At 41.8% G+C, this 130,661-nt stretch overlaps 4 protein-coding genes across 4 annotated transcripts; 3 read left to right on the top strand and 1 right to left on the bottom strand.

The window, feature by feature from the left end:
• Positions 1-22,221: 22,221 nt before the first annotated feature.
• On the top strand, positions 22,222-32,906 carry LOC311120614 (NLR family CARD domain-containing protein 3-like). The gene is made up of 6 exons (XM_084195199.1): positions 22,222-22,516; positions 22,917-24,705; positions 24,978-25,137; positions 31,293-31,462; positions 31,689-31,735; positions 32,312-32,906. Exons 1-6 carry the CDS (start codon positions 22,237-22,239, stop codon positions 32,836-32,838), a joined length of 2,973 nt encoding a protein of 990 aa, XP_084051325.1. The 5' UTR covers positions 22,222-22,236; the 3' UTR covers positions 32,839-32,906.
• Positions 32,907-32,927: 21 nt separating this feature from the next.
• Positions 32,928-76,010, bottom strand: LOC311120615 (uncharacterized protein). Its single transcript, XM_084195200.1, has 2 exons — positions 73,794-76,010; positions 32,928-34,104 (listed from the first exon to the last, which is right to left on the bottom strand). Exons 1-2 carry the CDS (start codon positions 74,193-74,195, stop codon positions 33,514-33,516), a joined length of 993 nt encoding a protein of 330 aa, XP_084051326.1. The 5' UTR covers positions 74,196-76,010; the 3' UTR covers positions 32,928-33,513.
• LOC311120610 (NLR family CARD domain-containing protein 3-like) lies at positions 44,351-72,628 on the top strand (the record flags this gene model as incomplete). Its single annotated transcript, XM_084195196.1, has 10 exons — positions 44,351-44,387; positions 51,146-51,250; positions 52,907-53,005; positions 56,907-56,991; positions 57,113-57,341; positions 57,750-59,544; positions 59,837-60,010; positions 65,030-65,180; positions 71,455-71,500; positions 72,102-72,628. The coding sequence occupies exons 3-10, from the start codon at positions 52,923-52,925 to the stop codon at positions 72,626-72,628; spliced, it is 3,090 nt and encodes a 1,029-aa protein (XP_084051322.1). The 5' UTR covers positions 44,351-44,387; positions 51,146-51,250; positions 52,907-52,922.
• Positions 76,011-91,199: 15,189 nt separating the features above from the next.
• On the top strand, positions 91,200-108,932 carry LOC311120613 (NLR family CARD domain-containing protein 3-like; the record flags this gene model as incomplete). The annotated part of the gene is made up of 8 exons (XM_084195198.1): positions 91,200-91,467; positions 92,149-93,689; positions 98,597-98,826; positions 99,824-99,997; positions 101,809-101,982; positions 102,228-102,267; positions 102,878-103,111; positions 108,921-108,932. Exons 1-8 carry the CDS (start codon positions 91,257-91,259, stop codon positions 108,930-108,932), a joined length of 2,616 nt encoding a protein of 871 aa, XP_084051324.1. The 5' UTR covers positions 91,200-91,256.
• Between the last annotated feature and the right edge of the window lie 21,729 nt (positions 108,933-130,661).

Here is a 130,661-nt window from a genome sequence, read left to right as displayed (position 1 = left end):
TCTAGTTATTACCTCAACTACCTGGTACCCCTGCACATTGACTCAGTACTGGTACTCCTTATATATAGTCTAGTTATTACCTCAACTACCTGGTACCCTGCACATTGACTCAGTACTGGTACTCCTTGTATATAGTCTAGTTATTACCTCAACTACCTGGTACCCCTGCACATTGACTCAGTACTGGTACTCCTTGTATATAGTCTAGTTATTACCTCAACTACCTGGTACCCTGCACATTGACTCAGTACTGGTACTCCTTGTATATAGTCTAGTTATTACCTCAACTACCTGGTACCCTGCACATTGACTCAGTACTGGTACTCCTTGTATATAGTCTAGTTATTACCTCAACTACCTGGTACCCCTGCACATTGACTCAGTACTGGTACTCCTTGTATATAGTCTAGTTATTACCTCAACTACCTGGTACCCTGCACATTGACTCAGTACTGGTACTCCTTGTATATAGTCTAGTTATTACCTCAACTACCTGGTACCCTGCACATTGACTCAGTACTGGTACTCCTTGTATATAGTCTAGTTATTACCTCAACTACCTGGTACCCCTGCACATTGACTCAGTACTGGTACTCCTTGTATATAGTCTAGTTATTACCTCAACTACCTGGTACCCTGCACATTGACTCAGTACTGGTACTCCTTGTATATAGTCTAGTTATTACCTCAACTACCTGGTACCCTGCACATTGACTCAGTACTGGTACTCCTTGTATATAGTCTAGTTATTACCTCAACTACCTGGTACCCTGCACATTGACTCAGTACTGGTACTCCTTGTATATAGTCTAGTTATTACCTCAACTACCTGGTACCCTGCACATTGACTCAGTACTGGTACTCCTTGTATATAGTCTAGTTATTACCTCAACTACCTGGTACCCTGCACATTGACTCAGTACTGGTACTCCTTGTATATAGTCTAGTTATTACCTCAACTACCTGGTACCCTGCACATTGACTCAGTACTGGTACTCCTTGTATATAGTCTAGTTATTACCTCAACTACCTGGTACCCTGCACATTGACTCAGTACTGGTACTCCTTGTATATAGTCTAGTTATTACCTCAACTACCTGGTACCCTGCACATTGACTCAGTACTGGTACTCCTTGTATATAGTCTAGTTATTACCTCAACTACCTGGTACCCTGCACATTGACTCAGTACTGGTACTCCTTGTATATAGTCTAGTTATTACCTCAACTACCTGGTACCCCTGCACATTGACTCAGTACTGGTACTCCTTGTATATAGTCTAGTTATTACCTCAACTACCTGGTACCCTGCACATTGACTCAGTACTGGTACTCCTTGTATATAGTCTAGTTATTACCTCAACTACCTGGTACCCTGCACATTGACTCAGTACTGGTACTCCTTGTATATAGTCTAGTTATTACCTCAACTACCTGGTACCCTGCACATTGACTCAGTACTGGTACTCCTTGTATATAGTCTAGTTATTACCTCAACTACCTGGTACCCTGCACATTGACTCAGTACTGGTACTCCTTGTATATAGTCTAGTTATTACCTCAACTACCTGGTACCCTGCACATTGACTCAGTACTGGTACTCCTTGTATATAGTCTAGTTATTACCTCAACTACCTGGTACCCCTGCACATTGACTCAGTACTGGTACTCCTTGTATATAGTCTAGTTATTACCTCAACTACCTGGTACCCCTGCACATTGACTCAGTACTGGTACTCCTTGTATATAGTCTAGTTATTACCTCAACTACCTGGTACCCTGCACATTGACTCAGTACTGGTACTCCTTGTATATAGTCTAGTTATTACCTCAACTACCTGGTACCCCTGCACATTGACTCAGTACTGGTACTCCTTGTATATAGTCTAGTTATTACCTCAACTACCTGGTACCCTGCACATTGACTCAGTACTGGTACTCCTTGTATATAGTCTAGTTATTACCTCAACTACCTGGTACCCTGCACATTGACTCAGTACTGGTACTCCTTGTATATAGTCTAGTTATTACCTCAACTACCTGGTACCCCTGCACATTGACTCAGTACTGGTACTCCTTGTATATAGTCTAGTTATTACCTCAACTACCTGGTACCCTGCACATTGACTCAGTACTGGTACTCCTTGTATATAGTCTAGTTATTACCTCAACTACCTGGTACCCCTGCACATTGACTCAGTACTGGTACTCCTTGTATATAGTCTAGTTATTACCTCAACTACCTGGTACCCTGCACATTGACTCAGTACTGGTACTCCTTGTATATAGTCTAGTTATTACCTCAACTACCTGGTACCCTGCACATTGACTCAGTACTGGTACTCCTTGTATATAGTCTAGTTATTACCTCAACTACCTGGTACCCTGCACATTGACTCAGTACTGGTACTCCTTGTATATAGTCTAGTTATTACCTCAACTACCTGGTACCCTGCACATTGACTCAGTACTGGTACTCCTTGTATATAGTCTAGTTATTACCTCAACTACCTGGTACCCTGCACATTGACTCAGTACTGGTACTCCTTGTATATAGTCTAGTTATTACCTCAACTACCTGGTACCCTGCACATTGACTCAGTACTGGTACTCCTTGTATATAGTCTAGTTATTACCTCAACTACCTGGTACCCTGCACATTGACTCAGTACTGGTACTCCTTGTATATAGTCTAGTTATTACCTCAACTACCTGGTACCCTGCACATTGACTCAGTACTGGTACTCCTTGTATATAGTCTAGTTATTACCTCAACTACCTGGTACCCTGCACATTGACTCAGTACTGGTACTCCTTGTATATAGTCTAGTTATTACCTCAACTACCTTGTACCCTGCACATTGACTCAGTACTGGTACTCCTTGTATATAGTCTAGTTATTATCTCAACTACCTGGTACCCTGCACATTGACTCAGTACTGGTACTCCTTGTATATAGTCTAGTTATTATCTCAACTACCTGGTACCCTGCACATTGACTCAGTACTGGTACTCCTTGTATATAGTCTAGTTATTACCTCAACTACCTGGTACCCCTGCACATTGACTCAGTACTGGTACTCCTTGTATATAGTCTAGTTATTACCTCAACTACCTGGTACCCTGCACATTGACTCAGTACTGGTACTCCTTGTATATAGTCTAGTTATTACCTCAACTACCTGGTACCCTGCACATTGACTCAGTACTGGTACTCCTTGTATATAGTCTAGTTATTACCTCACACACGACTACCTGGTACCCTGCACATTGACTCAGTACTGGTACTCCTTATATATAGTCTAGTTATTATCTCAACTACCTGGTACCCTGCACATTGACTCAGTACTGGTACTCCTTATATATAGTCTAGTTATTACCTCAACTACCTGGTACCCTGCACATTGACTCAGTACTGGTACTCCTTGTATATAGTCTAGTTATTACCTCAACTACCTGGTACCCCTGCACATTGACTCAGTACTGGTACTCCTTGTATATAGTCTAGTTATTACCTCAACTACCTGGTACCCTGCACATTGACTCAGTACTGGTACTCCTTATATATAGTCTAGTTATTACCTCACTACCTGGTACCCTGCACATTGACTCAGTACTGGTACTCCTTGTATATAGTCTAGTTATTACCTCAACTACCTGGTACCCCTGCACATTGACTCAGTACTGGTACTCCTTGTATATAGTCTAGTTATTACCTCAACTACCTGGTACCCCTGCACATTGACTCAGTACTGGTACTCCTTGTATATAGTCTAGTTATTACCTCAACTACCTGGTACTCCTGCACATTGACTCAGTACTGGTACTCCTTGTATATAGTCTAGTTATTACCTCAACTACCTGGTACCCCTGCACATTGACTCAGTACTGGTACTCCTTGTATATAGTCTAGTTATTACCTCAACTACCTGGTACCCTGCACATTGACTCAGTACTGGTACTCCTTGTATATAGTCTAGTTAATACCTCAACTACCTGGTACCCCTGCACATTGACTCAGTACTGGTACTCCTTGTATATAGTCTAGTTATTACCTCAACTACCTGGTACCCCTGCACATTGACTCAGTACTGGTACTCCTTGTATATAGTCTAGTTATTACCTCAACTACCTGGTACCCTGCACATTGACTCAGTACTGGTACTCCTTGTATATAGTCTAGTTATTACCTCAACTACCTGGTACCCTGCACATTGACTCAGTACTGGTACTCCTTGTATATAGTCTAGTTATTACCTCAACTACCTGGTACCCCTGCACATTGACTCAGTACTGGTACTCCTTGTATATAGTCTAGTTATTACCTCAACTACCTGGTACCCTGCACATTGACTCAGTACTGGTACTCCTTGTATATAGTCTAGTTATTACCTCAACTACCTGGTACCCCTGCACATTGACTCAGTACTGGTACTCCTTGTATATAGTCTAGTTAATACCTCAACTACCTGGTACCCTGCACATTGACTCAGTACTGGTACTCCTTGTATATAGTCTAGTTATTACCTCAACTACCTGGTACCCTGCACATTGACTCAGTACTGGTACTCCTTGTATATAGTCTAGTTATTACCTCAACTACCTGGTACCCTGCACATTGACTCAGTACTGGTACTCCTTATATATAGTCTAGTTATTACCTCAACTACCTGGTACCCCTGCACATTGACTCAGTACTGGTACTCCTTGTATATAGTCTAGTTATTACCTCAACTACCTGGTACCCTGCACATTGACTCAGTACTGGTACTCCTTGTATATAGTCTAGTTATTACCTCAACTACCTGGTACCCTGCACATTGACTCAGTACTGGTACTCCTTGTATATAGTCTAGTTATTATCTCAACTACCTGGTACCCTGCACATTGACTCAGTACTGGTACTCCTTGTATATAGTCTAGTTATTACCTCAACTACCTGGTACTCCTGGACATTGACTCAGTACTGGTACTCCTTGTATATAGTCTAGTTATTACCTCAACTACCTGGTACCCCTGCACATTGACTCAGTACTGGTACTCCTTGTATATAGTCTAGTTATTACCTCAACTACCTGGTACCCTGCACATTGACTCAGTACTGGTACTCCTTGTATATAGTCTAGTTATTACCTCAACTACCTGGTACCCTGTACATTGACTCAGTACTGGTACTCCTTGTATATAGTCTAGTTATTATCTCAACTACCTGGTACCCTGCACATTGACTCAGTACTGGTACTCCTTGTATATAGTCTAGTTAATACCTCAACTACCTGGTACCCCTGGACATTGACTCAGTACTGGTACTCCTTGTATATAGTCTAGTTATTACCTCAACTACCTGGTACCCTGCACATTGACTCAGTACTGGTACTCCTTGTATATAGTCTAGTTATTATCTCAACTACCTGGTACCCTGCACATTGACTCAGTACTGGTACTCCTTGTATATAGTCTAGTTAATACCTCAACTACCTGGTACCCTGGACATTGACTCAGTACTGGTACTCCTTGTATATAGTCTAGTTATTACCTCAACTACCTGGTACCCTGCACATTGACTCAGTACTGGTACTCCTTGTATATAGTCTAGTTATTACCTCAACTACCTGGTACCCCTGCACATTGACTCAGTACTGGTACTCCTTATATATAGTCTAGTTATTACCTCAACTACCTGGTACCTGCACATTGACTCAGTACTGGTACTCCTTGTATATAGTCTAGTTATTACCTCAACTACCTGGTACCCCTGTACATTGACTCAGTACTGGTACTCCTTGTATATAGTCTAGTTATTATCTCAACTACCTGGTACCCTGCACATTGACTCAGTACTGGTACTCCTTGTATATAGTCTAGTTAATACCTCAACTACCTGGTACCCTGCACATTGACTCAGTACTGGTACTCCTTGTATATAGTCTAGTTATTACCTCAACTACCTGGTACCCCTGTACATTGACTCAGTACTGGTACTCCTTGTATATAGTCTAGTTATTATCTCAACTACCTGGTACCCTGCACATTGACTCAGTACTGGTACTCCTTGTATATAGTCTAGTTAATACCTCAACTACCTGGTACCCCTGCACATTGACTCAGTACTGGTACTCCTTGTATATAGTCTAGTTAATACCTCAACTACCTGGTACCCCTGCACATTGACTCAGTACTGGTACTCCTTGTATATAGTCTAGTTATTACCTCAACTACCTGGTACCCCTGCACATTGACTCAGTACTGGTACTCCTTATATATAGTCTAGTTATTACCTCAACTACCTGGTACCTGCACATTGACTCAGTACTGGTACTCCTTGTATATAGTCTAGTTATTACCTCAACTACCTGGTACCCCTGTACATTGACTCAGTACTGGTACTCCTTGTATATAGTCTAGTTATTATCTCAACTACCTGGTACCCTGCACATTGACTCAGTACTGGTACTCCTTGTATATAGTCTAGTTAATACCTCAACTACCTGGTACCCCTGCACATTGACTCAGTACTGGTACTCCTTGTATATAGTCTAGTTAATACCTCAACTACCTGGTACCCCTGCACATTGACTCAGTACTGGTACTCCTTGTATATAGTCTAGTTATTACCTCAACTACCTGGTACCCTGCACATTGACTCAGTACTGGTACTCCTTGTATATAGTCTAGTTATTACCTCAACTACCTTGTACCCTGCACATTGACTCAGTACTGGTACTCCTTGTATATAGTCTAGATATTATCTCAACTACCTTGTACCCTGCACATTGACTCAGTACTGGTACTCCTTGTATATAGTCTAGATATTATCTCAACTACCTGGTACCCTGCACATTGACTCAGTACTGGTACTCCTTGTATATAGTCTAGTTATTACCTCAACTACCTGGTACCCTGCACATTGACTCAGTACTGGTACTCCTTGTATATAGTCTAGTTATTACCTCAACTACCTGGTACCCTGCACATTGACTCAGTACTGGTACTCCTTGTATATAGTCTAGATATTATCTCAACTACCTGGTACCCTGCACATTGACTCAGTACTGGTACTCCTTGTATATAGTCTAGTTATTACCTCAACTACCTGGTACCCTGCACATTGACTCAGTACTGGTACTCCTTGTATATAGTCTAGTTATTACCTCAACTACCTTGTACCCTGCACATTGACTCAGTACTGGTACTCCTTGTATATAGTCTAGTTATTACCTCAACTACCTGGTACCCTGCACATTGACTCAGTACTGGTACTCCTTGTATATAGTCTAGTTATTACCTCAACTACCTTGTACCCTGCACATTGACTCAGTACTGGTACTCCTTATATATAGTCTAGTTATTATCTCAACTACCTGGTACCCTGCACATTGACTCAGTACTGGTACTCCTTATATATAGTCTAGTTATTATCTCAACTACCTGGTACCCTGCACATTGACTCAGTAATGGTACTCCTTATATATAGTCTAGTTATTACCTCAACTACCTGGTACCCCTGCACATTGACTCAGTACTGGTACTCCTTGTATATAGTCTAGTTATTACCTCAACTACCTGGTACCCCTGCACATTGACTCAGTACTGGTACTCCTTGTATATAGTCTAGTTATTACCTCAACTACCTGGTACCCTGCACATTGACTCAGTACTGGTACTCCTTATATATAGTCTAGTTATTACCTCAACTACCTGGTACCCTGCACATTGACTCAGTACTGGTACTCCTTATATATAGTCTAGTTATTACCTCAACTACCTGGTACCCCTGCACATTGACTCAGTACTGGTACTCCTTGTATATAGTCTAGTTATTACCTCAACTACCTGGTACCCTGCACATTGACTCAGTACTGGTACTCCTTATATATAGTCTAGTTATTATCTCAACTACCTGGTACCCTGCACATTGACTCAGTACTGGTACTCCTTATATATAGTCTAGTTATTATCTCAACTACCTGGTACCCTGCACATTGACTCAGTACTGGTACTCCTTATATATAGTCTAGTTATTACCTCAACTACCTGGTACCCTGCACATTGACTCAGTACTGGTACTCCTTGTATATAGTCTAGTTATTACCTCAACTACCTGGTACCCCTGCACATTGACTCAGTACTGGTACTCCTTGTATATAGTCTAGTTATTACCTCAACTACCTGGTACCCTGCACATTGACTCAGTACTGGTACTCCTTATATATAGTCTAGTTATTACCTCAACTACCTGGTACCCTGCACATTGACTCAGTACTGGTACTCCTTGTATATAGTCTAGTTATTACCTCAACTACCTTGTACCCTGCACATTGACTCAGTACTGGTACTCCTTGTATATAGTCTAGATATTATCTCAACTACCTTGTACCCTGCACATTGACTCAGTACTGGTACTCCTTGTATATAGTCTAGATATTATCTCAACTACCTGGTACCCTGCACATTGACTCAGTACTGGTACTCCTTGTATATAGTCTAGTTATTACCTCAACTACCTGGTACCCTGCACATTGACTCAGTACTGGTACTCCTTGTATATAGTCTAGTTATTACCTCAACTACCTGGTACCCTGCACATTGACTCAGTACTGGTACTCCTTGTATATAGTCTAGATATTATCTCAACTACCTGGTACCCTGCACATTGACTCAGTACTGGTACTCCTTGTATATAGTCTAGTTATTACCTCAACTACCTGGTACCTGCACATTGACTCAGTACTGGTACTCCTTGTATATAGTCTAGTTATTACCTCAACTACCTTGTACCCTGCACATTGACTCAGTACTGGTACTCCTTGTATATAGTCTAGTTATTACCTCAACTACCTGGTACCCTGCACATTGACTCAGTACTGGTACTCCTTGTATATAGTCTAGTTATTACCTCAACTACCTTGTACCCTGCACATTGACTCAGTACTGGTACTCCTTATATATAGTCTAGTTATTATCTCAACTACCTGGTACCCTGCACATTGACTCAGTACTGGTACTCCTTATATATAGTCTAGTTATTATCTCAACTACCTGGTACCCTGCACATTGACTCAGTAATGGTACTCCTTATATATAGTCTAGTTATTACCTCAACTACCTGGTACCCCTGCACATTGACTCAGTACTGGTACTCCTTGTATATAGTCTAGTTATTACCTCAACTACCTGGTACCCCTGCACATTGACTCAGTACTGGTACTCCTTGTATATAGTCTAGTTATTACCTCAACTACCTGGTACCCTGCACATTGACTCAGTACTGGTACTCCTTATATATAGTCTAGTTATTACCTCAACTACCTGGTACCCTGCACATTGACTCAGTACTGGTACTCCTTATATATAGTCTAGTTATTACCTCAACTACCTGGTACCCCTGCACATTGACTCAGTACTGGTACTCCTTGTATATAGTCTAGTTATTACCTCAACTACCTGGTACCCTGCACATTGACTCAGTACTGGTACTCCTTATATATAGTCTAGTTATTATCTCAACTACCTGGTACCCTGCACATTGACTCAGTACTGGTACTCCTTATATATAGTCTAGTTATTATCTCAACTACCTGGTACCCTGCACATTGACTCAGTACTGGTACTCCTTATATATAGTCTAGTTATTACCTCAACTACCTGGTACCCCTGCACATTGACTCAGTACTGGTACTCCTTGTATATAGTCTAGTTATTACCTCAACTACCTGGTACCCCTGCACATTGACTCAGTACTGGTACTCCTTGTATATAGTCTAGTTATTACCTCAACTACCTGGTACCCTGCACATTGACTCAGTACTGGTACTCCTTATATATAGTCTAGTTATTACCTCAACTACCTGGTACCCTGCACATTGACTCAGTACTGGTACTCCTTATATATAGTCTAGTTATTACCTCAACTACCTGGTACCCTGCACATTGACTCAGTACTGGTACTCCTTATATATAGTCTAGTTATTACCTCAACTACCTGGTACCCTGGACATTGACTCAGTACTGGTACTCCTTGTATATAGTCTAGTTATTACCTCAACTACCTGGTACCCCTGCACATTGACTCAGTACTGGTACTCCTTGTATATAGTCTAGTTATTACCTCAACTACCTGGTACCCCTGCACATTGACTCAGTACTGGTACTCCTTGTATATAGTCTAGTTATTACCTCAACTACCTGGTACCCTGCACATTGACTCAGTACTGGTACTCCTTGTATATAGTCTAGTTATTACCTCAACTACCTGGTACCCTGCACATTGACTCAGTACTGGTACTCCTTGTATATAGTTTAGTTATTACCTCAACTACCTGGTACCCCTGCACATTGACTCAGTACTGGTACTCCTTGTATATAGTCTAGTTATTACCTCAACTACCTGGTACCCCTGCACATTGACTCAGTACTGGTACTCCTTATATATAGTCTAGTTATTACCTCAACTACCTGGTACCCCTGCACATTGACTCAGTACTGGTACTCCTTATATATAGTGTAGTTATTACCTCAACTACCTGGTACCCCTGCACATTGACTCAGTACTGGTACTCCTTATATATAGTCTAGTTATTACCTCAACTACCTGGTACCCCTGCACATTGACTCAGTACTGGTACTCCTTGTATATAGTCTAGTTATTATCTCAACTACCTGGTACCCTGCACATTGACTCAGTACTGGTACTCCTTGTATATAGTCTAGTTAATACCTCAACTACCTGGTACCCCTGCACATTGACTCAGTACTGGTACTCCTTGTATATAGTCTAGTTAATACCTCAACTACCTGGTACCCCTGCACATTGACTCAGTACTGGTACTCCTTGTATATAGTCTAGTTATTACCTCAACTACCTGGTACCCCTGCACATTGACTCAGTACTGGTACTCCTTATATATAGTCTAGTTATTACCTCAACTACCTGGTACCCTGCACATTGACTCAGTACTGGTACTCCTTGTATATAGTCTAGTTATTACCTCAACTACCTGGTACCCCTGTACATTGACTCAGTACTGGTACTCCTTGTATATAGTCTAGTTATTATCTCAACTACCTGGTACCCTGCACATTGACTCAGTACTGGTACTCCTTGTATATAGTCTAGTTAATACCTCAACTACCTGGTACCCCTGCACATTGACTCAGTACTGGTACTCCTTGTATATAGTCTAGTTAATACCTCAACTACCTGGTACCCCTGCACATTGACTCAGTACTGGTACTCCTTGTATATAGTCTAGTTATTACCTCAACTACCTGGTACCCTGCACATTGACTCAGTACTGGTACTCCTTGTATATAGTCTAGTTATTACCTCAACTACCTTGTACCCTGCACATTGACTCAGTACTGGTACTCCTTGTATATAGTCTAGATATTATCTCAACTACCTTGTACCCTGCACATTGACTCAGTACTGGTACTCCTTGTATATAGTCTAGATATTATCTCAACTACCTGGTACCCTGCACATTGACTCAGTACTGGTACTCCTTGTATATAGTCTAGTTATTACCTCAACTACCTGGTACCCCTGCACATTGACTCAGTACTGGTACTCCTTGTATATAGTCTAGTTATTACCTCAACTACCTGGTACCCCTGCACATTGACTCAGTACTGGTACTCCTTATATAGTCTAGTTATTACCTCAACTACCTGGTACCCCTGCACATTGACTCAGTACTGGTACTCCTTGTATATAGTCTAGTTATTACCTCAACTACATGGTACCCTGCACATTGACTCAGTACTGGTACTCCTTGTATATAGTCTAGTTATTACCTCAACTACCTGGTACCCTGCACATTGACTCAGTACTGGTACTCTTGTATATAGTCTAGATATTATCTCAACTACCTGGTACCCTGCACATTGACTCAGTACTGGTACTCCTTGTATATAGTCTAGTTATTACCTCAACTACCTGGTACCCTGCACATTGACTCAGTACTGGTACTCCTTGTATATAGTCTAGTTATTACCTCAACTACCTTGTACCCTGCACATTGACTCAGTACTGGTACTCCTTGTATATAGTCTAGTTATTACCTCAACTACCTGGTACCCTGCACATTGACTCAGTACTGGTACTCCTTGTATATAGTCTAGTTATTACCTCAACTACCTTGTACCCTGCACATTGACTCAGTACTGGTACTCCTTATATATAGTCTAGTTATTATCTCAACTACCTGGTACCCTGCACATTGACTCAGTACTGGTACTCCTTATATATAGTCTAGTTATTATCTCAACTACCTGGTACCCTGCACATTGACTCAGTAATGGTACTCCTTATATATAGTCTAGTTATTACCTCAACTACCTGGTACCCCTGCACATTGACTCAGTACTGGTACTCCTTGTATATAGTCTAGTTATTACCTCAACTACCTGGTACCCTGCACATTGACTCAGTACTGGTACTCCTTATATATAGTCTAGTTATTACCTCAACTACCTGGTACCCTGCACATTGACTCTGTACTGGTACTCCTTATATATAGTCTAGTTATTACCTCAACTACCTGGTACCCCTGCACATTGACTCAGTACTGGTACTCCTTGTATATAGTCTAGTTATTACCTCAACTACCTGGTACCCTGCACATTGACTCAGTACTGGTACTCCTTATATATAGTCTAGTTATTATCTCAACTACCTGGTACCCTGCACATTGACTCAGTACTGGTACTCCTTATATATAGTCTAGTTATTATCTCAACTACCTGGTACCCTGCACATTGACTCAGTACTGGTACTCCTTATATATAGTCTAGTTATTACCTCAACTACCTGGTACCCCTGCACATTGACTCAGTACTGGTACTCCTTGTATATAGTCTAGTTATTACCTCAACTACCTGGTACCCCTGCACATTGACTCAGTACTGGTACTCCTTGTATATAGTCTAGTTATTACCTCAACTACCTGGTACCCTGCACATTGACTCAGTACTGGTACTCCTTATATATAGTCTAGTTATTACCTCAACTACCTGGTACCCTGCACATTGACTCAGTACTGGTACTCCTTATATATAGTCTAGTTATTACCTCAACTACCTGGTACCCTGCACATTGACTCAGTACTGGTACTCCTTATATATAGTCTAGTTATTACCTCAACTACCTGGTACCCTGGACATTGACTCAGTACTGGTACTCCTTGTATATAGTCTAGTTATTACCTCAACTACCTGGTACCCCTGCACATTCACTCAGTACTGGTACTCCTTGTATATAGTCTAGTTATTACCTCAACTACCTGGTACCCCTGCACATTGACTCAGTACTGGTACTCCTTGTATATAGTCTAGTTATTACCTCAACTACCTGGTACCCTGCACATTGACTCAGTACTGGTACTCCTTGTATATAGTTTAGTTATTACCTCAACTACCTGGTACCCCTGCACATTGACTCAGTACTGGTACTCCTTGTATATAGTCTAGTTATTACCTCAACTACCTGGTACCCCTGCACATTGACTCAGTACTGGTACTCCTTATATATAGTCTAGTTATTACCTCAACTACCTGGTACCCCTGCACATTGACTCAGTACTGGTACTCCTTATATATAGTCTAGTTATTACCTCAACTACCTGGTACCCCTGCACATTGACTCAGTACTGGTACTCCTTATATATAGTCTAGTTATTACCTCAACTACCTGGTACCCTGCACATTGACTCAGTACTGGTACTCCTTATATATAGTCTAGTTATTACCTCAACTACCTGGTACCCCTGCACATTGACTCAGTACTGGTACTCCTTATATATAGTCTAGTTATTACCTCAACTACCTGGTACCCTGCACATTGACTCAGTACTGGTACTCCTTGTATATAGTCTAGTTATTATCTCAACTACCTGGTACCCTGCACGTTGACTCAGTACTGGTACTCCTTGTATATAGTCTAGTCATTACCTCAACTACCTGGTACCCTGCACATTGACTCAGTACTGGTACTCCTTGTATATGGTCTAGTTATTACCTCAACTACCTGGTACCCCTGCACATTGACTCAGTACTGGTACTCCTTGTATATAGTCTAGTTATTACCTCAACTACCTGGTACCCTGCACATTGACTCAGTACTGGTACTCCTTGTATATAGTCTAGTTATTACCTCAACTACCTGGTACCCTGCACATTGACTCAGTACTGGTACTCCTTGTATATAGTCTAGTTATTACCTCAACTACCTGGTACCCTGCACATTGACTCAGTACTGGTACTCCTTGTATATAGTCTAGTTATTACCTCAACTACCTGGTACCCCTGCACATTGACTCAGTACTGGTACTCCTTGTATATAGTCTAGTTATTACCTCAACTACCTGGTACCCTGCACATTGACTCAGTACTGGTACTCCTTGTATATAGTCTAGTTATTACCTCAACTACCTGGTACCCCTGCACATTGACTTAGTACTGGTACTCCTTGTATATAGTCTAGTTATTACCTCAACTACCTGGTACCCTGCACATTGACTCAGTACTGGTACTCCTTGTATATAGTCTAGTTATTACCTCAACTACCTGGTACCCTGCACATTGACTCAGTACTGGTACTCCTTGTATATAGTCTAGTTATTACCTCAACTACCTGGTACCCTGCACATTGACTCAGTACTGGTACTCCTTGTATATAGTCTAGTTATTACCTCAACTACCTGGTACCCCTGCACATTGACTCAGTACTGGTACTCCTTGTATATAGTCTAGTTATTACCTCAACTACCTGGTACCCTGCACATTGACTCAGTACTGGTACTCCTTGTATATAGTCTAGTTATTACCTCAACTACCTGGTACCCCTGCACATTGACTTAGTACTGGTACTCCTTGTATATAGTCTAGTTATTACCTCAACTACCTGGTACCCTGCACATTGACTCAGTACTGGTACTCCTTGTATATAGTCTAGTTATTATCTCAACTACCTGGTACCCTGCACGTTGACTCAGTACTGGTACTCCTTGTATATAGTCTAGTCATTACCTCAACTACCTGGTACCCTGCACATTGACTCAGTACTGGTACTCCTTGTATATGGTCTAGTTATTACCTCAACTACCTGGTACCCCTGCACATTGACTCAGTACTGGTACTCCTTGTATATAGTCTAGTTATTACCTCAACTACCTGGTACCCTGCACATTGACTCAGTACTGGTACTCCTTGTATATAGTCTAGTTATTACCTCAACTACCTGGTACCCTGCACATTGACTCAGTACTGGTACTCCTTGTATATAGTCTAGTTATTACCTCAACTACCTGGTACCCTGCACATTGACTCAGTACTGGTACTCCTTGTATATAGTCTAGTTATTACCTCAACTACCTGGTACCCCTGCACATTGACTCAGTACTGGTACTCCTTGTATATAGTCTAGTTATTACCTCAACTACCTGGTACCCTGCACATTGACTCAGTACTGGTACTCCTTGTATATAGTCTAGTTATTACCTCAACTACCTGGTACCCCTGCACATTGACTTAGTACTGGTACTCCTTGTATATAGTCTAGTTATTACCTCAACTACCTGGTACCCTGCACATTGACTCAGTACTGGTACTCCTTGTATATAGTCTAGTTATTATCTCAACTACCTGGTACCCTGCACGTTGACTCAGTACTGGTACTCCTTGTATATAGTCTAGTCATTACCTCAACTACCTGGTACCCTGCACATTGACTCAGTACTGGTACTCCTTGTATATGGTCTAGTTATTACCTCAACTACCTGGTACCCCTGCACATTGACTCAGTACTGGTACTCCTTGTATATAGTCTAGTTATTACCTCAACTACCTGGTACCCTGCACATTGACTCAGTACTGGTACTCCTTGTATATAGTCTAGTTATTACCTCAACTACCTGGTACCCTGCACATTGACTCAGTACTGGTACTCCTTGTATATAGTCTAGTTATTACCTCAACTACCTGGTACCCTGCACATTGACTCAGTACTGGTACTCCTTGTATATAGTCTAGTTATTACCTCAACTACCTGGTACCCCTGCACATTGACTCAGTACTGGTACTCCTTGTATATAGTCTAGTTATTACCTCAACTACCTGGTACCCTGCACATTGACTCAGTACTGGTACTCCTTGTATATAGTCTAGTTATTACCTCAACTACCTGGTACCCCTGCACATTGACTTAGTACTGGTACTCCTTGTATATAGTCTAGTTATTACCTCAACTACCTGGTACCCTGCACATTGACTCAGTACTGGTACTCCTTGTATATAGTCTAGTTATTACCTCAACTACCTGGTACCCTGCACATTGACTCAGTACTGGTACTCCTTGTATATAGTCTAGTTATTACCTCAACTACCTGGTACCCTGCACATTGACTCAGTACTGGTACTCCTTGTATATAGTCTAGTTATTACCTCAACTACCTGGTACCCCTGCACATTGACTCAGTACTGGTACTCCTTGTATATAGTCTAGTTATTACCTCAACTACCTGGTACCCTGCACATTGACTCAGTACTGGTACTCCTTGTATATAGTCTAGTTATTACCTCAACTACCTGGTACCCCTGCACATTGACTTAGTACTGGTACTCCTTGTATATAGTCTAGTTATTACCTCAACTACCTGGTACCCTGCACATTGACTCAGTACTGGTACTCCTTGTATATAGTCTAGTTATTATCTCAACTACCTGGTACCCTGCACGTTGACTCAGTACTGGTACTCCTTGTATATAGTCTAGTCATTACCTCAACTACCTGGTACCCTGCACATTGACTCAGTACTGGTACTCCTTGTATATGGTCTAGTTATTACCTCAACTACCTGGTACCCCTGCACATTGACTCAGTACTGGTACTCCTTGTATATAGTCTAGTTATTACCTCAACTACCTGGTACCCTGCACATTGACTCAGTACTGGTACTCCTTGTATATAGTCTAGTTATTACCTCAACTACCTGGTACCCTGCACATTGACTCAGTACTGGTACTCCTTGTATATAGTCTAGTTATTACCTCAACTACCTGGTACCCTGCACATTGACTCAGTACTGGTACTCCTTGTATATAGTCTAGTTATTACCTCAACTACCTGGTACCCCTGCACATTGACTCAGTACTGGTACTCCTTGTATATAGTCTAGTTATTACCTCAACTACCTGGTACCCTGCACATTGACTCAGTACTGGTACTCCTTGTATATAGTCTAGTTATTACCTCAACTACCTGGTACCCCTGCACATTGACTTAGTACTGGTACTCCTTGTATATAGTCTAGTTATTACCTCAACTACCTGGTACCCTGCACATTGACTCAGTACTGGTACTCCTTGTATATAGTCTAGTTATTACCTCAACTACCTGGTACCCTGCACATTGACTCAGTACTGGTACTCCTTGTATATAGTCTAGTTATTACCTCAACTACCTGGTACCCCTGCACATTGACTCAGTACTGGTACTCCTTGTATATAGTCTAGTTATTACCTCAACTACCTGGTACCCCTGCACATTGACTCAGTACTGGTACTCCTTATATAGTCTAGTTATTACCTCAACTACCTGGTACCCCTGCACATTGACTCAGTACTGGTACTCCTTGTATATAGTCTAGTTATTACCTCAACTACCTGGTACCCCTGGACATTGACTCAGTACTGGTACTCCTTGTATATAGTCTAGTTATTACCTCAACTACCTGGTACCCCTGCACATTGACTCAGTACTGGTACTCCTTGTATATAGTCTAGTTATTACCTCAACTACCTGGTACCCCTGCACATTGACTCAGTACTGGTACTCCTTGTATATAGTCTAGTTATTACCTCAACTACCTGGTACCCCTGCACATTGACTCAGTACTGGTACTCCTTGTATATAGTCTAGTTATTACCTCAACTACCTGGTACCCTGCACATTGACTCAGTACTGGTACTCCTTGTATATAGTCTAGTTATTACCTCAACTACCTGGTACCCCTGCACATTGACTCAGTACTGGTACTCCTTGTATATAGTCTAGTTATTACCTCAACTACCTGGTACCCCTGTACATTGACTCAGTACTGGTACTCCTTGTATATAGTCTAGTTATTACCTCAACTTCCTGGTACCCTGCACATTGACTCAGTACTGGTACTCCTTGTATATAGTCTAGTTATTACCTCAACTACCTGGTACCCCTGCACATTGACTCAGTACTGGTACTCCTTGTATATAGTCTAGTTATTACCTCAACTACCTGGTACCCCTGTACATTGACTCAGTACTGGTACTCCTTGTATATAGTCTAGTTATTACCTCAACTACCTGGTACCCTGCACATTGACTCAGTACTGGTACTCCTTGTATATAGTCTAGTTATTACCTCAACTACCTGGTACCCCTGCACATTGACTCAGTACTGGTACTCCTTGTATATAGTCTAGTTATTACCTCAACTACCTGGTACCCTGCACATTGACTCAGTACTGGTACTCCTTGTATATAGTCTAGTTATTACCTCAACTACCTGGTACCCCTGCACATTGACTCAGTACTGGTACTCCTTGTATATAGTCTAGTTATTACCTCAACTACCTGGTACCCTGCACATTGACTCAGTACTGGTACTCCTTATATATAGTCTAGTTATTACCTCAACTACCTGGTACCCCTGCACATTGACTCAGTACTGGTACTCCTTGTATATAGTCTAGTTATTACCTCAACTACCTGGTACCCCTGCACATTGACTCAGTACTGTTACTCCTTATAGCCTCATTATTGTTATGTTATTGTGTTACTATGTCCTTTTTTTTATTTAGCTAATTTTTCTTACTTTTTAACAGCATTGTTAAGCAGGCTCATTAGTAAGCATTTCACGGCAAAGTTTACACCTCTTGTATTCGGCGCATGTGAGAAATAAAATTTGATTTGAAGCTCATTGGCAGAGACACGTCATCGGGTCAAACGGTCGTCTCGTGCCTGACAGCACATGTGCAGGCCGTGAAATCACTACTTTGATATAAAGTTGTTTTTGACAAACATGAAAACGTGTGAGTTTGTCCCTTTCATGAAGTTGGAGTAATAACGTAAAATGTTAAACTACTTAATTCAGAACAATTAGAAAATTAACAAGTAAGGAAGTCATTTTTACTTCTTTGAGTTCTCAAACCCCAAACCATGGCCATGTCTTTTTCCATTCAAATCTTTCCTTAACATTATAATTATTTCACAGTACTGACCACGGATCAGCTTCTAGGGAGATTGAGGCGGCTTATTCTTACCCAATAAAAATGCACTAAATCACAGATTTGGCACATCATTTCAGACATGTTAGGCTACACATGAAATATATTGAGTCAAATTACAGATAACCCTACAAGTAGCAAAATATAACTCAATTGATTGAACATTAAGTGTATTTCAATACGATTGAAATAGGACTATAGCCTACTGTTTATATTTTAATGCAGTCATCTCGGTTTTCATTTGAAGCATCATTTCATACATTGCTTGTTGTATCAACTGCAAAGACATTGGCAACTTTGTATTTGTAAGTCAACTTTGTTCTGAATTTATCTGCGGTCACAAAGAGACGGATAAACCATGTGATTCTTTGTTTAGCGGAGATCTTCTGTGTATAAAGTGACGTGGGAGGGCAAAAAAGCATCTAACGACGCACTTGGCTGTTCTACAAGTGGTCTGAGGCAGGTGTTAGAATATGAGCGTTTCCAAGTGCAACGTTAATAACTATGGTTTTGGGAAACAGCTCAGAGATTTAACAATGCTCCTACGAAGATTCTAATGATGAACATTTGTTATATTTTTTAAGGGGGTAGATCAGCTTTAATATTGCAGATAGATTGTAACTTCCATCAATGTAATTGTCTGAATCACTTCCAATCCCCCATGTATTTTTTTGGCAAATTTATATATATATATATATCCTTTAAAAATATTTATATATCCTTTTTAAAAATATATACCCCTTCCCTAATTGGAGTAAACTAGTGAACAACAATGCTTACGCCTCTACTTCCAGCTTATAGATACAGTGAGGGAAAAAAGTATTTGATTCCCTGCTGATTTTGTACGTTTGCCCACTGACAAAGAAATGATCAGTCTATAATTTTAATGGTAGGTTTATTTGAACAGTGAGAGACAGAATAACAACACAAAAATCCAGGCACACGGGAAATACACGAGCTCCACCGAGCTTCACTAACCTCCACAATAAACAATCACCCACACAGACAATGACTAATGAGGGAATAAGGGCCAGGAGTGTGTGATTGAAGACAAGACAAATGGAGTGATGATAAATGGATCAGCAGTAGCTAGTAAGCCGGTGACGCCGAACGCCTAATCCTGCCCGAACAAGGAGGGGAGGCAGCCTCGGCGGAAGTCGTGACAGTACCCCCTCCATGACGCACGGCTCCAGCAGCGCGCCGACCCCGGCCTCGAGGACGGCCAGGAGATCGCGGAGCAGGGCGAGCCGAATGGTGACGGTGAAAATCCCGTAACATGGAGGGATCGAGGATATCCCTCACCGAGACCCAGCATCGTTCCTCTGGACCGTACCCCTCCCACTCCACGAGGTACTGAAGGCCCCCCACCCGATGCATCGAATCCAGGATGGAACGGACAGAGTACGCCGGGGCCCCCTCGATGTCCAGAGGAGGTGGAGGGACCTCCCGCACCTCAGACTCCTGGAGCGGACCAGCTACCACTGGCCTGAGGAGAGACACATGAAACGAGGGGTTAATGCGGTAATCAGGGGGAAGTAATAACCTATAAGTGACCTCATTGACTTTCCTCAGGACTTTGAACGGCCCCACAAACCGCAGGCTCAGCTTCCGGCAGGGCAGGCGGAGAGGCAGATTCCGGGTCGAGAGCCAGACCCGATCACCCGGTACGAAGACCGGGGCCTCACTGCGGTGGCGGTCAGCGTTGGCCTTCCGACGACGCACGGCGCGTTGGAGGTGAATGTGGGCAGCATCCCACGTCTTCTCTGCGCGCCGAAACATGTCATCCACCGCAGGAGCCTTGGTCTGGCTCTGGTGCCATGGTGCCAGAACCGGTTGGTAACCTAGAACACACTGGAAAGGAGTTAGGTTAGTGGAGGAGTGGCGGAGAGAGATCTGGGCATATTCTGCCCACGGTAAGAACACCGACCACTCCCCCGGCCAGTACAGTAGGACCGGAGGAACCTACCCACGTCCTGATTTACCCGTTCCACCTGCCCATTACTTTCGGGGTGGAACCCAGAGGTCAGGCTGACCGAGACCCCCAGACCCCGGTCAGACACTATATCCTCTGGTACCCCGTAGTGCCGGAAGACGTGTGTAAACAGGGCCTCCGCAGTCTGCAGGGCCGTGGGGAGACCGGGCAGAGGAAGGAGGCGGCAGGGTTTAGAAAAGTCGTCCACAACGACCAGGATGGTGGTGTTACCTTGGGAGAGGGGAAGATCAGTTAGAAAATCAACACTTAAGTGAGACCATGGTTGTTGTGGAACTGGTAAAGGTTGTAAGCTACTTTACCAACCTTTATGAAAATGGATATGTAGCGTTTTGGAATTAAATTGTTCTTATGTTTCCCCGTCTGAGCTCAGAGTAGATGAGAGATGTAATGTTTGTCTCTGTTGTGTTGAAGCCCAATCAAGCATGAGAGACCAGCCTCCCCTGTACCCAGCTGTGTGTCCATGAAGAGTGACCGGTCTATGGCTCAACCTATAACGTTTAGAGAGGGAGACTTTTCTACTGAACAAAGGTAAGAAGAACTCATGGGTCATGGTCAGTGAGTTAAACAACACTGTCTCTAGTCATTTCTCCTCTCCCATTTTCCTATTTATTTTAGTTGTTTTCATAATCCATAGGCTAAACCTTTTTTCCATTTTCATAGTCCTGAAACAATATTAAACTAACACAACATTCCCTGTGTGTGTGTGTGTGTGTGTGTGTGTGTGTGTGTGTGTGTGTGTGTGTGTGTGTGTGTGTATGTGTGTGTGTGTGTGTGTGTACTCCCTGGATGAGGAGATGTAATCTTATGTTTTGTCCACAGAAACCAACAGGAGAGATCAGAATCAGAGATTCTCAGTGGTCAGTCTTCCCAGAGTCATCAAACAGACCTGCCCTCCATATTCAGTGTATGTGGTCCTGTTATGTACATTTGTTTTTGTTTACCTCAAGTAAAGTTGATCTGTCAATCATTCATTCATGTGTTAATGAGAAAGCATTTCTTCTCTTGCTTAACTTATTTACTTTATTTATTTCAGTTGCTTGAAGAGAATATTATGACATTTGTGAAGAACGAGCTGAAGATGTTCAAGAGGATTCTTAGTCCAGAACTCCCAGAAGGCTTTGAGAGTCAGAAGCAGGATAAGGAAGTGGTGGACGCTGAAGATGAGAAGCAGGAGAGCAGTGCCAGAGAGGGGGCTCTGAAGATCACACTGCACGTCCTGAGAAAAATGAACCAGAAGGAGCTTGCTGACACACTGGAGAAAAGTAAGAGCTGTCTGCCTCATGTTGAATGCTGTTTTATAACATTTAAAAGCTGTAGCTAAAGTACAGCTAAAGTAGCTGTGTTTCGCAATGATATTATAGCAGCCTTAACATAACACCTAGTGACCTCATCAAGTAGCAGAAGAATGTGTTGTGTTGATTCATTGAGAGAGAGAGAGAGAGAGAGAGAGAGAGAGAGAGAGAGAGAGAGAGAGAGAGAGAGAGAGAGAATAATATAATCAGTCACACCAGTCTGTAATGCATTATGAAAACATTTACAGATTTATACAGACAGTTAAGAGAATAAATTATTTTTTATTTAAAATGTTATAACAGTCCTACAATACTGTAGGCATTAAAACAGACATAATATTAATATCCTCTGTGTTAATTCTTCATTCAGATGAGCTTGCTCTGATTTGCCAACGTGGACTCAAATCTAATCTAAAGAAGAAGTTTCAATGTGTATTTGAGGGGATCGCTAAACAAGGAAACCCAACACTTCTCAATAAGATCTACACAGAGCTCTACATCACAGAGGGTGGAACAGGAGAGGTCAATAATGAACATGAGTTGAGACAGATTGAGACAACAACCAGGAAACAAGCAAGACCAGAGACTGCAGTCAAATGTAACAACATCTTCAAACCCTTAACTGGACAAGACAAACTTATCAGAACTGTGCTGACAAAGGGAGTCGCTGGCATTGGAAAAACAGTCTCTGTGCAGAAGTTCATTCTGGACTGGGCTGAAGGAAAAGCAAATCAGGATGTCCAATTTGTATTTTCATTCCCTTTTCGGGAGCTGAATTTGATGAAAGCTGAAAAACACACTTTCGTTGAACTTCTCAATCACTTCTCAATCGAAACCAGAGAATCAAGAATCTCCAACTACGACAAGTACAAAGTTCTGTTCATCTTTGATGGTCTGGATGAGTGCCGACTGCCCCTAGACTTCCAGACGAACAAGATCTGTTGTGACGTCACAGAGTCAACCTCAGTGGATGTTCTGCTGACAAATCTCATCAAGGGAAATCTGCTTCCCTCTGCTCTCCTCTGGATAACTACCCGACCTGCAGCAGCCAATAAGATCCCTTCAGGGTGTGTTGACCAGGTGGCAGAGGTACGAGGGTTCAATGACCCACAGAAGGAGGAGTACTTCAGGAAGAGATTCAGTGATCAGGACCTGGCCAACAGAATCATCTCACACATAAAGACATCAAGGAGCCTCCACATCATGTGCCACATTCCAGTCTTCTGTTGGATTTCTGCAATCGTCCTTGAACACATGCTGAAACATAAGAGAGAAGAGATGCCCAAGACTCTGACTGAGATGTTCATACACCTTGTGGTGTTTCATACCAAACAGAAGAATGAAAAGTATCTTGGGAAAGAAGAGACAGGTCCACACTGGAATAAAGAGAGCATTCTGTCACTGGGAAAACTGGCTTTTCAACAGCTTGTGAATGGCAATCTGATTTTCTATGAAAAAGACCTGAAAGAGGCTGGCATTGATGTCAATGAAGCCTCAGTGTACTCAGGATTGTGCACACAGCTCTTTAAAGAGGAATGTGGGCTGTACCAGGAAAAGGTGTACTGCTTCGTGCATCTGAGCATTCAGGAGTTTCTGGCTGCTGTATATGTGTTCCTCTCATTCATCAACAACAATGAGAATCTAATGGCAAAACCTCAATCAACCAGGAACTTTTTTGCACTGTTCAGAGACAAGCCTGAAGTTACTTTCTACAAGAGTGCTGTGGATAAAGCCTTACAAAGTGAGACGGGAAACCTGGACCTTTTCCTCCGCTTCCTTCTGGGCCTCTCACTGGAGTCCAATCAGAAGTACTTACGAGGTCTACTGACAAAGACAAGAAGCAGCTCACAGAGCCATGAAGAAACAGTCAAGTACATCAAGGAGAAAATCAGGGAGAATCCCTCTCCAGAGAGGTGCATCAATCTGTTCCACTGTCTGAATGAACTGAATGACCATTCTCTAGTGGAGGAGATCCAAAGCTACCTGAGCTCAGGAAGTCTCTCAGAAGAAGAACTGTCACCTGCACAGTGGTCAGCTCTGGTCTTTGTGTTGCTGACTTCAGAAAAGGAGCTGGATGTGTTTGACCTGAAGAAATACTCCAGATCAGAGGAAGGTCTTCTGAGGCTGCTGCCAGTGGTCAAAGCCTCCAGAGCTGCTCTGTGAGTAAATAAATGTATATTTAAGTACTAATCATCAGTTTAGAGAAAAATATATATTATAGTATGTATATAATACTATATTGAAAAACATATTGAATCACTGCATTGATGTTCACATTAGTATAACAATATGACCATACAATTCTAGGAGACAGAAGATGAATCTATATGTTGTTTAAGAGAATAAACCAAATGCATCTGCCATTGTCCTTCTACACTACTGGTGTTAAATTAACAGTGTGTTTGTGAAATCATGATGATCTCTCTGTCAGGCTGTCAGGCTGTGGAGTCACAGAGGAAGGCTGTGCTTCTCTGGTCTCAGCTCTGAAGTCAAACCCCTCACACCTGAGAGAGCTGGATCTGAATAACAATGACCTGAAGGATTCAGGAGTGAAGCTGCTCTCTGCTGGACTGGGGAATCCCCACTGTAAACTGGAGACTCTGAGGTCAGTATTCCTGTATCACTCAATGAACACACACACACTGAACACACACACACACACAGGACACACATACTATGCACACACACACTGGACACACACACATACACACACTGGACACACACACTAGACACACAACCTGGACACACACTCATTGGACAACACACACACACACACTGGACACACACACACTGGACACACACACACACACACACACACAAGGATTAATTGAGTAGTGTTTAGAAACATGTTATCTACTGTTAATAATGATACATTCATTCATTTATATACAGTACCAGTCAATAGTTTGGACACACCTACTCATTCAAGGTTTTTTCTTTATTTAAAAAATTTTTTACATTGTAGAATAATAGTGAAGACCTCAAAACTATGAAATAACACATATGGAATCATGTAGTAACCAAAAAAGTGTTAAACAAATCAAAATATATGTTATATTTGAAAATCTTCAAATAGCCACCCTTTGCCTTGATGACAGCTTTGCACACTCTTGGCATTTTCTCAACCAGCTTCACCTGGAATGCTTTTCCAACAGTCTTGAAGGAGTTCCCACATATGCTGAGCACTTGTTGGCTGCTTTTCCTTCACTCTGCGATCCAACTCATCCCAAACCATCTCAATTGGGTTGAGTTTGGGTGATTGTTGAGGCCAGGTCATCTGATGCAGCACTCAATCACTCTCCTTCTTGGTCAAATAGAGGTGTGTTGAGTCATTGTCCTGTTAAAAAACAAATGATAGTCCCACTAAGCTTAAACCAGATGGGATGGCGTGACGCTGCAGAATTCTGTGGTAGCCATGCTGGTTAAGTGTGGTTAAATTCTAAATAAATCACAGACAGTGTCACCAGCAAAGCACCCCCACACCATAACACCTCCTCCTCCATGCTTTACGGTGGAAACTACACATGTGGAGATCATCCGTTCACCCACACCGCTTCTCACAAAGAGACAGCGGTTGGAACCAACAATCTCAAATTTGGACTCTAGACCAAAGGACAAATGTCCACCTGTGTAATGTCCATTGCTCGTGATTCTTGGCTCAAGCAGGTCTCTTCTTCTTATTGGTGTCCTTTAGTAGTGATTTCTTTACAGCAATTCGACCATGAAGGCCTGATTCACACAGTCCCCTCTGAACAGTTGATGTTGAGATGTGTCTGTGACTTGAACTCTGTGAAGCATTTATTTGGGCTGTAATTTCTGAGGCTGGTAACTCTAATGAACGTATCCTCTGCAGCAGAGGTAACTCTGGGTCTTCCATTCCTGTGGCAGTCCTAATGAGAGCCAGTTTCATCATAGCGCTTGATGGTTTTTGTGACTGCACTTGTTCTTAAAGTTCTTAAAATGTTCCTTATTGACTGACCTTCATGTCTTAAAGCAATGATGTCTTAAAGCAATGATGGACTGTCGTTTCTCTTTGCTTATTTGAGCTGTTCTTGCCATAATATGGACTTGGTCTTTTACCAAATAGGGTTATCTTCTGTATACCAACCCTACCTTGTCACAACACAACTGATTGGCTCAAATGCATTAACAAGGAAAGAAATTCCACAAATTAACTTTTAAGGAGGCACACCTGTTAATTGAAATGCATTCCAGGTGACTACCTCATGAAGCTGGTTGAGAGAATGCCAAGAGTGTGCAAAGCTGTCATCAAGGCAAAGGGTGGCTATTTGAAGAATCTCAAATATAACATATATTTTAATTTGTTTAACACTTCTTTGGTTACTACATGATTCCATATGTGTTATTTCATAGTTATAATGTCTTCACTATTATTCTACAATGTTTTTTTTTACTAATTTGAAAGAGTAGGTGTGTTCAAACTTTTGACTGATAGTGTATATATACATATATGAATAGATATGGCAGGTTTCAGGACTCTGATGTATCTGAAAATGTTTTTAAAATATATTTTCACCACCAAAGAATAGCAGTGTGGTTTTAATATGATTTGACTCTTGCAGGCTGTCAGGCTGTCTAGTCACAGAGGAAGGCTGTGCTTCTCTGATCTCAGCTCTGAAGTCAAACCCCTCACACCTGAGAGAGCTGGATCTGAGTAACAATAACCTGAAGGATTCAGGAGTGAAGCTGCTCTCTGCTGGACTGGAGAATCCCCACTGTAAACTGGAGACTCTGAGGTCAGTATTCCTGTAGTTGGTCAACAAGTGATAACTGTTCACCAGATCCACATGTGTTTACCAGGCACACATAGTCCACACCATATGTGTTTGGACAGTGAAGCTTACAGTTTTACATTTGGTGCTATGCTCCAGCATCTTGGATTTGAGATAAAATGTTTCATATTAGGCAACAGTATGTAATGTCACCTTTTATTTGATGTTAATGGTGAGAGGTTAGCATGTTTTGTTGTATCCTCTGTAACTCTCTCACTCATTATTAAAATTACTCCAGTCATCATTCACCATTCAGTTACTATCGGGCAAAACAACCCAAAACAAACTGCAAATACAACCAATGAGTTTACAACCAAATACTCAACTTTTGACTACTTTAATACACTATAAGTGAAATGGTCAGAATACTTATGACTTCTTCAAAAGTGGGTGACTAGATACATAAAGTGCTTTCATTTCTAAACGGTGAAACAGATATGTATTCAAATATCCTCAAATAAAAGGTGACATTATATACTGTCACCTTATATGAAACATTTGATCTCAAATCCAAAATGCTGGAGTATAGAGCCACATTTAAAATGTTAGCTTCACTGTCAAAATAGATATGGTGTGGACTGTATACTCAATACAATCTAAATCTGATACCTCACTGTCTGTCTTTTGACTGATACTGCTTTTTAAACTGCTCTGGTCAGTCTACTCAAATATTTGTACTATACATGTTTCTCTCTACAATCAATATATGATCATTTCTAATAATGAAACATTCATTAATTTATTAATAGATATGGCAGGTTTCAGGACACTGATATATCTGAATATGTTGAAAAAATATACTGCCACTATTTTCACCACCAAAGAATAGCAGTGTGGTTTTAATATGATTTGACTCTTTGCAGGCTGTCAGGCTGTCTAGTCACAGAGGAAGGCTGTGCTTCTCTGGTCTCAGCTCTGAAGTCAAACCCCTCACACCTGAGAGAGCTGGATCTGAGTAACAATGACCTGAAGGATTCAGGAGTGAAGCTGCTCTCTGCTGGACTGGGGAATCCCCACTGTAAACTGGAGACTCTGAGGTCAGTATTCCTGTAGTTGGTCAACAAGTGATAACTGTTCACCAGATCCACATGTGTTTACCAGGCACACATAGTACACACCATATGTGTTTGGACAGTGAAGCTTATAGTTTTACATTTGGTGCTATGCTCCAGCAATTTGGATTTGAGATATAATGTTTCATATGAGGCGACAGTATATAATGTCACCTTTTATTTGAGGATATTTTCATACATATCTGTGTTACTGTTTAGAAATGATAGCACTTTATGTATCTAGTACTCCCATTTGTATATGTCGTAATTATTTGGACATATTCACTTATATTGTTTTAAAGTAGTCATAAGTTTAGTATTTGGTCCCATATTCCTTACCCACAGTGATTACATCAAGCTTGTGATTCTACAAACTTGTTGAAAGCATTTGCAGTTTGTCTTGGTTGTGTTTTGGATGATGTTTTTCCCAATAGAAACTGAATGGTGAATAATGTCCTGTCATTTTGGAGTCACTTCACTTGTATTGTCAGTAAGAATAGAAGATGTTTCTGAACACTTCTATATTCATGTGGATGCTACCATGATTATGAATAATCATGAATGAATCGTGAATGATGATGAATGAGAAAGTTACAGAGGAACAAGGATCATACCCCCTCTGTTATTGGTAATGGTGAGAGGTTAGCATGTTTTGTTGTAGCCTCTGTAACTCTCTCACTCATTATTATTCATGATTCATTCATTATTTTTCTTAATCATGGCATCATCAGGATTAATTTAGTAATGTTTAGAAACATGTTATCTACTCACTTAGACAGAAAATTACTCCAGTCATCATCCACCATTCAGTTACTATTGGGCAAAACATAACCCAAAACACAACCAAAACAAACTGCAAATGCAACCAATGAGTTTGGGACCAAATACTCAACTTTTGACTACTTTAATACACTATAAGTGAATTAGTTAGAATACTTATGACTTCTTCAAATGGGGGGACTAGATACATAAAGTGCTTTCATTTCTAAACGGTGAAACAGATATGTATGAAAATACCCTCAAATAAAAGGTGACATTATATACTGTCACCTAATATGAAACATTTGATCTGAAATCCAAAATGCTGGAGTATAGAGCCACATTTAAAATGTCAGTTTCACTGTCAAACTAGATATGGTGTGGACTGTATACTCAATACAATCTAAATCTGATACCTCACTGTCTGTCTTTTGCCTGATACTGCTTTTTAAACTGCTCTGGTCAGTCTACTCAAATATTTGTACTTTATATTTTTCTCTCTTTAAGCAATACTTTGATAATTTGTCATTTCTAATAATGATACATTCATTTATGAATAGATATGACAGGTTTCAGGACACTGATATATCTGAATATGTAGAAAAAATATACTGCCACTATTTTCACCACCAAAGAATAGCAGTGTGGTTTTAATATGATTTGACTCTTTGCAGGCTGTCAGGCTGTCTAGTCACAGAGGAAGGCTGTGCTTCTCTGGTCTCAGCTCTGAAGTCAAACCCCTCACACCTGAGAGAGCTGGATCTGAGTAACAATGACCTGAAGGATTCAGGAGTGAAGCTGCTTTCTGCTGTCCTGGGGAATCCCCACTGTAAACTGGAGACTCTGAGGTCAGTATTCCTGTAGTTGGTCAACAAGTGATAACTGTTCACCAGATCCACATGTGTTTACCAGGCACACATAGTCCACACCATATGTGTTTGGACAGTGAAACTTACAGTTTTACATTTGGTGCTATGCTCCAGCAATTTGGATTTGAGATATAATGTTTCATATTAGGTGACTGTATATAATGTCACCTTTTATTTGAGGGTATTTTCATACATATCTGTGTTACTGTTTAGAAATGAAATCACTTTATGTGTCTAGTGCTCCCATTTGAAAAAGTCGTAATAATTTGGACAAATTCATTTAGTCATAAGTTTAGTATTTTGTCCCATATTCCTTACCTGCAGTGATTACATCAAGCTTGTGATTCTACAAACTTGTTGAATGCATTTGCAGTTAGAAATAGAAACTGAATGGTGAATAATGTCCTGTCATTTTGGAGTCACTTCACTTGTATTGTCAGTAAGAATAGAAGATGTCTCTGAACACTTCTACATTCATGTGGATGCTACCATGATTATAAATAATTGTGAATGAATCGTGAATGATGATGAATGAGAAAGTTACAGAGGAACAAGGATCATACCCCCTCTGTTATTGGTAATGGTGAGAGGTTAGCATGTTTTGTTGTAGCCTCTGTAACTCTCTCACTCATTATTATTCATGATTCATTCATGATCTTTCTCAATCATGGCAGTCACAGGCTTGATTTAGTCATTGCATTCAAAGAATATGGGACCAAATACTAAACTTTTGACTACTTTAATACACTATAAGTGAATTGGTCAGAATACTTATGACTTCTTCAAATAGGGGGACTAGATACATAAAGGGTTTTAATTTTCTAAATGGTGAAACAGATATGTATTAAAATACCCTCAAATAAAAGGTGACATTATATACTGTCACCTCATATGAAACATTTGATCTCAAATCCAAAATGCTGGAGTATAGAGCCACATTTAAAATGTTAGCTTCACTGTCAAAATAGATATGGTGTGGACTGTATACTCAATACAATCTAAATCTGATACCTCACTGTCTGTCTTTTGACTGATACTGCTTTTTAAACTGCTCTGGTCAGTCTACTCAAATATTTGTCATATGCATTTTTCTATCTACAAGCAATACTTTGATAATTTGTCATTTCTAATAATGATACATTCGTTTATGAATAGATATGGCAGGTTTCAGGACACTGATATATCTGAATATGTTGAAAAAATATACTGCCACTATTTTCACCACCAAAGAATAGCAGTGTGGTTTTAATATGATTTGACTCTTTGCAGGCTGTCAGGCTGTCTAGTCACAGAGGAAGGCTGTGCTTCTCTGGTCTCAGCTCTGAAGTCAAACCCCTCACACCTGAGAGAGCTGGACCTGAGCTACAATCACCCAGGAGACTCAGGAGTCAGACTGCTCTCTGCTGGACTGGAGGATCCAGACTGCAGACTGGAGAAACTCAAGTATGTAGAGGGTTTATGACAATGTTCATATCAGACATGTTGGAGTTATCAGGCTAGTTAAGACAAACATTCTGACCACCACTTGGACTAAGTTATATAAAGACTGTGTGTGTGTTTGTGTGTATGTCCAGTGTGTGTGTGTGTGTGTGTGTGTGTGTGTGTGTGTGTGTGTGTGAGTTCAGGTGTATCCCTCAATGACTGTCTGTTCTTCTGCTTACCGCTACAGTGTGGAACATGGTGGAGAGAACACAATGAAACCTGGACTTAGAAAATGTGAGTGTTGACTGCTGGGAAGAATATGACTAAGAATAAGTCTTAATTCAAGTGAAGTCAAAGTCAAAGACCACCATCATTACTTACTTGGTCATATTAAATATTAGCTGTAGTTCTACAGAAGCACAAATCAGGGACACCACAGTTTACAAAGAGTTGCTTTGACAATGTGTGTGTCTGTGTATGTGTGTGTGGCGTGTTCGTGTTACTTTAGAAATGTGTGTGTGTGTTCATGCATGAAGATGTGTGTGTGTCCAATGTGTGTTCAGGATGTGTTTCCAGTGTGTGTGTGTGTTCAGGATGTGTGTGTGTTCATGCATGCATACAGGTGTGAGTGTGTGTTCAATGTGTTTGTGTGTGTACAGGATGTGTGTGTGTGTGTGTAATTAATGGGAATAAGTGTGTTTTATATTACCATACAGTATAACATATGATCATTCGACAAGTCTCAAGTTACCTTAACTTCTCCTTTTGATACCTAGAAACATCTACATTAAATGAATTAGTGAAAAGTGAGTTAACATTCTAATGTGAATGATGATGATTTCTAATATTGTGTCTGGTTTCATCCATCAGATGTCTGTGATCTCACACTGGACCCAAACACAGTAAACAGACTCCTCTCTCTGTCTGAGGAGAACAGAAAGGTGACATGTAGGAGAGAGGAGCAGCCGTATCCTGATCACCCAGAGAGATTTGAGGACTGGGAACAGGTGCTGTGTAGAGAGGGTCTGACTGGGCGCTGTTACTGGGAGGTAGAGTGGAGTGGGAGAGGGGCTGTTATAGGAGTGACATATAAAGGAATCAGCAGGAGAGGAGAGGGTGATGACTGTGGGATTGGATGGAATGACAAGTCCTGGAGTCTGTACTGCTCTGACAACAGTTACTCTGCCTGGCACAATAATAAGTTCACTACCATAGACGTCCCCTCCTCCAGCACCCACAGAGTAGGAGTGTATCTGGACTGGCCAGCCGGCACTCTGTCCTTCTACAGAGTCTCCTCTGACACACTGACCCTCCTGAACACATTCCACTCCACATTCACTGAGCCCCTCTATCCAGGGTTTAGTGTTTGGTATGATGGGGACTCAGTGTCCCTGTAAATAATAACCATGTTAATGTTTAATAACCCTATGTTAAATACATACTGGACACACACACACTGGACACTGTACACACACACAAACTGACACACACACACACACACTGGAGACACACACACACACACTGGACACACACACACACACTGGACACACACACACACTGGACACACACACACACTGGACATACACAAACACTGGACACACACACACACACATACTGAACACACACACACACTGGACACACACACTGACACACAATGGACACACACAAACACTGGACACACACACACACACATACTGAACACACACACACACTGTACACACACACACACACACACACACACACACACACACACTGAACAAACACATTGAACACACACACACCGGACAAACACACACTGGACACACACACACTGATCACACACACACACACTGGACACACACTGGACAAACACACACACAATGGACACACACACTCTGGACACACACACACACTGGACACACACACACTGGACACACACACACACACACAGAGGACACACACACACTGGACACACACACACTGGACACACACACTTGACACACACACACACACACACAGTGGACAAACACACACACACACACACACACACTGGACACACACACACCTGACACACACACACACAGGACACACACTCATACACACTGGAAACACACACACAGGACACACACATACACACTGTACACACACACACCTGACACACACACACAGTACACACACACAGGACACACACACACACACACACAGGACACACACACACACTGGACACACACACACAAACCTGACACACATACACACACAGGACACACACACAGGACACACACACACACACACTGGACACACACACTCACACACACTGGACACACACACACAGGACACACACACACAGGACACACACACACACACAGGACACACACACACTGGACACACACACACACACACTGGACACACACACTCACACACACTGGACACACACAAACACACACACACTTGACACACACACTGGACACACAAACATACGCTGGGGACGCACACACACTGGACACATACACACTCACACTGGACCCACACACATACACACTGGACACACACACACACGACACACACACATACACACTGGACAAACACACACCTGACACACACACACACTGGACACACAGGACACACACACTGGACACACACACACACACTGGACACACACACACACACACCTGACACACACACACCTGACACACACACACACACAGGACACACACACACACTGGACACACACACACACACTGGACACACACACTGGACACACACACATACACACCTACACACACACACACACACACTCACACACACTGGACACACACACTGGACACACACACTCACACACACTGGACGCACACACTGGACACACACACATACTCTGGACACACACACACTGGACACACACACACACATTTGAAACATTTCCATGTGTTGGATTTTGATGAAAGGAAATCCCATATAGCCTACTGGACAGGACTTTGCTATGGCATCTTCTGTTTGGGTGTCTCAGGTCAGGTCTGAGCCATGATCAGAATGTGTCTCTGTGTCTATTTCCAGCCCTGCCATTTCTACCTGTCCTGATCTAGTGTTTCACCCCCGACCTCCGCACACTGTCTCACTGTCCATGTCTGCTTTTAGCTCCCACCTCTACTTCACTGTGTTATAATGGACCTTATGCTTGTTATGTCACTTCTGTAACCAGTTATCAAACATACTGACCTTTCTGACCCTATCCCATGGCCCTACTTTCTACAACTGAACATTTAAATTCCTCTCTGAGTTTTGTTTCGTGTCCATTTACTTATCTATGTATTTGTTGTATATTGGGATTGTGCTGCAGAGCATCATGGGGGTTTGTATGTGTTGAGATGATCACGTTCCAGATAAATGGTTGAACTGATTCCTGTCTCCTGTCTCATCATTATTGAATTGTTATACAGACGTGGGTATGAAACCCATGAGACATAACAAAATATTGGCGATGAGTTAGTCTGAATCTACAGGAACTATTCTGTTTGGAAGAAGTGGGTTTTTACACCTGTTTAAAACTGATATTTTCTGTGGTACAGAATAGGCTAATGTTAGCACAGTGTATTGCTAGCAGAGGCAAGTGCATAGTCGAGCTAGCTAAGAAAGAGAGTTAACCAGTGGTGTAAAGTACTTAAGTAAAAATACTTTAAAGTACTACTTAAGTAGTTTTTTTGGGTATCTGTACTTGACTTTACTATTTATATTTTTGACTACTTTTACTTTTACTTCACTACATTCCTAAAGAAAATAATGTACTTTTTACTCCATACATTTTCCCTGACACCCAAAAGTACTCGTTACATTTTGAATGCTTAGCAGGACAGAAAATGGTCCAATTCACGCACTTATCAAGAGAACATCCCTACTGCCTCTGATCTGGGGTACTCACTAAACACACATGCTTTGTTTGTAAATTGTCTGAGTGTTGGAGTGTGCCTCTGGCTGAACGTACATTTTAAAAACAAGAAAATTGTCTGGTTTGCTTTATGTAAGGAATTTGAAATTATTTTGTAATTACTTGTACTTTTACTTTTGATACTTAAGTATATTTTAGCAATTATATTTACTTTTGATACTTAAGTATATTTAAAGCAAATACTTTTAGACTTTTACTCAAGTAGTATTTTAGTTGAGTCATTTCCTGTTAAGGTATCTTTACTTTTACTCAAGTATGACAATTGGGTACTTTTTCCACCACTGGAGTTAACATCGTCATTGACGGCAGAAAAGGACTCGAGACGGACATCGGAGTGGGAAAACAACGTGATTAAAAAGGAGGAATATACAGTGATTAAAGGGAGGACATTTATTCAGCTGTGAAGACAAACCTTTTAATTAAATCTGCTAAATGAGTGAATTTAGGAGGAAACGTCAGTGAGTGAAGTGAATGAAGATCACATGACTGAGGAAAATATTGCTTTGGTTGAGGACAATATTGAAGTGAGTGACAATCAGGAGCTTATTGAGAAACGAAAAATTATTGGAATTGTTGGAAACATAGGACAGTTTGATGAAAGTATTGAACAGTGGAGCTCATATACAGAACGGTTTGAATATTTTGTTCTTGTAAATGACATGGATGAGGACAACATTGTGCCTACAAGTTTTAGTGTAATGGGGCCAAAGACATTTAATTTACTAGGCAGCCTGCTACAGCCAGACAGAACAGGTAATAAGACGTATGGGGATATTGTGGAGATACTTAAAGGACATTTTTCACCAGAACCACTAGTTAATGCTGAAAGGTTCAGGTTCCACAGGAGACATCAGGAAGACGGAGAATCAGTAACAATGTTTGCTGCTGCATTAAAGAAACTACCAGAACACTGAGTTTAATGCTGTTCTAAATGACATCATTAGAGACAGACTAGTATGTGGGCTACGGAGTGAAGCTACACAAAAGACACTGTTGACTTGTCATCAACAGTATCCTCATCTCTAATCGTCAGTTTCCTCGTAGCCATCTGTTGCATCGGTTGACATGATACCTGTTCAATCTCCCCTCTATCCATACCTCCAGAGTCCTTCTCCATTTATCACCGTCTCTCTGTTGTTGTGTCCTTCTGTCATCGTACCAATATTCCCTGCTGCAAAAACACACAGACAAAACAAAACAATGCTCTGCCGAAGCGGTGCCACCTTCCTCCTCTGCGTTAGAAAAGTCCTACAATGGTACATATAGATCTAGGAATCTCTCTCTCTTACTTGGCCCTCCATCAAGGTAGCCATCAGCACCTATTACTAACCTTCCCACTTGGGTGTTGTCCATCAATGACTTCCTTAATCCTTTACCACCACATCGTCTCCAAGTCGCAGAAAATGTCCAGATTCTCCTGGTAGGTCTGGCAGACAAACCTTCACCTTTTCAAAAGAAAGTCTGCATAGCATTGTTAGTTGAGACACAGCATGCTACTTCATCCTGTCTTCTTATCAGTCCTGATAAGCCTTTTTATATTAGGAAGTGCACATTCTCAGTTTGTTACCTGTATAAAAGACACCTGTCCACAGAAGCAATCAATCAATCAGATTCCAAACTCTCCACCATGGCCAAGACCAAAGAGCTCCCCAAGGATGTCAGGGACAAGATTGTAGACCTACACAAGGCTGGAATGGGCTACAAGACCATCGCCAAGCAGCTTGGTGAGAAGGTGACAACAGTTGGTGCGATTATTCGCAAATGGAAGAAACACAAAAGAACTGTCAATCACAAAATCAGCAGGGGATCAAATACTTTTTTCCCTCACTGTATGTGTGTATGTATGTGTGTATGTATGTGTGTATATATGTATATATATGTATATGTATGTGTATGTGTATGTGTATTATCTCCCGAGTGGCGCAGTGGTCTACTAGAGATCCTGGTTCAAATCCAGGCTCTGTCATAGCCGGCCGCGACCGGGAGACCCATGGGGCGGCTCACAATTTGCCCAGCGTCGTCCAGGGTAGGGGAGGGAATGGCCGGCAGGGATGTAGCTCAGTTGGTAGAGCATGGCGTTTGCAACGCCAGGGTTGTGGGTTCGATGCCCACGGGGGGCCAGTATGGAGAAAAAAATAAAATAATGTATGCACTCACTCACTCTGGATAAGAGCGTCTGCTAAATGACGTAAATGTAAATATGTGTGTGTATATATATATATAAAAAACATGGGGGACTGGAAGTGATGCAGACAATTACATTGATGGAAGATACAATCTATCTGACAATATTAAGCTGATCTACCCCCATAAAAAAAACAAATAAATAAAATAATAATATTAATTACCTCAAAATTGTATGTCATCCAGTCTTAAAATGTCTGCAAAAACTAAATATTGAAATACTGTTAAATATTTAAAAAAACATTGTTATCCATTGAGTGAATTGTTATCCATTGAGAGAGGGATATGCAATAGGATACTATCGTGATAGGTAATTTTTTTCTACAACTGTGATGTAACTGAACATCCACTAGGTAGAGCCAGTGGTCCACTCTTGATTAGACACTTCACATAAAATAGAAATTTGTTTGGTAAAAACAGTAGGATAAATACATATGTAGGTAGATATATATATATATATATATATATATATATATATATATATATATATATATTATACTAACATTCTAGATACACACACACACACACACACACATATTGAGGGAAAAAGTATTTGATCACCTGCTGTCCTTCAATTGACTAGTAGTTTTTCTATAACTGTGATGTAACTTTACATCCACTAGGTGGAGCCAGTGGTCCACTCTTGAGTAGAGACTTGGTTTGGCATGCATTTTCATGGGTTCTGAGACACCTTGAGACATGTCACATAAAATTGACATTTGTTTGGTATAAACAGTAGCATATATACATATGTAGGTAGAGTCCATTCTCGTTTAAAAAAATCAATAACACAACATCTCATTCATTATATACTATATCATTTTATACAATACATTATTAAAAACATTCATTTATAATATACAACATAAATAATATATATATATATATATATATATATCCCACCATTAAAACAATCAGGTGCATCACAAAGAATGGCATCGATGGTTTTGTCATTGTGGCCCAGAGATGAAGGACACAACACACCTAGAATTGGGCTAGGAGACGTGTTTTCTGGAGTTTTCTGTGGTTGATCTCTCCTGAGGTTTCTTGTCGCTCGTGGTGTTCACAGGACAAGTCTAACACTTACTTTTACTCAGGCAGACCTACCCGGAAATTACTTTTTCATTCTACAAGGGGTCACAAGCTCATAAGCTCCATAAGTTCACTACAAAAATTAGTAGTGACCAGTCTGTCTCAACGACCGTTCCTGGAATGGAATGTTGATATGGGTGGTAGTAGTCATGTGGAAGCTATTGATATTAAGAGGGCGTCAGCATATTGAAAGGTTCCTCCAGGAACCTTTTCACCTTCAGGTTCCTCCAATAACCATTTATGATAAGAAAGGTTCCAATATGAACCCATTGATAAGGAAACGTTCCCAGAGGAACTCTCCAAAGGTAAGAACCTTTTTTACATTTCAACTTTCCTAATTGAACCCCTAATTCTTAGTGTGTTCTTCTGAAATAGGCTACATTTTCTTAATGTCATGTTTCTTTAGACCTGTCTAAAATAAATAATTTTACATTTTAGTCATTTAGCAGACGCTCTTATCCAGAGCGACTTACAGTTAGTGAGTGCATACATTTTCATACTGGAGTTATTGTGATGATGTAGGCTATATTTAATGGATTTATTAGACTTTTTAAATGTAGATGTTCCAAAGGTCCGCATCAGTGGCTTGTAGGCTATGCGTGGAATCCAGGAGATGCTAAATGTGTTGATGTTAATTAAGGTCAATAAGCATGAGACCGGCAGTTATCTGAATGACAATCACCGGCTGACAGAATGTCATGACCGACACAGCTTTAGGTGACATCAATAAGGGATCATAGCTTTCACCTGGATTCACCTGGTCAGTCTATGTCATGGAAAGAGCAGGTATTCCTAATGTTTTGTCCACACAGTGTATATCATGTGTATATAATAAATAAACCAACTTGAACTTAGAAGGGAAGAAGGAGGTCAGCCATAGAGGAGAAAAGATGGCCAGCTTTGTGGTTAGATTGTAGGTGAACATAACTTAGAAAATACACAGGCCCTTAAGTAATGTGTCCTCAAATATTATTTAATCTAAAAATCTCACATTAGCTGACGGAATTAAATGAATCATAGAGATCTTATAACTAATTCCATTCTACAGGCTAATTTGTTTTGTCTCATGTTTCTTTATATTCATATACCCTGGGGGCTATGTAGCTTCGTATCTGTCATGTTTGGAGTTGTGTTGCGCTGTTATGCCTTTATAGTTGAGTTGTCTTGGTCCTGTCAGTATACAGAAACTTTAAAGAGGAACTGCACCTAAAAAAACACACTTCTCATTTAGAAAACAGCCTCTGTGGGACCGAAATGAGTGAGAAATATTCATTCTTCTGTCAAAATTGACTACAGAATGTAAAGAGGCTGCCAGATGATGGCTGGCAGCACACAAGTAATCATCAATTTGGAGTGAAGCTGCACGCGACCCGGTCCTAATGTGTGTGGTACATTTGGGATGACTTTGAATATCTCTATGAGGCTAGTTAGGGACCATCGGTAAATTACACAATGTTCATGGGACAATATGTAAAAATATCAATATCTCCAAATAGCTTAAATTACTTAAAAATCTAATCAACTATACATTTTAGAAATTCATATACAAATTAATGTTTAAATGAGACAATGACACTATTGTTCATATACAAATATTGAAAGAATTTAAAGAGAAAACGTAAAGATATGACACTATTGTCTCATTTTCATTGTGTCATTTATTGACAGTCCCTAACTAGCCCCTATCCAAAGTCAGTCAGGTGACATTTGGGAACCTGTAAACCCACACAAGAGTCACCCACATCAAACCACACCCCAAAACCAACTCACGTTTGAATTCAGTCATGGCCACTGAACATTTCTTAATGAACCCAATCTAAAACGAGGCCAAATCAGGAAGCGCAGTCGCCCTTTAAAACTAACTAATGACATGTTGCACCTCAACCTTTCTACCTTTCAGATGATCCAAGGAGGAGGACAGATGACAACAGCAGGCCAGTGGATCCCTTAGAACAGCAGCAGCCAGGGGCAAATGGTAGGGAGGAGGATGATTTAGGTGACCCAGACACAGGCCTTGGGCTGAGGCTGTCATTACATTGTGTCAGCCGGTTATTGTCATGTAAAAGACTGTCGGTCTCACAGTAATTTACCGTTAATTAACATAAACACATTTAGCATCTCCAGGCCTCCACTACATACAAGCCGCATACAAGCCGCTGATGCGCGCCTTCGGAAAACCTATATTTCAAAAGTCTAATAAATCAATTTAATATATACAATAAATCCATTATTTATTTTAGGCAGATCTAAATAAACATGATATGAAGAAAATGTATTTCAGAAGAACAGAATATGAGTGGCCTACTGTATGTTATCTCTCTATGCTCCATACCATAGGCTGTAGGCTTGTTCATTAAGCAGACAAGACAGGCCTATGCTTATGAGTCCTGGGACATTCTTTTACATTATATGGTTTTATAGTAAGAAGAATATCATTGAATTTAGCTGAATAAAATAGAAAGGATATTTTTCCCATTCCGGAGCATGTGCGCATATGAAGTAGCTATGTTGAGCATAAAAGTGATCATTTGAAACAGTTATTTGGAAACTTCAGCTGTGAATGATACAAACCTGCAAGAAATAATAATCCAAGAACCATTTTAATAATAATTTATAATCCAAGAACCATGTTAATAATAATTTATAATCCAAGAGCCATGTTAATAATAATTTATAATCCAAGAACCATGTTAATAATAATTTATAATCCAAGAACCATTTTAATAATAATTTATAATCCCACCTTTCTCTGTTTGTTATTTCTTCTCTTCACTCGGCCCCAATACTATTATTATTAATAATAATACTAATAATACTCTTCTCTACCCTAGAATGTCTTAGAAATCAATACATATATGGGCTGAATGATGCATCAGAAGAGATTACTCAACAGTCTTGTGGAATTTGACTGCGGTCATGACTGATGACTGATGACTGATGACTGATGACTGATGACTGATGACTGATGACTGATGACTGATAACGGATGACTGATGACTGATGACTGATGACTGATGACTGATGACTGCGGTCATGACTGATGACTGATGACTGATGACGGATGACTGATGACTGATGACTGATGACGGATGACGGATGACTGATGACCTATGACTGCGGTCATGACTGATGACTGATGACTGATGGCGGATGACGGATGACGGATGACGGATGACTGATGACTGATGACTGCGGTCATGACTGATGACTGATGACTGATGACTGATGACTGATGACTGATGACTGATGACTGCGGTCCTGACTGATGACTGCCTGTGTGGCAGTGATACAGTCACCGCAACAGCCCTATAGAGGTCCAAAACATTGTTAAGCTGCCCCAGTATCCCCTTGATCGTTTTGGATTGCAAAACTAAAGAGAAACACCAGACAAGACACAGAGACAGCAACAGAAGAATAGGATATGATGGAGAGAGACACCAGACAAGACACAGAGACAGCAACAGAAGAATAGGATATGATGGAGAGAGACACCAGACAAGACACAGAGACAGCAACAGAAGAATAGGATATGATGGAGAGAGACACCAGACAAGATGAGAGACATCAATAGACGACACAGAGAAGGTGATGGAGAGAGGCAGAGGAGGGGAGAACACACAGTAGACTGTATCACATAACGCTGCTATATGGATTCTAATTACTGCACAGCGTGTGTGTGATATGTTTCTGTACATGTCTGTTTTATTTAGTCAATTAGTTATTTGTTCCATTGGTTGGTTGTGAGAGAGAGAGAGAGAGAGAGAGAGAGAGAGAGAGAGAGAGAGAGAGAGAGAGAGAGAGAGAGAGAGAGAGAGAGAGAGAGAGAGAGAGAGAGAGAGAGAGAGAGAGAGAGAGAGAGAGAGAGAGAGAGAGGGTGTTTAGGTACTGTGGGATTCTTTAATTAGTTTGGCTTATTGGACAGGTCAGAGTCTATGTTTGAAGATGTTGAGTGGTTTTTGGCAATACACTGGTGATGTATTCATGGATTTAGCTGTTGAAATTCCTTCCCGGACCCCCCTACTGGCTATTGGCTAAGCCACCGATGTCTTCAAATCCTAGGGGAGAGAGGAGCTGCTACCCCTGGGGAGAGAGGAGCTGTTACCCCTGGGGAGAGAGGAGCTGTTACCCCTGGGGAGAGAGGAGCTGTTACCCCTGGGGAGAGAGGAGCTGCTACCCCTGGGGAGAGAGGAGCTGCTACCCCTGGGGAGAGAGGAGCTGCTACCCCTGGGGAGAGAGGAGCTGCTACCCCTGGGGAGAGAGGAGCTGATACCCCTGGGGAGAGAGGAGCTGTTACCCCTGGGGAGAGAGGAGCTGTTACCCCTGGGGAGAGAGGAGCTGTTACCCCTGGGGAGAGAGGAGCTGCTACCCCTGGGGAGAGAGGAGCTGTTACCCCTGGGGAGAGAGGAGCTGCTACCCTTGGGGAGAGAGGAGCTGTTACCCCTGGGGAGAGAGGAGATGTTACCCCTGGGGAGAGAGGAGCTGTTACCCCTGGGGAGAGAGGAGCTGTTACCCCTGGGGAGAGAGGAGCTGCTACCCTTGGGGAGAGAGGAGCTGTTACCCCTGGGGAGAGAGGAGCTGTTACCCCTGGGGAGAAAGGAGCTGCTACCCCTGAGGAGAGAGGAGCTGCTACCCCTGGGGAGAGAAGAGCTGCTACCCCTGGGGAGAGAGGAGCTGCTACCCCTGGGGAGAGAGGAGCTGTTACCCCTGGGGAGAGAGTAGCTGCTACCCCTGGGGAGAGAGGAGCTGCTACCCCTGGGGAGAGAGGAGCTGCTACCCCTGGGGAGAGAGGAGCTGCTACCCCTAGGGAGAGAGGAGCTGTTACCCCTGGGGAGAGAGGAGCTGTTACCCCTGGGGAGAGAGGAGCTGCTACCCTTGGGGAGAGAGGAGCTGATACCCCTGGGGAGAGAGGAGCTGTTACCCCTGGGGAGAGAGGAGCTGCAATGAAGAGAGACGGTGACCCTGCTTGGGAAGAGCTTAATGACTGGTGATTGTTGGGGCACGTTTGGCAGGAGCTTCAGTGATGAAGACTGCTGAACTTGCTGATGTTTCACAATATGCCATGGCCGTCTCAGTCACCAGGTCTCAACCCAATTGAAGACAACCATCAACAAAACACTAAATTATGGAATTTCTTGTGGAAGAATGATGTCACATCCCTCCAATAGAGTTCAAGATACTTTTTTTTCATTTTTTTTTTTTCAACCTTGACAATAAACATGTTAATGAACCACAAACACTTGATGTTTAGGGATGGCACACACATAGGGAGACAGTTTGCGTTGCTTCCCACATATGCACCTAGGAAGATGTAGTGTTTCTCAACCTGTCATTTTACATAATGTTGCAAGACACATACCATCAAATGAATCCATAGACTTTTGTCCATATTTACAGAAGGCTGTCATTTCACAAATTGTTCCTATATTGAAAGGACATAGGGAAAATAAAGTCAAACATTTCAATACAAAATAATAAAAACAATCACAGCATTACTCAGTCTTAATGTATTTTAACCATATTAACCTGTTTAATCAAATTGTTTTCATTTGGAACACTAAATCAGAACTACATTTGGAGTTCCAGACACTTGTAGAATGTATGCCAAGGCACATTGTAAGAGCTATAAAGAGACAGGGAGTGGGAGAGAGAACAGGTAGAACCTGATATGGAAATGAGCAGAACAAACTAAAGGGACTTTCCACGACCGAATGATCATTCCAGACTCTACTTCTATTGAGAGACATATAAAAGGTAAGACGACAATTGTTATGTGTATTCATATAGTTGATGATATTGTTATGTGTATTCATATAGTTGATGATATTGTTATGTGTATTAATATAGTTGATGATATTGTTATGTGTATTCATATAGTTGATGATATTGTTATGTGTATTCATATAGTTGATGATATTGCTATGTGTATTCATATCGTTGATGATATTGTTATATGTATTCATCTAGTTGATGATATGTTTTGTGGACAGTGTTATAATAGGCCTACTCTCCTTAAAATGTTTTGGATATAAATTAGATGCGTGGGGTGAATTCGTTCTGTTTCCATCTGTGTGCCCCAGGGTGATCGCTCCTACACTATCTAGAATCTAAAAGGGTTCTTTGGCTGTCCCCATAGGAGAACCCTTTGTAGAACCCTTTTTGGTACTAGGTAGAACCCTTTTGGGTTCCATGAAGAATCCTTTCCACAGAGGGTTCTACATGGAAGCCAGAAGGGTTTTACCTGGAACCCAAAAGCGTTCTCCTATGGGGACAGCCAGAGGACCCTTTTGGAACTCTTTTTTCTAAGAGTGTACTGTATCATAGGTCTATAGACTTGTCTTCTCAAAACAGGCTTAAAACACAACAAGCAACAACATTTTCTCTTTCTAATCTACTGTTAACTATTTTCACTCAGGAAGGTATGTTGTGTGAAAGAGAGACAAATAAATACTGTGGAAAGACTAACAACAACTTACACTTCCTCAAAACTGGTTGTGTGTGTTCATTAGTGCCCACCGTAGCAAAACGTTTGGCAACAGAAACCGTTTAGGTCACGTTGTACAGCGTTTTGGAGTAAACTGTTTATGCAACATTTTAAAACTGTTGGCTGCGGTGTAAACTAATGAATACGACCCAGGTTGTAGCCTACAACTCGGCTGTTGATGTCTGCCTCATGCTGAAACCTGAACTTAGCCTGAGGGGTGGACTATGATGCAAGCTAGATATACTGTTTTTTCAAAGCTTATCTACATTTCAGTTAGCTTCACATTCCAGATCAGATTTCACCCTTAAGAATACACAGAGTGTTAGTCATCAGGAAGGTGCTCTTTCAGCAGAACTGTAGATATCTCAATGACTTGACATGTTGTGGTTGTGAATTCAGGCTACAAGGTGAGAATCCTGCCAGGAATGATTGTAAAGTGTGTAGAGAAATTAAATGTATGGTGTAATTTTAGTACAGTGAATGGAAGTAAAACACTCAGACCTAACAGTCTACTTCTACTGAGACAGGTACGTGTCAGTTTAATCATACAAAATGGAGCTAACTGAATGTGGGCAAGTCAAATTCAATATATTCATATATTATATGTATATATTATAGTTCTACATTTAACATTTCATATGATAACTGTAATTGTATCATAGTTCCACTATAGTGTAGTGATCCTCGCTAAATGAGCCACGTCACAATTCCAACCAAGTAACCCAATTGGCGCCAGTGGTGCGATGCATAGGTTGTTTGCCTTTTACACATGCAACCTGGGTTCGCTTCCCTGCCCCACTGTTTGCTACATTGGTGTCAGAAGTGGTATGGTGTCTGTTAGGCCATCAGAATTGATGGTCCGGACGTGTGAGGGGTCTGAGTAGTCGAAGCACGGGACTTTTGTAGGGGACAGTGTGAGTCAGGTTACAATTCCCATCGCAGCAATAGGGTTAACCCCACTGCTGCTATGCGTAGGGTGTTGCAAAAAACCTTTCTGTACGGATCACTGATCCCCCTCAGATCAATCATGTCCATTTTAGCCCTTCAGTCTACATTCTCAGATACGTTTAGAAAAGAACAGATTGAAAGAAATAGTCTACTTTTAATAAATACACATTAGCCTGAGAGAGTGGAAGGGCTGAGAGGAATGTGGCCTTGTGTTGCTGCACTGTCTATAACTACCTAAACAAACAGTAACAGGGAGATGAGGTGAAAGATATCAGTCACGACTACATGTTGTTACAGGCTTTGGTATTTCCATTTATATTTTGAGGTTGGACGTTAGCATGTTGGCCGCACCTCTTGGCGCCACCTCAATAGACAGTATGCTTATGCCTGTGCTGGCTTGTCATCTCTTTAGTCAGAAGGGTTCCATCTGTTATGTGATATTGAAGAGCAGCTGGTCCAGTGTTCTGGTTGGCCTTAGAGATGTTAGAAGACTGGCACCTCTTTGTAGCTCTGCTTCTTTAAGTTGATGAACAAAGTCTTTCTGTCTTGTATCTCCCAGGGTTTGGTCTGGTTTGGTTTGGTTTGGTCTGGTTTGGTCTGGTTTGGTCTGGTCTGGTTTGGTCTGGTTTGGTCTGGTCTGGTTTGGTCTGGTTTGGTCTGGTTTGGTTTGGTTTGGTTTGCTCCACTTGTTTTTCTACTCCATATTGTAAGTTGGAGGGTTTTTATTTCAGATGTCCTCGTCTGGAGCCACTTCAATGGGCACTCATGGTGGGAGTCTTTTAGGTACCACTTTCTTGTTGCTAGTCAACATTCAGTGGACACTAGGGATTGGACGATTAAAACCGGAGGTCTGATACGCCGTTGCAGTTTTCAAAGCACTACTGATTCGACACAACGTATCAATGCTTGTATCAAAGTAACAATACTACGTGATGATGACTGTCGAAGCTTCGGATATCACACTACCATCTGACAGCTGTCAAAAGAGCTCTGACCTCTGCTGGAAGCTTTGTGTTTTTATCTATACTGAACAAAAATACACTGCTCAAAAAAATTAAGGGAACACTTAAACAACACAATGTAACTCCAAGTCAATCACACTTCTGTGAAATCAAACTGTCCACTTAGGAAGCAACACTGATTGACAATAAATTGCACATGCTGTTGTGCAAATGGAATATAAAACAGGTGGAAATTATAGGCAATTAGCAAGACAACCCAATAAAGAAGTGGTTCTGCAGGTGGTGACCACAGACCACTTCTCAGTTCCTATGCTTCCTGGCTGATGTTTTGGTCATTTTTTAATGCTGGCGGTGCTTTCACTCTAGTGGTAGCACAACCCACACAAGTGGCTCAGGTAGTGCAGCTCATCCAGGATGGCACATCAATGCGAGCTGTGGCAAAAAGGTTTGCTGTGTCTGTCAGCGTAGTGTCCAGAGCATGGAGGCGCTACCAGGAGACAGGCCAGTACATCAGGAGACGTGGAGGAGGCCGTAGGAGGGCAACAACCCAGCAGCAGGACTGCTTCCTCCGCCTTTGTGCAAGGAGGAGCAGGAGGAGCACTGCCAGAGCCCTGCAAAATGACCTCCAGCAGGCCACAAATGTGCATGTGTCTGCTCAAACGGTCAGAAACAGACTCCATGAGGGTGGTATGAGGGCCCGACGTCCACAGGTGGGGGTTGTGCTTCAGCCCAACACCGTGCAGGACGTTTGGCATTTGCCAGAGAACACCAAGATTGGCAAATTCGCCACTGGCGCCCTGTGCTCTTCACAGATGAAAGCAGGTTCAAACTGAGCACATGTGACAGACGTGACAGAGTCTGGAGACGCTGTGGAGAACGTTCTGCTGCCTGCAACATCCTCCAACATGACGGGTTTGGCGGTGGGTCAGTCATGGTGTGGGGTGGCATTTCTTTGGGGGGCCGCACAGCCCTCCATGTGCTCGCCAGAGGTAGCCTGACTGCCATTAGGTACCGAGATGAGATCCTCAGACCCCTTGTGAGACCATATGCTGGTGCGGTTGGCCCTGGGTTCCTCCTAATGCAAGACAATGCTAGACCTCATGTGGCTGGAGTGTGTCAGCAGTTCCTGCAAGAGGAAGGCATTGATGCTATGGACTGGCCCGCCCGTTCCCCAGACCTGAATCCAATTGAGCACATCTGGGACATCATGTCTCGCTCCATCCACCAACGCCTCGTTGCACCACAGACTGTCCAGGAGTTGGCGGATGCTTTAGTCAAGTCTGGGAGGAGATCCCTCAGGAGACCATCCGCCACCTCATCAGGAGCATGCCCAGGCATTGTAGGGAGGTCATACAGGCACGTGGAGGCCACACACACTACTGAGCCTCATTTTGACTTGTTTTAAGGACATTACATCAAAGTTGGATCAGCCTGTAGTGTGGTTTTCCACTTTTTAATTTTGAGGGTGACTCCAAATCCAGACCTCCATGGGTTGATAAATTTGATTTCGATTGATATTTTTTGTGTGATTTTGTTGTCAGCACATTCAACTATGTAAAGAAAAAAGTATTTAATAAGATTATTTAATTCATTCAGATCTAGGATGTGTTATTTTAGTGTTCCCTTTATTTTTTTGAGCAGTGTATAAACGCAACATGTAAAGTGTTGGTCCCATGTTTCATGAGCTGAAATAAAATATCCCAGAAATGTTCCATATGCACAAAAAGCATATTTCTCTCCGATTTTGTGCACAAATTTGTTAACATCCCTGTTAGTGAGCATTTATCCGTTGCCAAGATAATCCATCCACCTGACAGGGGTGGAATATCAAGAAGCTGATTAAACAGCATGATCATTACACATGTGCACCTTGTGCTGGAGACAATAAAAGGCCACTCGAAAATGTGCAGTTTTGTCACAAAACACAATGCCACAGATGTCTCAGGTTTTGAGGGAGCGTGCCATTGGCATGCTGACTGCAGGAATGTCCACCAGAGCTGTTGCCAGAGAATTACATTGGTGTCAGAAGTGGAATGGCGGCTGTGAGGCCATCAGACTGGCCTGGAGGTGTGAGTAGTCGACTTCCTGGTCGGAGGGGGCAGTGTGAGCCATATTCCAATTCCCACCATGTGGGTTAACCCTATTGGTGCGATGCGTAGGTTGTTTGCCTTTTACAAGTGCAACCTGGGTTCACTTCCCTGCCCCGCTGTTTGCTACATTGGTGTCAGAAGTAGTATGGTGTCTGTGAGGCCATCAGATTGCACGGCCCGGATGTGTGAGGGGTCTGAGTAGTCGAAGCACGGGACTTGCTTTTATAGGGGCAGTGTGAGACAGGTTACAATTCCCATCGCAGCAATAGGGTTAACCTAGTATTGGCCAGCGACCTGGGTTCACTGCCCTGCCCCGCTGTTTGATACAATATTAATATCACAGGCTACCAAACGTCCGTTGAACAAAGAGACACAACAATATGAGTGAAAGGATTTTAGGATAATATCAGTTAGTGTTGATTTAGAGTTGTCTTCTGGGTTCAGCCTTCTAGCTTCCTTTATCAATTGGGTGAAATATAACAAATGACATGGTCTCAGAGTTTGGAGATAATCAGTCCCAGTTTAATTCGCCCATATTGTCAATTTTTATTTCCCCAGAGCAGCAAGGGAATCTAGAGACTCAACCTTTGCAGAATCAGAATCACCTTTATTCGCCAAGTACATTTGCATGTACATATGTAGGATCTTAATTTGAGCCAGTTTGCTACAGCAGGAAAATATTACTGCAGCAACAGGAAATGTGAATTATTATGTGAATTATAATTAATGGACATTTTTGTAGCGGTTGATCCATTTTTATTAAGAGAAACTCAAGTCTGGCATTTCTAAGTGGAAATTACAAACTTCAGAAGCCTTTTAAAACCTCAAATATACTAAAAGTTATTCTGTGGTGGGGGGGTGGGGGGGTGGGGGGTGGGGGGGGTGTTCAAATTAAGATCCTAAATCTGTACACATAATTAGTACAGTGGGAATACAGTTGGTATACAGATATACAGTACAGTGGGAATACAGTTGGTATACAGATATACAGTACAGTGGGAATACAGTTGATATACAGATATACAGTACAGTGGGAATACAGTTGATATACAGATATACAGTACAGTGGGAATACAGTTGGTATACAGATATACAGTACAGTGGGAATACAGTTGATATACAGATATACAGTACAGTGGGAATACAGTTGGTATACAGATATACAGTACAGTGGGAATACAGTTGATATACAGATATACAGTACAGTGGGAATACAGTTGATATACAGATATACAGTACAGTGGGTATACAGTTGGTATACGGTGGATGTCCTCATGTACAGTACCAGTATAAATATATCTAAGAGAGATTAACAGAGTGCTAATGTAGTATAGTTCAGTTATTTAGTGTACAGTTCAGAGATGGCTTGATGTGGTGAGCAGCATAGAGTGTATAGTCCTTTAGTCTCTATGGACCAGATGATAGTGTACAGTTCAGAGATGGCTTGATGTGGTGAGCAGCATAGAGTGTATAGTCCTTTAGTCTCTATGGACCAGATGATAGTGTACAGTTCAGAGATGGCTTGATGTGGTGAGCAGCGTAGAGTGCATAGTCCTTTATTCTCACTGGGCCAGATGGTCGGTTGGTCAGGAACACAGCATTGGGAAAGAAACTGTTCAGATGGGGGTCTATAACATCCAATCACATAGGTTTACAGCAGCTGACAGTTGCAACGTTATTGCTAATAACTCAAACTGCCTCAAAACATAATCTCTGTACAGATGTAGGATCTTAATTTGATCACCCTGTTGCAAGAGAACTAAAACTTGTAGTGTATTTGAGTGTATTTAAGCTTTAAAAAAGGTTTCTGAAGATGATCAATTCCACTTTTCTATTAAAATAATTGTTCATTAATTATAATCCACATAATAATTCAAATGTCCTGTTGCTGCATGATTATTTTCCTGCTGTAGCAAACTGGCTAAAATTAAGATCCTACATCTGTAGCAATACACCTCTCTTTGATGTACATGGCTATATCAGGATTGACTTTTGACCATTTGACATCTTTTATTTACTGTTGTTTAGGCTGGTTGAATGAGTTGCCTATGAAAGCTACTTCATCTGCAAGAGAACAGGCGGCTGCACCAGCGACTGTCAGAAGTTATGTGATTTCCTCATATGAACGTGAAAGTAAGTGTGTAGCCTACGCAGTTACACAATGGCTGTTGAAACTGTGGCACGTATTTCTCGTTAACATTAGAAGTCGGATAAATGTGTTGATATGTAGGAAAGACGGGCAGACTCTCGTAGGTCTAGGCTAAACTACAAACTATTATAAGGTTAGGTCGACGTCAGACATTCAATAGTCAGAGTAGGTTTGAGCTATGATCACTTATCATGATGACCAACCTGATGGTCTCCATTTGAAATGGTGTGTAAAATACCATGCCTAGGCTACAAGCTCTGTCCTGCTACTGTTAGGTCTATAACGTTATGGGAACTGAACAGGTTTAGGCTGGTCATCTAGGATATGTATGCTATAGCTGAGGTATAGACCTCCATCTGTATCAGGACTAGGCTCCTGCTACTGTTACTGTTATAACGTTATGGGAACTGATCTGAACAGGTTTAGGCTGGTCATCTAGGCTATAGCTGAGGTCAGTGGTGATTTTAGCATGTCAATCTTGGTGGGGCAAAACATAAATAAAGGGGGATGCATGCCAGCAAAGCCACTCCACAACACAACACTAAACAATACATTCATTGCACTATAACGGTGAGAAACGGTGCCCACAAACTGTTAGGGCCTACATAAAGCAGAGTCCCAACAGCAGAGTCCCAACAGCAGAGTCCCAACAGCAGAGTCCCAACAGCAGAGTCCCAACAGCTGCCCTATCATTTCTCTTCATTATTTCTCTTCATATGACTAATAAGGATTAAAAAGGATTTGCCTGTAGATTGTTGACTTGATTCATGATGATGACTGCTAGTTAAGATTTTAATGTGATTTGATGTCATTTTATCTGTGGCCAATTAGCTTCTTGGATGGGCACTTCTAATGTAACTCTATGGCAGCACCCAAGGGGCCTGAATTTTCCAGCTCTACCCTTAGACTTGGTGGTGACGTAGTGTCCCCATGAGTGACAGAACACTGAGCCAATCACGGCGCAGCGCTCCGTATTTTCCGCTGGCTGCCCCACTACCACAGAAAGCACTGAGCTAGGCTGAAACACCTGCATTTTGGAGCTGCCTTACTCAAGAAAACAAAAAAGAGACCATGTTTGTATGCGGCTATATTAACTCAATGATATATATATATATTTGTTTGCATTTTTTGCAAACTGATATGTGACACGTATTAATGCCAAAATAACATGCAAAACAGGAAAGGCCACCTGCCCTGAATGACGGGTCGCCACCTGCTGAGGTATAGACCTTGATCTGCTTTACACAACAACAAAAAAACTGTTATACATTATAACCTAGCCTACTTTAAATTATATAAAATCTCTTAATTGTTGCAAAAAACCTTTCTGTATAGATCACTGATCCCCCCCAGATCAATCAAGCCTGTTTTAGCCCTTCTGTCTACATTCTCAGATACGTTTAGAAAAGAACAGATTCAAAAATAATAAATGGCCGACTTTAATTAATACAAATAAGTGTGTGACATGGCCATGGTGAAGAGATGTCACAACTACATATTCATGTGATTGCATTAAATCACCTGACTGTTTCGATATGTCTGTTAGTAAATGTTTTGTAAGAGATAATTAATAAATGATAACAATTCACATTCAAGAATTACTGTGTTAACTACAACCAACATGTTGGATCTCTGTTTAGGGGTCAGTGGTCTAAAATGAGTCTCTCTGGGGAGAGAGAGGAGGGGGGCCCTGCCTCTAAAATGAGTCTCTCTGGGGAACATGACACCAAAGCTAAGAGGTGAGATGACAATTTTGTTTAAGAATTATTAAGAGTTTATTTCCTAAATGCTATTTCCACAATTTTTCACATGTGTTTTTTAATCAGAAATGGTTGCTTATGGGTACCTTCAATATTACTGTTCTCAGATGTTTAATTAATAGATTTTAGATGTGTATTATTTTTTATTGCAAAACACTATATATCCATTGTTTAGCTGAAATTGATTATTCGTATCCTGTATATTTGACTGTATTATCTGGTTGTCTCACCTAGCTATCTTAAGATGAATGCACTTACTGTAAATCGCTAATGTGATGTTGGGGAACAACGACGGAGTTCGTTACAGTGTTGAGACGCCGAAGTTTATTGTTCAATTTGCTTTTTGCGTAATGGTCAGTGACAGTATGAGTGTAGCCAGATCCTTTTCACTCGCTAGTCTTGTTTAATTGTGTGGTTCAACGGGTTCGTCATCATCCTCGAGGGACAGACGAACGACCTGCTAGCTATCCAAGCTAGTCGGTACAGCTAGCTAAGCTAGCTACTCTACCAGCAGCATCCTAGTTATCCTAGCTACCACTACATCATCACCGGCTGCCTGCATTTCTTGTGGACCGATGGAGCTCCCGGGTTGTTTCTTCCACCTGTTAAATACCGTGGAGGGCTTCTCCCTCTCTCGTTGATGGATGCTGGCTACGCTCCCTCTGTCCGGTTCTCCTCTCTTCACTAGATGGACGGTAACTTTAGTGTTTAACCCCTCTGTGTCCAAGGACCAAACTTTTTAATATTATTTTCGGGGCGCCTCAAGTTACATTTTTTACAACGTTTATTTCTGATAAAATTAGTTCATTGCATCCGCCATTGAGCCAAGTTTCATAATATTACCTTCTGTCCCTGGTTATGAAGTAATCGCGAAACAACAGGCCTTATGTTTGGGCTTTTTTCACCCTACCAGCTCCTATTAGTTCTATTGAGCTCCGTGACACCGACTCGCCTTCAGAACGTTCTATTCCCAGCCCATTGTTCTGCGTCACAATGCCAGCTTCACTATTGTTATCAATGAGACCTGCCTGCGTTAACCCTGTAGGTTTACCTCAGGTAACTTATTATTAACAAGGTTATGGCTACTTGGTGAGTGTTAACCCTGTAGGTTTACCTCAGGTAACTGATTATTAACAAGGTTACGGCTACTTGGTGAGCGTTAACCCTGTAGGTTTACCTCAGGTAACTTATTATTAACAAGGTCACGGCTACTTGGTGAGCGCTAACCCTGTAGGTTTACCTCAGGTAACTTATTGTTAACAAGGTTATGGCTACTTGGTGGGCGTTAACCCTGTAGGTTTACCTCAGGTAACTTATTATTAACAAGGTTACTGCTACTTGGTGAGCGTTAACCCTGTAGGTTTACCACAGGTAACTTATTATTAACAAGGTTACGGCTACTTGGTGAGCGTTAACCCTGTAGGTTAACCTCAGGTAACTTATTATTACCAAGGTTATGGCTACTTGGTGAGCGTTAACCCTGTAGGTTAACCTCAGGTAACTTATTATTACCAAGGTTATGGCTACTTGGTGAGCGTTAACCCTGTAGGTTAACCTCAGGTAACTTATTGTTAACAATGTTACGGCTGCTTGGTGAGCGCGCACACTGTTCACCTGAGTACATGTTGTGGTCACCAATAGTGAGGTGAGACACAGTTTTAGAGGCGATGGCTGGCGGATAGCCATCAAACATTAAACATTTTCTGGTCATGGTTAACCATATTTGTTTTAAGAAAAAAGTGTACAATCTAAACAAAACGCAAGTCCCTGTCCTCTTTTTCAAGATGTGGCCGATTTTAAACAGCCAGAAGACATTTTTTAATTAAGAAATAACCATTTTTTTGAGGACTTGTGGTTTCTAAATGGCTGCTGGATAATTTGATATGCATCGAAATCTTCGTTCATAGGCATCAAATTGAGCGAATGCTGCGCAGGTTCACTGAGTTGCAAACCAAATGGGTATAATGGGGTGATTGTTGTCTAATCTGGTGGTCTAGCTAATGGATTTGTAGATCAGACGGAGTTGCTACCTCAGATTATGAGCCTAAGCCTAGCAAGTGTCATGAAGTGTCAGGTCTCCCGCAGTGGTCTAAGGCCACTAGAGATCCTGGTTCGAATCCAGACTGTCGTAGCCGGCCGCGACCGGGAGACCCGTGACTAAAAAAAAAATGTAAATGTGATGAATGAGTTATGTAGTACCCACATACGGCCACAAGGAGGAGCAAGAGTGCCATAAACCCATATGTTTTTTGCCATATAAACCCTAAACCTAACAATCAATCAAATGTATTTATAAAGCCCTTTTTACACCAGCAGATGTCACAAAGTGCTATACAGAAACTCTTACCCTACTTATAACCTATTTTAGCATTAACCGTAACCCTAATTCTAGGGTAGGGTAGCCTAGAACACTTTTAGAAACTATTTTAGTAATAATATTATCTTAGTAAATACAATTATAGTATTATTTTGTTACTCAAAACCTGTCTAAGCGTTTTGCTATTTTTTTTTTTTTTATTAGTTATTTTATTATATTTATTATTGCAAGGCAGAACACTTGATAAATAAGCCACATTAGTTATTATTTTATTTATTTTTACTTAGACACATTTGTGTTATTTTTCTAATATGGTTTGAATTGGGTGACCTAGTAACCTCTGTGTGAAAGTCCAGCAATTGCCATGGAGAAAGACCAGAAATTGGCGTAGGATAGGTGGGGCAGGTTTGAGACTGATCAAAGGAATTAACAAGAAAAATACACTTTATTTTTCAGCTGCCTCACTAATGTCCGTACGTAAATTAATAACTTGTAATGCTAAATATTTCCAATAGATGGCAGCATAAGACCATGAAGCATCAGTTATAGGCTACAAGCAGCAATATGATTGACATAAAATAGCATGCAACCAAATACTATATGTCCCATGTCTAAAATGGTCACTCATTACTTTAGTTAGCTATATATCTCGTATTAGGCCTGTGATGCTTTTGGAAGAGCAATTAAATAGTGACTATAGCAGGTGTTGAACCCCGGGTAAATAATCACTAGTCAGTACTACTTATTTCTCTGAGAGTGAGGCAGATATATATTAATACTGTGTAAAACCTAGCAGTACTACTTATTTCTCTGAGAGTGAGGAAGATATATTATTACAGTGTAAAACCTAGCAGTACTACTTATTTCTCTGAGAGTGAGGCAGATATATATTATTACTGCGTAAAACCTAGCAGTACTACTTATTTCTCTGATAGTGAGGCAGATATATAGCATTTTGCAAAAAAACATGATTATTTGTCTGTCTGAAATGAAACCATCAAGTGATAGATTTTAAACAAATACATGTCTGTCGTTGAACAATCCCATGCCATGATTAGATAGTGAAAAAACACACCAATCTCTTTCATAATTTCTTTAAACAATAAAAGATAATTTACCAACATTTCTGAAAATTGATATATAGCGTTTTGGAATGAAACTCTTCTTATGTTTCCCCATCTGAGCTCAGAGTAGATGAGAGATGTAATGTTTGTCTCTGTTGTGTTGAAGTCCAATCAAGCAGGAGAGACCAGCCTCCACTGTACCCAGCTGTGTGTCCATGAAGAGTGACAAGTCTATGAATCTTCCTATAGTGTTTAGAGAGGGAGACTTTTCTAACCTAAACCTTTTTTCCATTTTCATAGTCCTGAAACAATATTAAACTAACACAACATTCCCTCCCTGTGTGTGTGTGTGTGTGTGTGTGTGTGTGTGTGTGTGTGTGTGTGTGTGTGTGTGTGTGTGTGTGTGTGTGTGTGTGTGTGTGTGTGTGTGTGTGTGTGTGTGTGTGTGTGTGTGTGCACTCCCTGGATGAGGAGATGTAATCTGATGTTTTGTCCACAGAAACCAACAGGAGAGATCAGAGTCAGAGATTCTCAGTGGTCAGTCTTCCCAGAGTCATCAAACAGACCTGGCCTCCATATTCAGTGTATGTGGTCCTGTTATGTACATTTGTTTTTGTTTACCTCAAGTAAAGGTGATCTGTCAATCATTCGTTAATGAGAAAGCATTTAGTCTCTTGCTTAACTGATTTACTTGATTTATTTCAGTTGCTTGAAGAGAATATTATGACATTTGTGAAGAACGAGCTGAAGATGTTCAAGAGGATTCTTAGTCCAGAACTCCCAGAAGGCTTTGAGAGTCAGAAGCAGGATAAGGAAGTGGTGGATGCTGAAGATGAGAAGCAGGAGAGCATTGCCAGAGAGGGGGCTCTGAAGATCACACTGCACGTCCTGAGGAAAATGAACCAGAAGGAGCTTGCTGACACACTGGAGAAAAGTAAGAGCTGTCTGCCTCATGTTGAATGCTGTTTTAGAACATTTAAAAGCTGTAGCTAAAGTACAGCTAAAGTAGCTGTGTAACTCAGTGATATTGTAGCAGCCTTAACACAACACCTAGTGACCTCATCAAGTAGCAGCAGGGATGTGTTGTGTTGATTCATCTAGACAGAGAGAAGAGGAGAGACAGAGGAGAGACAGAGAGAGAGAGAGAGAGAGAGAGAGAGAGAGAGAGAGAGAGAGAGAGAGAGAGAGAGAGAGAGAGAGAGAGAAATGCATTATGAAAACATTTATACAGTCAGTTGAGCGAAATAATTATTATAATTTAAAATGTCATAACAGTCCTAGAATACTGTAGGCTTTAAATCAGACGTAATATTAATATCCTCTGTGTTATTTCTTCATTCAGATGAGCTTGCTGTGATTTGCCAACGTGAACTCAAATCTAATCTAAAGAAGAAGTTTCAATGTGTATTTGAGGGGATCGCTAAACAAGGAAACCCAACACTTCTCAATAACATCTACACAGAGCTCTACATCACAGAGGGTGGAACAGGAGAGGTCAATAATGAACATGAGCTGAGACAGATTGAGACAACAACCAGGAAACAAGCAAGACCAGAGACTGCAGTCAAATGTAACGACATCTTCAAACCCTTAACTGGACAAGACAAACTTATCAGATCTGTGCTGACAAAGGGAGTCGCTGGCATTGGAAAAACAGTCTCTGTGCAGAAGTTCATTCTGGACTGGGCTGAAGGAAAAGCAAATCAGGATGTCCAATTTGTATTTTCATTCCCTTTTCGGGAGCTGAATTTGATGAAAAAGGAAAAACACACTTTGATTGCACTTCTCAATCACTTCTCAATGGAAACCAAAGAGTCAAGAATCTCCAACTACGACAAGTACAAAGTTCTGTTCATCTTTGATGGTCTGGATGAGTGCCGACTGCCCCTAGACTTCCAGAAGAACAAGATCTGTTGTGACGTCACAGAGTCAACCTCAGTGGATGTTCTGCTGACAAATCTCATCAAGGGAAATCTGCTTCCCTCTGCTCTCCTCTGGGTAACTACCCGACCTGCAGCAGCCAATCAGATCCCTTCAGGGTGTGTTGACCAGGTGACAGAGGTACGAGGGTTCAATGACCCACAGAAGGAGGAGTACTTCAAGAAGAGATTCAGTGATGAGGACCTGGCCAACAGAATCATCTCACACATAAAGGCATCAAGGAGCCTCCACATCATGTGCCACATTCCAGTCTTCTGTTGGATTTCTGCAACAGTCCTTGAACACATGTTGAGTACAGACAAGACAGAAGAGATGCCCAAGACTCTGACTGAGATGTACTCACACCTTGTGGAGTTTCATACCAAACAGAAGAATGAAAAGTATCTTGGGAAAGAAGAGACAGGTCCACACTGGAATAAAGAGAGCATTCTGTCACTGGGAAAACTGGCTTTTCAACAGCTTGTGAAGGGCAATCTGATTTTCTATGAAGAAGACCTGAATGAGGCTGGCATTGATGTCAATGACGCCTCAGTGTACTCAGGATTGTGCACACAGCTCTTTAAAGAGGAATGTGGGCTGTACCAGGACAAGGTGTACTGCTTTGTGCATCTGAGCATTCAGGAGTTTCTGGCTGCTGTATATGTGTTCCTCTCATTCATCAACAACAATGAAAATCTAATGGCCAAACCTCAATCAACGTCCAGTAACTTTTCTGTGAGGATCAGACACAAGCATAAAGTTACTGTCTACAAGAGTGCTGTGGATAAAGCCTTACAAAGTGAGACAGGAAAACTGGACCTGTTCCTCCGATTCCTTCTGGGCCTCTCACTGGAGTCCAATCAGAAGCACTTACGAGGTCTACTAACTAAGACAAGAAGCAGCTCACAGAGCCATGAAGAAACAGTCAAGTACATCAAGGAGAAGATCAGGGAGAATCCCTCTCCAGAGAGGTGCATCAATCTGTTCCACTGTCTGAATGAACTGAATGACCATTCTCTAGTGGAGGAGATCCAAAGCTACCTGAGATCAGGAAGTCTCTCAGAAGAAGTACTGTCACCTGCACAGTGGTCAGCTCTGGTCTTTGTGTTGCTGACTTCAGAAAAGGAGCTGGATGTGTTTGACCCGAATAAATACTCCAGATCAGAGGAAGGTCTTCTGAGGCTGCTGCCAGTGGTCAAAGCCTCCAGAGCTGCTCTGTGAGTACATAAAATGACATTTAAGTACTAATCATCAGGAAGAAATATTCAGTTTAGAGAAAAATATATATTATAATATGTATGTAATATATTATATTATATTGAAAAACTTACTGAATCAATGCATTGATGTTCACATTAGTATAACAATATGACCATACAATTCTAGGAGACGGAAGATTAATCTATATGTTGTTTAAGAGAATAAACCAAATGCATCTGCCATTGTCCTTCTACACTACTGGTGTTAAATTAACAGTGTGTTTGTGAAATCATGATGATCTCTTTGCAGGCTGTCATTCTGTGGACTCACAGAGAAAGGCTGTGCTTCTCTGGCCTCAGCTCTGAAGTCAAACCCCTCACACCTGAGAGAGCTGGATCTGAGTAACAATGTCATGAAGGATACAGGAGTGAAGCTGCTCTCTGCTGTCCTGGGGAATCCCCACTGTAAACTGGAGACTCTGAGGTCAGTATTCCTGTATCACTCAATGAACACACACTCATTGGACACACACACACACAATAATTAATTTAGTAGTGTTTAGAAACATGTTATCTACTGTTAATAATGATACATTAATTCATGTATATACAGTACCAGTCAAAAGTTTGGACACACCTACTCATTCAAGGGTTTGTCTTAATTTTTTCCATTGTAGAATAATAGTGAAGACATCAAAACTATGGAATAACAAATATGGAATAATGTAGTAACCAAAAAAAGTGTTAAACAAATGAAATTATATTTTATATTTGAAATTCTTCAAATAGCCACCCTTTGTCTTGATGACAGTTTTGCACACTCTTGGCATTCTCTCAACCAGCTTCACCTGGAATGCTTTTCCAACAGTCTTGAAGGAGTTCACACATATGCTGAGCACTTGTTGGCTGCTTTTCCTTCACTCTGCCGTCCGACTCATCCCAAACCATCTCAATTGGGTTGAGTTCGGGTGATTATGTAGGCCAGGTCATCTGATGCAGCACTCAATCCCTCTCCTTACACAGTCTGGAAGTGTGTTGGGTCATTGTCCTGTTGAAAAACAAATGATAGTCCCACTAAGCCCAATCCAGATGGGATGGCGTATCGCTGCAGAATGCTGTGGTAGCCATGCTGGTTAAGTGTGCCTTGAATTCTAAATAAATCACAGACAGTGTCACCAGCAAAGCACCCCCACACCATAACACCTCCTCCTCCATGCTTTACGGTGGGAAATACACATGCCGAGATCATCCGTTCACCCACACCGCTTCTCACAAAGACACGGCGGTTGGAACCAAAAATCTCAAATTTGGACTCCAGGCCAAAGGACAAATGTCCACCTGTGTAATGTCCATTGCTCGTGATTCTTGGCCCAAGCAAGTCTCTTCTTATTATTGGGGTCCTTTAGTAGTGGTTTCTTTGCAGCAATTCAACCATGAAAGCCTGATTCACACAGTCACCTCTGAACAGTTGATGTTGAGCTGTGTCTGTGACTTGAACTCTGTGAAGAATGTATTTGGGCTGCAATTTCTGAGGCTGGTAACTCTGATGAACTTATCCTCTGCAGCAGAGGTAATTTTGGGTCTTCCATTCCTGTGGCGGTCCTCATGAGAGCCAGTTTCATCATAGTGCTTGATATTTTTAACGACTGCACTTGAAGAAACTTTAAAAGTTGTTGAAATGTTCCGTATTGACTGACCGTCATGTCTTAAAGTAATGATGGACTGTCATTTCTCGTAGCTTATTTGAGCAGTTCTTGCCATAAATGGACTTGGTCTTTTACCAAATAGGGCTATCTTCTGTATACCCCCCTACCTTGTCACAACACAACTGATTGGCTCTAACGCATTAAGAAGGAAAGAAATTCCACAAATTAACTTTTAAGAAGGCACACCTGTTAATTGAAATGCATTCCAGGTGACTACCTCATGAAGCTGGTTGAGAGAATGCCAAGAGTGTGCAAAGCTGTCATCAAGGCAAAGGGTGGCTATTTGAAGAATCTAAAATCTAAAATATATTTTGATTTGTTAAACACTTTTTTGGTTACTACATGATTCCATATGTGTTATTTCATAGTTTTGATGTCTTCACTATTATTCTACAATGTCAAAAATAGTAAAAATAAAGAAAACCCTTGAATGTGTAGGTGTGTCCAAACTCTCGACTAGTAGTAGTGTGTATATATTCATATATGAATAGATATGGCAGGTTTCAGGACTCTGATGTATCTGAAAATGTTGAAAAAATATATTTTCACCACCAAAGAATTGCAGTGTGGTTTTAATATGATTTGACTCTTTGCAGGCTGTCAGGCTGTCTAGTCACAGAGGAAGGCTGTTCTTATCTGGTCTCAGCTCTGAAGTCAAACCCCTCACACCTGAGAGAGCTGGACCTGAGTATCAATGACCTGAAGGATTCAGGAGTGAAGCTGCTCTCTGCTGGACTGGGGAATCCCCACTGTAAACTGGAGACTCTGAGGTCAGTATTCCTGTAGTTGGTCAACAAGTGATAACTGTTCACCAGATCCTCATGTGTTTACCAGGCACACATAGTCCACACCATATGTGTTTGGACATTGAAGCTTACAGTTTCACATTTGGTGCTATACTCCATCATTTTGGATTTGAGATATAATGTTTCATATTAGGCGACAGTATATAATGTCACCTTTTATTTGAGGATATTTTCATACATATCTGTGTTACTGTTTAGAAATGAAAGCACTTTATGTATCTAGTACTCTCATTTGTATATGTCGTAATAATTTGGACATATTCACTTATATTGTTTTAAAGTAGTCATAAGTTTAGAATTTGGTCCCATATTCCTTACCCACAGTGATTACATCAAGCTTGTGATTCTACAAACTTGTTGAAAGCATTTGCAGTTTGTCTTGGTTGTGTTTTGGATGATGTTTTTCCTGATAGAAACTGAATGGTGAATAATGTCCTGTCATTTTGGAGTCACTTCACTTGTATTGTCAGTAAGAATAGAGGATGTTTCTGAACACTTCTACGTTCATGTGGATGCTACCATGATTATGAATAATCATATATGAATCGTGAATAATGATGAATGAGAAAGTTACAGAGGAACAAGGTTCATACCCCCTCTGTTATTGGTAATGGTGAGAGGTTAGCATGTTTTGTTGTAGCCTCTGTAACTTTCTCACTCATTATTATTCATGATTCATTCATTATTTTTCTTAATCATGGCATCATTAGGATTAATTTAGTAGTGTTTAGAAACATGTTATCTACTCACTTAGACAGAAAATTACTCCAGTCATCATCCACCATTCAGTTACTATTGGGCAAAACATAACCCAAAACACAACCAAAACAAACTGCAAATGCAACCAACGAGTTTGGGACCAAATACTCAACTTTTGACTACTTTAATGCACTATAAGTGAATTGGTCAGAATACTTATGACTTCTTCAAATGGGGGACTAGATACATAAAGTGCTTTCATTTCTAAATGTTGAAACAGATATGTATTAAAATATCCTCAAATAAAATGTGACATTATATACTGTCACCTCATATGAAACATTTCATCTGAAATCCAAAATGCTGGAGTACAGAGCCACATTTAAAATGTTAGCTTCACTGTCAAAATAGATATGGTGTGGACAGTATACTCAATACAATCTAAATCTGATACCTCACTGTCTGTCTTTTGACTGATACTGCTTTTTAAACTGGTCTGGTCAGTCTACTCAAATATTTGTACTATACATATTTTTCTCTCTACAAGCAATATTATGATAATTTGTCATTTCTAATAATGATACATTCATTTATGAATAGATATGGCAGGTTTCAGGACTCTGATGTACAGTGGGGAAAAAAAGTATTTAGTCAGCCACCAATTGTGCAAGTTCTCCCACTTAAAAAGATGAGAGAGGCCTGTAATTTTCATCATAGGTACACGTCAACTATGACCGACAGATGGAGAAAAAGAAATCCAGAAAATCACATTGTAGGATTTTTTATGAATTTATTTGCAAATTATGGTGGAAAATAAGTATTTGGTCACCTACAAACAAGCAAGATTTCTGGCTCTCACAGACCTGTAACTTCTTCTTTAAGAGGCTCCTCTGTCCTCCACTCGTTACCTGTATTAATGGCACCTGTTTGAACTTGTTATCAGTATAAAATACACCTGTCCACAACCTCAAACAGTCACACTCCAAACTCCACTATGGCCAAGACCAAAGAGCTGTCAAAGGACACCAGAAACAAAATTATAGACCTGCACCAGGCTGGGAAGGCTGAATCTGCAATAGGTAAGCAGCTTGGTTTGAATAAATCAACTGTGGGAGCAATTATTAGGAAATGGAAGACATACAAGACCACTGATAATCTCCCTCGATCTGGGGCTCCACGCAAGATCTCACCCCGTGGGGTCAAAATGATCACAAGAACGGTGAGCAAAACTCCCAGAACCACACGGGGGGATCTAGTGAATGACCTGCAGAGAGCTGGGACCAAAGTAACAAAGCCTACCATCAGTAACACACTACGCCGCCAGGGACTCAAATCCTGCAGTGCCAGACGTGTCCCCCTGCTTAAGCCAGTACATGTCCAGGCCCGTCTGAAGTTTGCTAGAGTGCATTTGGATGATCCAGAAGAGGATTGGGAGAATGTCATATGGTCAGATGAAACCAAAATAGAAAAAAAAAACTCAACTCGTCGTGTTTGGAGGACAAAGAATGTTGAGTTGCATCCAAAGAACACCATACCTACTGTGAAGCATGGGGGTTGAAACATCATGCTTTGGGGCTGTTTTTCTGCAAAGGGACCAGGACGACTGATCCTTGTAAAGGAAATAATGAATGGGGCCATGTATCGTGAGATTTTAAGTGAAAACCTCCTTCCATCAGCAAGGGCATTGAAGATGAAACGTGGCTGGGTCTTTCAGCATGACAATGATCCCAAACACACCGCCGGGGTAACGAAGAAGTGGCTTCGTAATAAGCATTTCAAGGTCCTGGAGTGGCCTAGCCAGTCTCCAGATCTCAACCCCATAGAAAATCTTTGGAGGGAGTTGAAAGTCTGTGTTGCCCAGCGACAGCCCCAAAACATCACTGCTCTAGAGGAGATCTGCATGGAGGAATGGGCCAAAATACCAGCAACAGTGTGTGAAAATCTTGTGAAGACTTACAGAAAACGTTTGACCTGTGTCATTGCCAACAAAGGGTATATAACAAAGTATTGAGAAACTTTTGTTATTGACCAGATACTTATTTTCCACCATAATTTGCAAATAAATTCATAAAAATTCCTACAATATGGTTTTCTGGATTTTTTTTCCTCATTTTGTCTGTCATATTTGACGTGTACCTATGATGGAAATTACAGGCCTCTCTCATCTTTTTAAGTGGGAGAACTTGCACAATTGGTGGCTGACTAAATACTTTTTTTCCCCACTGTATCTGAAAATGTTGAAAAAATATATTTTCACCACAGAAGATTAGCAGTGTGATTTTACTCTTGCAGGCTGTCAATCTGTCTAGTCACAGAGGAAGGCTGTGCTTCTCTGGTCTCAGCTCTGAGTTCAAACCCCTCACACCTGAGAGAGCTGGATCTGAGTAACAATGACCTGAAGGATTCAGGAGTGAAGCTGCTCTCTGCTGGACTGTGGAATCCCCACTGTAAACTGGAGACTCTGAGGTCAGTATTCCTGTAGTTGGTCAACAAGTGATAACTGTTCACCAGATCCACATGTGTTTACCAGGCACACATAGTCCACACCATATGTGTTTGGACAGTGAAGCTTACAGTTTTACATTTGGTTTTTAGATACAATGTTTCATATTATGCAACAGTACAGAATGTCACCTTTTATTTAAAGATTTTCATACATATACAGTGAGGGAAAAAAGTATTTGATCCCCTGCTGATTTTGTACATTTGCCCACTGACAAAGAAATGGTCAGTCTATAATTTTAATGGTAGGTTTATTTGAACAGTGAGAGACAGAATAACAACAAAAAAATCCAGAAAAACGCATGTAAAAAATGTTATAAATTGATTTGCATTTTAATGAGGGAAATAAGTATTTGACCCCCTCTCAATCAGAAAGATTTCTGGCTCCCAGGTGTCTTTTATACAGGTAGCGAGCTGAGATTATGAGCACACTCTTAAAGGGAGTGCTCCTAATCTCAGCTTGTTACCTGTATAAAAGACACCTGTCCACAGAAGCAATCAATCAATCAGATTCCAAATTCTCCACCATGGCCAAGACCAAAGAGCTCTCCAAGGATGTCAGGGACAAGATTGTAGACCTACACAAAGCTGGAATGGGCTACAAGACCATCGCCAAGCAGCTTGGTGAGAAGGTGACAACAGTTGGTGCGATTATTCGCAAATGGAAGAAACACAAAAGAACTGTCAATCTCCCTCGGCCTGGGGCTCCAAGCAAGATCTCACCTCGTGGAGTTGCAATGATCATGAGAACGGTGAGGAATCAGCCCAGAACTACACGGGAGGATCTTGTCAATGATCTCAAGGCAGCTGGGACCATAGTCACCAAGAAAACAATTGGTAACACGCTACGCCGTGAAGGACTGAAGTCCTGCAGTGCCCGCAAGGTCCCCCTGCTCAAGAAAGTACATATACATGGCCGTCTGAAGTTTGCCAATGAACATCTGAATGATTCAGAGGAGAACTGGGTGAAAGTGTTGTGGTCAGATGAGACCAAAACCGAGCTCTTTGGCATCAACTCAACTCGCCGTGTTTGGAGGAGGAGGAATGCTGCCTATGACCCCAAGAACACCATCCCCACCGTCAAACATGGAGGTGGAAACATTATGCTTTGGGGGGGATTCTGCTAAGGGGACAGGACAACTTCACCGCATCAAATCTTGAGTGAGAACCTCCTTCCCTCAGCCAGGGCATTGAAAATGGGTCGTGGATGGGAATTCCAGCATGACAATGACCCAAAACACATGGCCAAGGCAACAAAGGAGTGGCTCAAGAAGAAGCACATTAAGGTCCTGGAGTGGCCTAGCCAGTCTCCAGACCTTAATCCCATAGAAAATCTGTGGAGGGAGCTGAAGGTTCGAGTTGCCAAACGTCAGCCTCGAAACCTTAATGACTTGGAGAAGATCTGCAAAGAGGAGTGGGACAAAATCCCTCCTGATATGTGTGCAAACCTGGTGGCCAACTACAAGAAACATCTGACCTCTGTGATTGCCAACAAGGGTTTTGCCACCAAGTACTAAGTCATGTTTTGCAGAGGGGTCAAATACTTATTTCCCGCATTAAAATGCAAATCAATTTATAACATTTTTGACATGTGTTTTTCAGGATTTTTTTGTTGTTATTCTGTCTCTCACTGTTCAAATAAATATCATTAAAATTATAGACTGATCATTTCTTTGTCAGTGGGCAAAGGTACAAAATCAGCAGGGGATCAAATACTTTTTTCCATCACTGTATATTTTACCGTTTAGAAATGAAAGTACTTTATTATGCAGTTCTCCCATTTGAAAAGTCATAATTATTTAGACAAATTAATTTAGTCCAAAGTTTAGTATTTGGTCCCATATTCCTTACCTGCAGTGATTACATCAAGCTTGTGATTCTACAAACTGGTTGAATACATTTGCAGTTTGTCTTGGTTGTGTTTTGGATGATGTTTTTCCCAATAGAAACTGAATGGTGAATAATGTCCTGTAATTTTGGAGTCACTTCACTTGTATTGTCAGTAAGAATAGAAGATGTTTCTGAACACTTCTACATTCATGTGGACGCTACCATTATTATGAATAATCATGAATGGATCGTGAATGATGATGAATGAGAAAGTTACAGAGGAACAAGGATCATACCCCATCTGTTATTGGTAATGGTGAGAGGTTAGAATGCTTTGATGTAGCCTCTGTAACTTTCTCACTCATTATTATTCATGATTCATTCATGATTTTTCTTAATCATTTCATCATCAGGATTAATTTAGTAGTGTTTAGAAACATGTTATCTACTCACTTAGACAGAAAATTACTCCAGTCATCATCCACCATTCAGTTACTATTGGACAAAACATAACCCAAAACACAACCAAAACAAACTGCAAATGCAACCAACGAGTTTGGGACCAAATACTAAACTTTTGACTACTTTAATACACTATGAGTGAATTTATCAAAATACTTATGACTTCTTCAAATAGGGAGACTAGACACATAAAGTGCTTTCATTTCTAAATGGTGAAACAGATATGTATTATAATACCCTAAATTAAAAGGTGACATTATATACTGTCACCTCATATGAAACATTTGATCTCAAATCCAAAATGTTGGAGTATATAGCCACATTTAAAATGTTAGCTTCACTGTCAAAATAGATATAGTGTGGACTGTATACTCAATACAATCTAAATCTGATACCTCACTGTCTGTCTTTTGACTGATACAGCTTTTTAAACTGCTCTGGTCAGTCTACTCAAATATTTGTACTATACATTTTTCTATCTACAAGCAATATTATGATAATTTGTCATTTCTAATAATGATACATTCATTTATGAATAGATATGGCAGGTTTCAGGACACTGATATATCTGAATATGTTGAAAAAAATATACTGCCACTATTTTCACCACCAAAGAATAGCAGTGTGGTTTTAATATGATTTGACTCTTTGCAGGCTGTCAGGCTGTGGAGTCACAGAGGAAGGCTGTGCTTCTCTGGTCTCAGCTCTGAAGTCAAACCCCTCACACCTGAGAGAGCTGGACCTGAGTAACAATGACCTGAAGGATTCAGGAGTGAAGCTGCTCTCTGCTGGACTGGGGAATCCCCACTGTAAACTGGAGACTCTGAGGTCAGTATTCCTTTAGTTGGTCAACAAGTGATAACTGTTCACCAGATCCACATGTGTTTACCAGGCACACATAGTCCACACCATATGTGTTTGGATAGTGAACCTTACAGTTTTAAATTTGGTGCTATGCTCCATCATTTTGGATTTGAGATAGAATGTTTCATATTAGGCAACAGTACAGAATGTCACCTTTTATTTGAGGTTTTTCATACATATCTGTTTTAGTGTTTAGATACGAAAGCACTGTATGTATCTAGTTCTCCCATTTGAAGAAGTCGTAATTATTTGGACAAATTAATTTAGTCCAAAGTTTAGTATTTGGTCCCATATTCCTTACCTGCAGTGATTACATCAAGCTTGTGATTCTACAAACTGGTTGAATACATTTGCAGTTTGTCTTGGTTGTGTTTTGGATGATGTTTTTCCCAATAGAAACTGAATGGTGAATAATGTCCTGTAATTTTGGAGTCACTTCACTTGTATTGTCAGTAAGAATAGAAGATGTTTCTGAACACTTCTACATTCATGTGGATGCTACCATGATTATGAATAATCGTGAATGATGATGAATGAGAAAGTTACAGAGGAACAAGGATCATACCCCCTCTGTTATTGGTAATGGTGAGAGGTTAGCATGTTTTGTTGTAGCCTCTGTAACTTTCTCACTCATTATTATTCATGATTCATTCATGATTTTTCTTAATCATTTCATCATCAGGATTAATTTAGTAGTGTTTAGAAACATGTTATCTACTCACTTAGACAGAAAATTACTCCAGTCATCATCCACCATTCAGTTACTATTGGACAAAACATAACCCAAAACACAACCAAAACAAACTGCAAATGCAACCAACGAGTTTGGGACCAAATACTAAACTTTTGACTACTTTAATACACTATGAGTGAATTTATCAAAATACTTATGACTTCTTCAAATGGGGGGACTAGATACATAAAGTGCTTTCATTTCTAAACGGTGAAACAGATATGTATTATAATACCCTAAATTAAAAGGTGACATTATATACTGTCACCTCATATGAAACATTTGATCTCAAATCCAAAATGTTGGAGTATATAGCCACATTTAAAATGTTAGCTTCACTGTCAAACTAGATATGGTGTGGACTGTTTACTCAATACAATCTAAATCTGATACCTCACTGTCTGTCTTTTGACTGATACTGCTTTTTAAACTGCTCTGGTCAGTTACTCAAATATTTGTACTATACATTTTTCTATCTACAAGCAATACTTTGATAATTTGTCATTTCTAATAATGATACATTAATTTATGAATAGATATGGCAGGTTTCAGGACCCTGATATATCTGAATATGTTGAAAAAAATATACTGCCACTATTTTCACCACCAAAGAATAGCAGTGTGGTTTTAATATGATTGACTCTTTACAGGCTGTCAGGCTGTCTAGTCACAGAGGAAGGCTGTGGTTCTCTGGTCTCAGCTCTGAAGTCAAACCCCTCACACCTGAGAGAGCTGGATCTGAGCTACAATCACCCAGGAGACTCAGGAGTCAGACTGCTCTCTGCTGGACTGGAGGATCCACACTGCAGACTGGAGAAACTCAAGTATGTAGAGGGTTTATGTCAATGTTCATATCAGACATGTTGGAGTTATCAGGCTAGTTAAGACAAACATTCTGACCACCACTTGGACTAAGTTATATAAAGACTGTGTGTGTGTGTGTGTGTGTCCAGTGTGTGTGTGTGTGTGTGTGTGTGTGTGTGTGTGTGCACGTGTATCAGTATGATACACACACACACACACACACATTGGACACACACTGGACACACACATACTGGACTCACACACACAAACACTGGACACAAACACACACACACTCACACTTTACACACACACACACACTGGACAAACACACACAAACACACTGGACACACACACACAAACACACTCACACACACTGGACACACACACACTGGACACACTGGACAGACAAACACACACTGGACAGACACACACACACACACACACACACACACACACACACACTGGATACACACACACACACTGGACACACACACACACACTGGATACACACACACACACACTGGATACACACACACACACACACACTGGACACACACACACACTGGACACACACACACACACACACACTGGACAAACACACACACTGGACACACACAAACACACACTGGACACACACACACACACTGGACACACACACACACACTGGACACACACACACACACACACACTGGATACACACACACACACAATGGACACACACACACACACACACACACACACTGGACAAACACACACACACTGGACACACACACACACACACACTGGACAAACACACACATACTGGACACACACACACACACACTGGGCACACAAACACTGGACACACATACACACACACTGGACAAACACACACATACTGGACACACACACACACACATACACTGGACACACATACACTGGACACACACACACACAGGACACACACAGACACACACACACAATGTACACACACTTGACACACACACTGGACAGACACACACACAGAGTGAACACACACACACACTCAAACTGGACGCACACACACACAGACACACACACACACTGGACACACACACACACACACTCACACTGGACACACACACACACACTCACACTGGACACACACACACACACTCACAGTGGACACACACACACACACACAATGGACACACACACTCACACAGACACACACACACACACACACACACACACACACACACACAGAGTTGACACACACACACACCCACACACACTCACACTGGACACACACACACACAAAAAGGAAACACACACACACACACACTGGACACACACACCCACACACACAAAAAGGAAACACACACGCTCACACTGGACACAAACCCACACACACACTGGACACAGACACACACACACACACTGGACAAAGTTATATGCAGACTGTGTGTGTGTGTGTGTGTGTGTGTGTGTGTGTGTGTGTGTGTGTGTGTGAGTTCAGGTGTATCCCTCAATGACTGTCTGTTCTTCTGCTTACCGCTACAGTGTGGAACATGGTGGAGAGAACACAATGAAACCTGGACTTAGAAAATGTGAGTGTTGACTGCTGTGAAGAATATGACTAAGAATAAGTCTTAATTCAAGTGAAGTCAAAGTCAAAGACCACCATCATTACTTACTTGGTCATATTAAATATCAGCTGTAGTTCTACAGAAGCACAAATCAGGGACACCAACGTTTACAAAGAGTTGCTTTGACAATGTGTGTGTGTGTGGCGTGTTCCTGTGTGTGTTCAGGATGTGTGTGTGTGTGTCCAGTGTGTGTGTTTGTTCTGGATGTGTGTGTGTGTGTGTGTGTTCAGGATGTGTTTGTTTGTTTGTGTGTGTGTGTGTGTGTGTGTGTGTGTGTGTGTTCAGGATGTGTGTGTGTGTCCAGTGTGTGTGTGTGTGTGTGTGTGTGTGTGTGTGTGTGTGTGTGTGTGTGTGTGTGTGTGTGTGTGTGTGTAATTAACAGGAATAAGTGTGTTTTATATTACCATACATAACATATGATCATTGAACAAATCTCAAGTTACTTTAACTTCTCCTTTTGATACCTAGAAACATCTACATTAAATGAATTAGTGAAAAGTGAGTTAACATTCTAATATGAATGATGATGATTTCTAATATTGTGTCTGGTTTCATCCATCAGATGTCTGTGATCTCACACTGGACCTAAACACAGTAAACAGATTCCTCTCTCTGTCTGAGGAGAACAGAAAGGTGACATGTAGGGGAGAGGAGCAGCCGTATCCTGATCACCCAGAGAGATTTGAGGTCTGTAGACAGGTGCTGTGTAGAGAGGGTCTGACTGGGCGCTGTTACTGGGAGGTAGAGTGGAGTGGGAGAGGGGCTGTTATAGGAGTGACATATAAAGGAATCAGCAGGAGAGGAGGGGGTTATGACTGTGGGATTGGATACAATGACAAGTCCTGGAGTCTTTACTGCTCTGACAACAGTTACAGAGCCAGGCACAATAATAAGTCCACTGCCATAGACGTCCCCTCCTCCAGCTCCCACAGAGTAGGAGTGTATCTGGACTGGCCAGCCGGCACTCTGTCCTTCTACAGAGTCTCCTCTGACACACTGACCCACCTGAACACATTCCACTCCACATTCACTGAGCCCCTCTATCCAGGGTTTTGGGTTTGGTATGAGGGCACCTCAGTGTCCCTGTAAATAATAACCATGGTAACACTGACACACACACACACACACTGGACACACTGGACATACACACACACACACACACACACACACTAGACACACACACACACAGACACAAACACTGGACACACACACACACACACACTGGACACACACACACACATACTGACACACACTGGACACACAAACACACTTGATACACACACACTGTATGATGGGGACTCAGTGTCCCTGTAAATAATAACCATGTTAATGTTTAATAACCCTATGTTAAATACATACTGGACACACTCACACTGGACACTGTACACACACACACACACACTCACACTGGACACACACACACACACACACACACTGGAGACACACACACACACACTGGACACACACACACACTAGATTCACACACACACTGGACACACACACACACTGGACACACACACACACTGGACATACACAAACACTGGACACACACACACACACATACTGAACACACACACACACTGTACACACACACACACTGGACACACACACAGGACACACATACACTGATCACACACACACACACTGGACACACACTGGACAAACACACACACAATGGACACACACACTCTGGACACACACTCACACTGGACACACACACACTGGACACACACACACACACACACAGAGGACACACACACACTGGACACACACACTTGACACACACACACACACACAGTGGACAAACACACACACACACACACACATACACACTGGACACACACACACACCTGACACACACACACACACACACAGGACACACACTCATACACACTGGACACACACACATACACACTGGAAACACACACACAGGACACACACATACACACTGGACACACACACACACCTGACACACACACACAGTACACACACACAGGACACACACACTCACACACACAGGACACACACACACACTGGACACACACACACAAACCTGACACACACACACACACAGGACACACACACACACAGGACACACACACACACTGGACACACACACACAAACCTGACACACACACACACACAGGACACACACACACAGGACACACACACACACACTGGACACACACACACACACACACACACTGGACACACACACTCACACACACTGGAAACACACACACAGGACACACACACACAGGACACACACACACACTGGACACACACACACACACACTGGACACACACACTCACACACACTGGACACACACACTTGACACACACACTGGACACACACACATACGCTGGGGACACACACACACTGGACACACACACACTCACACTGGACCCACACACATACACACTGGACACACACACACAAGACACACACACATACACACTGGAAAAACACACACCTGACACACACACACACTGGACACACAGGACACACACACTGGACACACACACGCACACTGGACACACACACATACAACACACACTGGACACATACACACCTGACACACACACACACACAGGACACACGCACACACTGGACACACAAACTCACACTGGACACACACACTGGACACACACACATACACACCTACACACACACACACTCACACACACTGGACACACACACTGGACACACACACACTGGACACACACACTCACACACACTGGACGCACACACTGGACACACACACATACGCTGGACACACACACACTGGACACACACACACACTCACACTGGACCCACACACATACACACTGGACACACACACACACAAACACTGGACACACACACACACACACACACACACACTGGACACACACACACACACATTTGAAACATTTCCATGTGTTGGATTTTGATGAAAGGAAATCCCATATAGCCTACTGGACAGGACTTTGCTATCGCATCTTCTGTTTGGGTGTCTCAGGTCAGGTCTGAGCCATGATCAGAATGTGTCTCTGTGTCTATTTCCAGCCCTGCCATTTCTACCTGTCCTGATCTAGTGTTTCACCCCTGACCTCCTCACACCGTCTCACTGTCCATGTCTGCTTTTAGCTCCCACCTCTACTTCACTGTGTTATAATGGACCTTATGCTTGTTATGTCACCTCTGGAACCAGTTATCAAACATACTGACCTTTCTGACCCTATCCCATGGCCCTACTTTCTACAACTGAACATTTAAATTCCTCTCTGAGTTTTGTTTCGTGTCCATTTACTTATCTATGTATTTGTTGTATATTGGGATTGTGCTGCAGAGCATCATGGGGGTTTGTATGTGTTGAGATGATCACGTTCCAGATAAATGGTTGAACTGATTCCTGTCTCCCGTCTCATCATTATTGAATTGTTATACAGACGTGGGTATGAAACCCATGAGACATAACAAAATATTGGCGATGAGTAAGTCTGAATCTACAGGAACTATTCTGTCGGGAAGAAGTGGGTTTTTACACCTGTTTAAAACTGATATTTTCTGTGGTACAGAATAGGCTAATGTTAGCACAGTGTATTGCTAGCAGAGGCAAGTGCATAGTCGAGCTAGCTAAGAAAGAGAGTTAACCAGTGGTGTAAAGTACTTAAGTAAAAATACTTTAAAGTACTACTTAAGTAGTTTTTTTTGGGTATCTGTACTTGACTTTACTATTTATATTTTTGACTACTTTTACTTTTACTTCACTACATTCCTAAAGAAAATAATGTACTTTTTACTCCATACATTTTCCCTGACACCCAAAAGTACTCGTTACATTTTGAATGCTTAGCAGGACAGAAAATGTTCCAATTCACGCACTTATCAAGAGAACATCCCTACTGCCTCTGATCTGGGGTACTCACTAAACACAAATGCTTTGTTTGTCAATTGTCTGAGTGTTGGAGTGTGCCTCTGGCTGAACGTACATTTTAAAAACAAGAAAATTGTCTGGTTTGCTTTATGTAAGGAATTTGAATTTATTTTGTAATTACTTGTACTTTTACTTTTGATACTTATGTATATTTTAGCAATTACATTTACTTTTGATACTTAAGTATATTTAAAGCAAATACTTTTAGACTTTTACTCAAGTAGTATTTTAGTTGAGTCATTTTCTATTAAGGTATCTTTACTTTTACTCAAGTATGACAATTGGGTACTTTTTCCACCACTGGAGTTAACATCGTCATTGACAGCAGAAAAGGACTCGAGACGACATCGGAGTGGGAAAACAACGTGATTAAAAAGGAGGAATATACAGTGATTAAGGGGAGGACATTTATTCAGCTGTGAAGACAAACCTTTTAATTAAATCTGCTAAATGAGCGAATTTAGGAGGAAACGTCAGTGAGTGAAGTGAATGAAGATCACATGACTGAGGAAAATATTGCTTTGGTTGAGGACAATATTGAAGTGAGTGACAATCAGGAGTTTATTGAGAAACAAAAAATTATTGGAATTGTTGGAAACATTGGACAGTTTGATGAAAGTATTGAACAGTGGAGCTCATATACAGAACGGTTTGAATATTTTGTTCTTGTAAATGACATGGATGAGGATAACATTGTGCCTCCATGTTTTAGTGTAATGGGGCCAAAGACATTTAATTTACTAGGCAGCCTGCTACAGCCAGACAGAACAGGTAATAAGACGTATGGGGATATTGTGGAGATACTTAAAGGACATTTTTCACCAGAACCACTAGTTAATGCTGAAAGGTTCAGGTTCCACAGGAGACATCAGGAAGAGGGAGAATCAGTAACAATGTTTGCTGCTGCATTAAAGAAACTACCAGAACACTGAGTTTAATGCTGTTCTAAATGACATCATTAGAGACAGACTAGTATGTGGGCTACGGAGTGAAGCTACACAAAAGAGACTGTTGACTGAAAGTCATCTGACCTTGGCAAAGGACATTGGAATCAGTGTGTCCATGGAACTAGCTGCTAAAGAGGCTCACCAGTTGAGTTCATCAGGAACTTAGTGGGTTCATCTAACAATCCTAATCACCAGCTGATACATTTTAATCTCATACACAGGGTATACCTTCCACCTAGAAAACATAATTTAATAGAAATCACAACCGCTCCTCTGTGTGATCTATGTAATCAAGGTGCCTTGGGCTCCTTTAATCATATGTACTGGGAGTGACCAGGGGACATGTTTTGGAAAGAGGTATCCTCATACCTTGTTCCCCCAGACTGTTATCACTTAATGATAATTCACCACTGTCATTACAGCAAAGCAATGATCTCCTCCCTAAACTCCCATACTCTCTAGAGAGAATTAGGCCTACCCTTACTTAGCTACCCAACCTCATTATGTAAAAGTATATCATGATGCTCAGCAGACCACGAAACATCAATGTTGAAGGATAAATGTTGATCGGATAAAGTTTATGATAGCCATAACTGAGTCCATTGTTTTTTAAGTCAATGCTGAGTTTAGCCAAAGCACGCTCTGGCAGTGTAGTCTTATCAGTGGCGAAAGAGCCAGTAGGCGGGCAGACAGTCCCTGTACCCCTGTTAGCAGCTCTGATTGGCTGCAACTGGTATGTTACTTATATTGATTGACAGCACTTAATGGGCAAGACTATAGGAAAACAGATTCTCCCATTGGAGAATATTGAACGAGGGCTCATTTTGGCCCTAAACATTCCATTTTTACTGGGATTGTTTTGCAGATTATTTTTAATTAATGTTGAGCATTTATCAAAGGGCCATTCTAAATTGATAAATGGTATGGATCTTGCCTGTGGGCTGCCAGTTGAATAGTCCTGACCTAGATGTTTAGAAATGTGTTTGCTAGAGCTTTGCTTCCTTCTGTTTTTATTTTGGAAGCCAGTCAATACAACCTCTCATAAGATCCAAGTCACTGACATGAGGATTGTCATTTCATTACTTGAAATGGTTCTTATTTGATTTATTTTTCAGTCGAGCCCAAAAATTGACAATACATCTGTTTCAACCAGAGAAGTGGTTCCGCAACTGGAAAGAACAGAGAGTGTATTTGTAAATATCAATGTACAGTATATCACACAGGGTTGGGGTCAATTCCATTTAAATTCCAGTCAATTCAACAAGTACACTGAAATTCCAATTCTCTTCAATAGTTTTCAATTAGGAAAATGTGGAATTGGAATTTGGTTAACTTTTTTAATTGAATGGAATTTAAATGGAATTGACCCCAACCCCTTATATCTCAACACAAAATGGCTGTGATTATTTCATTCTTGCACAGGTACTAACCACTTGTGTTAGGGAAATGTTTTTGGGATACTTGTGCAGTAGCATTTTGGGGCTTGTTTCAATTCCAAAGTTTAGTATGTGTCCCATATTCATAGCACGCAAGGGATACATCAAGCTTGTGACTCTTCAAACTCGATGGATGCATTTGCAGTTTGTTTAGGTCGTTTCTGATTATTTTGTGCCGAATTGAAATGAATGCTAGATAATGTATTGTGTTGTTTTCTAAACACTGTGGATGCTACAGACGTCTTACCATGCCCCCACCCCAATGGACGTTTCATGCTGAATAACCACCACTAGTCAGCTTCCTGCTCCCCCTGGCTGTCACAGAAGAGGTAGAGAAAGACCATGAGCTCAGGCCAAAATACTGTGGATATCATCTTTCTACACTCTTGGGAAAGAAAAGTGCTATCTAGAACCTAAAAGGGTTCTTTGGCTGTCCCCATAGGATTTGGGGCGTGTACTATTCTGTGCATTAGCCTACAAAATAGGTAATGGAATGATTACAGTTTTTCTTTCTTGATTATATGAAATAACCCTTTTCAGAAAAATCAGGACATGATTGAACAGTTATTGGTTTAGTAAATAAGAGTTGATATGTTGGAGTAAAACAGTTCATGTTTTCAGACAATCAGACAATGTATTCAGTAAAACAACTGTATGAATTCTGATTGTTTTTATGATTTCAGCTCAACAAACAAATGCTTGGATATGATTCTGAAGACTCAATCAGAAACATAGAAACAACAGAAGATGAATATGTGCCAGGAACAGAACGTGGCAACGAGAGCAGTTTAGAGCTTTACTGTATGGAAGAACAAAGGCCTATAAGGGACATAGAAATACTGAGTCTGACACCTCTGTGCAAGAATCCACAAGTTCACTTGAAGTCATGCACGTTACAAAGACTAAAGATTGATCAAAACATTACTGTCTCTTTTGTGAGAAACCACAATCAAAAATTGCCCGGCATCTAGAAATGATTCATAAAGGTGAAGCTGAAGTGGCAAAAGGCCCTTTCTTTCCCAAAGAACTCCAAAGACTGGAAGCTCCCACTGACCATACTGAGACAACGTGGGGACAGAGCACACAACAGGCAAATCAGAAGAGAAGGCAAAGGTGTTATAGTTCCTTGTAAACAAAGCAGTTTCCCAAATGGAAATCCAAAAGATTTCTTGCACTGTGCAAACTGCCAAGGACTCTTTAAAAGAACATTCCTATTGTTCAGCATTCACAATGGCATTTTCTGTTGTGACAGGATTGTTATGTTTGGTCTCTCAAGTTTCCACTCTGATGCTGCGTTTGTAACCATGTGGAAGTTGGGAATTTTACCAGTTCTGAAGTCGTAAAAAGCAGTTGGATGCATTCATTTAATTTGAACTCATTGATAAACGGTGGTTGGCTAATGGCCAACAACTTCGTCAACCATGAACTAAAAGTACAGTTATCATGTTTGTAACCAAATTATAGAGTTCAAAAACAGATAGATTTTTATAAATAATGTTTTGTTGTTGCATTTAACTGCCAAAAATGCTGTTATAGAAACCATTTCCTCAGTAGGTGAGGTCAGAGGTCACCATGTGGGAGAAGTGGGCGCTCAGGATGATAGACCAGTTTCCCACTAGTAATTACCAGTTGGAGGGCCGTTCAAGTGGATTTTTCCCAGTGTTATGTAGTAAATTCCCACTTCCCACTTGGTAACAAACGCACCATGACACTGCCTCCTTCAGTGCCTGATGCGTACTTGTGACTCTCAGAAAGGGGGCTTGTCTGTAGCACGGTACATCTCCCACTCCAGGTAATGTGAAAGCCTTGCCCCCACTAAGCCACGCCTCCTAAATCATTTCCCAGTGTGTCTTGCCTTTTATAGTGAATTGTAATGTTACCACTGACTGTACTTGTTAGTGACAGAGACATGGTCGTTGAATTCGTTCATTTTCAGTCCTGTGGCCTTAACCAAGTTAGTTCCTAGGCATATATTATCATCATAAAGTCTATCATCATAAAGTATTTGACAATACATTACATATTTCTGAAGGTACATTGTGTATTTTGATATTTTTGTACTCCAGGGAACTATACTGTACCCATATTTCTAAGTGTGTGTATACAGTCGTGGTCAAAAGTTTTGAGAATGAAACAAATATTCATTTTCACAAAGTCTGCTGCCTCAGTTTTTATAATGGCAATTTGCATATACTCCAGAATGAAGAGTGATCAGATGAATTGCAATTAATTGCAAAGTCCCTCTTTGTCATGAAAATGAACTTAATCCCCAAAAAACATTTCCACTGCATTTCAGCCCTGCCACAAAAGAACCAGCTGACATCATGTCAGTGATTCTCTCATTAACACAGGTGAGAGTGTTGACGAGGACAAGGCTGGAGATCACTCTGTCATGCTGATTGAGTTAGAATAACAGACTGGAAGCTTTAAAAGGAGGGGGGTGCTTGAAATCATTGTTCTTCCTCTGTTAACCATGGTTACCTGCAAGGAAACACGTGCCGTCATCGTTGCTTTGCACAAAAAGGGCTTCACAGGCAAGGATATTGCTGCTAGTAAGATTGCACCTAAATCAACCATTTATCGTATCATCAAGAACTTCAAGCAGAGAGGTTCAATTGTTGTGAAGAAGGCTTCAGGGCGCCCAAGAAAGTCCAGCAAGCACCAGGACCGTCTCCTAAAGTTGATTCAGCTGCGGGATCGGGGCACCACCAGTGCAGAGCTTGCTCAGGAATGGCAGCAGGCAGTTGTGAGTGCATCTGCACGCACAGTGAGGCAAATACTTTTGGAGGATGGCTTGGTGTCAAGAAGGGCAGCGAGGAAGCCACTTCTCTCCAGGAAAAACATCAGGGACAGACTGATATTCTGCAAAAGGTACAGGGATTGGACTGCTGAGGACTGGGGTAAAGTCTTTTTCTCTGATGAATCCCCTTTCCGATTGTTTGGGGCTTCCGGAAAAAAGCTTGTCCGGAGAAGACAAGGTGAGCGCTACCATCAGTCCTGTGTCATGCCAACAGTAAAGCATCCTGAGATCATTCATGTGTGGGGTTGCTTCTCAGCCAAGGGAGTGGGCTCACTCACAATTTTCCCTAAGAACACAGCCATGAATAAAGAATGGTACCAACACATCCTCCGACAGCAACTTCTCCCAACCATCCAGGAACAGTTTGGTGACGAACAATGCCTTTTCCAGCATGATGGAGCACCTTGCCATAAGGCAAAAGTGATAACTAAGTGGCTCGTGGAACAAAACATCGAGATTTTGGGTCCATGGCCAGGAAACTCCCCAGACCTTAATCCCATTGAGAACTTGTGGTCAATCCTCAAGAGGCGGGTGGACAAACAAAAACCCACAAATTCTGACAAACTCCAAGCATTGATTATGCAAGAATGGGCTGCCATCAGTCAGGATGTGACCCAGAAGTTAATTGACAGCATGCCAGGGCGGATTGCAGAGGTCTTGAAAAAGAAACTTAATGTAATTGTCAATAAAAGCCTTTGACAATTATGGAATGCTTGTAATTATACTTCAGTATACCATAGTAACATCTGACAAAAATATCTCATAACACAGAGAGAGAGAGAGAGAGAGAGAGAGAGAGAGAGAGAGAGAGAGAGAGAGAGAGAGAGAGAGAGTGTGTGTTAAGGTACTGTGGGATTCTTTAATCAGTTTGGCTCATTGGACAGGTCAGAGTCTATGTTTGAATATGTTGAGTGGTTTTTGGCAATACACTGTAGATGTATTCATGGTTTTAGCTGTTGAAATTCCTTCCCGGACCCCCCTACTGCTATGGGCTAAGCCACCGATGTCTTCAAATCCTAGGAGAGAGAGGAGCTGTTACCCCTGGGGAGAGAGGAGCTGATACCCCTGGGGAGAGAGGTGCTGTTACCCCTGGGGAGAGAGGAGCTGCTACCCCTGGGGAGAGAGAAGCTGCTACCCCTGGGGAGAGAGGAGCTGCTACCCATGGGGAGAGAGGAGCTGTTACCCCTGTGGAGAGAGGAGCTGTTACCCCTGGGGAGAGAGGAGCTGCTACCCCTGGGGAGAGAGGAGCTGTTACCCCTGGGGAGAGAGGAGCTGTTACCCCTGGGGAGAGAGGAGCTGCTACCCCTGGGGAGAGAGGAGCTGTTACCCCTGGGGAGAGAGGAGCTGCTACCCTTGGGGAGAGAGGAGCTGCAACCAAGAGAGACTGCGACCCTGCTCGGGAAGAGCTTAACGATTGGTGATTGTTGGGGAACGTTTGGCAGGAGCTTCAGTGATGAAGACTGCTGAACTTGCTGATGTTTCACAATATGCCATGGCCGTCTCAGTCACCAGGTCTCAACCCAATTGAAGACAACCATCAACAAAACACTAAATAATGGAATTTCTTGTGGAAGAATGATGTCACATCTCTCCAACAGAGTTCCAGACACTTGTAGAATGTATGCCAAGGCACATTGTAAGAGCTATAAAGAGACAGGGAGTGGGAGAGAGAACAGGTAGAACCTGATATGGAAATGAGCAGAACAAACTAAAGGAACTTTCCACCACCGAATGATCATTCCAGACTCTACTTCTATTGAGAGACATATAAAAGGTAAGACGACGATTGTTATGTGTATTAATATAGTTGATGATATTGTTATGTGTATTAATATAGTTGATGATATTGTTATGTGTATTAATTTAGTTGATGATATTGTTATGTGTAACAATATAGTTGATGATATTGTTATGTGTAATAATATAGTTGATGATATTGTTATGTGTATTCATATAGTTGATTATATTGTTATGTGTATTAATATAGTTGATGATATTGTTATGTGTATTAATATAGTTGATGATATTGTTATGTGTATTAATATAGTTGATGATATTGTTATGTGTATTAATATAGTTGATGATATTGTTATGTGTATTAATATAGTTGATGATATTGTTATGTGTATTAATATAGTTGATGATATTGTTATGTGTATTCCTATAGTTGATGGATATTTTGGTGGACAGAGTGTTATAATAGGCCTACTCTCCTTAAAATGTTTTGGATATAAATTAGATGCGTGGGGTGAATTCGTTCTGTTTCCATCTGTGTGCCCCAGGGTGATCGCTCCTACACTATCTAGAATCTAAAAGGGTTCTTTGGCTGTCCCCATAGGAGAACCCTTTGTAGAACCTTTTTTGGTCCTAGGTAGAACCCTTTTGGGTTCCATGAAGAATCCTTTCCACAGAGGGTTCTACATGGAAGCCAGAAGGGTTCTACCTGGAACCCAAAAGCGTTCTCCTATGGGGACAGCCAGAGGACCCTTTTGGAACTCTTTTTTCTAAGAGTGTACTGTATCATAGGTCTATAGACTTGTCTTCTCAAAACAGGCTTAAAACACAACAAGCAACTAACATTTTCTCTTTCTAATCTACTGTTAACGCTTTTCACTCAGGAAGGTATGTTGTGTGAAAGAGAGACAAATAAATACTGTGGAAAGACTAACAACAATTTACACTTCATCAAAACAGGTTGTGTGTGTTCATTAGTGCCCTCCGTAGCAAAACGTTTGGCAACAGAAACCGTTTAGGTCACGTTGTAGAGCGTTTGGAGTAAACTGTTTATGCATTGTTGCAAAACTGTTGGCTGCGGTGTAAACTAATGAATACGACCCAGGTAGTAGCCTACAATTCGGCTGTTGATGTCTGCCTGATGCTGTAACCTGAACTTAGCCTGAGGGGTGTACTATGATGCCAGCTAGATATACTGGTTTTCTAAAGTTAGCTAGCTTCAGTTAGCTTCACATTCCAGCTCAGGCCTCATCCATAGGAATGTACAGAGTGCCAGTCATCAGGAAGGTGCTCTCAGCAGAACGGAAAATATATAATGACTTGACAGTTTAATCATACAAAATGGCGCTAACTGGACGTGGGCAAGTCAAATTCAATCAGTGGAGGTTGCTGAGGGGAGGACGTCTCATATTTATGATACCATTCCACCTATTCCGCTCCAGCCATTACCACAAGCCCGTCCTCCCCAATTAAGGTGCCACCAACCTCCTGTGAATTCAATACATCAATATTCATTCGTCAAAGCTCTACATTTCCCATTTCGTATGATAAATGTAATTGTATCATAGTTCTACTATAGTGTAGCGATCTGTGCAACTTCCGGCGTGAGTTTACTGTGAACACTGAGGCTGTACCCACTTTAAGTAACAGTTTTAACAGAGACCAAGTAGGCTATTTGATCATAATGTAAAAAAGGCCTCCAATAACATTTAACATGGAAATAGCTGTTCTATCATTCAGCCTACAGTAGCAGCCAATGTGTGGTGTTCAATGTAAGCCTACATTCCATGAGACATTCCAAAAAACATGCAGAGCTTGACATTAACCTGTTTATCTACTTGTCCTTCAAACAAGGAGGAGGTGACTGAAAATGTTGTGTTTGATGCAAGAAACCACTTTACTAAATAAAATGCATCATTATTCCCATGTCCTATGATGCAATTCCAACCAAGTAACCCAATTGGCGCCAGTGGCACGATGCGTAGGTTGTTTGCCTTTTTACAAGTGCAACCTGGGTTCACTTCCCTGCCCTGCTGTTTGCTACATTGGTGTCAGAAGTAGTATGGTGTCTGTGAGGCCATTAGATTGCACGGCCCGGATGTGTGAGGGGTCTGAGTAGTCGAAGCACGAGACTTGCTTTTATAGGGGGCAGTAAGAGACAGGTTACAATTCCCATCGCAGCAATAGGGTTAACCTAGTTTTGGCCAGCGACCTGGGTTCACTGCCCTGCCCCGCTGTTTGCTACAATATTAATATCACAGGCTACCCAACGTCCGTTGAACAAAGAGACACAACAATATGAGTGAAAGGATTTTAGGATAATATCAGTAAGTGTTGATTTAAAGTTGTCTTCTGGGTTCAGCCTTCTAGCTTCCTTTATCAATTGGGTGAAATATAACAAATGACATGGTCTCAACGTTGGAGATAACCAGTCCCAGTTTAAATCGCCCATGATTTCCATTTCATTATTTCCCCAGAGCAGCAAGGGAATCTAGAGACTCAACCTTTGCAGAATCAGAATCACCTTTATTCGCCTAAGTACATTTGCATGTACATATGTAGGATCTTAATTTGAGCCAGTTTGCTACAGCAGGAAAATATTCCTGCAGCAACAGTAAATGTGATTTATAATTAATGGACATTTTTGTATCGGTTGATACATTTTTAGTAAGGGAAACTCAAGTCTGCCATTTCTAAGTGGAAATTACAAACTTCAGAAGCCTTTTAAAACCTCAAATACACTACAAGTTTTACATTTACTGCGTTGAGGGAAAGTTATTCTGCAGTGGGGGGTGATCAAATTAAGATCGTACATCTGTACACATAATTCTACATGGTGATTTTTTACATTTTAGTCATTTAGCAGACGCTCTTATCCAGAGCGACTTACATACATTGCGAGTGCATACATTTTATTTTTTTATACTGGAATCGAACCCACAACCCTGGCGTTGCAAATGCCATGCTCTACCAACTGAGCTACATCCATGCCGGCCATTCCCATAATAATTAAAATGTCCTGTTGCTGCAGGATTATTTTCCTGCTGTAGCAAACTGGCTCAAATTAAGATCCTACATCTGTAGCAATACACCTCTCTTTGATGTACATGGCTATATCAGGATTGACTTTTGACCATTTGACATATTTTATTTACTGTTGTTTAGGCTGGTTGAATGAGTTGCCTATAAAAGCTACTTCATCTGCAAGAGAACAGGCGGCTGCACCAGCGACTGTAAGAAGTTATGTGATTTCCTCATATGAACGTGAAAGTAAGTGTGTAGCCTACGAAGTTACACAATGGCTGTTGAAACTGTGGCACGTATTTCTCTGTAACATTAGAAGTGGGATATATGTGTTGATATGTAGGAAAGACGGGCAGACCCTGGTAAGTCTAGGCTAAACTACAAACTATTATAAGGTTAGGTCGACTTCAGACATTCAATAGTCAGATTAGGTTTGAGCTATGATCACTTATCATGCTGACAAACCTGATGGTCTCCGTTGGAAATGGTGTGTAAAATACCATGCCTAGGCTACAAGCTCTGTCCTGCTACTGTTAGGTCTATAACGTTATGGGAACTGATCTGAACAGGTTTAGGCTGTTACCATGGAGAAGAGATGTCACAACTACATATTCATGTGATTGCATTAAATCACCTGACTGTTTCAATATGTCTGTTAGTAAATGTTTTATAAGACATAATTAATAAATGATAACAATTTACATTCAAGAATTACTGTGTTAACTACAACCAACATGTTGGATCTCTGTTTAGGGGTCAGTTCTCTAAAATGAGTCTCTCTGGGGAGAGAGAGGAGGGGGGCCCTGCCTCTAAAATGAGTCTCTCTGGGGAACATGACACCAAAGCTAAGAGGTGAGATGACAATTTTGTTTAAGAGTTATTAAGAGTTTATTTCCTAAATGCTATTTCCACAATTTTTCACATTAGTTTTTTAATCATAAATGGTTGCTTATGGGTACCTTCAATATTACTGTTCTCAGATGTTTAATTAATAGATTTTAGATGTATATCATTATTATTATTTTTATTGCAAAACGCTATATATCCATTGTTTAGCTGAAATTGAATGTTCGTATCCTGTATATTTGACTGTATTATCTGGTTGTCTCACCTAGCTATCTTAAGATGAATGCACTTACTGTAAATCGCTCTGGGTAAGAGCATCTGCTAAACAGGTGGGGCTCTGCCCTGAATAACAGGTCACCACTGCTCCAAAGCAATTACATGTTGCACAGGAACCACTGAATCACTGCATGTTTCTATTATCAAGACACCTGCTGGTACCTCTTAACTGGTTAGGACAGCTCATGAGGTGTCCTAAATATCTGCCAACTAGGTGGGACACTTATGAATAAAGACGCTTCATGCATAGCTTTAAGAGTAGGACTAAAATGGCTTTATTCTCAGCACTTTTACGACACATTTTCTACTCTGAGACGCTTTTTGGATATGGGCCCAGATCTCAAAATATTGTAACGACCCAGTATTAAATGAGTCTGTCTGGGGAGAGAGAGGACCAATTTTTGTACTCTGAGACGCTTTTTGGATACGTGCCCAGATCTCAAAATCTTGTTTTAAAAAACGTATTTTTTTTGTTTGACATAATAAAAAAAGAATATTACTAATGTACCCGACTTTAAAGACTGCTTTTAGTTTATTGTGTGGCAGTGCATTCTGGAACTGTCCGCGTCCCCGTACAGAACTGTCCGCGTCCACGTACGGTTTGGCGCCAAGCATATTGTCCAGTTACGCGCAGAGTGGGCTGAGGTGATCTTGGGGAATAACGACGGAGTTTGTTACAGTGTTGAGACGCCGAAGTTTATTGTTCAATTTGCTTTTTTGCGTAATGGTCAGTGACAGTATGAGTGTAGCCAGATCCTTTACACTCGCTATTCTTGTTTAATTGTGTGGTTCAACGGATTCATCTTCATCCTCGAGGGACAGACGAACGACCTGCTAGCTAGCCAAGCTAGTCGGTACAGCTAGCTAAGCTAGCTACTCTACCAGCAGCATCCTAGTTATCCTAGCTACCACTACATCATCACCGGCTGCCTGCATTTCTTGTGGACCGATGGAGCTCCCTGGTTGTTTCTTCCACCTGTTAAATACCGTGGTGGGCTTCTCCCTCTCTCGTTGACGGATGCTGGCTACCTACCATCCCTCTGTCCGGTTCTCCTCTCTTCACTAGATGGACGGTAACTTTAGTGTTTAACCCCTCTGTGTCCAAGGACTGAACTTTTTGAATATTATTTTCGGGGCGCCTCAAGTTACATTTTTTACAAAGGTTATTTCTGATCAAATTAGTTAATTGCATCCGCCATGGAGCCCAGTTACATAATATTACCTTCTGTCCCTGGTTATGAAGTAATCGCGAAAAAACAGGCCTTATGTTTGGGCTTTTTTCACCCTGCCAGCTCCTATTAGTTCTACTGTAAGTTTACCTCAGGTAACTTCTTATTAATAAGGTTACGGTTACTTGGTGAGCGCGCTCAATGTTAACCTGAGTACATGTTGTGGTGAGCCACAGTCTAAGAGGTGTTGTCTGGCGCAAAGCCATCAAACGTTAAACATTTTCTGGTCATGGTTAAACATATTTGTTTTAAGAAAAAAGTGTACAATCTAAACAAAACACATGTCCCTGTCCTCTTTTTCAAGATGTGTCAGATTTAAACAGCCAGAATACATTTTTTTATTAAGAAATACAAAAAATTCTGATGACTTGTTGTTTCTAAATGGCTGCTGGGTAATTTGATATGCATCGAAATCTTCGTTCATAGGCATCAAATTGAGCGAATGCTGCGCAGGTTCACTGAGTTGCAAACCAAATGGGTATAATTGGGTGATTGTTGTCTAATTGGGTGGTCTAGCTAATGGATTTGTAGATCTGACACAGTTGCTACCTCAGATTATGAGCCTAGCAAGTGTCATATAGCTCAGTTGGTACAGCATGGCGCTTGCAACGCCAGGGTTGTGGGTTCGTTTCCCACGGGGGGCCAGTATGAAAATGTATGCACTCACTAATTGTAAGTCTCTGCTAAATATGTAAAATGTAAATGTAAAAAATTTAATGAATGAGTTATGTAGTACCCATAGATGGCCAAAGGGAGGCGCAAGAGTGCTATAAACCCATACAGTTTTTTGCCATAAAAACCCTAAACCTAACAATCAATCAAATGTATTTATAAAGCCCTTTTTACACCAGCAGATGTCACAAAGTGCTATACAGAAACTCTTACCCTACTTATAACCTATTTTAGCCGTAACCCCTAATTCTAGGGTAGGGTAGCCTAGAACACTTTTAGAAACTATTTTAGTAATAATATTATCTTAGTAAATACAATTATAGTATTAAATAGTGTTTTAATTATTTTGTTGTTATTTTATTATATGTATAATAGCAAGACAGAGCACTTGATAAATAAGACACATTTGTTTTATTTTTCAAATGTGGTTTGAATTGGGTGACCTAATAACCTCTGTGTGAAAGTCCAGCAATTGGCGTGGGGCAGGTTTGAGACTGATCTAATACACTTTATTTCTCAGCTGCCTCACCAACGTCTGTACGTGAATTAATAACTTTTAATAGCTAAATATTTCCAATAGATGGCAGCATAAGACCACGAAGCATCAGTTATAGGCTACAAGCAGCAATATGATTGACATAAAATAGCATGCAACCAAATACTATGTGTCCCATGTCTAAAATGGTCACGCATTACTTTAGTTAGCTATATATCTCGTATTAGGCCTGTGATGCTTTTGGAAGAGCAATTAAATAGTGACTATAGCAGGTGTTGAACCCCGGGTAAATAATCACTAGTCAGATGCTCCAACCTCAACCCTAGTATACATGCATTTTTAAATATCTAATATATCGATTAAACAACCTCGGAATAGATAAGACAAGAGTGCGTCTTCCAGCCCACCAATGAATTACATCATGCAACCCTCCCAGTTAGCAAATGTACCTCAACATGCCCCTCGCTTGTGCTAGAAGGCAGAGTGCTCGCTGCTGGTTGATGAATCTGACAATAAATGTACTAGGAAAATACGTTTTTCTCGACCAGAGGTGACTAAATTAATGTTCAGGCTTATTGATAATCGTTATAGTAATGAAGTATAATTTCAAAACATGAGCATAAAACAGTTAATAATAAACATGAATCATCATTATATTATTTCACAGTAATCTGTTAAATGCTTTTTCAGTCGTTCCTCTTGCGTTAGCAGTGTGGAAAGGAACAGTAAAATGCATGTGCAGGAGTTTTCCTGTGAGGGGGAGTGGTGGTGTATCCAGGGAGAAAACTAAACTGAGCTTCTGAAATGTCATTTGTGGTCTTATGCTTCCATCTATTGGAATTATTTAGTAACTGCAGTACTACTGAATAAAGAATATCCTTATTAAAGTAGTAATTACTCAGAATGACAAAATATGACATTTTCTAGTTCATTTTACCACTTACAACCATAAAATAACAATTTATAGCATAACAAACAATGAAACTGACATAAACCAAAAACACCATACATTTAGTTAACTGTATATATATATATACTATTTATTTAGATGGGTGACATTATCTGCCAAAGTAACACCACTGTAGATAAAGAAGAGCTCTCCAGTAGGTGAACCAAAACATTCATAGGCCATTTTCTCAAAATTGAGGTTACAAGTTTATCATCTTTCAAAGCAGAATTACTTTCCCATTGTTCCTCAACTATAGTGTATGATATACCTTTTTCTAGCTGGGTCTCTACTTTTATCCAATGTAAAAAACACAATTTCAAATTTTGCTACATAAGACCGAATCGAGCCGGTCGGTCACATTTGACTGTGTAAAACCTAGCAGTACTACTTATTTCTCTGAGAGTGAGGCAGATACATAGCATTTTGCAAAAAAACATGATTATTTGTCTCTCTAAAATGAAACCATCAAGTGATAGATTTTAAACAAATACATGTGTGTCATTGAACAACCCATTGAATGCTATGATTAGCTAGTGAAAAAACACACCAATCTCTTTCATAATTTCTTTAAACAATAAAAGCTAATTTATGAACATTTCTGAAAATGGATATATAGTGTTTTGGAATGAAACTCTTCTTATGTTTCCCCATCTGAGCTCAGAGTAGATGAGAGATGTAATGTTTGTCTCTGTTGTGTTGAAGCCCAATCAAGCAGGAGAGACCAGCCTCCCCTGTACCCAGCTGTGTGTCCATGAAGAGTGACCAGTCTATGCGTCGTCCTATAGAGTTTAGAGAGGGAGACTTTTCTACTGAACAAAGGTAAGAAGAACTCATGGGTCATGGTCAGTGAGTTAAACAACACTGTCTCATTTCTCCTCTCCCATTTTACCATTTATTTCTGTTGTTTTCATAATCCATAGGCTAATCCTTTCTTCCATTTTCATAGTCCTAAAACAATATCAAACCAACACTACATTCCCTCCCTGTGTGTGTGTGTGTGTGTGTGTGTGTGTGTGTGTGTGTGTGTGTGTGTGTGTGTGTGTGTGTGTGTGTGTGTGTGTGTGTGTGTGTGTGTGTGTGTGTGTGTGTGTGTGTGTGTGTGTGTGTGTGTGTGTGCACTCCCTGGATGAGGAGATGTAATCTCATGTTTTGTCCACAGAAACCAACAGGAGAGATCAGAGTCAGAGATTCTCAGTGGTCAGTCTTCCCAGAGTCATCAAACAGACCTGGCCTCCATATTCAGTGTATGTGGTCCTGTTATGTACAATTTGTTTTTGTTTACCTCAAGTAAAGTCTCTCAATCATTCATTCATGTGTTAATGAGAAAGCATTTAGTCTCTTGCTTAACTTATTTACTTGATTTATTTCAGTTGCTTGAAGAGAATATTATGACATTTGTGAAGAACGAGCTGAAGAGGTTCAAGAGGATTCTTAGTCCAGAACTCCCAGAAGGCTTTGAGAGTCAGAAGCAGGATAAGGAAGTGGTGGATGCTGAAGATGAGAAGCAGGAGAGCAGTGCCAGAGAGGGGGCTCTGAAGATCACACTGCACGTCCTGAGGAAAATGAACCAGAAGGAGCTTGCTGACACACTGGAGAAAAGTAAGAGCTGTCTTCCTCATGTTGAATGCTGTTTTAGAACATTTAAAAGCTGTAGCTAAAGTACAGCTAAAGTAGCTGTGTAACTCAATGATATTGTAGCAGCCTTAACACAACACCTAGTGACCTCATCAAGTAGCAGCAGGGATGTGTTGTGGTGATTAATTTAGACAGACAGACAGACAGACAGAGAGAGAGAGAGAGAGAGAGAGAGAGAGAGAGAGAGAGAGAGAGAGAGAGAGAGAGAGAGAGAGAGAGAGAGAGAGAGAGAGAGAGAGAGAGAGAGAGAGAGAGAGAGAGAGAGAGAGAGAGAGAGAGAGAGAGAGAGAGAGAGAGAGAGAGAGAGAGAGAGAGAGAGAGAGAGAGAGAGAGAGAGAGAGAGAGAGAGAGAGAGAGAGAGAGAGAGAGAGAGAGAGAGAGAGAGAGAGAGAGAGAGAGAGAGAGAGAGAGAGAGAGAGAGAGAGAGAGAGAGAGAGAGAGAGAGAGAGAGAGAGAGAGAGATAATACCAATAATAATATAATCAGTCACACCAGTCTGTAATACATTATGAAAACATTTACACATTTATACAGTCAGTTAAGAGAATAAATTACTTTTATTTAAAACTTTATAACAGTCCTACAATACTGTAGGCATTAAAACAGATGTAAAATGAATATCCTCTGTGTTATTTCTTCATTCAGAAGAGCTTGCTGTGATTTGCCAACGTGAACTCAAATCTAATCTAAAGAAGAAGTTTCAATGTGTATTTGAGGGGATCGCTAAACAAGGAAACCCAACACTTCTCAATAAGATCTACACAGAGCTCTACATCACAGAGGGTGGAACAGGAGAGGTCAATAATGAACATGAGCTGAGACAGATTGAGACAACAACCAGGAAACAAGCAAGACCAGAGACTGCAGTCAAATGTAACGACATCTTCAAACCCTTAACTGGACAAGACAAACTTATCAGAACTGTGCTGACAAAGGGAGTCGCTGGCATTGGAAAAACAGTCTCTGTGCAGAAGTTCATTCTGGACTGGGCTGAAGGAAAAGCAAATCAGGATGTCCAATTTGTATTTTCATTCCCTTTTCGGGAGCTGAATTTGATGAAAAAGGAAAAACACACTTTGATTGCACTTCTCAATCACTTCTCAATGGAAACCAAAGAGTCAAGAATCTCCAACTACGACAAGTACAAAGTTTTGTTCATCTTTGATGGTCTGGATGAGTGCCGACTGCCCCTAGACTTCCAGAAGAACAAGATCTGTTGTGACGTCACAAAGTCAACCTCAGTGGATGTTCTGCTGACAAATCTCATCAAGGGAAATCTGCTTCCCTCTGCTCTCCTCTGGATAACTACCCGACCTGCAGCAGCCAATCAGATCCCTTCAGGGTGTGTTGACCAGGTGACAGAGGTACGAGGGTTCAATGACCCACAGAAGGAGGAGTACTTCAAGAAGAGATTCAGTGATGAGGACCTGGCCAGCAGAATCATCTCACACATAAAGACATCAAGGAGCCTCCACATCATGTGCCACATTCCAGTCTTCTGTTGGATTTCTGCAACAGTCCTTGAACACATGTTGAGTACAGACAAGACAGAAGAGATGCCCAAGACTCTGACTGAGATGTACTCACACCTTGTGGAGTTTCATACCAAACAGAAGAATGATAAGTATCTTGGGAAAGAAGAGACAGGTCCACACTGGAATAAAGAGAGCATTCTGTCACTGGGAAAACTGGCTTTTCAACAGCTTGTGAAGGGCAATCTGATTTTCTATGAAGAAGACCTGAATGAGGCTGGCATTGATGTCAATGACGCCTCAGTGTACTCAGGATTGTGCACACAGCTCTTTAAAGAGGAATGTGGGCTGTACCAGGACAAGGTGTACTGCTTTGTGCATCTGAGCATTCAGGAGTTTCTGGCTGCTGTATATGTGTTCCTCTCATTCATCAACAACTATGAAAATCTAATGGCCGAACCGCAAGTTACTGAAGTTACTGTCTACAAGAGTGCTGTGGATAAAGCCTTACAAAGTGAGACAGGAAACCTGGACCTGTTCCTCCGCTTCCTTCTGGGCATTTCACTGGAGTCCAATCAGAAGCACTTACGAGGTCTACTGACAACAACAAGAAGCAGCTCACAGAGCCGTGAAGAAACAGTCAAGTACATCAAGGAGAAGATCAGGGAGAATCCCTCTCCAGAGAGGTGCATCAATCTGTTCCACTGTCTGAATGAACTGAATGACCATTCTCTAGTGGAGGAGATCCAAAGATAGCTGAGATCAGGAAGTCTCTCAGAAGAAGAACTGTCACCTGCACAGTGGTCAGCTCTGGTCTTTGTGTTGCTGACTTCAGAAAAGGAGCTGGATGTGTTTGACCCGAATAAATACTCCAGATCAGAGGAAGGTCTTCTGAGGCTGCTGCCAGTGGTCAAAGCCTCCAGAGCTGCTCTGTGAGTACATAAAATGACATTTAAGTACTAATCATCAGGAAGAAATATTCAGTTTAGAGAAAAATATATATTATAATATGTATGTAATATATTAGATTATATTGAAAAACTTACTGAATCAATGCATTGATGTTCACATTAGTATAACAATATGACCATACAATTCTAGGAGACGGAAGATTAATCTATATGTTGTTTAAGAGAATAAACCAAATGCATCTGCCATTGTCCTTCTACACTACTGGTGTTAAATTAACAGTGTGTTTGTGAAATCATGATGATCTCTTTGCAGGCTGTCATTCTGTGGACTCACAGAGAAAGGCTGTGCTTCTCTGGTCTCAGCTCTGAGGTCAAACCCCTCACACCTGAGAGAGCTGGATCTGAGTAACAATGTCATGAAGGATACAGGAGTGAAGCTGCTCTCTGCTGTCCTGGGGAATCCCCACTGTAAACTGGAGACTCTGAGGTCAGTATTCCTGTATCACTCAATGAACACACACTCATTGGACACACCCACACACAATAATTAATTTAGTAGTGTTTAGAAACATGTTATCTACTGTTAATAATGATACATTAATTCATGTATATACAGTACCAGTCAAAAGTTTGGACACACCTACTCATTCAAGGGTTTGACTTTATTTTTATTATTTTTTACATTGTAGAATAATAGTGAAGACATTAAAACTATGAAATAACAAATATGGAATAATATAGTAACCAAAAAAAGTGTTAAACAAATGAAATTATATTTTATATTTGAAATTCTTCAAATAGCCACCCTTTGTCTTGATGACAGTTTTGCACACTCTTGGCATTCTCTCAACCAGCTTCACCTGGAATGCTTTTCCAACAGTCTTGAAGGAGTTCACACATATGCTGAGCACTTGTTGGCTGCTTTTCCTTCACTCTGCCGTCCGACTCATCCCAAACCATCTCAATTGGGTTGAGTTCGGGTGATTATGGAGGCCAGGTCATCTGATGCAGCACTCAATCCCTCTCCTTACACAGTCTGGAAGTGTGTTGGGTCATTGTCCTGTTGAAAAACAAATGATAGTCCCACTAAGCCCAAACCAGATGGGATGGCGTATCGCTGCAGAATGCTGTGGTAGCCATGCTGGTTAAGTGTGCCTTGAATTCTAAATAAATCACAGACAGTGTCACCAGCAAAGCACCCCCACACCATAACACCTCCTCCTCCATGCTTTACGGTGGGAAATACACATGCCGAGATCATCCGTTCACCCACACCTTCTTCTCACAAAGACACGGCGGTTGGAACCAAAAATCTCAAATTTGGACTCCAGGCCAAAGGACAAATGTCCACCTGTGTAATGTCCATTGCTCGTGATTCTTGGCCCAAGCAAGTCTCTTCTTATTATTGGGGTCCTTTAGTAGTGGTTTCTTTGCAGCAATTCAACCATGAAAGCCTGATTCACACAGTCACCTCTGAACAGTTGATGTTGAGCTGTGTCTGTGACTTGAACTCTGTGAAGAATGTATTTGGGCTGCAATTTCAGAGGCTGGTAACTCTGATGAACTTATCCTCTGCAGCAGAGGTAACTTTGGGTCTTCCATTCCTGTGGCGGTCCTCATGAGAGCCAGTTTCATCATAGTGCTTGATATTTTTAACGACTGCACTTGAAGAAACTTTAAAAGTTGTTGAAATGTTCCGTATTGACTGACCGTCATGTCTTAAAGTAATGATGGACTGTCATTTCTCGTAGCTTATTTGAGCAGTTCTTGCCATAAATGGACTTGGTCTTTTACCAAATAGGGCTATCTTCTGTATACCCCCCTACCTTGTCACAACACAACTGATTGGCTCTAACGCATTAAGAAGGAAAGAAATTCCACAAATTAACTTTTAAGAAGGCACACCTGTTAATTGAAATGCATTCCAGGTGACTACCTAATGAAGCTGGTTGAGAGAATGGCAAGAGTGTGCAAAGCTGTCATCAAGGCAAAGGGTGGCTATTTGAAGAATCTAAAATCTAAAATATATTTTGATTTGTTAAACACTTTTTTGGTTATTACATGATTCCATATGTGTTATTTCATAGTTTTGATGTCTTCACTATTATTCTACAATGTCAAAAATAGTAAAAATAAAGAAAACCCCTTGAATGTGTAGGTGTGTCCAAACTCTCGACTAGTAGTAGTGTGTATATATACATATATGAATAGATATGGCAGGTTTCAGGACTCTGATGTATCTGAAAATGTTGAAAAAATATATTTTCACCACCAAAGAATTGCAGTGTGGTTTTAATATGATTTGACTCTTTGCAGGCTGTCAGGCTGTCTAGTCACAGAGGAAGGCTGTTCTTATCTGGTCTCAGCTCTGAAGTCAAACCCCTCACACCTGAGAGAGCTGGATCTGAGTAACAATGACCTGAAGGATTCAGGAGTGAAGCTGCTCTCTGCTGGACTGGGGAATCCCCACTGTAAACTGGAGACTCTGAGGTCAGTATTCCTGTAGTTGGTCAACAAGTGATAACTGTTCACCAGATCCACATGTGTTTACCAGGCACACATAGTCCACACCATATGTGTTTGGACAGTGAAGTTTACAGTTTTAAATGTGGTGCTATACTCCAGCATTTTGGATTTGAGATATAATGTTTCATATTAGGTGACAGTACAGAATGTCACCTTTTATTTGAGGGTATTCATACATATCTGTTTTACTGTTTAGAAATGAAAGCACTTTATGTATCTAGTTCTCCCATTTGAAAAAGTCTTAATAATTTGTACATATTCACTTATATTGTATTAAAGTAGTCATAAGTTTAGTATTTGGTCCCATATTCCTTACCTGCAGTGATTACATCAAGCTTGTGATTCTACAAACTTGTTGAATACATTTGCAGTTTGTCTTGGTTGTGTTTTGGATGATGTTTTCCCCAACAGAAACTGAATGGTGAATAATGTCCTGTCATTTTGGAGTCACTTCACTTGTATTGTCAGTAAGAATAGAAGATGTTTTTGAACACTTCTACATTCATGTGGATGCTACCATGATTATGAATAATCATGAATGAATCGTGAATGATGATGAATGAGAAAGTTACAGAGGAACAAGGATCATACCCCCTCTGTTATTGGTAATGGTGAGAGGTTAGCATGTTTTGTTGTAGCCTCTGTAACTTTCTCACTCATTATTATTCATGATTCATTCATGATTTTTCTAAATCATGGCATCATCAGGATTAATTTAGTAGTGTTTAGAAACATGTTATCTACTCACTTAGACAGAAAATTACTCCAGTCATCATCCACCATTCAGTTACTATCGGGCAAAACATAACCCAAAACACAACCAAAACAAACTGCAAATGCAACCAACGAGTTTGGGACCAAATACTACACTTTTGACTACTTTAATACACTATGAGTGAATTTATCAAAATACTTATGACTTCTTCAAAAGTGGGGGACTAGATACATAAAGTGCTTTCATTTCTAAACGGTGAAACAGATATGTATTCAAATACCCTCAAATAAAAGGTGACATTATATACTGTCACCTCATATGATACATTTGATCTCAAATCCAAAATGCTGGAGTATAGAGCCACATTTAAAATGTTAGCTTCACTGTCAAAATAGATATGGTGTGGACTGTATACTCAATACAATCTACCGTAATTTTCGGACTATAAGCCGCGCCTTTTTTCCAATTTTTCGACCCCTGCGGCTTATATAACGGTGCGGCTAATGTATGGATTTTTACATCTAACGGCCACTAGAAGACCTCCTAAATCTCTGGATTTTACAGGTTACAGTCCACCAACTTTAACTCTATGGGCTCTATGACCGGTCCGCGCCCCCCACCTTTAAGCGGCGGGCTCCAGCAGGAAAAGCTGGAGGCCGGAAAAGAGTGAGACAGGTAGCGCGCAAAAGTAAAAGTGGAACCGAGAGTGGTACGAGAGACAGAACGAGAGACAGAACGAGAGCAAGACAGTTTGTGCAAAGGAAGTTTTCATGCACAAACCCTCATTATGGAAAACAAACGTAGAAATGCATATGATGCAGCTTTTAAGTTAAAGGCAGTCAATCTGGCTGTAAAAGAAGGAAATAGAGCTGCTGCACGTAGCCTTGGCATCAATGAGTCAATGGTGAGACGTTGGAGACGCCAGCGGGAAGAACTGTCTCAATGCAAAAAGTCAAAAAAACTTTCAGAGGTAATAAAAGCAGATGGCTCGAACTTGAAGACTTTCTTGAAGATTGGGTGAACACACAGAGAGCAGACGGCCGAGGTGTTTCCACCGTGCAGATCCGACTGAAAGCTGAAACAGTCGCCACCGAAATGAAAATAGAAAATATTGAATGGCATCTCCTTTTAAAGTCAACAAGAAAGGGTGGATGATGGAAAGCGTAATGAATGAGTGGCTGAATGAGTGGCTGAATGAGTGGCTGAATGAGTGGCTGAATGAATGGCTGAATGAGTGGTTGAATGAGTGGCTGAATGAGTGCTACATCAAGCGCCCTGGAGGATTCTTTCGCCCAAAAAAAGCTTTGCTCGTTTTGGACAGCATGAGGGCCCATATAACGGATTATGTGAAAGCAGCCATCAAGAGCACAAACTCGATTCCAGCTGTGATTCCTGGGGGAACAACGAAGCATCTGCAGCCACTCGACATCAGTGTCAATCGTGCGTTCAAAGTGGCACTACACGTTCAGTGGGAGGCGTGGATGACTAGCGGCGATAAATCATTCACCAAAACTGGTCGCATGCGAAAAGCAACTTTCGCTCAAGTTTGCGAGTGGATCCTGATAGTGTGGAGGAGTGTCAAAACATCCACGATCATTAACGGGTTCCGAAAGGCTGGACTGCTGCGTGATGAAGAGGAGGACGCCGCCACAGCAAAGGCCCTTCAGAGGTTGTTCGATTCCGTCAGTGACGAAGAGGAGTTCGTTGGTTTTGAGAGCGTCAACGAAGGAGAGAGGAGAGTGGCTGACGAAGCCACCCTGAGCCTGTTCGTTTCCGACACTGAAGATGAGGACTTTGGTGCTTTTAGTACGCAGGAAGAAGACGGAGATGAGGATTAATGACTTGACTTTTCTGGTTACAGCCGTGTACTGCACCTTAGCCTAAAAGATGAAGACGAGGATGAATGACTTTTCTGGTAGGCTGATTACCGTATATTTTAAGCAGCCGTGTTGCTGCAACTTTAGGTTTACGCGCTTACTGTCGTGTTACAGGCACTTTATTTTGCACTTTTAAAAAAACACATTTAATTTAGCCATTGATATTGCCTCGTCAAGCGCTGTAAGCTTTGTTTTTTGTTATGGTACTACTGTAGGCTATAATGTAGATAAATATTCAAAGATGTGCACACTTTTTCAAGGTTTTTCAAAAATAACCAAAGTTAAGTGGTTAAATGATTGTGACGCTATTAACTAATTTTGCTGGAATACGTTATGCAAATATGCAACTTGTTTGTTGAAATGTTAATAAATGGGAGCTTCCTCAAGCAGCCATCTCTTTCCCGACAATCCCCTCTGTGCACGAACCCTTACATATGGTAATTAAACATTAAAACACCTGCGGCTTATAGTCCAGTGCGGCTTATATATGTACACATCATTCAATTTAGCTGCTGCGGCTTATACTCCGGTGCGCCTTTTAGTGCGGAAAATACGGTAAATCTGATACCTCACTGTCTGTCTTTTGACTGATTGTGCTTTTTAAACTGGTCTGGTCAGTCAACTCAAATATTCGTACTATACATGTCTCTCTCTACAAGCAATATTATGATCATTTCTAATAATGATACATTCATTTATGAATGGATATGGCAGGTTTCAGGACACTGATATATCTGAATATGTTGTAAAAATATACTGCCACTATTTTCACCACCAAAGAATAGCAGTGTGGTTTTAATATGATTTGACTCTTAGCAGGCTGTCAGTTTGTCTAGTCACAGAGGAAGGCTGTGCTTCTCTGGTCTCAGCTCTGAAGTCAAACCCCTCACACCTGAGAGAGCTGGACCTGAGTAACAATGACCTGAGGGATTCAGGAGTGAAGCTGCTCTCTGCTGGACTGGGGAATCCCCACTGTAAACTGGAGACTCTGAGGTCAGTATTCCTGTAGTTGGTCAACAAGTGATAACTGTTCACCAGATCCACATGTGTTTACCAGGCACACATAGTCCACACCATATATGTTTGGACAGTGAAGCTTACAGTTTTACATTTGGTGCTATGCTCCAGCATTTTGGGTTTGAGATATAATGTTTCATATTAGGTGACAGTACAGAATGTCACCTTTTATTTGAGGGTATTTTCATACATATCTGTGTTACTGTTTAGAAATGAAAGCACTGTATGTATCTAGTTCTCCCATTTGAAAAAGTCGTAATAATTTGGACACATTGTCACGATCGTCATATGGAACAGACCAAGGCGCAGCGTGATGAACGAACATACTTTAATTAGTTAAAGCGTAAACACAATACAAAACAAGAAACGACTCGTGAAGTCCACGGTATCAATGACCGAACACGGAACAAAAACCCACAAACACAAAGGGAAAACAGACAGAATAAATATGGCTCCCAATCAGAGACAGCCAACGACAGCTGACACTCGTTGCCTCTGATTGGGAGTCACTCTAGCCAACATAGAACTAAACACAACAGAAACTACCAACCTAGAAATAAACACAAAGAATGAACACACCCTGGCTCAACATATAGAGTCCCAGAGCCAGGGTGTGACACACATTCTCTTATATTGTATTAAAGTAGTCATAAGTTTAGTAATTGGTCCCATATTCCTTACCTGCAGTGATTACATCAAGCTTGTGATTCTACAAACTTGTTGACTGCATTTGCAGTTTGTCTTGGTTGTGTTTTGGATGATGTTTTTCCCAATAGAAACTGAATGGTGAATAATGTCCTGTCATTTTGGAGTCACTTCACTTGTATTGTCAGTAAGAATAGAAGATGTTTCTGAACACTTCTACATTCATGTGGATGCTACCATGATTATGAATAATCATGAATTAATCATGAATAATGACGAATGAGAAAGTTACAGAGGAACAAGGATCATACCCCCTCTGTTATTGGTAATGGTGAGAGGTTAGGGTGTTTTGTTGTAGCCTCTGTAACTTTCTCACTCATTATTATTCATGATTCATTCATGATTTTTCTTAATCATGTCATCATCAGGATTAATTTAGTAGTGTTTAGAAACATGTTATCTACTCACTTAGACAGAAGATTACTCCAGTCATCATCCACCATTCAGTTACTATCGGGCAAAACATAACCCAAAACATAACCCAAAACACAACCAAAAAAATCTGCAAATGCAACCAACGAGTTTGGGACCAAATACTCAACTTTTGACTACTTTAATACACTGTAAGTTAATTGGTCAGAATACTTATGACTTCTTCAAATAGGGGGACTAGATACATAAAGTGCTTTCATTTCTAAATGGTGAAACAGATATGTATTAAAATACCCTCAAATAAAAGGTGACATTATATACTGTCACCTCATATCAAACATTTGATCTCAAATCCAAAATGCTGGAGTATAGAGCCACATTTAAAATGTTAGCTTCACTGTCAAAATAGATATAGTGTGGACTGTATACTCAATACAATCTAAATCTGATACCTCACTGTCTGACTTTTGACTGATACTGCTTTTTAAACTGGGCTGGTCAGTCTACTCAAATATTTGTACTATACATTTTTCTATCTACAAGCAATACTTTGATAATTTGTAATTTCTTATAATGATACATTAATTTATGAATAGATATGGCAGGTTTCAGGACACTGATGTATCTGAATATGTTGAAAAAATATACTGCCACTATTTTGACCACCAAAGAATAGCAGTGTGGTTTTAATATGATTTGAGTCTTTGCAGGCTGTCAGGCTGTCTAGTCACAGAGGAAGGCTGTGCTTCTCTGGTCTCAGCTCTGAAGTCAAACCCCTCACACCTGAGAGAGCTGGACCTGAGCTACAATCACCCAGGAGACTCAGGAGTCAGACTGCTCTCTGCTGGACTGGAGGATCCACACTGCAGACTAGAGAAACTCAAGTATGTAGAGGGTTTATGTCAATGTTCATATCAGACATGTTGGAGTTATCAGGCTAGTTAAGACAAACATTCTGACCACCACTTGGACTAAGTTATATAAAGACTGTGTGTGTGTGTGTGTGTGTGTGTGTGTGTGTGTGTGTGTGTGTGTGTGTGTGTGTGTGTGTGTGTGTGTGTGTGTGTGTGTGTGAGTGAGTTCAGGTGTATCCCTCAATGACTGTCTGTTCTTCTGCTTACCGCTACAGTGTGGAACATGGTGGAGAGAACACAATGAAACCTGGACTTAGAAAATGTGAGTGTTGACTGCTGTGAAGAATATGACTAAGAATAAGTCTTAATTCAAGTGAAGTCAAAGTCAAAGACCACCATCATTACTTACTTGGTCATATTAAATATCAGCTGTAGTTCTACAGAAGCACAAATCAGGGACACCAAAGTTTACAAAGAGTTGCTTTGACAATGTGTGTGTCTGTGTATGTGTGTGACGTGTTTGTGTTACTTTAGAAATGTGTGTGTGTGTTCATGCATGAAGATGTGTGTGTGTCCAGTGTGTGTTCAGGATGTGTGTGTGTGTTCATGCATGCATACAGGTGTGAGTGTGTGTTCAATGTGTTTGTGTGTGTACAGGATGTGTGTGTGTGTGTTCAGGATGTGTGTGTGTGTGTAATTAATGGGAATAAGTGTGTTTTATATTACCATACAGTATAACATATGATCATTGATCAAATCTCAAGTTACCTTAACTTCTCCTTTTGATACCTAGAAACATCTACATTAAATGAACTAGTGAAAAGTGAGTTAACATTCTAATGTGAATGATGATGATTTCTAATATTGTGTCTGGTTTCATCCATCAGATGTCTGTGATCTCACACTGGACCAAAACACAGTAAACAGACTCCTCTCTCTGTCTGAGGAGAACAGAAAGGTGACATGGAGGAGAGAGGAGCAGCCGTATCCTGATCACCCAGAGAGATTTAAGGTCTGGGAACAGGTGCTGTGTAGAGAGGGTCTGACTGGGCGCTGTTACTGGGAGGTAGAGTGGAGTGGGGGAGGGGCTGATATAGGAGTGACATATAAAGGAATCAGCAGGAGAGGATGGGGTGGTGACTGTGGGATTGGATACAATGTGATTGGATGGAATGACAAGTCCTGGAGTCTGTTCTGCTATGACAACAGTTACTCTGCCTGTCACAATAATAAGTCCACTACCATAGACGTCCCCCCCCTCCAGCTCCCACAGAGTAGGAGTGTATCTGGACTGGCCAGCCGGCACTCTGTCCTTCTACAAACACACTAAACAAACACACACACACACACACACTGTACACACACACACTGTACACACACACACACTGAACACACACACTGGACACACACACACACACACACACTGGACACACACACACACACACTGTACACACACACATACACTGAACAAACACACTGGACACACACACACACACACACTGGACACAAACAAACACACACACACACACACACTGGACACACACACACAAACACAGTAAACACACACACACACACTGTACACACACACACACACACTGTACACACACAAACACACACTGAACACACACACTGGACACACACAAACATACAAACACTGGACACACACACTGGACACACACAAACACACACACACACACACACACACACTGGACACAAACAAACACACACACACACACACACACACACAGACACACACTGAACACACACACTGGACACACACACACACACACATTGGACACACACACACACACTTTCACACTGGACACACACACACACACACACACACACACACTGGACACACACACACACTGGACACAAACTAGACACACACACACACAAACTGAACACACACTGGACACACATACACACTGGACACACACAAACACACACACACACACACTGGACACACACAAACACACACTGGACAAACACACACACTGGACACACACAAACACACACACACACACACTGGACAAACACACACACTGGACACACTCACACTGGACATACACACACACACGCTGGACACACACACACTGTACACACACACACACACACTGAACACACACACTGGACACACACACACACACTGGACACACACACAAACTGTACAAATACACACACACGCACTGGACACACACACACTGGACACACTCACACTGGACACACACACACTGGACACACACACACACACACACACCGGGGACACACACACACACACACTGGACACACACACATTGGACACACACACACTGGACACACACACAGGACACACACACTGGACACACACACACACACTGAACACACACACACACTGGATACACTCACACACTGGACAAACTTACACACACACACACACACTGGACACACACACACTGGACACACACACACTGGACACACACACACTGGACACACACACACTGGACACACACACACCGGACACACACACACACATACACACACTGGACACACACACACACACACACACACACACACACACACTGGACAAACACACACACTGGACACACACTGGACACACACAAACACACACACACAATGGACACACACAAACACACACACACACACACACACACACACACACACACACACACACACACACACACACAGGACAAACACACACACTGGACACACACACACACTGGACACACACACACCGGATACACACACACACACACACACTGGACACACACACACACACACACACACACTGGACAAACACACACACTGGACACACACTGGACACACACAAACACACACACACAATGGACACAAACAAACACACACACACACACTGGACACACACACACTGGACACACACACACACACTGCACAAATACACACACACACACACACACTGGACACACACACACTGGACACACTCACACTGGACACACACACACTGGACACACACACACACACACACACCGGACACACACACACACACACACACACTGGACACACACACACACACACACACACACACACACACACTGGACACACATTTTGGACACACACACACACACTGGACACACACACACTGGACACACACACACACTGGACACACACTCACTGGACACACACACACACACACACTGGACAAACTTACACACACACTGGACACACACACACTGGACACACACACACTGGACACACACACACCGGACACACACACACACACACACTGGACACACACACACACACACACACACACACACACACTGGACAAACACACACACTGAACACACACACCGGAGACACACACACACACACACACACACACACACTGGACAAACACACACACTGGACACACACACTGGACACACACACACACTGGACACACACACACACTGGACACACACACACACACACACACACCAGACACACACGCACATATACACTGGACACACACGAACACACACACTGGACACACACACTGGACACACACAAGCACACACACACACACACACACACACTGAACATACACAGTGGACACACACACACTGGACACACACACACACAAACACACACACACACACACACACACACACACACACACACACACACACACTGGACAAACACACACACTGGACACACTCACACTGGACATACACACACACACACACTGGACACACACACACTGGACACACACACACACACTGGACACACACACACACACACACACACACACACACACACACACACACACTGGACAAACACACACTGGACACACACACACTGGACACACTTACACTGGACACACACACACACATACACTGGACACACACACATACACAAACACACTGGGGACACACATACACACACTAGACACACACACACACTGGACACACACACACTGGACACACACACACACACACACACTGGACACACACACACACACACTGGACACACAAACACACTGAACACGGACACAAACACAGGACACACACACACACACACACACACACACACTGGACACACACACACACACACACACTGGACACACACACACACTGAACACACACACACTGGACACACACACACACACACACACACACTGGATACACACACACACTGGACACACACACACAAACACACTTGATACACACACACACACTCGACAAACACACACATACACTGGACACACACACACACTGGACACATTTCCATGTGTAGGATTTTGATGAAAGGAAATCCCATATAGCCTACTGGACAGGACTTTGCTATGGCATCTTCTGTTTGGGTGTCTCAGGTCAGGTCTGAGCCATGATCAGAATGTGTCTCTGTGTCTATTTCCAGCCCTGCCATTTCTACCTGTCCTGATCTAGTGTTTCACCCCTGACCTCCTCACACCGTCTCACTGTCCATGTCTGCTTTTAGCTCCCACCTCTACTTCACTGTGTTATAATGGCCCTTATGCTTGTTATGTCACCTCTGTAACCAGTTATCAAACATACTGACCTTTCTGACCCTATCCCATGGCCCTACTTTCTAGAAATGAACATTGAAATTCCTCTATGAGTTTTGTTTTGTGTCCATTTACTTATGTATTTGTTGTATATTGGGGTTGTGCCGCAGAGCATCATGGGGGTTTGTATGTGTTGAGATGATCACGTTCCAGATAAATGGTTGAACTGATTCCTGTCTCCTGTCTCATCATTATTGAATTGTTATACAGACGTGGTTATGAAACCCACGAGACATAACAACAGATTGGTGATGAGTAAGTCTGAATTTACAGGAACTATTCTGTCTGGAAGAAGTGGGTTTTTACAACTGTTTAAAACTGTTATTTTCTGGGGTACAGTCTAGGCTAATGTTAGCACAGTGTATTGCTAGCAGAGGCAAGTGCATAGTCGAGCTAGCTAAGAAAGAGACTTAACAAGTGGTTTAAAGTACTTAAGTAAAAATACTTTAAAGTACTACTTAAGTAGTTTTTTGGGGTATCTGTACTTGACTTTACTATTTATATTTTTGACTACTTTTACTTTTACTTCACTACATTCCTAAAGAAAATAATATACTTTTTACTCCATACATTTTCCCTGACACCCAAAAGTACTCGTTACATTTTGAATGCTTAGCAGGACAGAAAAAGGTCCAATTCACGCACTTATCAAGAGAACATCCCTACTGCCTCTGATCTGGGGGACTCACTAAACACAAATGCTTTGTTTGTAAATTGTCTGGCTGAACGTACATTTTAAAAACAAGAAAATCGTCTGGTTTGCTTTATGTAAGGAATTTGAAATGATTTATACTTGTACTTTTACTTTTGATACTTTAGTATATTATTAGTATATTTTTAGTATATTATCAGGTTTGACAGCAGCTGAAAATATGTTGTCAACCACCACGCCTCATTGGATCAGCACTTTTATAGATACAGTTGAAGTCGGAAGTTTACATACACCTTAGCCAAATACATTTAAACTCAGTTTATCACAATTCCTGACATTTAATCCTAGTAGAAATGCCCTGTCTTAGGTCAGTTAGGATCACCACTTTATTTTAAGAATGTGAAATGTCAGAATAATAGTAGAGAGAATGATTTATTTCAGCTTTTATTTCTTTCATCACATTCCCAGTGGGTCAGAAGTTTACATACACTCAATTAGTATTTGGTAGCATTGCCTTTAAATTGTTTAACTTGGGTCAAACGTTTCGGGTAGCCTTCCACAAGCTTCCCACAATAAGTTGGGTGAATTTTGGCCCATTCCTCCTGACAGAGCTGGTGTAACTGAATCAGGTTTGTAGGCCTTGCTCGCACACGCTTTTTCAGTTCTGCCCACACATTTTCTATAGGATTGAGGTCAGGGCTTTGTGATGGCCACTCCAATACCTTGACTTTGTTGTCCTTAAGCCATTTTGCCACAACTTTGGAAGTATGCTTGGGGTCATTGTCCATTTGGAAGACCCATTTGCGACCAAGCTTTAACTTCCTGACTGATGTCTTGAGATGTTGCTTCAATATATCCACATAATTTTCTTTCCTCTTGATGCCATCTATTTTGTGAAGTGCACCAGTCCCTCCTGCAGCAAAGCACCCCCACAGCATGATGCTGCCACCCCTGTTCTTCACGGTTGGGATGGTGTTCTTCGGCTTGCAAGCGTTCCCCTTTTTCCTCCAAACATAATGATGGTCATTATGGCCAAACAGTTCTATTTTATTTCATCAGACTAGAGGACATTTCTCCAAAAAGTAAGATCTTTGTCCCCATGTGCAGTTGCAAACCGTAGTCTGGCTTTTTTATGGAGGTTTTGGAGCAGTGGCTTCTCCTTGCTGAGCGGCCTTTCAGGTTATGTCGATATAGGACTTGTTTTACTGTGGATATAGATACTTTTGTACCTGTTTCCTCCAGCATCCTCACAAGGTCCTTTGCTGTTGTTCTGGGATTGATTTTCACTTTTCGCACCAAAGTACGTTCATCTCTAGGAGACAGAACTCGTCTCCTTCCTGAGCAGTATGACGGCTGCGTGGTCCCATGGTGTTTATACTTGCGCACTATTGTTTGTACAGATGAACGTGGTACCTTCAGGCGTTTGGAAATTGCTCCCAAGGATGAACCAGACTTGTGGAGGTCTACAATTATTTTTCTGAGGACTTGGCTGATTTCTTTTGATTCCCCCATGATGTCAAGCAAAGAGGCATTGAGTTTGAAGGTAGGCCTTGAAATACATCCACAGGGACACCTCCAATTGACTCAAATTATGTCAATTAGCCTATCAGAAGCTTCTAAAGCCATGACATAATTTTCTGGAATTTTCCAAGCTGTTTAAAGGCACAGTTAACTTAGTGTATGTAAACTTCTGACCCACTGGAATTGTGATGCAGTGAATTATAAGTGAAATAATCTGTCTGTAAACAATGAATTGTGTCATAAACAAAGTATATGTCCTAACCGACTTGCCAAAACGATAGTTTATTAACAAGAAATGTGTGGAGTGGTTGAAAAATGAGTTTAAATGACTCCAACTTAAGTGTATATAAACTTCTGACTTCAACGGTAGATATAGATGTATATATATACAGTGGGGAAAAAAGGATTTAGTCAGCCACCAATTGTGCAAGTTCTCCCACTTAAAAAGATGAGAGAGGCCTGTAATTTTCATCATAGGTACAAGTCAACTATGACAGACAAAATGAGAAAAAAAAATCCAGAAAATCACATTGTAGGATTTTTTATGAATTTATTTGCAAATTATGGTGGAAAATAAGTATTTGGTCACCTACAAACAAGCAAGATTTCTGGCTCTCACAGACCTGTAACTTCTTCTTTAAGAGGCTCCTCTGTCCTCCACTCGTTACCTGTATCAATGGCACCTGTTTTAACTTGTTATCAGTATAAAAGACACCTGTCCACAACCTCAAACAGTCACACTCCAAACTCCACTATGGCCAAGACCAAAGTGCTGTCAAAGGACACCAGAAACAAAATTGTAGACCTGCACCAGGCTGGGAAGACTGAATCTGCAATAGGTAAGCAGCTTGGTTTGAAGAAATCAACTGTGGAAGCAATTCTTAGGAAATGGAAGACATACAAGACCACTGATAATCTCCCTCGATCTGGGGCTCCACGCAAGATCTCACCCCGTGGGGTCAAAATGATCACAAGAGCGTTGAGCAAAAATCCCAGAACCACACGGGGGGACCTAGTGAATGACCTGCAGAGAGCTGGGACCAATGTAACAAAGCCTACCATCAGTAACACACTACGCCGCCAGGGACTCAAATCCTGCAGTGCCAGACGTGTCCCCCTGCTTAAGCCAGTACATGTCCAGGCCCGTCTGAAGTTTGCTAGAGGGCATTTGGATGATCCAGAAGAGGATTGGGAGAATGTCATATGGTCAGATGAAACCAAAATATAACTTTTTGGTAAAAACTAAACTCGTCGTGTTTGGAGGACAAAGAATGCTGAGTTGCATCCAAAGAACACCATACCTACTGTGAAGCATGGGGGTGGAAACATCATGCTTTGGGGCTGTTTTTCTGCAAAGGGACCAGGACGACTGATCCGTGTAAATGACAGAATGAATGGGGCCATGTATCGTGAGATTTTGAGTGAAAACCTCCTTCCATCAGCAAGGGCATTGAAGATGAAACTTGGCTGGGTCTTTCAGCATGACAATGATCCCAAACACACCACCCGGGCAACGAAGGAGTGGCTTCGTAAGAAGCATTTCAAGGTCCTGGAGTGGCCTAGCCAGTCTCCAGATCTCAACCCCATAGAAAATCTTTGGAGGGAGTTGAAAGTCTGTGTTGCCCAGCGACAGCCCCAAAACATCACTGCTCTAGAGGAGATCTGCATGGAGGAATGGGCCAAAATACCAGCAACAGTGTGTGAAAACCTTGTGAAGACTTACAGAAAACGTTTGACCTGTGTCATTGCCAACAAATGGTATATAACAAAGTATTGAGAAACTTTTTTTATTGACCAAATACTTATTTTCCACCATAATTTGCAAATAAATTAATGAAAAATCCTACAATGTGATTTTCTGGATTTTTTTTTCCTCATTTTGTGTGTCATAGTTGACGTGTAACTATGATGAAAATTACAGGCCTCTCTCATCTTTTTAAGTGGGAGAACTTGCACAATTGGTGGCTGACTAAATACTTTTTCCCCCCACTGTATATATACCATCACCCAGCAGGGTTAGGGTTAGGACAACTGTCTATAATATAGATATAGATGTATATATATATACCATCACCCAACAGGGTTAGGGTTAGGACAACTGTCTATAATATAGATATAGATGTATATATATATACCATCACCCAACAGGGTTAGGGTTAGGACAACTGTCTATAATATAGATATAGATGTATATATATATACCATCACCCAACAGGGTTAGGGTTAGGACAACTGTCTATAATATAGATATAGATGTATATATATATATATATATATATATATATATATATATATATATATATATATATATATATATATATATATATATATATATATATATATATATATATATATATATACCATCACCCAACAGGGTTAGGGTTAGGACAACTGTCTATAATATAGATATAGATGTATATATATATATACCATCACCCAACAGGGTTAGGGTTAGGACAACTGTCTATAATATAGATATAGATGGATATATATATATATACCATCACCCAACAGGGTTAGGGTTAGGACAACTGTCTATAATATAGATATAGATGGATATATATATATATACCATCACCCAACAGGGTTAGGGTTAGGACAACTGTCTATAATATAGACCCCTATCTGTTAATGTGCATGCACACAAACACACATTTCTAAAGTAACACGAATGCGCCACACACACACACACACACACACACACACACACACACACACACACATTGTCAAAGCAACTCTTTCTGAACTTTGGTGTCCCTGATTTCTGCTTCTGTAGAACTACAGCTGATATTTAATATGACCAAGTAAGTAATGATGGTGGTCTTTGACTTTGACTTCACTTGAATTAAGACGTATTCTTAGTCATATTCTTCACAGCAGTCAACACTCACAAGTCCAGGTTTCATTGTGTTCTCTCCACCATGTTCCACACTGTAGCGGTAAGCAGAAGAACAGACAGTCATTGAGGGATACACCTTAACTCACACACACACACACACACACACACACACACACACACACACACACACACACACGGTCAGCATATAACTTTGTCCAAGTGGTGGTAAGAATGTTTGTCTTAACTAGCCTGATAACTCCAACATGTCTGATATGAACATTGACATAAACCCTCTACATACTTGAGTTTCTCCAGTCTGCAGTGTGGATCCTCCAGTCCAGCAGAGAGCAGTCTGACTCCTGAGTCTCCTGGGTGATTGTAGCTCAGGTCCAGCTCTCTCAGGTGTGAGGGGTTTTGACTTCAGAGCTGAGACCAGAGAAGCACAGCCTTCCTCTGTGACTAGACAGCCTGAGAGCCTGCAAAGAGTCAAATCATATTAAAACCACACTGCTATTCTTAGGTGGTGAAAATAGAGTGGCAGTGTATTTTATAATATTTTCAGATATAGAGTATCATTGTCCTGTAATCTGGGGGGGGGGGGGGGGGATGATGATCTTTGTGCCTCTGAAACTTTCTCATACATCATTATTTACGATTCATTAATGATTATTAAAATCATGGAACAACTAACAGAAAATGCAATCAACAAGTTTGTAGTCACAAGCTTGATGTAATCACTGCTATTCTTTGGTGGTGAAGATATTGGCAGTATATTTTCAACATTTTCAGTTAAATCAGTGTCCTGAAACCTGCCCTATCTATTCATAAATGGATGTTTCATTATTAGAAATGACAAATTATCAAAGTATTGCTTGTAGATAGAAAAATGTATAGTACGAATATTTGAGTAGACTGACCAGAGCAGTTTAAAAAGCAGTATCAGTCAAAAGACAGACAGTGAGGTATCAGATTTAGATTGTATTGAATATACAGTCCACATCATATCTACAGTGCATTCAAAAAGTATTCAGACCCCTTGACTTTTTCCACATTTTGTTGAGTTACAGCCTTATTCTAAAATAGATTAAATTAGTTATTTTTCCTCATCAATTTACACACAATACCCCATAATGACAAAGTGAAAACAGGTTTTTAGACATGTTTGGAAATATATAGAAATACCTTTACAGAAGTATTCAGAACCTTTGCTATGAGATTCGAAATTGAGCTCATGTGCATCCTGTTTCCATTGATCATCCCTGAGATGTTTCTACAACTTGATTGGAGTCCACTTGTGGTAAATTCAATTGATTGGACATGATTTGGAATGGCACACACCTGTCTATATAAGGTCCCACAGTTGACAGTGCATGTCAGAGCAAAAACCAAGCCATGAGGTCGAAGGAATTGTCCGTAGAGCTCCGAGACAGGATTGTGTCGAGGCACAGATCTGGGGAAGGGTACCAAAAAATGTCTGCAGCATTGAAGGTCCCCAAGAACACAGTGGCCTCCATCATTCTTAAATGGAATAAGTTTGGAACCACCAAGATTCTTCCTAGAGCTGGCCGCCCAGCCAAACTGAGCAATCGGGGGAGAAGTGCCTTGGTCAGGGAGGTGACCAAGAACCTGATGGTCACTCTGACAGAGCTCCAGAGTTCCTCTGTGGAGATGGGAGAACCTTCCAGAAGGACATCTCTGCAGCACTCCACCAATCAGGCCTTTATGGTAGAGTGGCCAGACGGAAGCCACTCCTCAGTAAAAGGCACATGACAGCCCGCTTGGAGTTTACCAAAAAGCACCTAAAGGACTCTCAGACAATGAGAAACAAGATTCTCTGGTCTGATGAAACCAAGATTGAACTCTTTGGCTTGAATGCCAAGCGTCACGTCTGGAGGAAACCTTGCACCATCCCTACGGTGAAGCATGGTGGTGGCAGCATCATGCTGTGGGGATGTTTTTCAGCGGCAGGGACTGGGAGTCTAGTCAGGATCAAGGGAACGATGAACGGAGCAAAGTACAGAGAGATCCATGATGAAAACCTGCTCCAGAGCGCTCAGGACCTCAGACTAGGGTGAAGGTTCACCTTCCAACAGGACAACGACCCTAAGCACACAGCCAAGACAACACAGGAGTGTCTTCAGGACAAGTCTCTGAATGTCCTTGAGTGGCCCAGCCAGAGACCGGACTTGAACCCGATGGAAAATCTCTGGAGAGACCTGAAAATAGCTGTGCAGCGACGCTCCCCATCCAACCTGACAGAGCTTGAGAGGATCTGCAGAGAAGATAATGGAGCCTCTCCACCTGTATGTTCTGGTTGTGGATGGGGCCTTGGTACCTGTCCTGTGGAGATGGCCTCAGTGTTGAGCGGATGATCCACTGTAAAAGATCACACAACACTGGAGCAACAGCCGCTGCAAGACTGGAAGGTCTTATTGAGGCACCACAGGAATTCCACAAAGAGATTCTACTCCTCCAGGTGATTACATAGAAATACAACAATGTACATTTGTTAATAACCAAAAGGTATTGAAACAAGTATTCACACCCACTCATACATTATGACGTAGGAAACTATGAATATAAGGAAATTATATTGACTCTGCCAATCTGTGCAGAATAAACGACAATTGGAGCCTTGTATCTAAATAATCCATCCAAATTGACATTGTTCTGTGTGAAACCTCAAATGTATTATTAACAGACATCCTTAAGGACATAATGGATTGTCTCTTTTCAGGCCACAGTGAAGCTTCAAGAAGGACACTGACTCAGCTGAAGGCAGCCTTCTCCCACAAAGCAGTGACACAATTAGTCCAGCACAATGTCCAGCATGTGTGAGCCATGGTGCAGGCGTGGAGATTCATCCATTTGACACATTACTTCATTTTAAATACTGTAGTTACACATCCTATAGTTACACATCCTGTAGTTACACATCCTGTAGTAACACATCCTGTAGTTACACATCCTGTAGTTACACATCCTGTAGTTACGCATCCTGTAGTTACACATCCTGTAGCTACACATCCTGTAGTTACACATCCTGTAGTTACACATCCTGTAGTTACACATCCTGTAGTTACACATCCTGTTGTTACACATCCTGTAGTTACATCCTGTAGTTACACATCCTGTAGCTACATCCTGTAGTTACACATCCTGTAGTTACACATCCTGTAGTTACACATCCTGTTGTTACACATCCTGTAGTTACACATCCTGTAGTAACACATCCTGTAGTTACACATCCTGTAGTTACACATCCTGTAGTTACGCATCCTGTAGTTACGCATCCTGTAGTTACACATCCTGTAGTTACACATCCTGTAGTTACACATCCTGTAGCTACACATCCTGTAGTTACACATCCTGTAGTTACACATCCTGTAGTTACACATCCTGTAGTTACACATCCTGTAGTTACACATCCTGTAGCTACACATCCTGTAGTTACACATCCTGTAGTTACACATTCTGTAGTTACACATCCTGTTGTTACACATCCTGTTGTTACACATCCTGTAGTTAAATCCTGTAGTTACACATCCTGTAGCTACATCCTGTAGTTACACATCCTGTAGTTACACATCCTGTAGTTACACATCCTGTTGTTACACATCCTGTAGTTACACATCCTGTAGTTACACATCCTGTAGTTACACAGTAGTTACACATCCTGTTGTTACACATCCTGTTGTTACACATCCTGTAGTTACACATCCTGTTGTTACACATCCTGTAGTTACACATCCTGTAGTTACACATCCTGTAGTTACACATCCTGTAGTTACACATCCTGTTGTTACACATCCTGTAGTAACACATCCTGTAGTTACACATCCTGTAGTTACACATCCTGTAGTTACACATCCTGTAGCTACACATCCTGTAGTTACACATCCTGTAGTTACACGTCCTGTAGCTACACATCCTGTAGTTTCACATCCAAGATATGGAAAACACTACTTGGAGATATGTGATCATTGATTGTTTAATGTTTCTGCTTCATATAGTTGGCAGCAGGTGCTTATGTCACCCTTCCGGCCACCAAAATCAGTGGAACTTAGAAAGTGGACCAAGTACCTGCTGACCTCCCACAATGCATGAAGACCAACTGGAGTGGCTGGAGTGTGAGGTGGTTGATTTCTGTTGGATGTCTCCCAAACAGGAGCAGATCAACCTTGCTGCATCCACTGCTGCTGGGGCGTGTCAAGAAGTAGAGTCTTTCCTCTACTGTACCGGTAACACAGGTATTCATACTACTGTCTATCCAAGAAGAATAGTCTTTCCTCTACTGGTAACACAGGTATTCATACTAATGTCTATCCAAGAAGAAGGGTCTTTCCTCTACTGTACTGGTAACACAGGTATTCATACTACTGTCTATCCAAGAAGAAGAGTCTTTCCTCTACTGTACTGGTAACACAGGTATTCATACTCCAGTGTATGTGGTGTCCTATGGTCTCACTAGTCTCTACTCCCAGTGTATGTGGTGTCCTATGGTCTCACTAGTCTCTACTCCCAGTGTATGTGGTGTCCTATGGTCTTAGTCTCACTAGTCTCTACTCCCAGTGTATGTGGTGTCCTATGGTCTCACTAGTCTCTACTCCCAGTGTATGTGGTGTCCTATGGTCTTAGTCTCACTAGTCTCTACTCCCAGTGTATGTGGGGTCCTATGGTCTTAGTCTCACTAGTCTCTACTCCCAGTGTATGTAGTGTCCTATGGTCTTAGTCTCACTAGTCTCTACTCCCAGTGTATGTGGTGTCCTATGGTGTCACTAGTCTCTACTCCCAGTGTATGTGGTGTCCTATGGTCTTAGTCTCACTAGTCTCTACTCCCAGTGTATGTGGTGTCCTATGGTCTCACTAGTCTCTACTCCCAGTGTATGTGGTGTCCTATGGTCTCACTAGTCTCTACTCCCAGTGTATGTGGTGTCCTATGGTCTTAGTCTCACTAGTCTCTACTCCCAGTGTATGTGGTGTCCTATGGTCTCACTAGTCTCTACTCCCAGTGTATGTGGTGTCCTATGGTCTTAGTCTCACTAGTCTCTACTCCCAGTGTATGTGGTGTCCTATGGTCTCACTAGTCTCTACTCCCAGTGTATGTGGTGTCCTATGGTCTTAGTCTCACTAGTCTCTACTCCCAGTGTATGTGGGGTCCTATGGTCTTAGTCTCACTAGTCTCTACTCCCAGTGTATGTAGTGTCCTATGGTCTTAGTCTCACTAGTCTCTACTCCCAGTGTATGTGGTGTCCTATGGTGTCACTAGTCTCTACTCCCAGTGTATGTGGTGTCCTATGGTCTTAGTCTCACTAGTCTCTACTCCCAGTGTATGTGGTGTCCTATGGTCTCACTAGTCTCTACTCCCAGTGTATGTGGTGTCCTATGGTCTCACTAGTCTCTACTCCCAGTGTATGTGGTGTCCTATGGTCTTAGTCTCACTAGTCTCTACTCCCAGTGTATGTGGTGTCCTATGGTCTTAGTCTCACTAGTCTCTACTCCCAGTGTATGTGGTGTCCTATGGTCTTAGTCTCACTAGTCTTTACTCCCAGTGTATGTGGTGTCCTATGGTCTTAGTCTCACTAGTCTTTACTCCCAGTGTATGTGGTGTCCTATGGTCTTAGTCTCACTAGTCTCTACTCCCAGTGTATGTGGTGTCCTATGGTCTCACTAGTCTCTACTCCCAGTGTATGTGGTGTCCTATGGTCTTAGTCTCACTAGTCTCTACCCCCAGTGTATGTGGTGTCCTATGGTCTTAGTCTCACTAGTCTTTACTCCCAGTGTATGTGGTGTCCTATGGTCTTAGTCTCACTAGTCTCTACTCCCAGTGCATGTGGTGTCCTATGGTCTCACTAGTCTTTACTCCCAGTGTATGTGGTGTCCTATGGTCTTAGTCTCACTAGTCTCTGCTCCCAGTGTATGTGGTGTCCTTTGGTCTTAGTCTCACTAGTCTCTACTCCCAGTGTATGTGGTGTCCTATGGTCTCACTAGTCTCTACTCCCAGTGTATGTGGTGTCCTATGGTCTTAGTCTCACTAGTCTCTACTCCCAATGTATGTGGTGTCCTATGGTCTTAGTCTCACTAGTCTCTACTCCCTGTGTATGTGGTGTCCTATGGTCTTAGTCTCACTAGTCTCTACTCCCAGTGTATGTGGTGTCCTATGGTCTTAGTCTCACTAGTCTCTACTCCCAGTGTATGTGGTGTCCTATGGTCTTAGTCTCACTAGTCTCTACTCCCAGTGTATGTGGTGTCCTATGGTCTCACTAGTCTCTACTCCCAGTGTATGTGGTGTCCTATGGTCTCACTAGTCTCTACTCCCAGTGTATGTGGTGTCCTATGGTCTTAGTCTCACTAGTCTCTACTCCCAGTGTATGTGGTGTCCTATGGTCTCACTAGTCTCTACTCCCAGTGTATGTGGTGTCCTATGGTCTTAGTCTCACTAGTCTCTACTCCCAGTGTATGTGGTGTCCTATGGTCTCACTAGTCTCTACTCCCAGTGTATGTGGTGTCCTATGGTCTTAGTCTCACTAGTCTCTACTCCCAGTGTATGTGGTGTCCTATGGTCTCACTAGTCTCTACTCCCAGTGTATGTGGTGTCCTATGGTCTCACTAGTCTCTACTCCCAGTGTATGTGGTGTCCTATGGTCTTAGTCTCACTAGTCTCTACTCCCAGTGTATGTGGTGTCCTATGGTCTCACTAGTCTATACTCCCAGTGTATGTGGTGTTCTATGGTCTTAGTCTCACTAGTCTCTACACCCAGTGTATGTGGTGTCCTATGGTCTCACTAGTCTCTACTCTCAGTGTATGTGGTGTCCTATGGTCTTAGTCTCACTAGTCTCTACTCCCAGTGTATGTAGTGTCCTATGGTGACACTAGTCTCTACTCCCAGTGTATGTGGTGTCCTATGGTCTCACTAGTCTCTACTCCCAGTGTATGTGGTGTCCTATGGTCTTAGTCTCACTAGTCTCTACTCCCAGTGTATGTGGTGTCCTATGGTCTTAGTCTCACTAGTCTCTACTCTCAGTGTATGTGGTGTCCTATGGTCTTAGTCTCACTAGTCTCTACTCCCAGTGTATGTGGTGTCCTATGGTCTTAGTCTCACTAGTCTCTACTCCCAGTGTATGTGGTGTCCTATGGTCTGACTAGTCTCTACTCCCAGTGTATGTGGTGTCCTATGGTCTCACTAGTCTCTACTCCCAGTGTATGTGGTGTCCTATGGTCTTAGTCTCACTAGTCTCTACTCTCAGTGTATGTGGTGTCCTATGGTCTTAGTCTCACTAGTCTCTACTCCCAGTGTATGTGGTGTCCTATGGTCTTAGTCTCACTAGTCTCTACTCCCAGTGTATGTGGTGTCCTATGGTCTCACTAGTCTCTACTCCCAGTGTATGTGGTGTCCTATGGAACTTAGTCTCACTAGTCTCTACTCCCAGTGTATGTGGTGTCCTATGGTCTTAGTCTCACTAGTCTCTACTCCCAGTGTATGTAGTGTCCTATGGTGACACTAGTCTCTACTCCCAGTGTATGTGGTGTCCTATGGTCTCACTAGTCTCTACTCCCAGTGTATGTAGTGTCCTATGGTCTCACTAGTCTCTACTCCCAGTGTATGTGGTGTCCTATGGTCTCACTAGTCTCTACTCCCAGTGTATGTGGTGTCCTATGGTCTTAGTCTCACTAGTCTCTACTCCCAGTGTATGTGGTGTCCTATGGTCTCACTAGTCTCTACTCCCAGTGTATGTGGTGTCCTATGGTCTCACTAGTCTCTACTCCCAGTGTATGTGGTGTCCTATGGTCTTAGTCTCACTAGTCTCTACTCCCAGTGTATGTGGTGTTCTATGGTCTCACTAGTCTCTACTCCCAGTGTATGTGGTGTCCTATGGTCTCACTAGTCTCTACTCCCAGTGTATGTGGTGTCCTATGGTCTCACTAGTCTCTACTCCCAGTGTATGTGGTGTCCTATGGTCTTAGTCTCACTAGTCTCTACTCCCAGTGTATGTGGTGTCCTATGGTCTTAGTCTCACTAGTCTCTACTCCCAGTGTATGTGGTGTCCTATGGTCTTAGTCTCACTAGTCTCTACTCTCAGTGTATGTGGTGTCCTATGGTCTTAGTCTCACTAGTCTCTACTCCCAGTGTATGTGGTGTCCTATGGTCTTAGTCTCACTAGTCTCTACTCCCAGTGTATGTGGTGTCCTATGGTCTTAGTCTCACTAGTCTCTACTCCCAGTGTATGTGGTGTCCTATGGTCTCACTAGTCTCTACTCCCAGTGTATGTGGTGTCCTATGGTCTTAGTCTCACTAGTCTCTACTCCCAGTGTATGTGGTGTCCTATGGTCTTAGTCTCACTAGTCTTTACTCCCAGTGTATGTGGTGTCCTATGGTCTTAGTCTCACTAGTCTCTACTCCCAGTGTATGTGGTGTCCTATGGTCTCACTAGTCTCTACTCCCAGTGTATGTGGTGTCCTATGGTCTTAGTCTCACTAGTCTCTACTCCCAGTGTATGTGGTGTCCTATGGTCTTAGTAAATACTCTCACTAACCCTCATCTTTTCTCTCTGTCTCCCCTTCCGGAGGGGCTGAGTCTCCAGGACCGTGACTGAGGACACCCTGGCCTGACACCTGGACGTGCCTGGTCCAATCCCACCTGGACCCCTCTAACTGCTACCTGCCTGTCGCTGCCTCCTCTGAATCTGTCTCCCCCTCAAGTCGCTGACCCCCTCCCCTCCCCCCCTCCCCTGAATCTGTCTCCCCCTCAAGTCGCAGACCCCTCCCCCCCTCCACACACACCCAGATACTTGGATTCTATTATTTACCATGAGGTCTTTATGAAAATCCATCTGACCATAGGGTCTTGAAATGTTAATAGTTTCTGGATCTTGTCAGAGCCTGCTGGCCATTAAAACTGGTATTGCTCTTTACTTATTGAAATGGGGAATAAAGGAAGACAATGCTTTCATTTTCAATGAAGACTAAATGAAGAAAAGGTTAGAGATGTAATGTATGATTCAATACGGCCTGTATCTCTGGTTAGAGATGTAATGAATGATTTAATACGGCCTGTATCTCTGGTTAGAGATGTAGTGTATGATTTAATACGGCCTGTATCTCTGGTTAGAGATGTAATGTATGATTTAATACGGCCTGTAGCTCTGTATTACAGCAAGTCAAATAGAGATGAGTGAAAAGTGGAAGTGTGACTTCTTTCCCCAGTGATTTCCTAAGGCTGAGGTATTTAGTCAGTTATCAGTTGTTCCACACCAAGGCTAGGTGAGGCTGAATGGCAACAACACCACACATGACTGAAATGCAACTCATTCATCTCATTAGTACATTCATATTCAGTCTATTGAATATTCCATCAATGAAAAGATGGATTTCTTGATTAATGTTTTATTAAACCTTCCAAAGCGACACACACCTATACAATAAAGGAAGTTTATCAAAATAAGTTATTGACGGGAAGATTCATTTACTACATCAATTATAGTCACAGCCTTTCCTCTTCATTTGCTCAACTGGAGGAATGGGATGGAGAAATTATTTACAATAGGCAGGGTGGGGCCCAACTGGAGGAATGGGATGGAGAAATGATTTACAATAGGCAGGGTGGGGCTCAACTGGAGGAATGGGATGGAGAAATGATTTACAATAGGCAGGGTGGGGCTCAACGGGAGGAATGGGATGGAGAAATGATTTACAATAGGCAGGGTGGGGCTCAACTGGAGGAATGGGATGGAGAAATGATTTACAATAGGTAGGGTGGGGCTCAACTGGAGGAATGGGATGGAGAAATTATTTACAATAGGCAGGGTGGGGCTCAACTGGAGGAATGGGATGGAGAAATAATTTACAATAGGCAGGGTGGGGCTCAACGGGAGGAATGGGATGGAGAAATGATTTACAATAGGCAGGGTGGGGCTCAACGGGAGGAATGGGATGGAGAAATGATTTACAATAGGCAGGTTGGGGCTCAACTGGAGGAATGGGATGGAGAAATGATTTACAATAGGCAGGGTGGGGCTCAACTGGAGGAATGCGTCCCAAAGGGCACCCTATTCCCTATAACTTTGCCCTGTATAATGCACTACTTTTGACCAGACACCTATGGAATCCTATGGAACCCTGTGGAACCCTGTGGAACCCTGTGGAACCATGTGGGACCCTGTGGAACCCTATGGAACCCCATGGAACCCTATGGAACCCTATGGAGCCCTATGGAACCCTATGGAACCCTATGGAACCCTATGGAACCCTGTGGGACCCTGTGGAACCCTATGGAACCCTGTGGAACCCTATGGAACCCTATGGAACCCTGTGGGACCCTGTGGATGCCTGTGGAACCCTATGGAACCCTGTGGAACCCTATGGAACCCTGTGGAACCCTATGGAACCCTGTGGAACCCTGTGGAACCGTATGGGCCCTGGTCAAAATGTTGAATACATTCCGTCTGTTGATGAAGCCACCTGAAATTGGTTTGAGCTACTTTACACCATTGGTAAATACATGAGACCAGAAGAAATGTGCAAGTCCACACTTTGGTAGAAGGACAATGGATATGTAGCCAATGTTAATGGTCACACACCTTTGAGTCAAACTCTGCTTGTTCATTGTTATTCATGGAGATGAAGTGCATTTAGTTGATTTGGTGTCCTTAGAGAAAATGAGGAGGCTTCAACAATGCCACACGTCTTGTATGTATCTTCTCTTAAGGTGCCAGAGGAAAGACCTATTGGTAAACAGAAGGGAGAGGTGTCCCAATGTCCTAACTGCCAGGGGAAATACCTATTGTTAAACAGAAGGGAGAGGTGTCCCAATGTCCTAACTGCCAGGGGAAAGACCTATTGTTAAACAGAAGACAGAGGTGTCCCAATGTCCTAACTGCCAGGGGAAAGACCTATTGTTAAACAGAAGACAGAGGTGTCCCAATGTCCTAACTGCCGGGGGAAAGACCTATTGTTAAACAGAAGGGAGAGGTGTCCCAATGTCCTAACTGCCAGGGGAAAGACCTATTGTTAAACAGAAGGCAGAGGTGTCCCAATGTCCTAACTGCCAGAGGAAAGACCTATTGTTAAACAGAAGACAGAGGTGTCCCAATGTCCTAACTGCCAGGGGAAAGACCTATTGTTAAACAGAAGGCAGAGGTGTCCCAATGTCCTAACTGCCAGGGGAAAGACCTATTGTTGAACAGAAGGCAGAGGTGGAATTCTGACTGTGCCATTCAGGAAGTGAATTATAAATCTGTGAAGGTACAATTATAATGATGGAGATGTCTATGAATCATCCCAATGTCAATGATTTAAAAGCGATGAATCTCAACACTAGCCGTCAGTTATTAAGGCAAAGTATGGAATTCTTTTTCAGACCTCAGAACCCTGGGAGTTGGTGGGAATGGACCTGGTGGGGCCACTTGTACCCAACAGTGGTAACTACACCTACATCTGCACAATGGGGGACTACTTCACCAGGTGTATGAATGGAACCGTTCAAAGGTAGGTACTAAGACTGTATACAGTGACAACCTGCTATACATTCTAAGTATTGAGGTGTACAATCTGGCCTCTACCATGTCTGTCAGATGTCCAGCAATTGTCCATAATGTACATTTCCGAATACATTAATGTCCATAATGTTTGGGCTGAGGACCAAGAAGCAGATGACAACTGGGTACTCTTCTTCCTCCTCTTTGGGAAAGAGGGGAGGTACCCAACGAGGTCCCTCGAACATTTCAGGAAGTCAGTGATCTGGAGGCTCCTCAGAGGAGGAAGGGGAGGACCATCCTCCTCACTGAATTTCATAAAAATAAAATCATTTTTAGATAAAACTATACTAAATATAATCACATATAAACAAATAATTATTTAAAACACATTATTTTGCAAAGAAGGTCTGCATTAGCCTCAACAGCACTCTGTAGGGTAGCACCATGGTGTAGCCGAAGGACAGCTAGCTTCCGTCCTCCTCTGGGTACATTGACTTCAATACAAAACCTAGGAGGCTCATGGTCCTCACCCCCTTCCATAGACTTACACAGTAACTATGACAGGAGGACGTCCTCCAACCTATCAGAGCTCTTGCAGCATGAACAAACATGTTGTCCACCCAATCAAAGGACCAGAGAATGAATCTAGTGCTGAAAGCATAAGCTACAGCTAGCTAGCACTACAGTGCATCAAATGTGGTGAGTAGAGAGAGAGAGAGAAAGATTGTCATTTTTTTTCAGTTTCACTTACTTAGCTAGCAAATGCAGCTAGCTAGTTTAGCCTACTGCTAAACCAAACTGAACCAAACTACCCAATAATCCCCTCCATGAAGACTGGGGGTCAGCCTGATGAACCAAACTACCCAATAATCCCCTCCATGAAGACTGGGGGTCAGCCTGATGAACCAAACTACCCAATAATCCCCTCCATGAAGACTGGGGGTCAGCCTGATGAACCAAACAACCCAATAATCCCCTCCATGAAGACTGGGGGTCAGCCAGATGAACCAAACTACCCAATAATCCCCTCCATGAAGACTGGGGGTCAGCCTGATGAACCAAACTACCCAATAATCCACTCCATGAAGACTGGGGGTCAGCCTGATGAATCAAACTACCCAATAATCCCCTCCATGAAGACTGGGGGTCAGCCTGATGTACCAAACTACCCAATAATCCCCTCCATGAAGACTGGGGGTCAGCTTGATGAACCAAACTACCCAATAATCCCCTCCATGAAGACTGGGGGTCAGCCTGATGAACCAAACTACCCAATAATCCTCCATGTAGCCTGATTCTCTCTCACACACATACATAATCAAACATGTTTTTTCTTCCAGCCTCACCTGAACACCGTTTTTACCTGTTTATTTTCATATCAGCCCTTTTGAGCTTCCAGCCTCACCTGAACACCGTTTTTACCTGTTTATTTATCTGCAGTGTTTTGTCTTTCACTTATTTTCTTTGGTGTGAATAAATAAAACCTAAAACCTAATTGAGAAATGGTTTCACTTGCAATGACTTGTTATGTTTAAACCGTGATTTAAACTGAGACTCAGTGATATGACATGTAAGGCTGTGTGTCTGCTTGATTTCATATATGTACCTGATTTCCATTCAGACTGCTTTGTCCAGCCAAGTGGCACTTTGTGGGATACATTGAATGTAATGGAGTTGAAGTTGTGTTCCCAGCTGTCCACAGGATGGCGCCAGAGCAGCATAACTGGACGGGTGAGACATGAGTAATATACAAGGGAAATACACTATATATACAAAAGTATGTGGACAACCCTTCAAATTAGTGGATTCGGCTATTTCAGCCAAACCCGTTGCTGACAGGTGTATGAAATCACACAGCCATGCAATCTCCATAGACAAACATTGGCAGTAGAATGGCCTTACTGAAGTGCTCATTGACTTTCAACATGGCACCGTCATAGAATGCCACCTTTCCAACAAGTCACATTTCTGCCCTGCTAGAGCTGCCCCGGTCAACTGTAAGTGCTTTTATTGTGAAGTGGAAACGTCTAGGAGCAACAACGGCTCAGCCGTGAAGTTGTAGGCCACACAAGCTCACAGAACGGGACCGCTTAGTGTCTATGGAGATTGCATGGCTGTGTGCTCGATTTTATACACCTGTCAGCAACCGGTGTGGCTGAAATATCAAAATCCACTAATTTGAAAGGGTGTCCACATACTGCTGTATATATAGTGTATAGTTACACAGTGCTTTTGGAAAGTATTCAGACCCCTTGACTTTTTCCATATTTTGTTACGTTAAAGCCTTATTCTAAAATTGATTAAACTGTTTTTTTCCCTCATCAATCTACACACAACATCCCATAATGACAAAGTTATGGGTTTTTAGAACTCCTGTGTTGTCTTGGTTGTGTGCTTAGGCTCCTTGTCCTGTTGGAAGGTGAACCTTCACCCCAGTCTGAGGTCCAGAGCGCTCTGGAGCAGGTTTTCATCAAGGATCTCTCTGTACTTTACTCTTTCATCTTTCCCTCGATCCTGACTAGTCTCCCAGTCCCTGCCACTGAAAAACATCCACACAGCATGCTGCCACCACCATGTTTCACCGTAGGGATGGTGCCAGGTTTCCTCCAGACGTGACGCTTGGCATTCAGGCCAAAGAGATCAATCTTGGTTTCATCAGACCAGAGAATCTTGTTTCTCATGGTCTGAGAGTCTTTAGGTGCCTTTTGGCAAACTCCGAGCGGGCTGTCATGTGCCTTTTACTGAGAAGTGGCTTCCGTCTGGCCACTCTACCATAAAGACCTGATTGGTGGAATGCTGCAGAGATGTCCTTCTGGAAGGTTCTCCCATATCCACAGAGGAACTCTGGAGCTGTGTCAGAGTGACCATCGGGTTCTTGGTCACCTCCCTGACCAAGGCCCTTCTCCCCCGATTGCTCAGTTTGGCCGGGCGGCAAGCTCTAGGAAGAATATTGGTGGTTCCAAACTTATTCCATTTAAGAATGATGGAGGCCACTGTGTTATTGGGGACCTTCAATGCTGCAGACATTTTTTGGTAGCCTTCCCCTCGGCACAATCCTGTCTCTGAGCTCTACGGACAATTCCTTCGACCTCATGGCTTGTTTTTTGCTCTGACATGCACTGTCAACTGTGGGACCTTATATAGACAGGTGTGTGCCTTTCCAAATCATGTCCAATCAATTGAATTTACCACAGGTGGACTCCAATCAAATTGTAGAAACATCTCAGGGATGATCAACGGAAACAGGATGCACATGAGCTCAATTTCGAATCTCATAGCAAAGGGTCTGAAAACTTCTGTAAATAAGGTATTTCTATATATTTGCAAACATGTCTAAAAACTTGTTTTCACTTTGTCATTATGGGGTAAATCTGATACCTCACTGTCTGTCTTTGGACTGATACTGCTTTTTAAACTGCTCTGGTCAGTCTACTCAAATATTCGGACTATACATTTTTCTCTCTACAAGCAATACTTTGATAATTTGTCATTTCTAATAATGAAACATCCATTTATGAATAGATAGAGCAGGTTTCAGGACACTGATTTAACTGAAAATGTTGAAAAATATACTGCCACTATCTTCACCACCAAAGAATAGCAGTGTGGTTTTAATATGATTTTACTCTTGCAGGCTGTCAGGCTGTCTAGTCACAGAGGAAGGCTGTGCTTCTCTGGTCTCAGCTCTGAAGTCAAACCCCTCACACCTGAGAGAGCTGGACATGAGCTACAAACACCCAGGAGACTCAGGAGTCAGACTGCTCTCTGCTGGACTGGAGGATCCACACTGCAGACTGGAGAAACTCAAGTATGTAGAGGGTTTATGTCAATGTTCATATCAGACATGTTGGAGTTATCAGGCTAGTTAAGACAAACATTCTGACCACCATTTGGACTAAGTTATGCGATGTCCGTCTCCAGTCCTTTTCTGCCGTCCATGATGATGTTAACTCCAGTGGTGGAAAAAGTACCCAATGTCATACTTGAGTAAAAGTAAAGATACCTTAATAGAAAATGACTCAACTAAAAGTGAAAGTCACCCAGTAAAATACTACTTGAGTAAAAGTCTAAAAGTATTTGGTTTTAAATATACTTAAGTATCAAAAGTAAATGTAATTGCTAAAATATACTTAAGTATCAAAAGTAAAGTACAAGTATAAATCATTTCAAATTCCTTACATAAAGCAAACCAGACAATTTTCTTGTTTTTAAAATTTACGTTCAGCCAGAGGTACACTCCAACACTCAGACAATTCACAAACAAAGCATTTGTGTTTAGTGAGTCTACCAGATCAGAGGCAGTAGGGATGTTCTCTTGATAAGTGTGTGAATTGGACCATTTTCTGTCCTGCTAAGCATTCAAAATGTAACAAGTACTTTTGGGTGTCAGGGAAAGTGTATGGAGTAAAAAATACATTATTTTTTTCAGTAATGTAGTGAAGTGAAAGTAAAAGTAATCAAAAATATGAATAGTGAAGTCAAGTACATATACCCCCAAAAAACTACTTAAGTAGTACTTTAAAGTATTTTACTTAAGTACTTTACACCACTGGTTAACTCTCTCTCTTAGCTAGCTGGACTATGCACTTGCCTCTGCTATCAATACACTGTGCTAACATTAGCCTAGACTGGACCACAGAAAATAACAGTTTTAAACAGTTGTAAAAACCCACTTCTTCCAGACAGAATAGTTCCTGTAGATTCAGACTTACTCATCACCAATCTTTTGTTATGTCTCGTGGGTTTCATAACCACGTCTGTATAACAATTCAATAATGATGAGACAGGAGACAGGAATCAGTTCAACCATTTATCTCGAACGTGATCATCTCAACACATACAAACCCCCATGATGCTCTGCAGCACAACCCCAATATACAACAAATACATAAGTAAATGGACACTAAACAAAACTCATAGAGGAATGTAAATGTTCAGTTGTAGAAAGTAGGGCCATGGGATAGGGTCAGAAAGGTCAGTATGTTTGATAACTGGTTACAGAGGTGACATAACAAGCATAAGGTCCATTATAACACAGTGAAGTAGAGGTGGGAGCTAAAAGCAGACATGGACAGTGAGACGGTGTGAGCAGGTCAGGGGTGAAACACTAGATCAGGACAGGTAGAAATGGCAGGGCTGGTTGTGTTCAGTGTGTGTGTCCAGTGTGTGTGTGTGTCCAGTGTATGTAAGTGTGTCCAGTGTGTGTGTGTGTGTGTGTGTGTGTGTGTGTGTCCAGTGTGTGTTTGTCCAGTGTGTGTGTGTGTGTGTGTCCTGTGTGTGTGTGTTCAATGTGTGTGTGTCCAGTATGTGTGTGTGTTCAGTGTCAGTGTGTGTGTGTGTGTGTGTTCAGTGTGTGAGTGTGTGTGTTTCCAGTGTGTGAGTGTGTGTGTTTCCAGTGTGTGTGTGTCCAGTGTATGTGTGTGTGTGTTTGTCCAGTGTGTGTGTGTGTCCAGTGTGTGTGTGTTTCCAGTGTGTATGGATGTGTGTGTCCAGTGTGTGTGTGTGTGTGTGAATCCAGTGTGTGTGTATGTCCAGTGTGTGTGTGTGGATGCGTGTCCAGTGTGTGTGTGTGTCCAGTGTGTGTGTGTCCAGTGTGTGTTCAGTGTGTGTGTGTGTGTGTGTCCAGTGTGTGTGTGTTCAGCGTGTGTGTGTTCAGTGTGTGTGTGTATCCAGCGTGTATGTTTAGTGTGTCTGTGTCCAGTGTGTTTGTGTGTGTGTGTGTGTGTGTATGTGTGTTCAGCGTGTGTGTGTTCAGTGTGTGTGTGTGATCAGTGTGTGTGTGTCCATTGTGTTTGTATATCCAGTGTGTGTGTCCAGTGTGTGTGTGTGTGTGTGTGTTCACTGTGTGTGTGTGTGTCCAGTGTGTGTGTGTCCAGTGTGTGTGTGTCCAGTGTGTGTGTGTCCAGTGTGTGTGTGTGTGTGTGTCCAGTGTGTGTGTCCTGTGTGTGTGTGTGTCAGGTGTGTATGTGTGTGTGTGTGTCCAGTGTGTGTGTGTGTGTCCAGTGTGTATGTGTTTGTGTGTCCAGTGTGTGTGTGTGTGTCCAGTGTGTGTGTGTGTCCAGTGTGTGTGTGTGTCCAGTGTGTGTGTGTGTCAGGTGTGTGTGTCCTGTGTGTATGTGTGTGTGTGTCAAGTGTGAGTGTGTGTGTGTGTGTGTGTGTGTGTGTGTGTGTGTGTCCAGTGTGTGTGTGTCCAGCGTATGTGTGTGTGTCCAGTGTGTGCGTCCACTGTGTGTGTGTATTTGTGTGTGTCCAGTGTGTGTGTGTCCAGTGTGTGTGTGTGTGTTTCCAGTGTGTGTGAGTGTGTGTGTAAGTGTGTATGTGTGTGTGTCCAGTGTCTGTGTGTGGGTGTCCAGTGTGTGTGAGTGTGTGTGTCCAGTGTGTGTGTGTGTCCTGTGTGTGTGTGTGTGACAGGTGTGTGTGTGTCCAGTCTGTGTGTGAGTGTGTGTGTGTGTGTCCTGTGTGTGTGTGTGTTTGTGTGTGTCCAGTGTGTGTGTGTCCAGTGTGTATGTGTGTGGGTCCAGTGTGAGTGTGTGTGTGTGTGTGTTCAGCGTATGTGTGTGTCCAGTGTGTGTGTCCAGTGTGTGTGTGTGTGTTTGTGTGTGTCCAGTGTGTGTATGTGTGTGTGTGTGTGTGTGTCCTGTGTGTGTGTGTCCTGTGTGTGTGTGTGCCCAGTGTGTGTGAGTGTGTCCAGTGTGTGTGTGTGTCCTGTGTGTGTGTCAGGTGTGTGTGTGTGTGTGTGTCCAGTGTGTGTGTGTGTGTCCTGTGTGTGTGTTTGTGTGTGTGTCCAGTGTGTGTGAGTGTGTGTGTTTCCAGTGTGTGAGTGTGTGTGTTTCCAGTGTGTGTGTGTCCAGTGTGTGTGTGTGTGTGTTTGTCCAGTGTGTGTGTGTGTCCAGTGTGTGTGTGTGTGTCCAGTGTGTATGGATGTGTGTGTCCAGTGTGTGTGTGTGTGTGTGAATCCAGTGTGTGTGTATGTCCAGTGTGTGTGTGTGGATGCGTGTCCAGTGTGTGTGTGTGTCCAGTGTGTGTGTGTCCAGTGTGTGTTCAGTGTGTGTGTGTGTGTGTGTCCAGTGTGTGTGTGTTCAGCGTGTGTGTGTTCAGTGTGTGTGTGTATCCAGCGTGTATGTTTAGTGTGTCTGTGTCCAGTGTGTTTGTGTGTGTGTGTGTGTGTGTATGTGTGTTCAGCGTGTGTGTGTTCAGTGTGTGTGTGTGATCAGTGTGTGTGTGTCCATTGTGTTTGTATATCCAGTGTGTGTGTCCAGTGTGTGTGTGTGTGTGTGTGTTCACTGTGTGTGTGTGTGTGTGTGTGTGTGTGTCCAGTGTGTGTGTGTCCAGTGTGTGTGTGTCCAGTGTGTGTGTGTCCAGTGTGTGTGTGTGTGTGTGTGTGTGTGTGTGTGTCCAGTGTGTGTGTCCTGTGTGTGTGTGTGTCAGGTGTGTATGTGTGTGTGTGTGTCCAGTGTGTGTGTGTGTGTCCAGTGTGTATGTGTTTGTGTGTCCAGTGTGTGTGTGTGTGTGTGTGTCCAGTGTGTGTGTGTGTCCAGTGTGTGTGTGTGTCCAGTGTGTGTGTGTGTCAGGTGTGTGTGTCCTGTGTGTATGTGTGTGTGTGTCAAGTGTGAGTGTGTGTGTGTGTGTGTGTGTGTGTGTGTGTGTGTGTCCAGTGTGTGTGTGTCCAGCGTATG

The sequence above is a fragment of the Coregonus lavaretus genome (assembly GCF_964263955.1).
Source record: "Coregonus lavaretus genome assembly, contig: HAP1_SCAFFOLD_777, whole genome shotgun sequence".
NCBI lineage: Eukaryota > Metazoa > Chordata > Actinopteri > Salmoniformes > Salmonidae > Coregonus > Coregonus lavaretus.
The sequence above is the reverse complement of the archived record's forward strand: the minus strand, read 5'-3'. Positions and strand labels throughout refer to the sequence as shown.

Coding starts and splice junctions, on each gene's coding strand:
- LOC311120615 (XM_084195200.1), bottom strand. CDS start 74,195: ATGTGTGTGTGTCCAGTGTGTGTGTCCAGTGTGAGTTTGTGTGTCCAG. Junction 34,105..73,793: donor TGTGTGTGTGTGTCCTGTGT/GTGTGTGTCCTG, acceptor TGTGTGTGTCAG/GTGTGTGTGTGTCAGGTGTG.
- LOC311120614 (XM_084195199.1), top strand. CDS start 22,237: ATGAGAAAGCATTTCTTCTCTTGCTTAACTTATTTACTTTATTTATTT. Junction 22,517..22,916: donor TGCTGACACACTGGAGAAAA/GTAAGAGCTGTC, acceptor TTCTTCATTCAG/ATGAGCTTGCTCTGATTTGC. Junction 31,736..32,311: donor GAAACCTGGACTTAGAAAAT/GTGAGTGTTGAC, acceptor TTCATCCATCAG/ATGTCTGTGATCTCACACTG.